The 109,412-nt window shown below is 45.1% G+C and overlaps 2 protein-coding genes and 1 pseudogene across 2 annotated transcripts; 2 read left to right on the top strand and 1 right to left on the bottom strand.

The window, feature by feature from the left end:
* Positions 1-14,846: 14,846 nt before the first annotated feature.
* Positions 14,847-16,109, bottom strand: LOC127190424 (alpha-1,3-mannosyl-glycoprotein 4-beta-N-acetylglucosaminyltransferase-like protein MGAT4E). The gene has a single exon (XM_051147434.1). The coding sequence runs from the start codon at positions 16,013-16,015 to the stop codon at positions 14,897-14,899; it is 1,119 nt and encodes a 372-aa protein (XP_051003391.1). The 5' UTR covers positions 16,016-16,109; the 3' UTR covers positions 14,847-14,896.
* A 6,503-nt stretch (positions 16,110-22,612) lies between these two features.
* Positions 22,613-23,043, top strand: LOC127190432 (40S ribosomal protein S23-like; annotated as a pseudogene).
* Positions 23,044-33,651: 10,608 nt separating this feature from the next.
* On the top strand, positions 33,652-99,422 carry Kdm5b (lysine demethylase 5B). Its single transcript, XM_051147447.1, has 27 exons — positions 33,652-33,936; positions 52,627-52,704; positions 54,155-54,277; positions 55,147-55,317; positions 61,597-61,731; positions 63,135-63,231; positions 64,561-64,670; positions 67,015-67,173; positions 68,639-68,758; positions 69,496-69,654; positions 70,884-71,065; positions 72,291-72,453; positions 74,105-74,224; positions 75,871-76,065; positions 78,825-79,006; positions 79,517-79,641; positions 81,801-81,951; positions 82,076-82,190; positions 83,354-83,709; positions 85,309-85,447; positions 87,456-87,635; positions 88,832-88,990; positions 91,705-92,190; positions 94,586-94,697; positions 96,692-96,846; positions 98,082-98,402; positions 98,937-99,422. The coding sequence occupies exons 1-27, from the start codon at positions 33,733-33,735 to the stop codon at positions 99,072-99,074; spliced, it is 4,635 nt and encodes a 1,544-aa protein (XP_051003404.1). The 5' UTR covers positions 33,652-33,732; the 3' UTR covers positions 99,075-99,422.
* The last annotated feature ends 9,990 nt before the right edge of the window (positions 99,423-109,412 follow it).

Here is a 109,412-nt window from a genome sequence, read left to right on the forward strand (position 1 = left end):
ATTACAGGCATGCACTGCCACACTCGGTGTACAGGTTTATTACACCTTTTTATTTGTCTGTTTAGTGTGTGTGTGTGAGTGTGTATGTGCGTGGGCATGCTCAAAATACAACATATATGTGGAGTTGTTTTCTCCTTCTACCACATGGGTTCTAGGGACTGAACTCTGTTCATTGGACCTGATGGCAGCAAATGCCCTTACCTGCTGAGGTGTCGCAGCAGCCCTGGAATTACGGGTTTCTGTCTCCATGCCATGTTTCCTTGTTCCTTCAAGGTGGGAATATGCCAGGTACCAAGTAAACTGTCCCTTTCCCCAGTTATGGGATTTTTGGTTTTGGTTTTTTGAGACAGTTTCTCACAGTGTAACCTTGGCTGGCCTTGAACTCATGCTGTAGACCAGGCTGGCCTTGGTCCACACCAGGTGGCTCTGCCTCCTAAGTGCCGGGATTAAAGGCTCGTGCCACCGATGCCCAGCCAGTTATGGGATCTTTGTGAGACACAAAGAACCAGCTACTCAGACTACTTCCTGCTTTTCAGGATGGCATCAAGTCCCAGTACCCCCTCCCCCACACCCCTCAACCCTCATACCCCCATGAGCTCTCCGAGGCACAGTAGGCAGTGCATGCTGAGCTCCACCACAGCCATCCCTGAGACCCAGGCCTGCCTTGACCTCATGTTTGACCTGATAGGCGCTAAGCATGCTTCTATGCACTAATCTGTAGGCAAGACATGGAAGAAAGAGGGGGGTCTCTGAGGCCAGAGAGAAGTTGGCTGTTCTGAAAAAGGATGGGTACAGTCCAGTTAGGTGTAGTGTACCACCTGGGGTCTCCCCGTTTTGTGCCACTAACTCCACTGGTCCCTCAAACCCTGCAGATACAGTCGGAGTCACAAGTGATGTGGGGTTTGGTCCAGCCAATGGATCTCGCCTGTATCCTCATATCCCCTTAGTCATCATCCTTAGTAAAGGGGTAGGCTGGCCTTGGCCACCAGGGACAAAGAATAGCAGTGGCCTACCTGGCTGTTAGACCATCCTGACAAGGATATTCAAGGATGGTTCAGCCCTGGAATGTCCTGCTTTACTTCAGGTAGGTCCTCACATACTCCCCGTTCCTAGTCTGCCCCCGAAAGGCTGAGTCTTCTACAGTTATCACGAACACTTCTTTATTTTTCAAAGATTAATTTATTTATTATGTATACAGTGTTCTGTACTGCATGGACACCTGCCCGCCAGAAGAGGGCACTGGATATCATCATAGATGGTTGTGAGCCACCATGTGGCTACTGGAATTGAACTCAGAACGTTTGGAAGAACCTCTGAGCCATCTCTCCAGCCCGATCACGAACACTGCTAAAGCTTCGTCTGTCCTTAGATTCTGGGACAGGATCTGCTCATTGTCAATGCAGGGAAGAAATCAAGCCTTGATTTTTAACCTAGCCGCCCTCCTCATGGCCAACAGAGGGCAGTAGAGGTTGAATTCACAGGCCACTGGTACTAGCCATCTTAAAATGCAAAAACTCCATCACAGTGCTTTATAGAGAGGCACAGAATCCAACAAGTAGAATTTTTCTTTTCTTTCTTCCTTTTTTTAAAATTAAAAAAAAAAATTTTTTTTTTTGAGACAGGGTTTCTCTTTGTAGCCTTGGCTGTCCTGGACTCGCTTTGTAAACCAGGCTGGCCTTGAACTCACAGACATCTGCTTGCCTCTGCCTCCTTTTCCCACTTTAAACAGTACCAGTCCCTACTGCTGTATCTTGTCTCCACAACTGTATCCACTCTTGGGCCTGTCTTTTTTTTTTTTTTTTTAACTTTTTTATTTGTTTATTTATGGTATATGAGTGCTTTTTCTGCAGAAGAGCGCATCAGATCAGACAGGCTTAGCTAATCTGAGCAAGAGCAGTCTCTGCAGGGGAGCAATCTTCAGGCCTTAAGCATCCATGGAGTAGAAAGCTATGGTGGGCAATGTCTGCACACACTGTCACCACTCATACATGGAGCCCAGGGAAGACTTGGACATTTCTCTCTGGGTCAGAGACTAGGGTCTTTTTTTCTTTTCTTTTTTTTCAAGATAGGTTTCTCTGTGTAGCCTTGACTGTCCTGTAGTCACTTTGTAGACCTGGCTGGCCTCGAACTCACAGTGATCCACCTGCCTCTGCCTCCCAAGTGCTGGGATTAAAGGCGTGCGCCACGAAGCCTGGCGAGACTAGGGTCCTTGACAGGGCCATATCCATGCCAACAATATACAGTCCCTCAGGACCTTACAGCACTGGGGCTTTCTACACTCCCCATGACCTTATAACCTCCTTATTTACATTTTTGGGCAAATGGGAATTGGCTTTTCTGCGGTAGGGTGTCATGTAGTCCAAGTTGGACTTGAATCTCTGTGCGGTGGAGGATGACTCTGACTTCTGATACTGCCTCTGGCTTCAGTCTGTTTCCTCACACTTTTAAATAAGCAGGAGGGGCTGGAGAAATGGCTCAGAGGTTAAGAGCAGTGTCTGCTCCTCCAGAGGTCCTGAGTTCAATTCCCAGCAACCACATGGTGGCTCACAGCCATCTATAATGAGATCTGATGCCCTCTTCTGGCCTGAAGGTGTACATGTAGACAGAGCACTCATATACATAAAATAAATAAATCTTTAAAAAAAATAAGCAGGAGCAAAGCTGGGTGTGTTGGCTCAGCGTCTTAATCCCAGCACTCAAGAGGCAGAGTAGGCGGATCTCTATGGATTCCAGGCCAGCCAGAGTTACACAGGGAGACCCTGTGTTGTGGTTAATTTAGAAGTATGGCCTAATAAGTACTTATTATTAGGCTATAATTAATATGGTGGTATTTTCTAACCCGCTTTTAATCAATAAAAACATAGACACCGAGCCTGGTGTGGTTTTGCATGCCTTTAATCCCAGCACTTGGGAGGCAGAGGTAGGCAGATCGATGTGATTTTGAGGCCAGCCTGGTCTACAAAGTGAGCCCAGGACAGTCAAGGTTACATAGAGAAACCCTGTCTCAAAAAACTAAAAACCAAAACCCACAGACACCTGTTATATTTTAAAATAGCCTGTGGCAGGGCAGATATTAATCTCCTAAATTACCTTCCATAGCTCCCTGCCAAAATCCCATGCTTCTAAATATTTTCTTTTCTTTTTTTCAGGTGTGGTAACCCACACCTTTTTTTTTTTTTTCTTTTTAAGATTTATTTATTATTTATACAGGCAGCATGATGCACGCCTTTAATCAGTAGAGGCAGACAGATCTCTGTGAGTTTGAGGCCAGCCTGGTCTACAAAGTGAGTCCAGGACAGGCAGAAACTGTCTCAAAAAACCAAACCAAACCCCCCAAACAAACAGAAAAGAAATGAGAAAACAGGGTTCCCAAAGCATGGAAACCTTTGAGAGCAGAGTAAGATGGGCTTTGTTGTTATTGTTTTGTTTTATTTTCAATGCTAGAATGTGTGAGTGACAGAGAGGTGGGGTGGGGTGAGGTCTGAGGACACCATGCAGGAGTCACTTCTTTCCACCATGTACAGTCCAAAGAGTCAACTCGGTTCATCGAGCTTGCCAGAAAGCCCCCTTGGACTGTGTGTGGCTGGTTTACTTATATGCCCCTGCATGGGCCCTGACACAGATGCCAGAGTGCTGAGTTATGGCCAGAGACAGATGGGGACCACTGACACCTGAGTGGTAATTAACATGGGTGGCACCTTGCTTCACAAGGACTCATTCTCATTGCGAAAGTGACAACATTTTGGGCTTTAGCCTCAGGCTGAGACATCTCTGGGCAAGTCCCTGGAGCACTCTCACACTCTCGCTGCCCTGATGTGGGAGCACCTACTGCTGTAGATGTGCAAGACTATCAGGGTGAGGGTCCCTTGAGTTAGGGAGCCAGCTGGAAGCCAGAGTTCCTTTCCCTCCTCACCCCCCTGGTCCTTGGTCGTAAAAAGACAGTGCTTTGTAGCAGCTGTGGGAAGAAACCGCTCCTGACATGGAATGGTTAGGACCCGAGAAAGTCTTTTTTTTTTTTTTTTTTTTAACATTTTGTTGTTGTTGTCTGTGAACTGGTACTTTGTCTGCATGTGTGTGTCTGTGTAAAGGTGTCAGATCATGGAGTTCCAGACAGTTGTGAGCTGCCGTGTGGGTGCTGGGATTTGAACCTGTGTCCTCTGGAAGAGCAGTCAGTGCTCTTAACCACTAAACCAGCTCTCTAGCCCTGGGAAAGTGTCTTAGTCAGGGTTTCTATTTGCTGTGAAGAGACACTCTGACCACTCTCTCTCTCTCTCTTTTTTTAAAAGATTTATTTATTTATTTATTTATTTATTATGTGTACAGCGCTCTACCTGCATGTACACCTGCAGGCCAGAAGAGGGTGTCAGATCACATTATAGAGGGTTGTGAGCCACCATGTGGTTGCTGAGAATTGAACTCAGGACCTCTGGAAGAGGAGTCAGTGCTCTCAACCTCTGAGCCACCTCTCCAGCCCCCATTGCAAGTCTTATTAAGGAAAACATTTAACTGGGGCTGGCTTGCAGTTTCAGAAGTTTAGTCCACTATCATCATGGTGGGAAGCATGGTGGCTAGCAGGCCGGCATGGTGCTGGAGGAGGAGCTGAGAATTCTACTAGCTGATCTGCAGACAACAGGAAAAGACTGAAACACTGGGCGTGGCTTGAGCATCATGAGACCTTAAAGCCCGCCTCCAGTGACCACTTCCACCAATAAGGTCTCACACACTTCAACAAGGCCACACCTCCTAATAGTGCCTCTCCCTTTGGGCCTGTGGCGGCCGTCTTCATTCAAACCATCGCAGCACGTGTAATGCCTTCTTTGCTTATAATTGAAAGAACTTGGGCTTGATCATCATTGGAACACCCCTGTCTGTTTCTGTGGAGTGTCCACAGACCCAAGTAGGAAAAACCTGAACAATAAGAATGTATGAGCAGCCGGGCGTGGTGGCGCACGCCTTTAATCCCAGCACTCGGGAGGCAGAGGCAGGCGGATCGCTGTGAGTTCAAAGCCAGCCTGGTCTACAAAGTGAGTCCAGGATGGCCAAGGCTACACAGAGAAACCCTGTCTCGAAAAACCAAAAAAAAAAAAAAAAAAAAAAAGAATGTATGAGTTGTAGCCGTCTCAGCCCAGTACCCAGTCCCTTGTTGCTGATCTGGACTCTGCATTGTCCTTATCAAGTCTGCGGTGCAGGCTCCCTGCCTGCCTCAGGCAAGCCCCTTAGAGGTGTGAGGCTGGCTCTTCTGGGAGTGGCTGCTTCCAGGTTGTCGGAAAAGCAGGGGGGCTCTTAAAGCATTTCCTGCAGTAGCAACTAAAGGAGGGGCAGGAAAAAAATTGGTCTGACCATCCTAGCCAGGAGTATCCCACGGGAGAATATCCCTCACTACCATACCTGTACCCTTTGGAGTGCACTTGCTAGCCCAAGCACAAGCCATGTCTACTTGCTTTGTTTTAGGCTCTGCAGAGGCACGAGAGCCGGCGTGGAGATCTATTTTGTTGGACGTCAGCCGCGTTGTTAGTAATTAAGAGTGCGATTCTCAGCCGGGCATGGTGGCGCACGCCTTTAATCCCAGCACTCAGGAGGCAGAGGCAGGCGGATCGCTATGAGTTCGAGGCCAGCCTGGTCTACAAAGTGAGTCCAGGATAGCCAAGGCTACACAGAGAAACCCTGTTTCGAAAAACCAAAAAAAAAAAAAAAAAAAAAAAAAGAGTGCGGATTCTAGCCGGGGCGTGGTGGCGCACGCCTTTAATTACAGCACTCGGGAGGCTGAGGCAGGCTGATAGCTGCGAGTTCGAGACCAGCCTGGTCTACAAAGCAAATCCAGGACAGCCAAGGCTACACAGAGAGACCCTGTTTTGAAAAACAAACAAACAAACAAACAAACTGCAGATTCTGAAGCCAGAATGCGTAAATTTGAATCCTTGCTTTGCCAGTCACACTTAAGTCTGTGTTCTTGGCTGTGCTGCTGGACCTCAGTTTCCTGCTCACTAAAATGAGATGAACAACAACACATACATATCTCGAGTGGTTCAGCCGTTATCAGCCGCTGTGCTTGTGACCCTCGACAAGGAGGAAAGGGACCTTTATTATGTATTTAAGCACTTGCTCTTCCATCACCACCCTCCATGTAATAATCCTCTGTTCCCATCCTATGAAATCACTTCTTTGTGCTTCTGCACGACTCTTCTTCCTTCTCCCAAATTACGCTCTTTTGAAAACACTCTTTCTTGATGCTTAATTATTCCAATTTTCCCCTAGCCAAGGCCTCTCACTACTTGTGTTTCTCCCGGTACCCCCCTGAGGTTTCAGTGTGCTGCAGGCCACACAGTCTGCTCTGTGCGCCCAAGCTCTGGCTGGACGCCCACCTACACAAAGCATAGCTCAGTACCCTCCGTCCCTCCCCTGCTCTCCCGGAGCCCCGGCTTCTCACCCCAGCATGAAGAGGCTTTTAGGTAGGCCAGAGGGGGCTATTCATTGTATACAGGCTCAACTTTGTCCCCGTTCCCAGGCGCCCAACCAGCAGTGAGACCCAAGCACTTCTCTGGGTGATGGGCAGACACTGGGCCCTGAGGGCCTGCAGAAGGAATCAAGCAGTCATTAGGAAGAAGGCCCAGGGGTCTAGCATTCATCTTTTTGCAATGTTATAAACTACCCTGGTCCGGGTGGTGGTGGCAAATGCCTTTAATCCCAGCACTCAGGAGACAGAAGTAGGCAGGTCTGTGAGTTCGAGGCCAGCCTGGTCTCCAGAACAAGTTCCAGAACTGTCAGAGCTACCCAAGGGAAACTGTCTCAAAGCAAAACAACATTCACAAATTTTCTCCACTCATGATTCTGCAAGTTGGGCAGGATGAAGTATGGAAGGAACTGGAAAGTAATTGAACCCAACACTTAATGGACAGTTTGGAGACAGGACCCCTGCAAATGCCATTGCACACCAGTGGTTGGGATCATGTCTAGGGTAGTTCAGATCATGATCCTGGGTGGCAGCCTTTAGAACAGACCAAAGGTTTGCTGCTTACAGGCTTAAAACACAGCATGTGAAATAAGTCAGAAACGTGAATACTGGATGTCACATACGTCGCAGTGTTGTGAGAAAGGTATGGTATAAACACCTTTGTCATGGGTATAGTCCCACCATTACAGGCTGGCATGGTGGGGAGCTACAATCAAGTAAGCCAGTCTCTCCCATAAAGCCTTTCCGTAGCTGCTGGCGCCCAGAAACACCAGAAACACGTCCTTGCTTTGAAGTGGGCACCAGGAAACAGTGGCGGCCCCTCTGCCGTACCTGCCCACGGAATCCCATGTCTCCTGGTTAGTGAGGCAACTGAGGCCAGAGTGCTGCCTAACCAGCCAGCCAGGAACAGGTGGCAGAGGGGACAGCACGTGGTGCTGCTGTCACCTTCCCGCCAGTGGCTTTGCTGACTTGGAGTCTCATTTGCTCATTTCCCTCCTCACTGACTTTATCTGTGAGCTAAAAGAGTTGCTGAGAGATGATACAGTTTTCCCCTCCCTTTCTTTAGTTTTCTTTTCTCTTTCTCTCTCTTTTTATAGCTTAGGTTGGCCTCAGGGTATCCTCTTAAGTGCTGAGATTGCAGGCACAGCTGTCTCAAGCCCTACACAGCAATAGACTTGTGGCCATCTTTGTGGACCATGCACACACAGTTGCCCATGAGTCAACAGGACAACAGGAGGTGAAGACTAGACACGGACAGAGAAGCCTAATCTCTAGGGAAGGCTGCCAAGAACTTGATGAAAGCTGCTTAGCTCTCTCCTCTTTCCAGGGTACAAAGGACAGAGTGACAGGATGAGATTTGATTGTCTCGAGCTTTAAAATTCCTGCTCCAGCCTAAAAAAACAAAACAAAACAAAACGAACAACAAAAACAACAAAACAAACAAACAAACAAACAAACAAAACCATGCTCCATAAGAACTCTGCAGAATGGCTGGAACGGCTTGTAGCCACAGACCACTAGCATGCCAGGTGCTGGGTGACGGGTGCCGGCTGCTGGGTGCCCTCAGCAAGCAGAAGAGAACATTGGATTTGGGTCCTCTGCAAGAGCAACAGGTCGTCTTAACTACTGTGCTGTTTCTCCAGCATGAAGCTGGACAGCTTTTAAGAACTACATGGTGTCCCCCAGCTTTACCCTGGAGCCACTGGGTATCGATGGCTGTCCTGGACTCACTTTGTAGACCAGGCTAGCTTCCAACTCACAGAGATCCACCTGCCTCAGCCTCCCCGAGTGCTGGGATTAAAGGCATATGCCACCACTTCCAGCTTTTTGTTTTGTTTTTTGAGACAGGGTTTCTCTATGTAGACCAGGATGGCCTAGAACTCAGAGATTTGCCTGCTCTGTTTCCCTGTGCTGGGATTAGAGACATGCACCACCACCACCTGGCTCCAAGTTTGTTTTTTTGTTTTGTTTTTGAGGCAGGGTTTCTCTGTGTAGCCCTGGCTGTCCTAGACTCACTTTGTAGACCAGGCTGGCCTCTATGCGCCTGCCTCTGCCTCCCAAGTGCTGGGATTAAAGGTGTATGCCACCATGCCTGGCCCTGTTTCTAACTCTTTATTTTTTTTTAAAAAAAGATATTATGTATACAGTGCTCTGCCTGCATGTACACCTGCATGTCAGAAGAGGGCATCAGATCACATTATAGATGGTTGTAAACCACCATGTGATTGCTGGAAATTGAACTCATGGCCTTTTGAAGAGCAGTCAGTGTTCTTAACCTCTGAGCCATCTCTCCAGCCCCCCTAACTCTTAAAAAAAAAATTAAAAAGTTCAGCCAAGCATGGTGGCACACACCTTTAATCCTAGCACTGGGGAAGCATAGGCAGATGGATCTGAGTTTAAGGCCAGCCTGGTCTACAAATAGAGTACAGGACAGCTAGGACTATACAGAGAAACCCTGTCTGGAAAAAACAAAAGTTCTATAACATCTTGAAGTTAGTGAACTTGAACTTGAACAGACTCAAATTCCTGCCACCTCTTTTGAATATACTGTAGTTGACTGCATCCTGCCCCCAACCCCATGTTGGAATTGAACCTAGGCTCTTGTGCATGCTGGGTAAGCATTCTGCCATGGAGGGAGATGCCCAGATCTCTATTTGCTTATTGTACCATCATCATTCCTGTGGATTTTGTGAGAGTTGCCAAGGAGGTAAGAGTCCTCCTTACGAGGGACTCTGTGCATCCCCGTCTGAGCCGCGGTCACGGAGGCAACCCTTCCCAGCTGCTGTCTGAACCTGGATCTAGATAAAACTTCAGCCTACTGAGGACCTGCCCTGCCTCTAACATGAAAGACACGAGAGAGCTAGAGTATGGCTGCTGAGCAGGAAGGAGGCTGGGGCTCTGCCGGGAGCCTGTCCAAGTCCGCACAGCTCTATAGTGGTGCGAGCACATCAAGGGCCTCGCCCACTCCGTGCCTCAATTATAAACCTCAAAGGTAAAATAAGGTAAACGGAGCTTGTTGCACTGAGCTGTGCAGAGCAAAGCCCTGGGGAGTGCTTAGCACAGCGTCTGACACAGATGGTGATTTGGGCACCTCACGAGGCCAACCATTTTGTGACGTGTCCCTGTGTTCTGATGCGGAAGCATGTCCGTGGTCCTATGGCTAAGAGAAGCTGGCATCCACAGTTTGCTGACTGGTGACTATTCAGTTCGCAGAACAGTCCACACCTGAAGGTGATGGGGGAAGTAGGCTAAGTTCCAGGGTCTCAAAGAGGGGTCTAGAGGGAAGATACAGGTGGTTAACATTAATCCTAAAGTGGAGAAGACCACTGATACAAATCTTCATGACCAAATTATTATTTTACTTTTTAGATCTTTTGAGGCAGGGTTTCTCTATGTACCAACCTTGGCAGTTCTAGACTTGCTTTGTAGATCAGGCTGGCCTTGAACTCACAGAGACCCACCTGGCTCTGCCTCCCTGGGTGCTGGGATTAAAGGCGTGGGCCACCATGCCTGGCTCATCATGACCAAATTAAAGCAAGCTTCTATTTGTGTACAAGGGTTGTCTTCCCTCTAAGGGGAGGCCAAGAAGTCGGCATTGGTTGTATTCAAGGCTTTTATAACTCAGGGGTAGGAGGTTTGCAAATGGGGGATTTGGCAAGCAAAATAGGTGGGGTTACCAGAGCCGAACATAAGCATAATAGGTTAACTTAGTCCGAATTGCCCCTGAAACAGACATGGTTGCAAGGTGGTCACAAGAAGATAGTCATAGGTGGTCATATAACCTTTTGAAACAAAGATGGGGTTTACAAGATGGTTATAAACAACTCTTTGAAACAAAGACACAGTTCCTATTCCTGAACAGGCAGTACAGAAGCCTTTGTGATTAAGGTACCAGTGGGACATAGTCCAACTCTTGAGAAATCAAGGGTTAATCATAAACAGGATTGAACCTAGTTTATCTTTTTGTTTTTGTTTTTGGGTTTTTTGAGACAGGGTTTCTCTGTGTAGCCTTGCCTCTCCTGGACGCCCCTTTGTAGACCAGGCTAGGGCCTCGAACTCACAGCGATCCGCTTGCGTCTGCCTCCTAAGTGCTGGGATTAAAGGCGTGCACCACCATGCCCCGCTTGACCTTTATTTGTATGTGTATTGGATGTTTTGCCTGCATGCATGTCTGTGCACCATGTATGTGCAAGGCCTGCAGAGGCCAAAAGAGAGAGTTGAATCCCCCGGAACTGAAGAAATAGATGGTTGTGAGCCACCATGTGCATGCCAGGAATCAAAGAAAGGTCCTCTGGAAGAGCAACCAGTGCTCTTAACTGCTGGCTGAGCCATCTTTCTAGCTCCCTGGAGAGCTTGGGTAATGAATGTCACGACCCCATGAGAAGCAGTTTTGCTTTTCGATTCTGAGCCTTCGCACATCAGTCACAGTTGATTGTCACAGCAACCCGATGGAGATGCCATCTCCCAAGCCAGACCCAGTGGTCTCCCACACTAGACCGAATCACCCCACCCTACCTTCTCCTACCAGCAGATGCCTATCTCCACCCACACAGATGGAAGGAAGGTGGTGTTGCTTGTGGGAAATCCAGGAAGTCTGGCTTCTCTGTCCTATCTCTTAGCCCTCTCGGTGACAATATTGCTTGCTTCTTGAATCTCAGGTTTCTTCAAGTAGCCCAACCAGAAGGGAGAGAAGCCTACTCTGAGGCCTTTTGGTTGGAGAAAGCCTGCCCCTCCCTTTTCACCTGGGGCAATGATAGAACCATCCCACATGCCTGGGCCTGTCTGAGAGTCCCTCTGCAAACCCAGTGAGCAGGGTATGTGGGGCAGCCAAAGGCGGGGTGTGCTCTGTGTGGGAACGAGAGCCTGCAGGAAGGAGGGGCGGTGCCTGATGAACACTAAAGGCTGAACTAGAAAGCTGATGCCCTCTGAGTGTCTACTGTCTGTCTGCCTGTCTTTTATTTTGTTTTGTTTGGATTTTCTTTGTTTGTTTTTAGAGACAGGGTTTCTCTGTGTAACCTTGACTGTCCTGGACTTGCTTTGTAGACCAGGCTGGATTTGAACTCACAGCAATCCGCCCACCACTGCCTCCCAAGTGCTGGGATTACAGGTGTGCGCCTCCGCGCCTGGCTTTTTCTTTTCAAGACACAATCTCTCTGTGTGTAGCCCTGGCTATCCTGGAACCCTGTCTGTAGACCAGGCTGGCCTCAAACTCTGCCTCCTGAATGTTGGGATTAAAGGCATGAGCCACCACCGCTGCTGAGGCTGTCTGTCTTTTGTGTAAGGATTCCTTTTCTCCACTGACAAGCTTGCCTGGTAGGCGGAACTCCTGTTTTACAGGTGGGAATACTGACTCAGGTCAAAGAACATCGCCAGCGAGATCTTCAGCTAGTGAGTAGGGCTGGAATTAAACCCAGCATATGGGGATGCTACAACTTTTATACTGTCCATTGAGCTGCAGTGGCCAGAGAGGAGTTGACCCATGCCCCATCAGCAACCATCGGTTTAGTAGTGTTGAGATCCCCTCCTTAGTTTACTCCGTAGAAATGCAGCAGTTTACATGTGTCCACACACACCGTTAAAAATAATTTTATTTAAAAAGTAAAATGTGAGCCAGGTAGTGGTGGCACACGCCTTTAATCCCAGCACTTGGGAGGCAGAGGCAGGTGGATCTCTGTGGGTTCTTGAGGCCTGTCTAGTCTGCAAAGTCAGTCCAGGACAGCTAGGGCTGTTACACAAAGACACCCTGTCATGAAAACCAAAAATAAGTAAATAAAATAAAATAGCTGGGTGGTGGTGGTGCATACCTTTAACCCCAGCACTCAGGAGGCAGAGGCAGGCAGATCGCTGTGAGTTCGAGACCAGCCTGGTCTACAAAGTCCAGGACAGCTAAGTTTACACAGAGAAACCATGTCTTGAAAGACCCAAAATAGCCAGGCGGTGGTGGCTCACACCTTTAATCCCAGCACTCGGGAGGCAGAGGCAGGTGGATCTCTGTGAGTTCGAGGCCAGCCTGGTCTACAAAGCGAATCTAGGACAGCCAAGGATACACAGAGAAACCTTGTCTCATATAAAAACAAACAAACAAAACAAAACAAAATAAAATAATGCTACCCTAAAGAGGGAGATGGGCATGCCTGCAGTCTCAACACTTGAGAGGCTGAAGCAGGAGGATTGCTTTAAATGGGAAGCTGCACTGGACTACACGATTCCAGCCCTGTGGCCTTGTCTGTACAAGAGGACAGGGCATGGTTACTGCTGGGTACAGTGGGATGTTCCTGGAGTCTCAGGTATGGTGCCCAGCAGCGGTGCAGATTTCTCTCAAGTCTCCAAGAGTCTTGGGCTCTCAAGGTCTCTCCAATTTCAGCTGGGCGTCTGGAGCCTGTCTCACTGCTGGCCGTGGCCTTTCTCAGCAGAAAGTAGCTATGAAACGTGAATGCCATTCCTCAAAAACGCAATTCCGAAAAATGTGAAGCCCCTGCTTCTGATAAAGACGCAGGCAGCACAAGGAGAAAGAAGTCAGCAAGGAGGATGAGAGTTGCTTAGGCTGACCTGGAGGGATCCCCAAAGCCATGATGCGGGGGTGGGGGGGGATGTGGGGACGGGACACTTGTACTTTCATTCTGTAGCCCCCCCCAAGCCCTACTTTTCAGATTGACCAGGGTCCCAAAGGATACCTGAACCCCTGCCCCTCCCCCCATATCAGCTGCATATCATCTCAGCCTAAGTGAGGAAAAGTTGGAGAGTGTCCCCTGAAGGGTATGTCTGAGGACCAGTTGGGTGATAGAGTCAGGATGTTTGGGTGTCTCTGGTTTGCTGGACTGAGAAGGTTAGTCACAGGGAGAGGTAGAGGGCTGGGCGTCACGGTCAGAGGAAGGCTAAGGCACTCCTGGGAGCTTCATGGCAAATGTGGTGAGTTTCTCCAAAGCTGTCTCCTTCAGCTGCAGGAGCCTCCTTGTGACCCTTCACCTTTCCTGGCCTCAAACAGGATCGAGGTCACACAATCCTGTTGCTAGTGACTTCCAGGTAACTTCTCTCGTATGTATGTACGTATGTATGTATGTATCTATATCTAGATATTTGTGACAATATATATAGCAGTGTTGATATGGTGGCACAGGTCTGTAATCTCAACACCCAGGAGGTAGAAAAGGAGGATGACAAGTTTGAAGCCTTCTGAGCTACATAGTGAGAGCTCATCTAAAACAAGAGAGAAGGCGCACGTCTTTAATCTCAGCCCTCGGGAGGCAGAAGCAGATAGGTTGCTATGAGTTCAAAGCCAGCCTGGTCTACAAATCGAGTCCAGGATATCGAAGGCTACACAGAGAGACCCTGTCTGAAAAAGAAGAAGAAGAAGAAGAAGAAGAAGAAGAAGAAGAAGAAGAAGAAGAAGAAGAAGAAGAAGAAGAAGAAGAAGAAAAAAAAAAGCAAGCAAGCCAGGCACAGTGGCACACACCTGTAATCCCAGCACTTGAGAGGCAGGGGCAGGCGGATCTCTGTGAGTTCAAGGACAGCCTGGTCTACAAAGCTAAGGCTACACAGAAAAAGAAAGGAAGGAAGGAAGAAAGATTAAGGAATCTCTTTCTTGATTTTTTTTTTTTTTTGAGGCAGCTTTTCTCTGTGTAGCCCTGGCTGTCCTGGACTCGAGTTGTAGAACTCACAGTGATCGTGCCTGTCTCTGCCTCCCGAGTGCTGGGATTAAAGGCGTGCCCCACCATGCCTGGCACTCACTGAACCATCTTGTGGGTTTTTTTTTTCCTTTTTTTTGGGGGGGGGTGTTTGTTTTTTTGTTTTTTTTAAAGATTTATTATGTATACAGTATTCTGCCTACACATGTGCCAGAAGAGGGCACCAGATCTCATTATAGATGGATATGAGCCATCATGTGGTTGCTGGGAATTGAACTTCGGGCCCCTGGAAGAACAGCCAGTGCTCTTAATCTTAACCTCTGAGTTCCATCTCTCCAGCCCCATCTTATAGTTTCTTAGGTCAGTCTTGAGGACTCCTCAGGGATTAGGAATGGCTCAGTAGCAGAGTGCTTGCTTAGCATGTCCAAAGCATTAGAACAAAGTTCGTCATGATTTCCACACTCACCCTCTTACTAAACTACTTCTCACTCCCACCCCTGTGAAGACGAAACACATACACACACCCCTTACTGGAGGAATCCAAGCATCCCAGCAATGTAAGGATTTTGAAAGGGGACCAAGGCCTTTCCCCAAATTTGTGGAAGCCACATTTGTCAGAGTCAAATAGCAATATCCTATTAGAGTGGCTTGTGTGGGTAGAAAAAGGGAAGACTGTTGCCTGATGTTTCGGTGGCATGGAAAAAAAAAATGGCAGTGCCTTCTTTTCCTGCCTCCTACCCCCTGGATGTCTCCAACGTCATTCATGTTGGCTAGAGTGAAATGGCATCAAGCTTTTAATTGTTCGTACCCTGATACACCATTACCTCTGGTCAGCTCTCTGTTGTTTCAGCATTTCCCCCCAGAGGTAAATATGTCTGACCATGAGACCCCTGGCCTGATTAGCATTCACTGCCAGCTTCACGCAGCTTACACCGTACCCAGTGCTATTCAGAACGATCTGGTCCAGCTGCCCTCGCATGAGATGGCCCAGCAGCGCAAAGCTGGTACAGTTTGGGGGCGTTCCTTCGGGATGGTAGCCTAGCTCTACCTGTCCTTTTTCTAGGATGTACTTTCCATCTATGAGGGAGCCTGTTCTTACTTGCACCCTGTTCAGGTTCGCTGGGTGGCTCAAGATCACTGTCAAATAGTTCCCCGTACTGACATTGGAGGTACAAAAGAATGATTCATCCAGTGTGTAGGCCTCTTGTGGGGAGTGAACCCCAGAGAACTTCATGTCCGTGAAAACCACTCCGGGGAGAGTATTGGGACCATGAGGACCTTTTCCCTGGCCAGCTGAAGTCTTGTTCTCAGAAGTGAAATGAGACAGCCTGTGGAAGAAGAGGAACGGTCTGCAGAGGACTGGGTCTTGCTGGGCCAGGAGGGTGCGGAAATGAAGGATCAGCCAGGGGAGAGGTCGTTCTTTGTGGAAGAAGAGGAGGAAACGGGCCAGGAGCGGAAGGTCCCTCCTGTGGAAAAGTTTGCCGAGGACGCCCATGTTAGAGAATTCCATGAGCACCCATGTGCTGGGCTTCCTGTTGGTCACCTTCGAGTGAATGTGGCTGACAAAATTGGGGGCACAAAAGACGTTGTCCTCTATCAGCAGGAAATAAGTGGAGAGCTTTGTGGCGAAGCTCATGAGGAAGGCGTGAGCCACGTTCTCCTTGGAGTACGTCTGCTGCTGAGAGGTCTCATTCTGGACCGCAGTCACAGGCGGGTAAACCTCAGATGGGGCATGGATCAGGAGCAATTGCCCTGTCAAGATCTGTGCCCCGTAGAGACTTGAAATGTCGAGAACAGTTTTCCTGAGCCAGGAGGGATCAGAATCTGCCAGGTGGATCAGCACTATTATTTGTTCCTGTTCAGCTGTGGAGGAGACCTGGTACAGAGAGGCCAGTGTATCCAAGAGGCCACCTTGACCCTGTCGGGACTCTGAGGTCATCCCCACTGTCAGCCATGCTAAGAAGAGGTAAAATAGGGACAATTGTCAATGTACGGTGGTGAGGAGACCGTTTAAGAAGATTAGAATCATAAAGCAAAACTACTTCTCACAGGGCTATGACATTACCCGAGTTCTTCAGGGGCCTGGAGAGATGGTTCAGCCAGCAGTTAAGTTAAGAGCATTGGTTGCAGGCCGGGCATGCTGGCGCACGCCTGCAATCTCAACACTTAGGAGGCTGAGGAAGAAGAACCGTTGCCAGTTTGGGGTCAGTTTAGACAACACAGTGAGTTCTAGGCCTATAAGGCCTACACTGAAAGACCTTGTCTTTGTTGTTGTTTGAGACAGGGCTTCTCTGCGTAGCCTTGGCTGTCCTGGACTCACTTTGTAAACCAGGCTGGCCTCGAACTCACAGCACCTGCCTCTGCCTCCTGAGTGCTGCCATGTGCCACCATGCCCAGCTTGTGGACATTTTCTTGTTTAATAACTGATGTGGGAGGGCTCAGCTTGCTGAGGGCAGTGCCACCCCTGGGCACACGGGTAAGCAGCACCCCTCCGTGGCTTCTGTGCCAGCTCTTGCCTCCAGCTTCCTTCAAGTTCCTGTCTCGACTCCCCTGAGTGACGGGCTGTCACCTGCAGGTATAAGCTGACATAACTCTTTCCTCACCAGGTTGCTCTGGTGCTAAGATGCATACTCGAGAAGAGCACCCAACCACACTGTTACATTTACCCAGCCCCGGAGCCCAGGAATTTCTCCCCAGTCCTCCCACTTCTGACTGTGGTATTGGCCAAGTCCTTTCATCCCTGAGTTTAGTCCTCAAACCCAGAAAACCAAAGGATTTGGGCTCTGTGCTCTAAGACCCTCCTGTCTCCAGTGTTCCTTAGTCCAGTGATTGCTCTTTCTTACAAAGACTGACTTTATTTTTCCCACCAGTGATTTAATATTTTTACTTTTTATATTTTGCTTAATCATTGAATTTCCCTAAGAATGCATGTAGACAACCTTAGCCACAGCTCTTCTTTTAAATATTTCAACTAATTTCTCTTGCCTCTTTTTTAAATTTTTCCCCCGAGACAGGGTTTCTCTGTGTAACAGCCCTGGCTGTCCTCGACTCCCTTTGTAGACCAGGCTGGCTTCAAACTCACAAGAGATCTGCCTGCCTCTGCCTTCAGAGTGCTGGGATTAAAGGCGTGCGCTCTCTTCCCTCTTATTTAAATGCTATAATGTTTCATAGTGGCCGGGCATGGTGGTACATACCTGCGATGCCAGCATCCAGGACACTGAGGCCAAAGAGCTCAAGTTCAAAGTTGGCTTGAGATACACCGTGAAGTAGAGGCTAGCCTAAGCTACATACCGAGACCCTATCCATTTGTCGAAACAAACAAGCAAACAAACAAAGGCTGATGGAGCTGGAGAGATGGCTCAGTAGTTAAGAAAGCTTGATGCTAGTGCAGAGGACGTGAGTTCAATTCATAAAGACAGCTTCTCACAATTGCCTGCGACTCCAGCTCCCAGGTATCCAAGCATAACCTATACCTATACCACACACACACACACACACACACACACACACACACACACACACACATATATATAGTATAGTATATACACATAAACAAACAGAATACTATGCCTGGGGCCACCCCTCTCCAAAAAAGACCACATGAGGGCTGGAAAGATGGCCCAGTGATTAAGAGTGCCTACTGCAGCTACAACCAGAGAGAAGCGACTGTTAGAACAGGCTCTCATGTAGCCCAGGCTGGCCCTCAGAAATCACTATATAAAGCTGCGCGTGGTGGTGCAAGCCTTTAATCCCAGGACTTGGGAGGCGGAGGCAGGCAGATCGCTGTGAATTTGAGGCCAGCCTGGTCTACAAAGCTAGTCCAGGATAGCCAAGGCTAACACAGAGAGACCTTGTCCTGGGGGAGGGGGAGGGGAAGAGTTCCTGCTGCTCTTATAGTCCAGTTCCACCGCCTACCTTGTAGGCTTGCAACTGCCTATAACTTCAGCTCCAGGGACTCTGATACCCTCTTCGAGCCTCTGTGGGCACTTGTACTCTTGCTCATATGCCCACAGACAGAGGCGCATGCATTCACTTAATTAGAATGAAAATAAAAAGCATGCTATGATGGTGCACGCCTTCAATCCCAGCACTCCAGAGGCAGAGCGCTCAGGATCTCTATGAGTTCAACCTTGTCTACCTAGTGAGACCCAGATTCAAAGTCGCCATACAAAAAGCCACGTGGTCATCCATTCCCCAACCACCCCCAGCACACAAACCAAAAGCCGCATAACCATCCATTCCTATGGCATAATCATAACTGCAAAGTGAAATGCTAAGTTACGCAAGGGAGTTCTGGTCTGTGTTTACTCAATGTGAGCATGTATAGGATTGCAGATGAGCATATATACAATGTAATGTTGGAAAAAGACTTTGAGACAAGGTTTCTCTTGTCCTGGCTGCCCTGGACTCCCTTTGTAGACCAGGCTGGTCTCTAGAACTCACAGAGATCTCTAGAACTCACAGAGATCTGCCTGCCTCTGCCTCCTCAAAAAAGTTTTATAGTATGTGATCGACATATTGTTTCTACCTATATTAAGTTCTTCAGGTTGTGTGTGTGTGTGCGTATGAGGATGTGTATGTCATATGTTTGTGGGGTGTGTGTGTGTGAGCGACAGAGAGAGAGACATGCTAGGAACTGAACTCAGGTCCTCTGGAGGAACAGCAAATGTTCCTAACCACTGAACTATCCCTTCATCCTGATTCCACCTATTTAAATCAACTACCTTTAAGTGTCCTTCCTTCCCCACACACCTGATTTGTCAATGTCCTGGGGCTGAGGAGGGAGTTGTCAGGCAGACTCAAGGGTTCCTAGACCCAGTTCTGCCTTCTTGCCTGCTGCTCTCTTCCTCCCTAGTCATCCTCCCTCATATGAGCCCCTTCTTCCTGTGCCACTCCACCCCTCCCTCTCCAGGGTACTCACTCTTTCTTCTCTGATGGATTTTTCCCAGATATATGGAGGAGATGGTCTGCCAATCTTCTAGTGATTTGGGGCTCTTCTTACTGCCACCATTGACCACCTGGATCATTGACAAAGAAAAAAAAAAATGCCTGGCCATGGTCCGAGAGATCCATGGTCTCTGACCCTGTTTGTTTTCTCCCTTTCCTTGAGAATCATGACAAATAAATGTAGCTAATTTATGGGCTAATGGGTGGACCCACACCACAGCTCCACCCAGAGGGAAAGGGTTAGAAGGAAAGTCCAGGTGCTTTGGGCAACCTGCCTGTCCTCAGTGTTCCCACCGTGCACTCCCAGTTTCCCAAAGTATAGTCACCACAGTTTTTACATCGTCAGTATCCTCAGGGACTCTCAGGGTGATGAAGAACCACAGGAAGATGAGAGCCACAGCGGTTTTGCAGCACCGCACGATGGAACACCGCATCATGTCCCGCACACTGGGATATGGTTCCTACAGCAGGAGGTCAATGTGTAGCAGGAAGAACACTCTCCTCCCTGCCCTGTCTTCTCCCATCCTCAGGTTATTGTTAACTTACATGAACATTCACTGATCTAGGAACCTGACAGAACACAGCCTTGTTCCCAACCTAGAGAAGGAAGGTCACCTGGCCTGGGATGATGTTTGCTGCCTCTCTTCATACACTTGTTTGGAGTTTCAACTCTCCCAACGTTTCCCCTGACCAGAATGATAAGGGCTAGCTGGGACAATATTAGCATGGCCAGTTTTTTAGCAGGAAACAAATGGGAATTGTACTGTATGCATTAAAAAAAAAAAAAAAACAACAAAAAACATAGCAGTCAAACTACTAGCCAGGTAGTGGTGGCACAGGCAGGCAGGTCTCTGAGTTCAAGGACAGCCATAGCTACACATAAAGACCTTGTGCTGAAAAAAAAAAAAAAAAAAAAAAAAAGCCAAGGGCTGGAGAGATGGCTCAGAGGTTATGAGAACTGATTGCTCTTCCAGAGGTCCTAAGTTCAATTCCCAGCAACCACATGGTGGCTCACAACTATTTATAACATGATCTAATGCCTTCTGTCATGCAGGCAGAGCACTGTATACATAATAAATAAATAAATCTTTAAAAAGAAAAAAAAAAGCCAAAAACCAAACAACAATCTTTAAAAAGTCAAATTATTAAAATAGCTGAAGTTGACAGGCATGGTGGCACATGCCTGAAATCTTATCACTTGGGAGGGGAAGGCAGGATGATCAAGAGTTCAATGTGTCCTTGGTTATGTAGTGAGTCTGAAGCCAGCCTAGGCTATAAGAGACCCTGTCTTTTTTTTTTTTTTTTTTTTTTTTTTTCGAGACAGGGTTTCTCTGTGTAGCCTTGGCTGTCCTGGACTTGCTTTGTAGACCAGGCTGGTCTCGAACTCACAGTGATCCGCCTGCCTCTGCCTCCCGAGTGCTGGGATTAAAGGCGTGCGCCACCACGCCCGGCGTAAGAGACCCTGTCTTAAAAACCAAAATAAGTAAATAGCTGAAATTGAAGTCAGGCCTATGTCAAATTGGTATGTTTCTTGCCTTTTAGGATCAAATATATTCTTTTCTGTTTGTTTTTCAAGACAGGGTTTCTCTGTGTAGGCCTGGATGTGCTAGAACTTGCTCTGTAGACTAGACTAGCTTTGAACTCAGAGATCTACCTGTCTCTGCCTCCTGAGAACTGGGATCAAAAGTGCGCGCGGCTGCCTGGCTCAAAGATACTTTTAATATATCCTTGTCTTTGCTTGTACTTGTAGGCCTCAATGAGAAAAGGATTCTGCTGCCTTAGAGTAAGCTAAGTGAGTGCTGGTTATTGGACCAGGCCAGCTCAGGCTCCAAAGTGCCTGCATCCAGCCCTATTCTTCAGTGTCTCTTTTGATTGCCTTAAACCATCAGAAGGGCTCTATATGCCTTGTCACTTGAGTTCAATTCTTGCCCTGCATATGCAGGACACAAAGACAGAAACTGTAGTCAGGTGATTTCTATGCTCCAGAGGCCACAGTGTTCTCCAATCTCCTTCACTCCTGGGGATGGCTCCCATTTTAGTGGAGTTTCCATTTTCATTTATTTATTTATTTTATTTCTTGAGACAGGATCTCTCATTATATAGCTCTGGCTGCCCTGAAACTCACTATGTAGACTAGGCTGGTCTTGAACTAACAACAATCTTTATCTTTTTCTTTTTCAAGACAAGGTTTCTCTGTAATAGCCCTGGCTGTCCTAGACTCACTTTGTAGACCAGACTGGCCTTGAACTCATGAAGATCTGTCTGCCTCTGCCTTTCCAGTGCTGGGATTAAAGGCGAGTGCCACCATTACCGGGCCATCTCAGTATTTTGATAGGCATTAGTGTGCATATCTCCCCTATTTTTTTGAAAATACTTATTAAAAAATACTTATTTAAAGTAAGATAAAACTTTTCTTATCTGTTTTCCTTAAATAAAGACTTTTTGTCACAAGGGTGGTTCACTTCTATGTAGGTAGGACCCAGACTTCTCTCAACCACAAACACTTCAACAAGTACCTTAATGAAAAGGCTATATAATCACAGTTAAAAGACCTCAGCACAATAGACTTAGCTCAGTGCCCTTCTGTCCTTCCTGTGACATTGTTAAGCAGCAAGGAATTCCATTCTTATGCAGTTGTCTCAGGTCAACAGTCTTCTGGAAAAGGCAGGACAGAATAAGAGGAACTGGAATGAGAGACAGTCACTTTAGGAGTCAGGGACAGTGGCCTGAGCACTGAGCTCAGCTCCCTCTGTGATGCTGCTATTATGTCCCAGCCCCCTACTCACAGCATCAGAGGGCCACACGCACAGGCCTTAATTGTGTTGAGTGTGTGCTTCATCACCCTCACTAGAAATGAGTATTTGACCTAAAGACCAAAGCAGCTGTTCTCTCTCTTTGAACAGAGGAAAGAGGTAGAGAACCACCACACCCCATCAGGTACCACTCCCCTACATCTCTGTCCACCTCCCTCCCTCCCGACCCTTTCACTGGCCTCCTACTCCCTCCCACCTTCTGAGTGTGTCACCCCTGACTTTATCCTTTCCCTTTGCATGATCTCTTCTCCCTCTCTCCTGGGCCTTCATCATCATGGCAAAGCAGGTCTGCTATCTTCCTGTGGAAGGAAAGTCAAAAAGGAAAATACCTCCCATGAGCTCATGTTTCAAGTTCTGTTCCACTTCTCTGAAATTCTACACCGCAGGTTCTTGACAGTGTGAGCTTTAGCCAACTTTGTATTCTTTCTCATCATGTCTGCAGTTTTGACTACACCTGGAGCTGCTTCCTCTCTGATACTGGGCTTCCCCGTTGACCATTCCTCAGCTTTCTCCCCTGGCTCATTCTTTTCCAAATACATCAATGCTCCTGGTCCTAAAGCTTTCTTATCTTCTTCCACATGCTCTCTGGCTAACCCCCGACCTCTGTGTGTGTGTGTGTGTGTGTGTGTGTGTGTGTGTGTGTGTGTGTGTGTGTGTGTGTTACACCTACACCCCCCGCCCCCAAGTAACCTACTTAAGTTCTTTGCTTCAGCAGTGCCTTGTGGGTCCTTCCTGCACGGCCTCTCTCTTTCTCTCAGGCCCGTGGTCCTGGCAAGATGGGCAAGTGTCGTGGTCTCCATACTGCCAGGAAGCTCTGCAGTCACTGAAGTGACCAGAAGTGGCATGATAAACAATACAAGAAAGCTCACTTGGGCACAGCCCTGAAGGCCAATCCTTTTGGAGGTGCCTCTCATCCCAAGGGAATTGTGCTGGAAAAAGTAGTGGTTGAAGCCAAGCAGCCAAACTCTGCTGTCCGGACGTGTGTGAGGTGCAGCTCATCATGAACGACAAGAAGATGACAGTGTTCATACCCAGTGATGGCTGCTTGAACTTCATTGAGGAAAATGATGGCGTTTTGGTTGCTGGATTTGGTCAAAGAGGTCATGCTGCAGGCGATATTCCTGGAGTCTGATTTAAGGTTGTTAAAGTAGCCAATGCGTCTCTTTTGGCCTTGTACAAAAGCAAGAAGGAAAGACCTAGATCATAAATTGTGACAATGCAAACACAGTAATAAACTTTCATATTCTGAAAAAAAAAAAAAAAAAAAAAAGTTCTTTGCTTCGATGAGTAAGAAGCATTTCAATACCGGGAACAAAAATACAAAATCGAATCTCTCTCCTACATCCTATCAGTTCCTCAAATCCCCTCCATCACTGTAAATAGCATCATCTCCTTTCACATAAATTACTCACAGGGGGTACAAGTCTTATCCTTGATACTTCTTTCTTCTCAGCAACTCCACATCCAATCTGCTCACTCTCTTTGTTGTTGTTTTGTTTTTGGTCTTTTTGTTTGTTTGGTTTTTGTTTGTTTGTTTGTTTTTTTTTTTTTTGAGACAGGGTTTCTCTGTGTAGACCTGGCTGTGTTGGAACTCACTCTATAGACCAGACTGACCCTGAACTCAGAGATTCTGCCTGCTTTTGCCTCCTGAGTGCTGGGATTAAAGGCAGGTGCCGCCACCACTGGGCTTTAGTCTTGTAACTATGTCCTCCAAATTTTACCTAGAATATGAACCCTGCTATGACTAATTGGTTCCAAATCTGTACCCTGTCCTGCAATGTACCCTCTACTCAGCAGGCAGAGACACCTTTTAAAATTACAAATCAAGCTGTGGTGGCACATGCCTTTAATCCCAGCCAAGAAAGGTGGATCTCTATGAATTTGAGGCCAGCCTTGTCTACAGAGAGAGTTCAAACTCTGTCTCGGAAAACAAAATACAAAAACAAAAACCAAAACCCCAAAAAACCCAAACAAACAAAAAAAGACCTTATCTCAAAACAGCGGGAGAGATGGCTCAGAGGTTAAGAGCAGTGACTGCTCTTCCTGAGGTCCTGAGTTCAATTCCCAGCAACCACATGGTGCTCACAACCATCTATAATATGATCTAATCTCCTCTTCTGGCATGCAGGTGTACATGCAAGGCAGAACACTGTATACATAAAAAAATAAAAACAAAACAAAGTACAACCCGGCGTGGCACTTGGGATTAAACTTGGGCCTCAAACTCACAGTGATCTACCTGCCTCTGCCTCCCAAGTGCTGGGATTAAAGGCATGTGCCACCAGGCCCAGCTGTTTGTTTTGTTTTTGTTTTTGTTTTTCTGAGACCAGTTTTCTCTGTGTCATCTTGGATCTCCTGGAACTCACTCTGTAAACCAGGCTGGCCTCTCATAGAGATTCACCTGCCTCTGCCTCCCAGGCTGGGATTAAAGGTGTGCACCATCATGCTCGGCAAACATGTTCTTTTAAAACACTCCTCTGTAGACTTAGCCCATAGCTGCTGCTTCCCTACCCCTGAACCCAAGGCAGTGTTCTCTCTGCTGCTCGGAGTCACTGCCCAATGAAGCCCAGTGCCACTCAGTGCCACCACTTCTGTCCTTCCCCTGCCTATTGGATGGTCTATTTTATTTTCCTAGCATTTGTTGCTACCATAAATGATCTTATTTGTTCTGTTTGCTGTCTGTCACTGCCCATTAGCCTAGAGTGATAAGCTCCAGAAAGGCAAAGTCTCTGCATGCACAGCATTTTGCAGAGACTTGTCTCAGAGAACCAGGCTTAACAAGTCTTTATTAGCTCATGGGTTATGGGAGAATCCTGACAGTGAGCAGTCATCTGTTTGTTCATCAAGAAGTGCCATGGTAGATGCTGAGGGAACAGCAGTGGCAGGAGCCAGAGGAGGGCTGTAGATATAGGACACATAAAACACACAGATTATGGAGCCAGGAGGTGGTGGTGCACGCCTTTAATCCCAGCACTTGGGAGGCAGAGGCAGGCATATCACTTTGTAGACCAGGCTGGCCTCGAACTCAGAGATCCACCTGCTTCTGCCTCCCTGAGTGCTGGGATTACAGGCATGAGCCACTGTGTTCTGGCTGGCTCAAAGGTTCTTTATGAATTTTTATTTATTCATTTATTTATTTGTGTGTGTGTGTATGTGTGTGTGTGTGTGTTTTCAAGACAGGGTTTCTCTTTTTAATAGCTCTGGCTGTCCTAAAACTTGCTCTATAGACCAGGCTGGCCTCAAACTTACAGAGATCCACCTGCCTCTGCCTTCTGAGCACTGGTTGAATATTTTTTTAAAAAGAATAGGAGAGCTCAAAAAATTTCAAGTTAGTTGGGCTAAATTTAATTTCAGGCAGAGGCAATGGCTCTCTGTGAGTTCAAGGCTAACTTTTTTACATTGTGAATTTGAGGCCATCCAGGGTTATATAGTAAGATTCTATATAAAAGGGGTGATCAAACAAAACATACAAACAAAAAACCAGTGTGGTGGCACACTCCTGTAATCCTAGCATTCGGGAGGTAGCAGGCAAGAGGACCAAGAAGTCAAGGTTACCCTTGACTACATAGTGAGTTCAAGGCCAGCCTAGGGTATGATGACAGCTTGTCTCAAAAACCCCAGACCTAACAAAAACTGGAAGAAAGTACATACAACTTGGCCTTATGTCTGGCACTTATTTTACATAAGGTGTTAAGAGATGGAAGACACCGGGCGGTGGTGGCACACACCTTTAATCCCAGCACTCAGGAGGCAGAGGCAGGTAGATCGCTGTGAGTTCGAGGCCAGCTTGGTCTACAAAGTGAGTCCAGGACAGCTAAGACTACACAGAGAGATCCTGTCTCGAAAAACCAAAAAAAAAAAAAAAAAAAAAAAAGAGAGAGAGAGAGAGATGGAACATAGCCAGGGGTTAGGGAAGGGGTCAGGTAGAGGGTGGCTCATATCTGTATTCCTGGCACTGGGGAGGCCAGCCTGTTCTACAGAGCAAGTTCCAGGACAGCGAAGAAACAATGTCTCAACAAAACAAAACAAAACAAACAAACAAAGCAAGGGGGGTGGTGGGGGAGTGGGAGGTGGGGGGAGGTGACACACGCATTTAATTCCAGCATTTGGGAGGCAGAGGCTGGTGGATCACTGTGAATTTGAGGCCAGCCTGGTCTACAAAACGAGTCCAGGACGGCCAAGGCTACAAAGTGAAAACCGTCTCAAAAAAAAAAAAAAAAAAACAAAAAAAAAACAGAACAGAACAAAACAAAACAACAAAAAACCAAAACCACCAAAACCAAAACATACAAAGAGATGGAACACAAAGTGGCCCCCAGGTTTGGTGGGCTGTGAACAGAGGAGGGAGGAGAGCGAGTAGAAGAATGCAGAGAAATGAATAATAAACAGCAAAATGGGAGCAGAAGAGCCAAGGTCTAAGTCCTGGTGTTCTATACCATGTAGACAGAGAGGAGACTTGGGGGAGGGAGGGGCAGTGTCTGAAATTAAAGATTAATCAGGCTTTTGAGGAAGACTTGCTATTGGTAATTCCTAAGGGCTCTCTAGAGGGAGAAAACCAGTAAGATATGTGGCTATGTACCCATATCATACACACGCAATTAAATCATATAACTATATCTATATATTGACAGAGAGAGACCAGTTTTAAAGAATTGGTTTAAACAGTACTCATTTATTGACAGTTCTGGAAGCTACATGCTAAGATCAGAGTGTTGGAAGGGCTTTCCCCCAAGGCCTCTCTCCTTGGCTTTGCTTGGAGGCCTAACAGCACCTTTACTCGCTCATCTCTCTGTACCTTTGTACATCTTTTTGAAATTTGCCAAAACTGTAGGGGGGAAAAAAGTCTTAGAGCGGTCTATTTTCTTTTTTTAAAGATTTATTTATTATGTATACAGTGCTCTGCTTGCATGTACTCCTGCAAGCCAGAAGAGGGCGCCATATCACATTACAGATGGTTATGAGCCACCATGTGGTTGCTGGGAATTGAACTCAGGACCTTTAGAAGGGCAGGCGGCGCTCTTAACCACTGAGCCATCTCTCCAGCCCGAGCAGTCTATTTTCAAACATAGTTCATTATGGGTTGCAAAAATCAACTTTAAACGGTTCAACCAGCAAGCCAGGAATCTGAGGCCAGCCCAGTCTACAGAGTGAGTTCAGGACAGCCATGGCTACACAGAGAACTCCTGTCCCTGGAAAAAACACAAACAAAAAGACTCAGCCAACATATTAGATGGATTACTATGTAAGGATATGATGTGAAACTTTTGTTACTCTGTCAACACAACCCGAGAGATGACTGTCATAGTTTGTGGACACCGCAGTCTAGAAGGAAGCTAGGGACACAGTCAGAAGGGGAAGACGCAGCTGGTCCCATGTCTAATAGACACTGTCGGCAGCCAGCCTGGTGTTTGGGGCAGATCAAAGGCAGATGTGGAGACGTCCACTCTCACCCTCACACAGCTGTTATTACCAGCGTGATCTTGGCCAATTACTCTGAGTCTCAGTCTCTCCATCTGAAACACGATGATAGCAAAACCACCTATTTCATAGGGGGATTGGTGTGTCCAGTAGTGGCCTAGTGGCCCTGACCTACATTAGGGCAATATTGCATCTTTCTCTCTCTCTCTCTCTCTTTTTTTTTTTTTTGGTTTTTCGAGACAGGGTCTGTGTAGCCTTGGCTGTTCTGGACTTGCTCTGTAGACCAGGCTGGCCTTGAACTCATAGCAATCCACCTGCCTCTGCCTCCTGAGTGCTGGGATTAAAGGCGTACGCCACCACATTTGGCTTTCTTTCTTTCTTTCTTTCTTTCTTTCTTTCTTTCTTTTTTTGAGATAGGGTTTCTCTGTGTAGCCTTGGCCATCCTGGACTCACTTTGTATACCAGGCTGGCCTCGAACTCACAGCGATCCACCTGCCTCTGCCTCCCAAGTGCTGGGATTAAAGGCGTGTGCCACCATGCCCGGCTCTTTCTTTCTTTCAATACATCAGTTGTTTATAAGCTGGGCATACAGTATGGTTTAGTTGGATGGGGGAATTTCAAACAGATATGGTAGATGTGTTTGTGCTCTGGAAAGTTCCAGCATGTTTCATCGGAGATACAGAGATTTTTGAAACATTTGAGCTATCTCAGGAACAGGACATGCTGAGAGAAGGCTCTCAGCGCAGAGACCTGAGTTAGGAGTGCTACTGGATAAACAGGGAATGACTTTCCTCTCTTCAGGAGCTCAAGACTGCGCCTTGGAGAAGAGTGGGGTTGGCACGCACCTGCAATCCCAGCACTCAAGGAGGCAGAAGCAGGTGGATGTCTGAGGCCAGCCTGGTCCACAGGGCAAGTCCAGAGCCCGGAGCATGAATGTAATCCCAGTACTCGGGAGGCAGAGGCAGGAGAACCATTGTGAGTTCGAGGCCAGCCTCGTCTACAAAGTGAGCCCAGGACAGCCAAGGCTACACAGAGAAACCTTGTCTCAAAAAACAAACAAACAAAAAACAAAAAAGAAATAAGAACGATGAAGAAAGAAGATGGAAGAAGAAGATTATTGCTCGTTTTGGCCAAGAACTGAGGGAGGTGAAGCGGGGCTGCTGTGAGTTAAGGGCAGTCCCGGTTACATTGTGAATCTGAGGCCGTGCTGAGCTGCACAGCAGGACCTTGTCTCAAAAGCAAAACATAGAAATATTAAATATTGTTCCTTGAGAGTCTCAGGCCTCCGAAGTCGCTTAACCGGAATGGGAAGGAAACGCCCTGAAGCCCAAGCCTTGGTGTGGGTTACTTCGCCCCTCCCAGCCCCTGTGGGTAGGGCCAGGGCCACCGTGGGAACATTCCACTTGATAGTGTCTGATCCACACAGGGGTCTAGTTCTTTGGGCCTCACACCCATGTACACCGAAGGTGTAAGTTTTCTGGCTTTCAGTTCAGCTGAGTCAGCAGAGATTCTAGGCGTGGTGAGGAGTGCTGGTCTGGGAAAGGACTTCCCTCCTCCCTTGCCCTCTCTCTGTCTGTCTGTCTGTCTGTCTGTCTGTCTGTCTGTCTGTGTCTCTCCCCCACCTCCCCTGTGTGTGTGTGTAGGGATGAGGAAGTGGTATTTAGTTAAAAGTTGCAAGACCAGACCAGCTTTCCAAGGACAGAGTCCATAATGAGGCCCTTTATCATGGTGTCAGCTGTAAGTGGGGACCGAGAGTACAGATATCCCACAGAGAAGGCCTTGCAGCTGAGGAGGAGGGCAGGGGATGGGGTGGATGCTTTTTATCTCACTGAGTTCACCCACTACCCGGGCTGTCTCAACACTCCTCCACCGAGTTATTGTGAGACTCCTTCCGGTGGACAAGAAGATCCTTCTCTGTGTCCAGGCCAAAGCTTCACCCTCAGACAATTGGAACCATAGAAACTCAAGGCCATCGCCCCTCCCTTTGAACAAATATTCGTGGTGCAGCTCCCACGTGCCTGGTACTGACTTTACTCCTTCCCTCTAGTGGCTTACCTAGCTAGGGGTGGGGCACGTGCCAAGGAGGTAGTACGAACTAAGGTGGGAAACTTGCGGGGCAATAAACCATCAATAAAGAGCAGCAACAAGACGTTGTGGAAAGACACTAAAGTAAGGCAAAGGGGACACCCCCATGGTTGCCCCAGGGGACACCAAATATTCCAGAGCACGAAAGGTGATCAGATGTTGTCACTTAACTGGAACTGAAATGGTGCATCGCGGATACTTGGGGAAAACAGGAGAAAACAGGAGAGGGGGGCCGGACAATACTGGTGGAGGGTGCACTTAAGTGAGGCCAGGGCGGAAGGGAGGTGCACGGACGACACCGGAGCCCCGTCGAGGCGGCAGCGGCGCCGAGGGGGTGGGGAGCGGAACCAACACGTGCGCTACGTGCTGCGCCGGCCACCGCCCCCTCCCGAGCAGCTGGGGAGCCAGGCCTGCCCCTCTCATCCGTGGCACAGACCCCGAACAAGAGGTGGGGGTTGGGGGCGACGGAGAGCGAGAGGAAAGTCCCTCTTTGCGTTTGGAACCCTAGTCTCCCCAGCACGGCGACCGGAAGAAGCAAGGCCAGCGCCTCTCGGACCAGCAGGCAGATTTAGGGCACAGGCTGCACTCTTGGGGTGCAGGCCGGGGGTGGGACTCCGCCTCCGGGGTGGGGGGTAGCTTGAGATCTGACCGCTGGAGTGATCCGGGTGAAGACATCGATCCCTAGAGATGTATCTAAAGGCTCTCCAGCACTCATGGGGTGGTTTGGGGGACGGAGTCCGGGGCGGAGGCGGAGTGTTGTCCTAGAGTAAGGAGGGGGGTTCCTGGAGACGTGGCACTTGGAGCGGGCTCGGTTCTACTCCGGCCGCCGGGGCTGCATCTCCCCGCTTTCCCCCGGGAACCTGGCGCCGTGGCTCCGCCCAGTACTTGCTCCTAGCCCACTGGAACCGGAGACCTAGCACCTTCAAGCCCGGGTTACACAGGTCCGGCCTCTGGGGCGTCCAGCCGGCCCTACACTAGACAATGCGGACCGGGCCCCGCCCCCGGAGGCTGATGCGGCTCGGGCCGCGGCCAATCATCGCCTGTGGCTAGGCTCTTTAAAAAAAGAAGAGCCGGCCGCGGTGTGGCTGTCAGCTGGAGATGGATCCCTCCGCCCATGTAAACACACATCATAAAGGGCAAGGGGAAACGTCTTCTGTGGGGCGGGGGAGCTGTTGCTTTAGTGGAGAGCCCTCTTGGGCCCTAGCTTGGCAACTGCTGCCTCCCTCATATCTTTGGGTCGGTGAGGAGCCAAACAAACAGCTGCTGCTTGATCTGAGAGCAGTGGTAGCTCATCATTTAGGGACCCTACTGGAAATAGAGGAAGCAGGACTAGTAGACCTTGAAAGTTAGGAGAGATACCTAGCCCGTAGATGACAACTGAGATTTTTCCTCAACTTGTATCATCCAGTTATATACCCACGATTCATGTGTACCTAGAAGTCTTAAAGTTATAACCTACTTGGTTTGTAGGATGCCAACGTCAAGGGTGAAAGCCCTGCGCTTTCCCAAGGCAGAGAACATGACAGGATATCAACTCCGGGAAGACCCTCAGACACACATGACTGTGTGCCACCCAATGCCAAGAGCAACAATAAAAGATTTCGCTTAGTCAACATGATGGGTCATCTGAAATCTCATCCTTTGAGAATGGGGTCAGACTGGGCTATGTTGAGAATTCCGGGTCAGCTTTGGTTACAAGTATACAATCCTGTCTGGATTTTCCCTCTTCTCAATATATGATCATGGAAAAAAAAAAATCAAGCTGGGTAATGTGACCTACGCCTTTAATCCTAGCCCCTCCGAGTTTGACGGCAGCCTGGTCTATGTGAGTGAGTTTCAGGCTAGTCTGTGAAACGACTCAAAACAAACACAAACCAAACCAACTCAAAACTCCAAATCCAATACCTTTTACCTAGGTCTCCCCCACGACCGTATAACCTGGTGTATCATTGTATCTTACCACGATTTTTTGAATAGATGGTTCCCTGCTTCTTTTGGTTCCATCTTATCTGCAGGTAGGAACACGAAAAGACTTATTTAGGCTCCAAAGCCCTGGGGAGCTAAGAAAAGGATGGCCTTTTGCAGGAATTGCTGAACGGTTCGGAGGCCAGGCACCTCTGGGAAGTTTATTAAACAATGAAGCTCCCCCCTTATTGAAAAATGTGTTTTGTACTTTAAAAAAATATTTATTGTATATGAGTACTTTATCTGCAGAAGAGGGCATCAGATCACATTATAGATGGTTTTGAGCCACCATGTGGTTGCTGGGACTTGAACTCAGGATCTCTGGAAGAACAGGCAGCGCTCTTAACCACTGAGCCATCTCTCCAGCCTGTGTTTTGTATTTTTTTATATTTTAAGAATATTTCAAAATTTGTGTGTGTGTGTGTGTGCGTGCATGTGTGGCCTGTAGAGGCCAGAAGAGGTCAGATGCCCTGAGGCTGGAGTGAAGAGGCAGTTGTGAGCCGATGGACACTGGATCTGGACACTCGATTATGTACTCTAAGGCGGAAGCAAAAAGGTCCTTATCGAGCTGAGCCATCTCTCCATGCGCCATGCTGTTTTTTGATGCAGGAACTCATCTTCTAGAGCTGGCTGGCCTGGAATGCTGTGTAGACCAGGCTGGCTTGAGCCTCCCAAGTGTTGGGATTAAAAGCCTGTGCCACCACACCTAGCTGCTTCCTTTTTTAAACTGAGGAAGCATAGTCTGTGTGTGATGGGATCCATCACCTAAGAGGTAAAGGCAGGAGGATCAGGAGATCAAAGCCATCTTTGGCTACACAGAGAGTTCCAGGCCAGCCTCGGCTAGGTGAGTCCTATTAAAAACTAAACCCCACGCTGGGCATGGTGGTGCACATCTTTAATCCTAGCACTTGGGAGCCAGAGGCAGGCAGATCTGAGTTTGAGGCCAGCCTGGTCTACAGAGGGAATTCCAGGATAGCCAGGACTACACAGAGAAATCTTGCCTTGAAAAACCACCACCACCACCACCACCATCACCAAAACCCTAAACCTTGAGGCTAAGAGGGCTCTCCTTCTTCCAGGCTACTCTGGAGGGCTCTGGACCCACTACAGAGACAGTAACAAACAGTCCTTCCACAAGATTTCGTTCATGACCTTCTTTTGACTTTTCCTGGGGTCTGTTCACCATCTTTGTATGTCCTAGTTAACTTTGCAGAACTTCCATTGCTTCCTTATATCTCCAGTTCTGATCTCTTTCTTTCAGAGCTGTACCTTAGAGCCTGTTGGGAATCTGCTGTGTGTACTACAGCCATCTCAACCTCAACCTGTTCAGGCGTGAACACATCTTCCCTCGAATGACTTGTGCATGGCATAATCTGGACATTTGTTCCAGCAATGTCAGTTCTTTACTATCTACCCAGGCAGGGTGCCAGGCCCTAAATAGGGTGTCCTATGACCTTCGTAGTCTTTTATTTCCTACAATTTCACCCTTCCTTTTTTTTTCCAAGACAGGGTTTCTCTGTGTAGCCTTGGCTGTCCTGGACTCATTTTGTTGACCAGGCTGGCCTCGAACTCACAGCGATCCACCTGCCTCTGTCTCCAGAGTGCGGGGACTAAAGGCGTGCGCCACCACACCTGGCTAGGCTCATCCTTTCTTTTCAATCAATAGCTGTTGACTTTATTTAGGCCGAGTCATTCCTTGACTGGATAATTTCAAAATCACTCAGGTCTAACCTTGTCATATATCTGTAGACTTCTGTGTCCATCCCTTCCAATAAATAGTCTGAACTACTGGATTTGGACAAACGCTTAAGCACCTCACAGATTAACAGTCCCGCAAAGCACTTGGATTTAGTACAGGATCTAGGATAAGCAAGGGCTCGACGTGTTATTACCATCCTCATTACTACTCCTTGCAACTGTCCTTGCTGTCTTGTGCTTGAGCTGTTTTCTCTACCGGGATAATCCTCCAATTCCAATACTGTGCCCCTCGGGTTTTACTATGTAAATCCTTCGTGGCAAAGTGTATGACGTGATTGAACGATCGAGTATAGATCTGTTCCCTCCACTAGACTGTTAACTTCTTGAGAGCAAGAATTCTGAAACTTCAGTGGTCAACGGAACCATTAATGATAAAATACCCTTCCCAGGCGGAAGGCCCCTGCCCCTCCCGCTTCGGGGGCGGGGCGAGACCTGGCTCGGGGTAGCAGTGGGGACTTTTTTCCTCGCCGTGGCGGCGGAGGCGCACGGCGTGGGGTAGCGGCAAGACGTCGTCGGAGGAAGGCTGAAAAAGCCCTAGGTGCTGCCGTTGCTAGTAGAAGTCGGACTTGTCGCCCGAGAACTGTCCCTGTGCACGGGTTTCGGACGGAGCGGAGCTCGCTGCCGCGGTTGCGGAGGCTGCCCTGTGCTCGCCCCTGCCCTCGTCGCGGTGATGGAGCCGGCCACCGCGCTGCTCCCAGGCCCGCGCCCGGCGCTGCCCCTCGGGAGCCCGGGCCCGCTGGGTGAGTTTCTGCCTCCCCCCGAGTGTCCGGTCTTCGAGCCCAGCTGGGAAGAGTTCGCGGACCCCTTCGCTTTCATCCACAAGATCCGGCCCATAGCCGAGCAGACTGGGATCTGTAAGGTGCGGCCGCCGCCGGTGAGTCAGCCAGCCAGCACCCCGGATCCTGCTCGCGGCTTTGGGGTGGGGGGCGGGGAGGGAGCGAGGACGCACGGCCCGGGAGGCCCGAGGCGCGGGGGCGGGGAGCGGTCGCCCCACGGGGCCCAGTCAAGTTTGGGGTTGCTGGGAGGGTGGGAGTTGGCGGGGAGCGCACGGAGGCGCGGGGGCTTGTCCCGGGTGGGATGCGGGCGGTGAGGACTGCGGGCTCTGGTAGGGCGGCCCGAGGGCCGACTCGGGGCGGCTCCGGGGGTTGGTGCGCTGCACGGCCCGGCAGCGGTGCGGCTGGAGTGGTGGCAGCCGCCGGGGTGGTCGCTGGGGAGTCCCCCGGAGCCCGGCTGAGGCGCGGGCGCGGAGGCAGGGCTCTGGGCCCGCACCGCTCGCTGGCTGGTCCTCGCCTCCTCCCCGGGGTGCGGGGGTGTGTGATGGGTGGGGGTGGGGGGACTTGCGAGTTGTCGTGTGAAGAGGAAAGTTTTCAATATGGCGGCGGGAGCCCCTGGTCCTTTGTGTGGTGGCGGCGTCGGCCCGGAGCTGCCCTCACCTGAGCGCCCCACCCTCCGGACCCGGGTCCCCTACCACCACCTGGTCCCTCGGCCTTCAGGAGTCCCGGGGCAGAACTGGGGCAGGGGGCGGCCAGCGCCACTGGGGGCGGGGAGGAGCCGCAGGGTCCGGCCTGGAGGGGCTGTGTGGCGGGGGACGCAGGGGTCGTGGGGCGCACTTTGGGGACTGTGGGGGGGGGGAGGACAGGCGGCGGGGACCCCTCGATGCTCGCCCGTCCTGACGGACGCGCCAGCACGCACTTCAGGCCGGACCCCTCTACTCCCGAGGGAGGCCTGGCTGGGGCTGAGGTGGAGAGGCCGTGCTTGTATAGGGGAGATGTCAGACGAGCTCTTGGAGATTTCATCCTAGTCCCTAACCCTCCCCTACTTGCCCCTGTGGGGTGGCTCTAGTGCCTCGAGCTTGGGGCGGGGGGACTGTGAGGGATGGGGTGTCCCTGAAGATAGCCCTAACGGCTGCAACGTCCGCGGAGAGCCCGGCCCACCCCTTCTCTGTCCTCCTCCTCCCCGCCCCCTCCCCCCGCAGCCGGAACTGGATGCGCTGCGACACCCCAGGTTTTTCGCCTACCTTTTGGGATGGCCTAAGTCTGAGTTGGCTTAAACGACCGTTGGACCGGCCGGGACGGTTGGAAAGGTTTAACTGCCTTGCCTACCGTTGAAGAATTTTCTGTCTTACCCCCAGCGTCCCACATAAGTGGAAGAAGACACCCCCCCCCCCTGCCCCTTAACCCCTTTCTCCCTTAAACTTGCTCTTTGTAATGGCATTTTGAGTTGCCGGATTGTGTATCAAGTTCTGTATCAGACAAGCTGTTTGAGATCCCTGAATAAATAAACCTTATCCTTCCTCCATCCCCCATACCCCCCTCCAAAAAAAAAAAAAAAAAAAAAAATTAAAACGCAGACACCATATTTTAGTTTCTCTTGGACAATTTTGAAAACAGAAATGGAAAGCTTAAGAAAATAACTGGCCTGGTCAGCTAGTAAGGGGGAACTGTTTGGAAATAGAGTCATTTCTCTAGGCGAAGTGGACAGAGTCGATTGTTGTAGCTTAAAGGAAGGTCCATTTCTGTTAGTGTAGGCCTGTAGAAGTTACACCCTTGTCTGATTAGATCTAAGGCTTTAATTTTGAAGAATAGATCATGAACGATTTAGCTTTATCTTAATGTATCAGGAAAGAGGAATACGAATATTGGATGTTTTGCATTAATGGGATTTTATTCAGAAATTAGGAAATTTGAATAAATTATTAGAAACCAAAATAGAAGAGGAGTTAGGTTCCTGTGCGTTGTCCTCCGTGTTGGCGTTGTGGCACCCTACAGCTGGGATAAGTCCTTTATCTTGCCTCTTTTGCCTTTTATAGAGCTATTTTCTTGGAAAAATAGTGTTGCTTTGGTTAGGTTTGGCTACCCATTTCCTCATCTGGGCTAGCAGATTAATGACAGTCTTTAGAATTTGTGTGTGTGTTTTGCTTTTTCCCACTCTGTCACACATGATGGCCACCATTTTGTACTGAGAATCCTATATAGTATAGCCCGAGAGGAAAGGGGTAAAGAGGAAGAAATAATGTACAAACACAACCAGTGCTGTTTTGGAGCCCTCCTTTGTGTGGGGGACTGGCTTCCTCCTTTGTCTAACAAACTCCTATGCCAGTGTGCCAGAGTTTGCTAGTGTTAGCTGTTGACATAACCACAGAAGAGAAAACCCAGAAGTTGTAGCTCTTGAATAGAGGGGTCCTGGAACAAAGGCTCCTTAAGAGACATAAACAGTCTTTGTTTAGGAAGTGTTTAGTGTTAGGAAAGCTGGGAACAAGCGATTTCATATAGTTCAAAGGTAGCAACAAAATAAACCCTTAAGAAATATGAAATGCTTACCGTGGTGCAGCATTTATAATGCCCGTGTCTGTAGAGCTCAGTTCATTGAGTTTTTGGACCTCTAGTGACTAAAATAAAGGGATTTGGAGAGTGTGGTGTACTTCTAGTAGGTAAGGGGAGAGTTATGAAAGCGTTTCTCTTTCCTTTTGTTCTTAGCTTTGTATCTTTGAGATAGCGTCGGTTTGTACCTGCTTTCTTAGTGAGGATCTTGAGCTGCTTGGCTTGTGAAAACTTAGGCTGTATCCATGATTTTGTATATGAGTGCATAGAAGTTCACAGAAATTTGTGAAACTATAGTAAGATAGTGGGATAAAAATGATGAGTCAAGGAAGTAATAAATCTTATTTCAAAGAAGTATAAGGGATAGCTAAGCTTATTTTCTGAGGTGAGACCTTTAAAGTCTAAAATTAATATTAGTTGTTTTTTATTTTCTTTAAAATGCAGGTATTTCCTTTTTGAGTATTTAGCTGTTCAAGTCCAAGTTATTTTCACTTTGTAATATTTGGAGATGAGTAATTTTAGGGGTATTAATATTAGTAAAAAAGTTGGCTGCTCAGTAAATATCTTTTGGAATCTCTCATTTGATAGAATACATTTGATAGCTTTATTAACTTTCTATCTAACATGGCTGCAGTTAGACAGAGTCCACAATTTTCTCCTTTGACAATGACCAAAAGTCAGATTTAAATCAAACCCCGGATGGCACAATAAAGGCTGTTTTAAACCTTATTTTTAACCTCCTTTGGTTGTTTGTTTGGATCCTTCGTCTATATTTTTATAGCCATTTAGTGTAAGGCTGTTATCATGCAGTAAACATCTTTGAGTGAACTTGTTAATTCCACTCTTGGTGAACAAGGAGGAGGAACTTAATGACAACAGAGCTTGTTAGGGGTGGGGGAGGGTCCCACAGTAGTAGCTTCGGCTGGCCTTGAACTCACAGAGATCTGCTGGGATTAAAGGTGTGCCACCACACCTGGCTCTTTTTCCACCCCCCAAGAGAGAGTTTCTGTGTGTAGCCTTGGCTGTCCTTGAACTCAACTCTGTAGACCAACTCACAGAGATCAGGGTGCTTCTGCCTTCCTAGTGTGTGTACCATCACTGCTCAGTTTTGTTTTGTTTTGTTTTTGGTTTTTGAGACAGGGTCTCTCTGTGTTAGCCTCGGCTGTCCTGGACTCGCTTTGTAGACCAGGCTGGCCTCGAGAACTCACAGCGATCTGCCACCAAGCCCAGCTCAGTTGTTTTTAAATGTTCGTATTTGCGTTTGCGCACATGTATGCATGATATAATACAGTGCAGGTGTGGGGATAAGAAGACAGTCTGTAGAAGTCTGGACTCGAACAATTTGGATTATGTGACTAAATTCATGAATATGCTTGCTTGTTTAAGGGCAGTAAAACTCAAAGGTGAGCCAGGTGTGGTGGCTCACGCCTTTAATCCCAACACTCTGGAGGCAGAGGCAGGTGCATCGCTGTGAGTTCGAGGCCAGCCTGATCTACAACATGAGTCTAGGACAGCCAAGGCTACACAGAGAAGCCCTGTCTTGAAAAACAAAAACAAAAAACCCAAAAACCTCAAAGGTGTTTAGAATACAGGAATAATAGGTATGCAGAAATTTGCCAAAACTCGAACTTTCCTTTAGAGGGTTTAACATTTTATTTTTATATATATATATAAATAAAATATGTGGGTATGTATATATATATTATATCCATATAGAATCTAAAAGCTGAATGGTTTATGTGCAATAATGGGATCATCTTATAGACTTGTCACTTTCTTTTCATTTTTGTTCAGATTTATTGTCACTTTGTGTTTTGTGTGCATGTGTGTCTGTGACTGTGGACATGCCATTTGTCCACAGAGGCCAGAAGAGGGCATTGGATCTCCCGGAACTGAAGTTAGGGTTGCAATCTGCTATCTAGATGTGGCAACCAAACTTCTGGGCCCTTTATAGGATCAGCAAGTGCCATTAGCTACCCAACCATCTTTATAGCCACCCATTGCTGAGTTAATCGGTCCACATGGGAATTTATAGAGAAAAATAAATTAGTGAGGGTTTAGTGTAGTGCCATACCTTTACTCTCTCAGCACTCTAGAGGCAAAGGCAGGCAGGAGGCAGAGACAGGCAGATCTCACACCAGCCTGATATATATAACAGTTCCAGACCTGCCAGGCCTACTTAGGAAGATCTTGCCTAAAAACAAAACAAAAACCTGGAGAGATGGCTCAGATTAAGTGCGCTTGTTCCTCTTCCTGATGACTCAGGTGAGTCCCAGCACCCACAAGGTGGCTCACAAGCAACCATAAGTAGTTCCACAGAGTCTGAGGCCACCTTCTGACCTCTGTAGATCTAGGCACGTGCATGGTGTTTATCTCTGCATGCAAACACCTAACACATGTAAAAGAAATCTTAAACATTTAAGGGATGAGCCGAGAACTATCCTCTGTGCAAACATGAGGACTGGAGTTCCTCTTCAAATACTACATAACAAATTGGGTATGGCCCCATGTTCCCTTGTAGTCCCAGCACTGAGCAGGGAAGGAGACAGGAGCATTCCTGGGCTTTCTCCAGCTTCCAGCCTAGTGCAGAAAGTATGCGTGCACATCAGGAATAGGGCCGAGTGATAGAGGACTGTACTTGATGCCCTCCTCTGGTCTTGACACACTCACAGAGGTACGTGCACTAGCACACACAGTTGCACATATGTCATCCACGCAGCACATTCACACACATGGACATGCATACTCTTCATACACAAAATTTAAAAATCATTTAAACTTTTCCTGAATTTAAGGACTACTGTTTTTTGTTTGTTTTTTTGGGTAAAGCCGTAACAACCAGGGCATAAATAAAAAAATAAGCTATTATTTGCTATTATTTGTGCCTGTGTTTGTGTGTGTTGGGTTGGGGAGTGAGCAAGTGCTCATGTGCTACTTACTGCACTGCTGTAGAGGTCAGAGAGCAACTTTCAGAAGTTGCTTTCTCATTCCATTTTGTTTTGGAGCCAGGTGCTGTTTCTGCCAGGTGTACTTCTGGCTAGCTAGCTAGAAATCTTCAGAGTGCTGTAAAGGGATTACAGATGCATGCCACATCTGTTTTGTTTTGTTTTGTTTTTTAAATAAGTGTCCCCGGGATCAACCTCAGGTTGTCAGGCTTGTGCAAGAAGTGTTTTCACTCACTGTGCCATCACACCATCCCCTAACTATAGGAAATAGTTCCTGCAGCTATTTTTATAGATAAAAGCAGAAAGAGCAGAAGTCCTTGAATGAGCATCAAACCAGTTGAACCAAACTCAGAGAACGTTTAGCTTTTGTCCTGTGCAAGTTATAGGTAACAATGGAGCAATTCAGGGTTAGCTTTCTAGTATTTAATGAGTGATGGTCACTCTGCCTAGTTAGTGTGGGGGTTAGAGTTCCTGGGTTTCAGCTGGTCAGGAGAGAATGAAGTACCTTTTGGAGAGTCTATGTGTTGGCTAGGTTGTTAGGTAACTTATCTGTGCAGGACTGCAGTTTAGCTTTCAGCATTGATGCTGCAATTTCTGTGAGAAAAATTGCTAGTTAGCATTTACCATGATATCAGTTTTCCTCCCTTGGTGCTGAGGATGGAAGGAAGCAAGGTCTTGTTCCTATCAGGCAAGTTCTCTAGCACTGAGTGTCCGCAGTCCTCGGGTCTTTGTTTCTGTTAATCAGACTAGCCTGGAACTCCCAGAGTAGCCCAGACTGCCCTTGAACTCAGTACTTACCATTCTACTGGGCAAACATTCCCTTTAATTGTAATTTTCTTTAATTTTCAAATTAGGCTGTATTCCAGGCATGATGATGCTAATCCCAGCACTTAAGGCTGAGGCAAGAGGATATGAATGGCTAAGGCCAGTTGCTAACCTCAAAAATCTGTTGATAAAAATTATCAAACTGAGGACCTGTGTGGTGTGTGTGTGTATGTGTGTATTCCTAAAAGTCAGTTTCTTAGCCAGGCGTGGTGGCACACACCTTTAATCCCAGCACTTGAGAGGCAGAGGCAGGATGATTGCTGTGGGTTCAAGGCCAGCCTGGTCTACAAAGCGAGCCCAGGACAGCCAAGATAACATAGAGAAACCCTGTCTCATAAAACAAAACCAAACAAACAACAACAAAAAGTCAGTTTCTTTATTATGTGAAAGAGAGAGACTATTTAAAAAGTTTTAAAAGGTGCATAAAGTTGTTTTTGTGCATGTCTGTATTCATATTCATAGGCACAAATGTGAGGGTGTGTGCATTTTAGAGCATATGCCTGAGGAGATCAGAGAATGACCTGGAATGTTGGTCCTTGCTTCTTGTTTGAGACAGTCTTTCCACTGTGCATGTGGGGCTCACTAGTCGCCACACTTGTGGGAATTCTGTCTCCGTGCCATCCTCCCATAGAAGCACTAGAGCTATGCATGCTGTGTCCGTGTGTTTGATTTTACATGGGTTCTGAGGATTTGAAATGAGATATTCATGTTTGTGCAGCAAGCACTTTTACCTACTGGTCTTCCCAGCCAGCCCTAGAATTTTTTAATCTGATTGCATCATGACCTTGCATAAAGTCTATTTACCCCAACGTGTATACCTTCTCATCCGGCTCTAAAGGGATCTGATGCTGACCTACAGCCACTGTCTAGATTAATGGATTGCAGGAGCTTAAATCTTAGTGTGGTTTTTCCCCCTTGCCCATTGCTAAGAAGAGTCTGGAAACAGATGTAGCAAGACAAAACTCAGAGCCAAAAACACACACCTCACTTTTCTGCATGAAGAGTTCGAATTTTTTGTTGTTGTTGTTTTGTTTTGTTTCTTGTTTTTGAGACAGGATTTCTCTGTGTAGCCCTAGCTGTCCTGGACTCCCTTTGTAGACTAGGTTGTCCTTGAACTCACAGATATCCACCTGCGCCTGCTGGAAATAAAGGCGTGTGCCACCATGCCCTGCTGAATTTCTTTCTTTCTTTTCTTTTCTTTATTTTTTTGTTTTTCCAGACAGGATTTCTCTGTGTAGCCTTGGCTGTTCTAGATTCACTTTGTAGACCAGGTTGGCCTCGAACTCACAGTGATCTGCTTCCCTGTGCCTCCTAAATGCTGGGATTAAAGGTATGTGCCACCATGCCCGGCTGAATTTCCTTTTTTCTTTTTTTAAATGAAAAATTTTTTCTTTGGTGTTTTTTTTTTTTTTTCAAGACAGGGTATGTGTAGCCTTGACTGTCCAGGACTTGCTTTGTAGACCAGGCTGGCCTCGAACTCACAGCAATTCGCCTGCCTCTGCCTCCCGAGTGCTGGGATTAAAGGCGTGCACCACTGCACCTGGCTCTAATGAGAGTTAGGAAAGGCAAAAGCCTAACCTCAAAACTAGAATAAGAACTTGTCGAGGTAATGCCAGCCTGAAATCCAGCATTAGTGTAGAGGCAGGTGGATCAATCAAAAGCCAGCCTGGGCTTCAAAATGAGTTATGGGTTAGTTTAGTTTTGGGAATAGAGTAAAGACCTCACAACCTCACCTCTAACCCCAAATCCTAGAATATACGTGGGTGTGATAGCTTATTCCCAGCATTCAGGAAGCAGAGACAGAACCATGAGTTCAGGGCCAGCCCAAGCTGTACAGTGAAATTTTGATTAAAAAACCCAAACTGGGCGTAGGCGATGGTGGTGCACGCCTTTAATCCTAGCCTTTAGGAGACTGAGGCAAGTGGATCTCTGAGTTTGAGGTCAGCCTGTTCTATATGGTGAGTTCCAGGACAGAGAAACCCTATCTTGGAAAAAAACAAACACCACCCCCACAACAAACAACAACAGCAAACAAACCCAAACTAGGGGGTGCTAGAGCATGGAAGGTTAACTGAAGGAGGATAGCCATGGGGAAAGTCATCATTCTAGGGGGCTGAGAGTTTTCAGTGATGTGTAAGATTTGGGGTCATCCACACTCCTGTAAGTAACCCTTCAGCCATTTTCCTGTACATCTAATAAACTCATTGAAAACCCACACAGAGAGTGTCAGGACTTGTGTAACCCAAGGTGACCATGAGCTCCTTACATCCCAGGTATGGGATTATAGCTATACATTATTATATTCTACTTTATTCATGGTTGTTTTTTTTTTTTTAATTTTTTAAAAAGAAGTTTTTATGCCTACAGTGCTCTGCCTGCACGTCAGAAGAGGGCACCAAATCTTTCTATAGATGGTTGTGAGCCACCATGTGGTTGCTGGGAATTGAATTTAGGACTCTGGAGGAACAGCCAGTGCTCTTAATCTCATTGTTTTCTATGTGTGGATGTTTTGCCTTTGCGCGCGCAGGTGTGTGTGTGGAGTGCCTGATGCCTGCAATGGTCAGAAGAGGGCGCTGGATCCCCTGGAACTAGAGTTAACAAATGATTGTGAGCTGCCACGTGGGCACTGGGAATTGAACTCTGCTCTTAACCGCTGAGCCCAGCTAACCTTGTTTTTATTTTTTAAAGATTTAAAGATTTATTTGTGTGTACATATTTTGGTCCCTGTGAATATATGTGCATATGTATGTGGGGTCCATGTACTTGTGCACCCGTAGAAGTCAGAAGAGGCGTGGTGGCGCACGCCTTTAATCCCAGCACTCAGGAGGCAGAGGCAGGCGGATCGCTGTGAGTTCGAGGCCAGCCTGGTCTACAAAGGGAGTCCAGGATGGCCAAGGCTACACAGAGAAACCCTGTCTCGAAAAACCAAAAAAAAAGCCGGGCGTGGTGGCGCACGCCTTTAATCCCAGCACTCGGGAGGCAGAGGCAGGCGGATCGCTGTGAGTTTGAGGCCAGCCTGGTCTACAAAGTGAGTCCAGGATGGCCAAGGCTACACAGAGAAACCCTGTCTCGAAAAAACCAAAAAAAAAAAAAAACAACCCTCAGAAGAGGGCATTAGATCCTTAGACCTTGGAATAACAGGTGTTTGCAAGACTGGGATCCAGATTCCAGTCCTCATAATTATGCAGCAAGTGCTTTTAGCTGCTGAGCCGTGTGCTCTGGCACTCTTGTATTTTTTATTTTATTTTTTGATTTTTCAAGACAGGGTTTCTCAGTCGGACATGGTGGCTGCAAGCCTTTAATCCCAGCACAAGGGAGGGGAGTGAGCAGAGGCAGGTGGATCGCTGAGTTCCAGGCCAGCCTGGTCTAGTCGAAGACAGCCAAGGCTACACAGTGACAAAAAGACAAAAAACAGCGTTTCTTTTGTAGTCTTGGCTGTCCTGGCCTCCCTCTGCAGACAAGGCTGGCCTCTAACTGATGGAGATCCACCTGCCTCTGCCTCCCAGGTGATGGGACTAAAGGCATGCGCCTCCTTGCTTTTTCTTGGACAGGGTTTTGGTGCTGGAGAGATGGTTCAGTGGTTAAGAAATTGTCTCCTCCAGAGGTCCTAAGTTCAATTCCCAGCAACCACATGGTGGCTTACAATGTAATGTGATCTGATGCCCTCTTCTGGCCTGCAGGTGCATATACAGATAGAGCATTCGTATATAATCTTTAAAAAAAAGACAGGGTTTCCCCATGTATCCCTACCTGTCCTGGAACTCCAACTCAGAGATCCTGCCTCTGGCTCCTGAGTGCTGGAATTAAAGGTGTGCATGACCATGTCCAGCTGGAGCTCTCTTTAAAAAGGTATATATATGTATTTGTATATGTATATATATACATATACATATAAATGAAATTAAAATTTGTTATTACATTAATTTTTGAGACAGGGTTTCTGTGTTACACAGAGCCCTGGGTGTCCTGGACTCACTCTGTAGACCAGGCTGGCTTTGAGCTCACAGAGATCCGACTACCTCTGTCTGCTAAGTGCTTGGATTAAAGGTATATGCCCCCACCCCCGGCTTTTATGTTTATTTTTTTTAGGTTTTTTTTTTTTTCAAGACAGGGTTTCTCTGTGTATCCTTGGCTGCCCTAAACTCACTTTGTAGACCAGGCTGGTGGCCTTGAACTCACAGCAATCTGCCTGCCTCTGCCTCTGCCTCCCGAGTGCTGGGATTAAAGGCCTGCGCCACCTCCCGGCATATGTTTATTTTTACATAACTAAAATTTTAATTATTTCATATGGATATATGAAATTAAAATAAAGCATATATATATGAAATTAAAATAAATCACATTTTCCTTCTCTTTCCTTCTTCCAACACCTTCACATACTCTCTCCTCAAATTCATGGCTTATTCTTTCTTTTATTAAAAAAAAATATTATTATTCGAGACAGGGTTTCTCTGTGTAGCCTTGAACTCACGGAGATCCACCTGCCTCAGCCTCACAAGTGCTGGGATTAAAGGCATGTGCCACTACCGTCTGGATGTAAAAATTATTTTAAAGGCTTATTTTTCCATTTTTATTTGCCTTGATATATTGCCTGCATGTATGTCTGTGTGAGGGTGCAAGATCCCCTGGAACTGGAGTTATACAGTTATGAGCTGCCATGTGGGTGCTGGGAATGAAACCTGGATTCTCTGTAGAACAACTAGTGCTCTTAGCCACTGAGCCATCTCTCCAGCCGCGCACGCGCGCGCGCGCGCACACACACTCCTACACACACACACACACACACACCTAAGTACATGAATAGAGCTTGTTCAGTCCATGTGTTACTTGTGTTCATAGGGTTATGATTTCAAGGCTGACTGCTTAGTGCTGGATAACTAGTAGGCACTTCCCTGTTCTCAACATTCCTTAGTTGTCTGTCGCTCTTTGTCTAGGGCTGAGGTCCCATGAGATTTTCTTTTTCCGCGTTAGCATGTCTACCGGTGTCATTCTTGTTTACTCAGCCATATTGATGAAATTTTCTGATGAATTTTTAATGGGTGTATATTCTCTGACATTTCTTTCTTTTTCCTTTTTTGTTTTTTTTTTAATTTTTGAATGAAAAATTGTTTATTTAAGTAATTTATTCAGTACATCTCAATTGTTATCCCCTCACTTGTATCTTTCCTGTTCCTCCCTCCCTCCTTCTTTCACCCTATTCTCCTCCCCTAGGTCTGTGACAGAAGGGGACCTCCTCCCCCACCATAGATATGGTCACAGCCTGTCAGGTCTCAGCCTGGTAGCTTTCTTACCCTTCCTCTAAGTGCCACCAGCCTCCCCACGAAGGAGAAGTGGTCCAATGGGGGCACCAGAGTTCATGTCAGAGTCAGTCCCCACTCTCCATGCGCCTGTGGAGAATATGCTGTCCAGCATGCATTGTCCTTGGTTGGTACAGTAGTTTGAACACACCCCTCCACCCATCCAGATCTGCCAGCCTTAATGGTCTTCTTGTAGGGTAGGTTTCTAGGACCCTCTGGATCCTTCTATTTCCCCATTCTCCCTTAGCTTTCTCTCCTGGAGTCCCAATAGGAAGTGCCAACATCTATCCTAATCTCCTGCTAAGTGAAGACTTTCAGAGGACGTCTCTGTTGGGCTAGTGTCCAATTATAAATGAGTGTATACCATGTGAGTCTTTCTGTTTCTGGGTTAATTCACTCAGGATGATCATTTCTAGTTCCATCCATTTGCCTGCAAATTTGTTTTTAATAGCTGAGTAGTGTTCCATAGTGTAAATGTACCACAGTTTGTTTATTTTCTTCAGCTGAGGGACATTTAGGTTGTTTCCAGATTCTGGCTATTATGAATAAGGCAGCTATGAACATGGTTGAGCATATGTCCTTGTTGTGTGCTGGAGCATCTTCTGGGTATATTCCAAGGAGTGGAATAGCTGGGTCTTGAGGAAGCCCTATTCCCGGTTTTCTGAGAAAGCACCAGATTGATTCCCAAAGTGGTTGTACAAGTTTGCACTCCCACCAGCAATGAAGGAGTGTTCCCCTTTCTCCATATCCTCGCCAGCATGTGGTCTCACTTGAATTTTTGATCTTAGCCATTCTGATGGGTGTAAGATGGAATCTCAGAGTCTTGATGTGCATTTCTCTGATGATTAAGGACGTTGAGCGGTTCTTTGAGTGTTTCTCAGCCATTTGATATTCCTGTGTTGAGAATTCTGTTTAGTTCTGAGCCCCATTTTTTTTCTTTACTTTTTTCTGTTTTTTTCCAAGACAGGGTTTCTCTGTGTAGCCCTGGCTGTCTGAGCCCCATTTCTTTTTTTTCTTTTTCTTTTTTTTTTTTTTTGAGACAGAGTCTCTCTTTGTTAGCCTTGGCTGTCCTGAATTCGCTTTGTAGACCGGGCTGGCCTCGAACCTACAGTGATCTGCCTGCCTCTACCTCTGCCTCCCGAGTGCTGGGATTAAAGGTGTGTGCCACCACACCCAGCCTGAGCCCCATTTCTTCATTGGGTTATTTGGTTTGGGGCTGTTTAATTTCTTGAGCTCTTTATGTATTTTGGATATTAGTCCTTGTCAGATGTAGGGTTGGTGAAGCTCTTTTCCCAGTCTGTAGGCTGTCATTTTTGTTCTGGTTTTGTTGTTGTGTTGTTTTTCTTCTTCTTTTCTCTCTCTCTCTCTCTCTCTCTCTCTCTCTCTGTTTTTTGAGACAGGGTTTCTTTGTGGAGTCTTGGCTGTCCTGGACTCACTTTGTAGACCAGGCTGGCCCGGAACTCCCAGTGATCCTCCTGCCTCTGCCTCCCCAAGTGCTGGGATTAAGGGTGTGGGCTAACCACGCCCACCTTGCCCCTCTGACTCTTAAGAGGTTTTCCACCTCCTCTTCCTATAGTTCTGGAACCTTTTGTGTACCTGTTGCACTGTGTCTGTATCAGCTGGGGCTGGACATCACACTTGTTCTCTTGTGTAGTTTTGTGTAATGGTCTTGTTGATGTTTCTTTGAGGAGTGAGACCTACAGTTATCTATGAACTTTTTTAAATGTCCTATGAGATGTCGACATATCCTATAGTCTGGAGTAGTGAAACACTGCTTTATTCTAATCTTGTAATGCCAGAGACAAAAAACCAAATCCCTGTTAAACCCTCATAATTACAAGGATCTTCAGGAAATATCCTTCTAATTTTCTGTATGGTTATACAGCTCATCACTTAGCGATATTTAAACCAGATGGCAGTTTCTTGCTTTGCCAGGCTACATTTGAAGGTAAAAGACAGCAAGCATAGGTAACCTTTTCTAGCATCTGTACTTTTTTTTTGTGAGGCAAGACATGAGAGTGGAGAATAAAAGAGGTGTGTATAGGATTTTTGAAGTATAGCCTCTACTTTGTAAAATTCAAAGTATTTAAGGTTTTCTCCCTCGTTGAGAGGCACTCATCCAATATTATGATACATTTTGGACAAATTGAGATTAGTCACCATATTTTCCAGTGGGAGGATAGATAGCTGCAGGGATTTGTGTAGAGATTGTGGGTTGGATTTTATTTTTTAATTGAGTTGTGTTTATCTGTATTACTACTTTTTCTTTCATTGTTAATCTTATGTCCCCTCCCATTTTCTGTTTGCAAAATGTCTTTGGCATAAATAATGGATAATTGTTCATCTTTTTTGTTTTCCTTTGCTTTTTTTAAAGGGATGTTTAGGATTTGCTTTTGTGTGTGTCTGTGTAGGACAGTTACTAGCCATCTAGTAAATGAAAACTTTTAAGAGAAAAATTAATTTAATAGAATAAGATTTTTATGGCTCTGGTGCCACTTTCATTATTAAATGTTATCCTGGAGTTGGACTATTTTCAGAGTTTTATTAACTTGCTTATATACAGAAAAATAACACTGACCCATCTTTTCATACCAAGGGCTGGCATGGGACTCTGGAGCTCTGCTTGCTGCCTCAGGAGTACTTCATGATATCCAGTGTTGTCATCATCTTAGTTTTTGACATGTATTTATTTTATGTATATGAGCACTTTATTTGCATGTACACCTGCAGGCCAGAAGAGGGCATCAAATCTCATTATAGATGGTTGTGAGCCACCATGTGGTTGCTGGAAATTGAACTCAGGACCTCTGGAAGATCAGACAGTGCTGTTAACCACTGAGCCATATCTCCAGCCCCTGTCTTCTTTTCTTATTTTATTTTATTTATTTATTTTGGTTTTTTTGAGACAGAGTTTCTTGGTATATCCTTGGCTGTCCCCGAGTCACTTTGTAGACCAGGTTGGCCTCGAACTTACAGTGATCTGCCTGCTGGGATTAAAGCTGTGCGCCATCACTGCCCGGTTTATTTTTTAAAAAACTAATTAACCGTTTTTTTTCCCCCCACACAAGGTTTCTCTGTTTAGCTCTGGCTGTCCTTGAACTTGCTCTGTAGACCAGCTGGCCTCAAACTGAGACCCAATTGCCTCTGCTGCCCCAGTGCTGGGATTAAAGGTGTGCGACACCATCTGGCAAGACTACTTTTTCTATAGCCTTGGCTGGCTTCTCATGTCTCACCATACCAAGCACTGGGAGTTACAGAATTATGCCCTGTGCACAGCTCTCTTACAGGTTTAATGAATGTAGCTTTGGCCTTCTGCTTACTGAAACATAATACAGGGGAAATCAGTAAAAATAGACGCTACATATACACAACACAAGAGCCTTGGCTGGCCTTGAACTGTAGCAGAGGAAACTGGGAAATTCTGATTCTCCTGCTGCTGGCATTAAAGGCTTGTGCCACCACACCAGGGCCTTGTATATTTCTCTTGTTTTCGTGGCAACTTAATGTTTTCCTTTTGATGTGCCATTTTAGAATTTAGAATTTATTTGAATCTGTGGACTCAGTAAGCATAAATTATGCATATGATTATGCATATGCATTACTGTCAATATTTTATATTTTGGTTTTTCGAGATAGGGTTTCTCTGTGTTAGCCTTGGCTGGCCTGAACTCGGGCTGTAGACCAGGCTGGTCTCAAACTCACTGAGGCCCACCTGCCTCTGCTTCCTGAGGGCTGGCATTAAAGGCATGCGCCACCACTCCCGGCTCTGATATGTTTTGGATTTAACTTTAACCATGATCAGTTAGTTCCTCCCTCCCTCCCTCCCTCTCTTCTCTCTTCTTCTTCCTTCCTATCTATATGAGTTTCCCCCTCCCACCACTAAACTGGGGTTGAACCTAGAAACTTGGGCATGCCAGGCAAGCGCTGTACTAAGGAGCTATACACCAAACCCTAGGTCCTTTCTGAAAGTCAATAGCTTTTGTAAAGTATGAGAGTGCAAAGCTCGCAACAAGCCTGTTTTGGCACGGGACATTAAGAAGCAGTGGGACCCACAGCATTAGTAGTTTAGGGGCTGGAGAAATGGCTTCTTGGTTAAGGCACTGACTGCTCTTCCAAAGGACCTGAATTCAATTCCCATCACCCACGTGGCAGCTGACAACTGTGTGTAACTCCAGTTCCAAGCAGTCCTACACTCACACCAATGCACATAAAATAAAGTTTTAAAAAAAGCAGTGTGATTTCTTTCCTATGACATCTTGTTCTGTATAATTTTAACATAATATTTTCACATATTGATCTAAGCAAACTTTAATCCATTTGGTGATTCTATGGAGTATTTTCTTTGTTTTTGATTTTCAGACAGGATCTTGCTATGTAGTTAAGGCTACATAGTAACTACATACGTAGTAGAAAGCTATTGTTACAGGCATGCTGGCATACCTGGCCGTAGAATACTTTGTGACAGGGTCTCATTGACCTTCTACTTAGCTGAAGATGACCTTGGACTTCTGATCTCTTTGTGCTTCCCAAGTACTGGGATCACAGGTGTGCTTGACCACGCCTCTCTTATTTGTGTGCACATGTACTGTGTGCTTGCTGTGGCAGGCTTGTCTGGGACGATATCTAGGAGCTGCCTGTCCCTGCCCCTCTTCACTGGTGTTACCAGCATGGATGGGTCACTGCCCAGCTTTTATGTGGGTTCTGGGGATCTGAGCTCAAGTCCTCACACTTTGTACAGTGAGGGGAACTACTGCTTAACTATCCAAGCCTGGTTTTTATGTCATTTTGGGAATTGAACCCAGGTGTGTGTCTCTCTCTCTCTCTCTCTCTCTCTCTCTCTCTCTCTCTCTCTCTCTCTCTCTCTCTCCATCTCTCTCCTCCCTCCTCTCTCTCTCTCTCTCTCTCTCTCTGTGTGTGTGTGTGTGTGTGTGTGTAAAACTGTGTAAATATATGTGTGATGGTTAGTTTTAATTGTCAGGCTGATCAAATCTGGAATCACCTGTGAGATAGGACTCTGGGCATGCCTGGGAGGTTATCTACATTAATCAATGTGGAAAGACCCATTTTAATTGTGGGCAGGACCATTCCCTGTGGAGACAGTGGACTGAGCAGTAGAGTGCATGCCTTGATTCAGTTCTCGCTGCTTGCTGACTGGATGTGGTGAGCAGCTGCTTCAAGCACCTGCTGCTTTTACTTCCCTGCAGTGGTGGACTATACTCAGGAACTGAGCGCTGGACTGAACCCTTTTCCCTAAAGGTGTGTGTTTGCGGGTGGGGACAGGGAGTGTCTTCTGCATGTGGAGACTTCTCAGAAAAGGGCTTTGATCTTCCAGGGGATTTACAGGTGCACAGCAACTCCCAGCTGATTGCGCTGGGACGCCATGCTTCACATGCTCCGAATGCCATGCCGGGCCATGCTTCACATGCTCCGAATGCCGGCCGGGGCCGTCTCTCCAGCCACTCTTAAGGTTTTAAAAAATTGCCTGCATATACTTTGTAGACCAGGCTGGCCTCGAACTCACAGCGATCCGCCTGCCTCTGCCTCCCAAGTGCTGGGATTAAAGGCGTGCGCCACCACACCCGGCTGGGAGACAGCAGTTTTTAATTTTATGTGCATTGGTGTTTTGCCTATATGTATGTCTGTGTGTGGGCATCAGATACCTTGGAACATGAGTTACAGACAGTTGTGAGCTGCCATGTGATTGCTGGGAGTTGAACCCAGGTCCTTTTGAAGAGCAGACAGTGCTCTTAATCATGAGCCATCTATTTTTCCAGTCCCCCAGGGCAATTTCCTACTCTGTAATTCCCTCATGATGGCAGTTAGACAGGAGAGTTCTCTAAAGACTAGGCATCTGGATGTGTAGACATTAAGAATAGCTTTAAAATTGTTTTAAGTGTCCATGCTGCTTCTGCTGAAGAATTGATCCTCCTAAAAACACTTTTCTTTTCTTATATATATATATGTAAGAATATCCCTGTAGCCCAGGGTTTGAACTTAGTACGTAGCCAAGGGTGACTTTGAACTTCTGATTCTCTTTTGCTCCCACCTTCTGAGAGCAGAGATTACATAGTGTGCTGCCACATCTGCTTCGTGGGGCACTAGGGATCAAACCCAGGGCTTCCAGTATGCTACCAGATGAGCTACATTCTTATTTTTAAATTTGTGTGTGTGCACATACACAGATGTATTTGTGTGTCATTGTACCCATGTGGGCAAGTGTGGAGGCTAGACATTAGCCCGAGATGTCTTCCTCCATCATTCTCCCATCCAAGTACGAGCCAGCCCGACCCTGCTTAGCTTCCAAGATCAGACAAGACTGAGTGGGTTCTGGGTGGTACGGCTGCAGTCCATCATTCTCTGTATTTGTTTAGAGTGGGTGTGGTTGCATGCAGGTCATGATTCCCATGTAGAAGTTTGTTCTCTCATTCCACTAGGTAGTATATAATGATCAGACTTAGATTTTCTGACTTGGTAGTAAGCACTTTGACCCACTGAGCCATCTTGCTAGTCCCTTTACCTTTCTTTGCCTCTGGGTTTGAGACAGTCTCTACTGTCTCTTACACTAGTTGTCCGTTAAGCTCCCCCCTTGTCTGCTCTCCCAGCTGTGGGTATATAGGTACATGCCTGTGTTTTTCTAGGGATTTGAGCTCAGTGCCTTAGGCCCACTGAGGCAACTCTCCAGCCCTCTCTACTCTTCCTCCTTTCTTGGAGATAGAATTTCACCATGGAACCCAGGTTGCAGGGAACTTGTGGCAGTCTTCCTGCCTCTCTGCCTACAGAATGCTGGATTACAGGCATAAGTCACACATCTGGCTTTTCTTTTTCCTTCAGTTTAAAAGACTAGATCAAATATGTAAAAATTCTATAGATAACTTGACATTATGCTGTATTATAGTGAGATAATTCAAAATCATTTTTACCTAAATCAGTGCCTTTTCAACCAGAGGCTGAGCTTAGGGCTAGATCAGGATAAAGAAGTGTGTGCCAAATGACCAGTATTTGGGGGAGGGAGTTTATTACATACTCCTAATTTTTTGTGGAAAACAGGTTGGAAAATTGCTTCACTTACATTTTGTTTGACTGGTAAGAAATAGTTTATAGAACCTTAATTTTAATTTTAAAATAATTTCAAGTGTTAAGTAATTAATTCTATCTAATAGCTTTTGCTTTCTCCTAGGATTGGCAGCCACCATTTGCCTGTGATGTTGATAAACTTCATTTCACCCCACGTATCCAGAGGCTAAATGAACTTGAGGTAATGTTCTGTCTGTCACTAATGTTACAGTCTTAGTGAAATAAAAACATGACCAATAATGGATAATTATGGCGCAAAAAGTTGGCAGACCACTGTAGCAAACTAATTATATTTACTTATTCATTTTTTTAACCTTTATTTTATGTGCATTGTTGTTTTGCCTGCATCTGTGTCTATGTGATAATGTCAGACCTTGGAGTTACAGACAGTTGTGAGCTGCCATGTCAGCGCTGGCATTTGAACTTCACTCCTCCGGAATACCAGGCAGTACCCTTATCTGCTGAGCCATCTCTCCAGCCCTGCAAACTATTATTATTTTTTTTTAAAGGTTTTTCCAGACAGGGTTTCTCTGTGTAGCCTTGGCTGTCCTAGACTCGCTTTATAAACCAGGCTGGCCTCGAACTCACAATGATCCGCCTGCCTCTGCCTCCCCTAATTTTATTTAAGATAGTGATTTTTGTCTTTTTTTTGCCTGCTAATTAATATATGTGAGTTATTGTTACCTTTAGATGATAATGACTGGAAATAATTTAGCTTTGCTTGTTTGTTTGTTTTCCAGACAGGGTTTCTCTGTATAGCCTTGACTGTCCTGGACTCCCTTTGTAGACCAAGTTGGCCTTGAACTCACAGTGATCCACCTGCCTTTGCCTCCCGAGTGTTGGAATTACAGGCATGTGCCACCATGCCAAGCCAAAAGAATTTACTTTTAAGAAGAATGCAGTAGGAAAAATTTTATCCCTAATTTTCTTATACGTCCAAAACTTAGATTTAATTTTAAGTATCAAAGTTTTATATTTATGTATTTGGATGTTTTGCCTGCATGTATGTTTATATACCACGTGCATGCCTGGTTGCCCTTGGAAGCCAGAAAATGGTGTCAGTTCCCCGGGGACTGGAGTTACAGATGGTATGAACAGCCAGTTCTCTTAACCCAGACTTGAGTTAGTAACAGTTTCCCAAAGACCAGTGTGGCACAATCACATTTAAAAAGCACATAAAGCTTTTTTTCTTGTTCTTTTGTTTTTATACTATAGAAAGTTTTTATTTATTCATTTGTTTGTTTTTTAAAGTAGATATTTATATATAGAGTGCTCTGCCTGCATGTACCCTTGTACAACAGAAGAGGGCACCAGATCTCATTATAGATGGTTGTGAGCCACCATGTGGTTGCTGGGAATTGAACTCAAGACCTCTGGAAGAGCAACCTGAGCTGTCTCTCCAGCCCTTAAATAGTCTCAAGAGTGAAAAGAGCACAAGGTAATAGGAGCTTCAGAACAAGGCAGTGCCAAGTGTACATGTGTGTCTGTATATGCCAGTGGTGCGAGCCAGTCGGACTGAAATGGTTCATGCTGTGTGATCAAGCTCAGCCTGCACAAAATAGTGAGACCCCTGTGCCACAGGGAAGAAACACAAATAGGTGAGGTTAAAATTGCATTTCTTTGACATCTAGGCCCAAACTCGTGTAAAATTGAATTTCCTGGACCAGATTGCAAAGTATTGGGAGCTACAAGGAAGTACCCTGAAGATTCCACATGTGGAGAGGAAGATCTTGGACTTGTTCCAGCTAAATAAGGTAAGCACAGTATGGGTGCAGCTACACATTTTTTTTTTTTAAAACAACCTTACAAAGAAGCTACTTCTTTGTAATAGGTAAAATGAGCCGGGTGTGGTTGCTCACGCCTTTAATCCCAGCACGCAGGAGGATCGCTGTGAGTTCGAGGCCAGCCTGGTCTACAAAGCAAGTCCAGGACAGCCAAGGCTACACAGAGAGACCCTGTCTTGAAAAACCAAAAAGAAAAAAAAGTAAAATGTTTTTGGTATTTTTTTTTTTTTTAAGTTAAGTGTATTAAGTATCAGAGCTTTATCTATCTGTCTAGTTGGTAAGCCTCATTTTATAGAAGATGTTTGTTACAATTTATCTTTCTTTTGAAATGTGTCAATACTGCAAAGGGTCCTTCCTTCCCATTTTAGTTTAGTTAAGGAGAACCTAGGTCTCAGGGAACCTGAAGAGACTGAAACTAAAACCGCTGAGCCGTAATTCAGGTCTGTGTTCCACTTCTTTCTACCAGACATGATGGCTTAATAATGTGTAGAGCCTTTTAAGGATAACAAGGCAGGACCAAGCATGAGGTGCTTTACTTTAGTAAAGATTTAATTGTTAATCTTTTCTTCTTCGGGGAACTGAATAGTATTTTGAGAGTGGTAAAGTGTTTGTGGACCACATTGTCAAAAGAGCTGCTTTAATTTTTTAGCATAAAATTAATCGCTGGTAGTTTTTTTTCCTTTGACCTAGGAAGTGAAAAACAAACAAAACCAAAACAGCAATAACAAAGCCTCTAGCTGGGAATTTTGTTCTTAGGATCTTCCTAGGTGTGAGGGAGTTAGAAGTAATTCTAATGTTTCTTCTTCTTCTTCTTTTTTTTTTTTCCTTTCCATTAACAGTTAGTTGCAGAAGAAGGAGGGTTTGCAGTTGTTTGCAAAGATAGAAAATGGACCAAAATTGCCACCAAGATGGGTTTTGCTCCTGGTAAAGCCGTGGGCTCACATATCAGGGGACATTATGAACGAATCCTCAACCCGTACAATTTATTTCTGTCTGGAGACAGTTTGAGGGTGAGTATTAGAGCTATCCTTGACCTGTTTTTATTTAACTGCTTATTTGTTGGTATATTGTCTTCAGGAGGAAGAGACAGTCTTAATCATATTTAGACAGCTTTTGGTTTTTCTTTTTTTCCTGAGATAGGGTTTCTCTGTGTAGCCCTGGCTGTCCTGGACTCACTATACAGACCAGGATGGCCTTGAGCTTACACCAATCCACCTGCCTCTGCTTCCCTTGTGCTGGGATTACAGGTGTGTACCCACCACAACCAGCTAGAAAACATTTTTATTTTTTTGTTTTTTTGTTTTTGATTTTTCGAGGCAGGGTTTCTCTGTGTAGACCAGGCTGGCCTCGAACTCATAGCAATCCGCCTGCTTCTGCCTCCCGAGTGCTAGGACTAAAGGCGTGCGCCACCACGCCCAGCTTAGAAAACATTTTTAAATAATTTCTTTTTGAGAAAAAAAAAATCTAGCACCTTGATTTTGGAGCAACTGTATTTGAAAGCTTTGTATTAGATGAATAAGATGATTATAAAGAAAATGTCTTTTTACTGCCAAATACAGCTAAAGGTCTGCGTTTGCTTCACTGTAGGAGTTGATTATTATTATGTACTTTTAAAAATTAGATACACTATTTAGAACATCCCTGCTTGTCACAGAAAAGTGTAACCTGTGAATTAAGTGGCCTAACATTTGCCTACTGAGATTTCCCAGGAGGTTGTCAGAATACTTAACAAAGGGGAGGAGAGCAGGGCATGGTGGTGCACGCCTGTAGTCCCAGCACTCGGGAGCCATAGGCAGGCGGAACTCTGTCAGTTTGAGGCCAGCCTGGTCTACAAAGCAAGTCCAGTAGAACCAAGGCTACACAGAGAAACTCTGTCTCTCAAAACAAAACAAAACAAAACCCAAAGATAAACAAATAAGTGGGAGGCAACTTAATCCTGCAAAGCACCCCCAGCAGTTCCTCTCTGTATGTCTCTTCAACTTCAGGCAAATGCTGTAACGCTGTCCCACATGTTTCAAGGCCCTGGTAAAAAGGCCTGTCTTAATCCATTAGCTGCTTTCGTACTATTCAGTAGAGCAATGACCTGTGACTTGAACTATTTTTGTACTGTGGAAAGGTTGATAACATAACTATCCTAATACTATAGACCAGTAAAGCGAATAATGCTAAGTCCGATATATTTTCATAGTATTTTTGTTTTCTTTATCCTTCTTGAGCTTATATTTTAGACTAAGAAGTGTCTGGTCCGATAAGCTGACACTTAGAAAGCTTTTTATTTATTTTCTGTATATTTGTATACTGTTGACCAAACTCTGAAGCTCTCCCCTAAGCTAGGTATCGCTACCACTGTTTGTATTACCCAGGGTGTGGCCCTGGCTGTCCTGTAATTTGTGGTTTAAGATAAGCAGGCCTTGAACACACAAGAGCTATGCCTCTCTGTCTCCTGTAGGTGTGTGCTACCACTCGTGGCTTTGTATTTTGTAACACACAACTTGCATACCCAATGATGAACTTGAACTTCTAGTCATCTTGCCTCCCCCTCCCAAGTGATGGGATCATAGTTGCATCTTCATGCTCAGTTTATACACTGCTGGAGATTCGACCCTGGTCTTTTGTTTATATGAGTCACACACTCTTACCAGTGGACCTACACCCCATTGTCTCCCCACTTTAAAAAAATGTATGATAAGCTGGGTGTGGTGGCACATGCCTGTAATCCCAGCACTTATGGAGGCAGAGGCAGAGGGATCTCTGAGTTCCGAGGCCAGCCAGTACTGTGCATAGAGAAATCTTGTCCTGGAAAACCAAAAAAAATTGCTAATGTTTAGTGAGTCGTGGATGATGTAATTCATTTTCTGACAGTGTTTTGCTGTATATGTTATTGCTGTTGCTACAGCAAAACACCTGACAAAAGTGACTTAGGTAAGTTTCAGTTTATGGTCGGTCCCTCAGGCGGGGACACATGGCCTTGGAAGCGTGAAGCAGCTGGTCAACACCGTCTGCAGTCAAGAAGCCAAGAGATAAATGCCGGGGCTTATCTTGCCTTCTCATTTTATGCACCCATGGGCTGCTGCCATCCACAGCTAGTGTGACTCTTCCCCTACAGAATTTCCAGACACGTGTCTCCTAGGTGATTCTAAGTCTTGTCCAGCTGACTGTATCAACCATCCCCGTGTGTGTGTGTGTGTGTGTGTGTGTGTGTGTGTGTGTGTGTGTGTGTGTATGTGGGCTGCCCTTGAACATGAGACTCTCCTGCCTCAGCCTCCCACGCATTAGACTTTGGCCTCTGTTTTATAGTTATACCTTATAAGCAGTAGTTACCCTGTATAGATTAACTTTTCCCTTTTTGAATTTATTCCATTTGGGAATGTTTTAGTGAGTAAGGGAAACAAAGATCTTAGCTAATTTGAGTTGCAGCCTTTTAGAAACTTGTTAGTTGCCTAGAGAGCCAGCTTAGTTAAAAACAAAACAAGAAAACAAACACTTGGCAGCTGCTGTTTGTAATCCTAGGACAGCAAAAGTTGAGGCAAGGGAATACTGAGTTCTTATAAAAAGCCTAGGTTGATGTGGTAAATATCTTGGTCAAGTAAACAAAGGGTAAAGGTTTCAAGATGCATTTCATAAACATGGCATTTATAACTCAGGTATCTGCTGAGACCTACTGTACATTAACATTCTAAGCATCGATACATTTTCAAGGTAGAAAGTTTTAAAAGGGGCCGAGGCTACTCAGTTGGTAGAGTGCCTGTCTGACATGTACACAGCCGTGGGTCAGTCTCTAGCACTGAATAAACTGGTCATGGTGTCAAGTTCCTGTAATACCAGCATTCAGAAGGCAGGGGCAGGAGGATCAGAAATTCAGGGTTATTGTTGGATTACATGGAGAGTTCAAGGCTTACCTAGGCTCCATGGACTATCATCTCCCCCCCCCTCCCACCCCCAAAAGTGAACAGTGCACTGGCATAATGAACACAGGCTCACTCTTGCATCACCATGTTGGCTGGCTACCCTGAAGGAGGATGGCTGTCTCTGTGGATGAGGTGATTGTCTACAGTGATACCAGCTACTTGTAAATCCTATATTTCAAGAAGAGGCTAATGTCCTTGTTAGTTATGAAACTAATGTGTTAGGCTTGTGTTACTGTTTGAAACAAAAGATAAAACTCTATATGTATTCTAAAAAGTTGCTAAACTTGCTTTTGCGTAGTGTGTCTAAAGTCTTTATAGAGTCGTGAATATGGAACCACCAAGACTAATGGGAAACCGAGACTAAATGTGAGATGGAATATGCGAATCAGGTCATTAATATCTGCCTAATCCCACATAATTTTAACCTTAAGTCACATAATTTTTGTTTCAGAAAGTTCATAGAGTATGTAAAGGTATGTATAAGTTGATTTTTGTTGTTGTTTTTAGAAGACAGGATCTCATGTATCCTAGGCTATCCGCTAACTAACAGTGTAGCCAAGGATGGCCTTGAACCTTCTGATCCTTCTGCCCCCAGGTACTGAGTACTAGGAATATAGGTGTGTGCCACCACATGTAGTCATGGTTGCTGCGGGTTTCCCAGGACCGCAGGCATGCTACGTGAGCACTCTGTCGCCTGGCTGCATCTTCAGCCCCACTTCCACTCCTGCCTTTAGAAAATTAATGTACAGAAGAGTTGATAGAGTCACACCCCTAGTTCACAGTACAGTTCATGCATCTCATGCCGAGTATAAATGATGGCGCACCCCAGAGGCTGGAGAGGTGGCTCAGTGGCTAGAGCACTTGCTGCTCCTGCAGGTGACCTTGGTTTGGATCCTAGCACCCACATGGCGGTTCACAGCCAACTGTAAGTCCAGTGTAAGTTTATCCAGTGCCTATTCTTACCTCCTCAGGCATTGGACATGTACACAGCATACATGCATACACACAGGCAAAATGCTCATGCAACACATGAAAAAAAACCTTTAAGCCGGGCGTGGTGGCACACGCCTTTAATCCCAGCACTCGAGAGGCAGAGGCAGGCAGATCGCTGTGAGTTGGAGGCCAGCCTGGTCTACAAAGTGAGTCCCGGACAGCCAAGGCTACACAGAGAAACCCTGTCTCAAAAACCAAAAAAACCCCAAAAAAAAACCAAAAAAAAAAAACAAAACCCAAACTTTTTTTTTTTGGTTTTTCGAGACAGGGTTTCTCTGTGTAGCCTTGGCTATCCTGGACTCACTTTGTAGACCAGGCTGGCCTCGAACTCACAGCGATCCGCCTGCCTCTGCCTCCTGAGTGCTGGGATTAAAGGCGTGCGCCACCACGCCCGGCTTAAAAACCCAAACTTTTAAAAATGTTTCTCAGGGTATTTGTTCTCAGGGTATTTGTTGTCCTCTTATGAAAAAGAAGTTCACGCTTGAGAAATTCATGTTAGCTTTAGTAATAGCAGTTTCTTGTGTTGTGTTTTGGCATTAAATATCATCTTCCTGTCAGCTTAGGATCAAACTGAAAAAAAAAAAAAAAAAGAATAATGAAATTTTTTGATCAGAACTGTATCGCTTTTCATGTCACTGTGACTGAATACCTAACAATAAGCAAAGTAAGTAAGTGAGGAAGGGCTTTCTTGGTCACGGTGCGTCATGTGGGGGAGGCGTGCGTGGCATAGTTGTGGCTATGTGGTGTGGAATAGTTGTGGCATAGGTTATAATGAGAAACCAGGCCTAGAGTTAATGGTTCTCCCCAGTGATGAGGCAGGCCCCAACTACTAAAGGCCATGCAACCTCCCAAAACAGTGCTGTCAGCGGCGACCAAGTATTACAAATACAGGAACCTATGGGGACATTTTTACATGAACCAATCTTTCTTTTTTGAAACAGAGCCTATGAAGGTTTGGCTGCCTTGGAACTCATTACATAGAGCTGGTTGGCCGATAGAGCTCCACTTCCCAGTTGCTGGGATTAAAGGTGTGCATCACACCATGCCCTTCAAGAACCAAATGATTTGGAGTGCCTCTTAATTTTTGTCTCTAAGACATTAGATTTTGCAGGGACATAATGAAATAAATGGAAATCCTAGAAGGAAAGAGTACTTTACAGTCAGATGACCTTTTTTTCTCAGCTCAGGATGATTTTGATTATAGCACTGTTTTCCATGTCAGATTCCATAGGATTATAACAATCTAAAAGAAATTATTGCATTCATGGGTAATTCATTTTGCTTTATGTGTAGGTTCTCACAACTCAAGCTCTTCTTGCCTAGGCTTCCTGAGTGCCGACATTATACCTGTGTATCCCGTGCCTCACCTGCTAAGGCTTTTTAAAGCCTGAGGAGAAGCTGGGCGGTGGTGGCGCACACCTTTAATCCCAGCACTCGGGAGGCAGAGGCAGGCGGATCACTGAGAGTTCGAGGCCAGCCTGGTCTACAATGTGAGTCCAGGATGGCCAAAGCTACACAGAGAAAAACAAACAAAAACCCAAAGAAACTGAGGAGATAAGCACTCGAATAAATGTAAAATAAAAATAATCTGTCAGTTTAGGACCAAACCAAACCAAAACAAAACAAAAAAAGTAAAAGGAAACTTGATGTTAAAAAAATTAAGCTTTAAAGAAATTAGAAATGTAAGTGTGTGGATCCCCTAGCTGGGCTGCCTTGTCTAACAACAGTGGGAAAAGATGTACTTACTCCTGCTGTGACTTGAGTTGCTAGGGTCGGTTGATAAAGGGACCTCCCTTTCTCTGTGAAGGATAAGGGGGGACAGAGGGGAAGAGGGCATGACGGCATGAGGGCAGGACTGGGAGTCGAGGATCAGGCTGTAAAGTCAGTAAATAAAAATTTTTTGAAAAGGAAAACGTTGGTTACAGTGAAGGTCCTGATGGGTATGGTACTTTAGTTCTGGAGACACGTGCAGGCACACACCCAGCCATCATACATTCCAGTAACAAGTGCATGATGCTGCACCAAAAAGTACATGGACAGCACGAATTATAGTCTATGGATTAATAAATTAAAATACAAAGGGCATTCTGTTGGGGGATTAGGAGGAGAAGGGAGGTCAGGGATAGGGCTGAGTATGGGTAATAAGGATGAATACAACTAAAAATCTTGAGTGAAATTCCCAAAGTATCAATAAATGTTTATTTTAAAAAATCATATCTTTAAATGTAATTAATTGAAATTTTATAGGAAAGACATAAACATGTATATGATTGCTATTTTTAGATTGGATTTTGTATTTCTTTAGATTTTTAAAAAGTAGATGTTTTGTTAACTATACAAATAATTATAAGAGAAAGGAAATTCATTGAAGGATTGTTTTCTTTTTAGTGTCTTCAGAAGCCTAACCTGACCTCAGATACAAAGGACAAGGAGTACAAACCCCATGATATTCCTCAGAGGCAGTCTGTGCCCCCCTCAGAGACCTGTCCTCCAGCTCGCCGGGCAAAGCGCATGAGAGCAGAGGTCAGTATTCCAAGGGATGCATTAGAATTTCTTGAGTTTAGCACTAATGGCTGTTTACCTCTTATAAAGTGCTTTTTTCGTAAGAAGTGCTATAGATGTGCCTTTTTTTTTTTTTTTTTTTTTTTTTTTTTTTTTTTTGGGTTTTTGAGACAAGGTTTCTCTGTGTAGCCTTGGCTGTCCTGGACTCACTTTGTAGACCAGGCTGGCCTCAAACTCACAGCAATCCACCTGCCTCTGCCTCCCAAGTGCTGGGATTAAAGGTGCATGCACCATACCCGGCTTGAGATTTTAAAGTTTTATTTTTATGTATTTTGTTTGAATGTATGCCTGTGTGCCATTTGAGTACAGTGGCCATGGAGGCCGGAAGAGCGTCAGGTCCCCTGGGACTGGAGTTAAAGATAGTTGGTAGCTGTCATGTGGGTGCTTGGGATTAAATCCAGGTCCTAATTTTTAATCCTAGTAATTAAAACAATAATGAAGCTAGAGAGGTGGCTCACTGGTTAAGTATGCATACGTTTCTGGCAGGGCACCTACATCAGGCAGCTCACAACCCTCCTATATCTCCAGCTCTAGGGAATCTGATGTGCTCTCCTGGTCTGTGACGTGACCTCCAGACATATGGCCATGCTTTATTTATACAGAAATAGAAATAAAAATAAAAACCTTTGTTTAAAAAAAAAAAACGAAACAAAACAAAAACAACAACAACAAGAAAAAAAAACAAGCAAAGCCGGTGTGGCAGTGCATGCCTCTAATCCCAGCACAGAGGCAGAGGCAGGTGGATCTCTGTGAATTGAGGCCAGTCTGTTCTACAAGGTGAATCCAGAAGAGCCGGTGACACTGTCATTTTTGTTGTTGTTTTTGGTTTTTTGAGACAGGATTTCTCTCTGTAGCCTTGGCTGACCTGAAACTCACTCTGTAGACCAGGCTGTCCTCAAAATCAGAGATCTGCCTGCCTCTGCCTCCTGAGTGCTGGGATTAAAGGTATGCACCACCACTCCTGGCTGACACCCTGTCTTTTAAAGAATCATTGAAGATTGGGGAGACTTAAGTTTCCACAGATGCTGGTAGACCTTTGAAGAGATTGGCAAAATTTTATAAGTTAATAAAATTGTGATATTTTTATAATTGTTTTGGGTTTAGTAATATTTAAAGCAAAGCTTCTAGAGGAGAGAAAGTAAGGCCTCGTATGTCCATTTTGGGTGGTAAAACAGCTCACAATTAGATCCCAGTTTTTCTGGTTCCTTTTTGTTTGTTTTTGTTTTCAAACAAGTTATTGGAGAGTACATCTTCTAATTTCTGTTTAAAATGATTTAAAAATGTGATCTAAGAGTAAAGTGTCTTCTGAATTACTAAGTAATAACAGACAGAAGAAAATATTCATATATATTACAATTTTTTAGGCTATGAATATTAAAATAGAACCAGAAGAAGCAGCAGAAGCCAGAACTCATAATCTGAGACGCCGAATGGGTTGTCCAACTCCAAAATATGAAAACGGTAAGAAAGTTTATCCATGAATGAGAGAAAAAAGTAATGGTGATAGCAACAATTATTTTTGGTCACTTGGCTGGGTTTGAGAAATAAAATCTTTATATTGTCTTTATTCTGGTAATTAATAGGCAGTAGGACAAAAATGGAAAAATATTCATATTTGGAATATAGGTGAATTTCTCAGTTGCATCTAGCTGTTGGTTTGACACTCAGTTCAGTAAATTCACTTAAAAATGGTTTGAAAAGTATGGGTTCCTTTTTATTTCGGACCAGATAGAGACATTGTCTAGTCTGAAATTGAGTTGATAATGCTTGTATGTGTTATTTTTCCTTCTTTTTCCTCCTCTTGCTCCCTCCCTCATTCTTTTAATTTTTCTTTGGGACACTGTTAAACTATGTAGTTCTGGCTAGCCTGGAACTCAGAGATTATTCTTCTCTGTCTCCTGAGTTTAGGATTAAAGGTGTGTGCTACCGCTCCCAACACATGACTTATTCTTTTTTTGTTTTTCAGACAGGGTCTCTGTGTAGTTTTGGCTGACCTGGACTCATTTTGTAGAGGAGGCTGGACTGGAACTCAGAGATATCCACCTGCCTCTGCCTCCTGAGTGCTGGGATTAAAAGTGTGTGCCATCACTGCCCTACTTGCTGTCATGTCTTCCTCTTCTTCTTCTTTTTCTTTAAAGATGTATTTACTTATATGAATGCCTGTCTGCATATGCACCTGAAAGTTAGTAGAGGGTATTAGACCTCATTACAGATGGCTGTCAGCCACCATGTGGTTGCTGGGAATTGAACTCAGGACTTCTGAAAGAGCAGCCAGTGCTCTTAACCACTGAGCATCTCTTCAGCTCCCCATATCATATTCTTTTTTTTTTTTTTTTTTAACGATTATTTGTTATGTATTCAGTGCTCTGCATGCATTAGGTCTGCAGGCCAGAATAGGGCGCCAGATCTCATTATAGATGGCTGTGAGGTTGCTGCGACTTGCATTCAGAACCTCTGTAAGAGCAGACAGTGTCCTTAACCACAGAGCCATCCTTCCAGCCCCCACCCATATTGTATTCTTAACTGAAGAACACTTTTGCTCCTATTTTGAAGACCTACACATGTAAACAGCATATTCATCATAGTTGCACATGCTAAAGTTTAATTGTATTTGATCAATCAGTACTGAGCTCTTGTGTGTAGTCGCACTAGGTGGTGTTAAATGAAAACACACATGGAACTGCATTTGTGTATAGTTTATGGTTGGAGAGGAGGAAGAGGAGGTAAGATCGGAAGCAGAGATAAGCATAGTACACACAGAAAGAACTAACTTTGGATTGCCTCCTTCAGAGAAAGAAATGAAAAGTAACATCAAGCAAGAACCCACCGACAAGAAAGACTGCGTGTTGGAGAGTGAGAAGGAAAAGCCCAAGAGCCGCTCTAAGAAAACCACCAATTCTGTGAGTTGACACTGCCCTTCCTCCTTTCCCCCATTTTTGTCTTTTTTTCTCTTTCAATTACTTACCCTTTTTTTTTTTTTCCCTTTTTGAAACACGATCTCACCATATTCAAGGTGGCTTTGGATTCATAATTGTGTCCCAGCCCCCCAAGTAGCTGGGGCTGTAGAAGCCCCCCCCCCCCCCACACACACTCTAGGCAAGAGCTACACCATGAGCTACATACCCAGGTCTGGGGAGTAAGCAGCATACTTGTTACGGGACTCAGGCCTTGTATACCAAACGAGTACTCGACCACTGAACTTCATCCCTAGCCTACTACCCCACCCCCTTTTTGAAAATGCCTCTACCTACAAGCTTATACTAGTATTGATTAACTTAGGATTAACAAAGGAAACATAGTTTAATGTTTGTTTAATCCACTTATAAGTAACGAAATAACCTGATTCTAGTAAGCATTGCCAGTGTTTTTTTTCTGAGTCATTTTCAGTTTGTACTGAATAGTAGTAACAAGGTGCATGCAACTTACTAGCCCCCTGCAGATGAGATGAAGGGTCGATCAAAAGTCAACCAGCAAGAAGGGTGGGGGGGACAAGAAAGAAAAGAGGAAGAGAAAGGAGTTGGATAATCAGGAGTGGGGCCTTGAGCGGTGACTGCTGAGGAATGGGATGCCTGTTGAAAGTTACGCTGTGCTGCATGTGTGCTCAAGCTGCAATCATGGTCCTCAGGAGTTACAGAGTGAGCCAAAAACAAACAAAAATTCTCTCGTAATATTAGAAAGTATCAGATTGACCTCCCCTGCTTTACTGTAAGATCCTGACAGAAGTGTCTTTTAAATTAGGAATCATTTCTCCCTGCTCCTTCCCACCATACAAAAAAGAAAATACATAAAATGTTCAGCGTCCATTATTTTTTCCTTTAATTATAAACAGTGAAACTTCCTGTTAGTTGACTTCTCAGCTTCCTGTTAGCAGGTTCATATACTGGATGGGGTCGGGGGTGGAGAGTGCCACCATTAAGATGGAACCACCAAATTCATAGTTATAATGGTGTTTTACAGTTCTCCAGGATATGAACTCAGGGTATGGGCAGGTTGGTTTCTCCTGAGGCCATTCCTTGTCCCTGCTGATTAGATGCCTGTGTGACAACTCAGCCCATATATGCCCCACCACCACCACCTTTGGGTGTATGGGGAGGAAACAGGCTCATGCAACTGACCTGGTCTTTGCACTGCCCCCCCCCCCCCCCTTCCAAATACTGGGATTACAGATTTGCACTACCACCAGCAGGGAGCACCCATCTCAAATCTAGAGTTGAACTCAAAGTAGTATCTCTGGCTGTCCTATCTTTCTCTGTGTCTGTTTGTCGGTCTCTCTTTCTAATTCAAGATACACCTGCCTCTGTTGCTTTATTTTTTTCACTTTTCATTGATCAGGTCTCTCTGGAACTGAGGCTAGCGTTGAAATCTTAGTCTTCCACAATAGCTTCCTACTGTCATGACCACAGGCGTCTGCACTATCCCTGCTCTAGAGTAGCTGCTTACTGTAGTTGTCTGGCTGAGAATTTATTACCTATGAGGATTATCTTAAACTTACTAAAATGACCATATGAGAACATTAAACATATACTTGGTAGAGCTTGGAGATCACAGTTCAGAATTGGGAGTGCATATGTTTATGAAATTCTCCTTATAGAGGCTGCAGAACTCTTTTTGGCTGTTTGCTTTTTAAAGTCAGTTTTCTGTATAGCTCCTGCTGTCCTGGAACTTGCTTTGTAAACCAGACTGCCCTTGAACTCAGAGCTCTGCCTGTCTCTGTCCCCTGAGCACTGGGATTAAAGGTCTGTGCCGCCACCACCACCACCACCACCACCACCACCTAGCTTAGAAGGTGCAGAGATGGATCATTAGGTAGTTCAGGCCGAACTTGATCAGACTTCAATCTCTAGAACTCATGTGGTAGAGAGACTTCTGACTTTTACATGCAGACAGACAGACAGACACACAAACACACACACACATCCACAAAATGTGTGAATTAAAACAAAATATGTGTGTGTGTGTTTCCTTTTTGTGAGTTGGCACATGACTGTTGTTAGAATACTTGCGTAGCTTGACCAGCCTTATGAAAACCAGGTATGGTACTGCATGCATGCTTGTTTTCCCAGCACTTAAAGATGGAGTCAGGATCAGAAATTCAAGGTCATCCTCAACTAAGCAATTAAGAGGCCACTTAAGTTATGTGGAGACCTTGTCAGAACAAGATTTAAAAAAGAAAAGAAAAGAAAAAAGTTCACAAGTCAAATAATAGCTTATGCTCATTTGTTTTATGTTTATTTTATTCTGTAGGTGGACCTGTATGTATGCCTCTTGTGTGGCAGCGGCAACGATGAGGACCGGCTGCTCCTGTGTGACGGCTGTGACGATAGTTACCACACTTTCTGCTTGATCCCCCCTCTCCATGATGTTCCCAAGGGAGACTGGAGGTGTCCAAAGTGTTTGGCTCAAGTGAGGATCAATGACTGGGAAAGAAAACTACTTTGGGACTGTAGTCTTCACCTCTGGGTTTTAGATTTCACAATAACAATAACGTCCAGGAACAAAGTGAGGCTGAGAAGCAAGTAGGAAAAAGGTCTTACAAAGCCTCACAGTGTATATGTGTTGTTCAGAGGCAGAAAACATTTTTAATAGGAAATTAAATTTTATTTATTCACCAACAAATTGATTGTAAAGCAGTGTGTGCTCTTTGTAGGAATGTATAAGCACTTAACAACTTAGACGGTGATTTCACAAGGCTACTAATCATTATTAATGTCTTAGTCTGTGTTCATCCAGACATTTTATTTTTCCGTGTGTGTGTGTGTGTGTGTGTGTGTGTGTGTGTGTGTGTGTGTGTGTGTGTGTGTGAGAGAGAGAGAGAGAGAGAGAGAGAGAGAGAGAGAGAGAGAGAGAGAGAGAGAGAGATGGGGTGAGGGATGTTTGTGCATTTGTGACAGGTCTCTGCTGGTTATAGGTGACTGACTTGCCAAGATGCTTCTGGTATCTGTCTCCATTACCCTCCTGGTAAAGGGACCTGGCTTTTAATTGAGGTGTTAGGATACAAACTCAGGTCTTCATGCCTGTGTGACATGTTCCTTATTGACTTACCTTCCTAGCTCCAGACATTTCTTCTGTTTTAAATGAATGGAATTATATTACTTTTACTAATTTACTTTTTAACCTAAATATTTTCAGTGTAGTATATGTAGGGCTGATATTTTAATAAAATGTAACAAAATTTGCTGACACCTATAAGGAAGCATTCGGTTATTGGAGTGTTACAGTTTGTGCTAGAATTAGGTTATAACACTAAGAGGATTTCTCAGTTTTATATATGGCCATAGTGTAACATGAGATGGCCTCACAAGGACATGAACTGAGAAAAGGTCCATAGTATTAGATAAATATTAGTATTTAAATGTTTAAGTATGCAATACCTCAATAGAGATGACATTGTAAGTAGGTCTCAATAGTCAAATCTATTTGACTCCATTATGTAGGGGAGTTCTTTAAGCCTCTGGAACCTCTTAGTGTTTTGTTTTTGGTTTTGATAACATTATTTAGTTATCATTAAGTATCTACACTTTGAGAGCTATTTTGCTTCCATCTAGTTATTAATTTCTATTTTGATATATTCTAAGTTGGTTTTATAGTTGAACATTATTCCTCTCATTTTTAGTACTGGAAACATTTGATCCTGAATGCAAATGAAAGTTAAATAATTAAAACGGTATTTTATTTGCTAAATACCAACTAAAAGTTATTTTATTTACTTATTGGGACAATCTCATTCTGGGAACATGCTGAGTTTTCTAATGTAGACCTAACAGAAAGAAAAAAATCCTAGAAAAATATCTTTGTGAGTATTGATTGGCTAGATACACTTGGCTTTTCAAATGTCACCTGGAACACAAATTTTCTTGTTCCCATGCAGGAATGTAGCAAGCCACAAGAAGCATTTGGCTTTGAACAAGCAGCAAGGGACTATACTCTACGTACGTTTGGGGAAATGGCAGATGCTTTCAAATCTGATTACTTCAACATGCCAGTCCATGTATGTAGATTTATACTAGTTTGATTTATAATTTAAAAAATTTTGTTACTAATTAATTACTTTGCTTATGTGTGTCTCAAGGGTGCTCAGGCAACACTGTATGTACATATGGAAATCAAAGACAACTTAACTACTGTGTTGGTTCTAGGGACTGAATCAAGTCCTCAGGCTTGGAAGTATGTGCCCCTAGCCGCTCTCTCCAGCTGTGGGTTAAGAATTATGTTACTTTTTTTTTTTTTTGAGAATGATCCTCAATTATGTAGCTTCTGTTAGTCAGTAATAACAGCCTACACCAATAAAGAAAACAGGACAGTTCTTGTAGTCCAACAGTTGCAACTTAAGGATCACAAAATTTATTGAAAGATTACTATGTACCAAGTAATGCACTGTTTGCAGTATTAAGAACACATTCATTAGCTTGGCGGTGGTAGCGCAGGCCTTTAATCCCAGCACTTGGGACACAGAGGCAGATGGATCATTGAGTTCGAGGCCAGCCTGGTTCACAAAGCAAGTCCAGGATAGTCAAAAACCAAAAAAAAAAAAAAAAAAAAAAGAGAGAGAGAGAGAGAGAAAAGAAAAGAGAAAGAAAGAAAACAGAATTATTGCCTGACTCAGAGCCACCCATGAGAAATTATGGATAGAAATTTTCTTTGAAGGTTAATCTGTAATTCCCATCTATTAACTAGTCAGTTTGTCAATGAGTGAAAAATAATTACTGAAGTTTTTTGTACTTCCAGATGGTTCCCACAGAGCTGGTGGAGAAGGAGTTTTGGCGGCTGGTAAGCACCATTGAAGAAGATGTCACAGTGGAGTACGGAGCCGATATTGCTTCAAAAGAATTTGGTAGTGGCTTTCCTGTTCGAGATGGGAAAATCAAGATTTCCCCTGAGGAAGAGGTTAGCTCCATCTGTAAGACTTGTAGCCTGAGACAGAGCTCTCTACCTAAAAGCATGGCCTTAGTCTAAAGGGCAGAGTCCTGGAGTAGTGGCATCCTCACTGTGACAAATAAAGGCCCTTTTAAGTGCTTTAGAAATTGTGTTACTAAAGTGCTGTTTTCATTAGCTTGAAATATTTACAGTTACTTTCAGCACAGTGTCGCATTCCCTCCACCATATATATGGTGTTCATTTTTCATTTTACATCCACGCAGAGAGGTATATACGTGTATATAGCTGACTAATCTCCACCAACTGAACACTTGAACTTATGGGCAACCAACAGTAAATAAGAAAATAGGATAGCCCAGCTGACGCTCCCTCCTTGCCTTTTTATTTTCATTACTTCTTTTCCAGTGTAGCCCCTGTTATCTTACACCATCACAGCTTCTTTTTGGGGGTGGGGTTCAAGACACGGCTTGCCTGTCTGGATTCACTTTGTAGACTAGGCTGGCCTTGAACTTACAGAGACTGCCTTTCTCTGCCCCGGAGTGCTGGGATTAAAGGTGTGCGCCACCACTGCCTGGCTCACTATCCCAGCTTCTAAAGATGTAGGTTTGTTTTCCTGGTTGTGAACTTCATGTTTATGTTTAGTTTATGTTCTGTGTCCTAAAACAAAACAGAAAGGGCAGCATGTGTATAGTTCAGGCCACTTAAAGTCTAAGCCAGATAGAACTAGAAAACGTCCTAGTGGCACCTCTATTTCAACCCCTAAGCCCTGTATTTTATTTGGAAGGATCTCTGTAGATAACCTGTAGCAGTAAAATTCTAGGGCCTGGACCAACAGTTGTAAGAGCACTTGCTCCCCTTTTAGAGGACTCGGATAAGGCTGCTCACAACTGCCTATGTCTCTCTTTTTTTCTGGTTTCTCAAGACAGGGTTTCTCTGTGTAGCCCTGGCTGTCCTGGACTCACTTTGTAGACCAGGCTGCCCTGGAACTCAGAGCGATCCACCTGTCTCTGCCTCCCGAGTGCTGGGATTAAAGAAGTGCGCCACCACGCCTGGCTCTGCCTTTGTCTCTTAGCTCCAAAACATTTGATGGCCTCTTCTATCTCCTTGAGTACCTGTATGCATGTACCAACCCACAAGTAAAAATGTAAATAAATATAACAAGAAAGGAACGAAGACACATTTTCAGAAGGGTTAGAATACAGCTAAAACTTTATCTGTTTTTTTCTGGCTCATTTTAGGAATATCTTGATAGTGGCTGGAATTTGAACAACATGCCTGTGATGGAGCAGTCTGTCCTTGCTCATATTACTGCTGACATATGTGGCATGAAACTGCCTTGGCTGTATGTGGGCATGTGCTTTTCTTCCTTCTGCTGGCATATTGAGGACCACTGGAGCTACTCCATCAACTACCTGCACTGGTGAGAACTGTGTGTGCAGCCTCTGAGCGAGCTGGGAAGGAACACTCCCCCTCTCAGATATATGCTGCCCCTGCCCAAAAGTACAGGTTCTTTGTTTTAGCTTCTGTTAGATTGCATTTCCTATCAGGTTAGGGTGCTTTACAAACTTGTACAAAATCCTCTGAAATCACACACTATTTTGCAAGTATAGCGTGTTTCTAGGAATAGTAGCTCCTAACATGGCAAAAGGCATTGTAGTTTCCACTCCTCCTGCTACAGGAAATCTCATTTGGTAGTCATGGTGACCCACATATCCCTTTGGGGAGGAGCTGGTACTTGGGATTATCAGTTTCCTTTGTTGTGCTGAATTCTGACATCACAACACTTAGTAGATCTCTCTAATCTATGCAGACATTTGAACTTTACTATCTAAACTTTTCACCCAAAGCCATTTTTTTTCTACATCTGTTCCCATACACACTCTCCTACTTAGAAGTGCAAAAAATATTTTAAAATCCATAACCCACCCGAACCCTACAGAGGAATTTGAGGATGTACCACAAGAAAGAGGTTGGCATGTGGATGTGCAGCATGGTTCTGCCTCCCCTAGCAGTAGCCTAGCCATAACAGGAAGATGATGCTTTTCATACCTCACAGGGATGGCACACGTTAACTGGTTAACAATTTAAAGTGCTTTTGAAGAATAAGGGCTCTTTCAAAATGCTAATTGCCTTATTAGTGTTTGAGTTAAACCTTTTCCACTAGAATGGGCAAGGTCCAAGAAAGGTAGAAGGTTGTCACTCCTTCTCAGTTGCTGAAGGGAGTTGCAGTTACTGTGTGTCCTGTAGCAGATGCGATTGTTTGTATTCGTATTCTTAGAAACTCTAGACGTCTGCACCTTGTAGAGTGGGATTGAGGACCTCAGATACAGAGTTTCATCTTTGTACTGCGAGGGAAAATGCACTCAGCATGTTCCACTCACTTGCTTATAGCTTAGTCTAAAAAACAAAGCCAAAGCCAGCAAGGTGAAGCACGCCTGTAATCCCAACCCTGAGGGAGGCAGAGGCTGGTGGATATTTGTGAGTTCCAGCCCAGCCTGGTCTACAGAGTGAGTCCAGGACAGCAAAGGCTACACAGAAAAACCCTGTCTTAGGGAAAAAAAGAGCCAAGTCAGAAAAGTATGAAGTGGTTAACATCATTTTGTGTTGTGTTACAAAATGGGTTGACTCTTATAATTTGTTTCTAGGGGTGAACCAAAAACCTGGTACGGAGTCCCAGGATATGCTGCTGAGCAGCTAGAAAATGTAATGAAGAAATTAGCTCCAGAGCTCTTTGTGTCCCAGCCAGATCTCCTCCACCAGCTTGTGACCATCATGAACCCCAACACTCTGATGACTCATGAAGTGCCTGTATGTTCTGAGTAATCCTCCTGCTACTCCCTTTACTCACTACTCTGTTACCTTTTTTTGTTTTCTTATTAAAATGATATTTGGTCTTATATTTTCATAATATGACTTGGTAACAGAAGCCGCTGTTTGGCACTAATCCAAGGGGCCAGGTACTTATACTACAGGACCCCACCTTACTGAGCAGACTTGCTTTGCAAACAGTGTGCAGTTCAACACAGTTGGAATTGTATAACTATTGCCCTTAATGATTTCTGTACTATAAATTGTTATAACTTTACTCAACAAAAATATAAAAAGTTGGGGCTGGAGAGATGGCTCAGAGGTTAAGAACACTGGTTGTTCTTTCAAAGGTCCTGAGTTCACAACCATCTATAATGGGATCTGGTGCCCTCTTCTTGCCTGCAGGTGTACATACAAGCAGAACACTGTACACATAATAAATAAATAAATAAGTAAATAAGTAAATAAATAAAGTTTGGGGTCGTGGTGGCGCACGCCTTTAATCCCAGCACTTGGGAGGCAGAGGCAGGTGGATCTCTGTGAATTCAAGGCCAGCTTGGTTTACAAAGCAACTCCAGGACAGCTAAGGCTACACAGAGAAATCCTGTCTCAAAAAACAAAACAAATAAATAAAAAATGAAAAGTTACTAGACAATACAAAAGAGTTTACTATGAAACTCCAGTTTTAGCATCCTTTAAAAAATATTTATAAATTTTGTTATAATTTTATTTATAAATACAAAAATATTTATGTTTATAAGGTGCTCTTTTGAGCCATTTCCAGCTGTTGGTGTCAGGATCTTTTATGCATTTTTCTTACAAGAAGAATTTGGGTTGGCATGTTGTTCAGTGGAGTGCCTTTCTAATACGAACAGATCCTGGGTTTAATCCCCAACACTTTGTAAAGAAGAAACAATGAGTTTTATGGAATCTCATGATCTTAGTTTTGAATGATTAACCAAAATAGCATGCTAAGTAGGACTGATTATTTTGATGGTGGTGCTGGGAATTGAACTCAGGGCCTTGGGAGTACTAGGCTTGTACTTCGTCTGATCCTGCTTCCCAGCCGGAACTGTGCGTTGTACTTTGCTTATCGCCCCACCCACCCTCACACTCCATAAACACCTGTAGGTATTGTATGTATACCTGCTTATTGTTCTTCAGGGATCCCGATTTTCAGACCCATTAAGTGTGTGTTCATGGAAATAACTTGAAAGTAATTACCGAAAACAGTGTCTTCATTGTTAATATTTCTCTTGTTGGATTTTTCCTGTTTGTCAAAATTGGAATAAAATATAGGCCCTATATTTAGGACCTAGGAAAATAAATGGAACATTCTTCCTTTCTGAACTAGAACTTGTTCAATCTGGCCTCACAGTTTCTGCTTCACTATCACGGAATTTAGGACATTCCTGATGGTGCCTGTCCTGCCTCTTAGAAGGGGCCTATCTTTGTGGTGTGAGCACTGTCTTCTGTTAGTCTGGTATACCACTCTATATAGTGGCAGAAATCAGCTGCGTCTATCACTGTAATTTTTTTCTCTTAATTGATAGAATCTGTATGTGTTTGGAGAATCATGTAATAGTTCTTACCCACACTGTCTTTGAGAATGCTGCTGGACAACCTTCACATCTCATTCTTGTTTCTGTAGGTTTATCGAACGAATCAGTGTGCTGGGGAGTTTGTGATCACGTTTCCAAGAGCCTACCACAGTGGTTTCAACCAAGGTTTTAATTTTGCCGAGGCTGTTAACTTCTGCACTGTTGATTGGGTATGTTTTGAGGTTTTTGTTTTGTTCTTGTTTTTCTTTCTTTCTTCTTTTTTTTTTTTTTTTTTTTTTTTTTTTTTTTTTTTTTGAGACAGGGTTTTTCTGTGTAGCCTTGGCCATCCTGGACTCACTTTGTAGACTAGGCTGGCCTCGAACTCACAGTGATCCGCCTGCCTCTGCCTCCTGAGTGCTGGGATTAAAGGCGTGCGCCACCACTCCCAGCTTGTTCTTGTTTTTCAAGACAGCGTCTCTCTGTGTAGCCTTGCCTGTCCTTGAACACCAAGATCTGCCTGCCTCTTCCTCCCAAGTGCTGGGATTAAAGATGGACACCACCACGCCCAGCCAATTGGGTATGGGTTGAGCTTTATCAAATCTACCATTTTCCTGTGCAAATAGCATATAATGCTTTTTAAAATGTTCATTTTGCTATTATAATACAAATTCTTTTCCAGTCTACAATGAGATAGAACACTTACAACACACGGCCTGACAACTCAGACATGAGCATACTGCCTAGTTTAGTTTACATTTCTTTCGTAGTGAGACCTCTCACTTTCTTTTTAGGATTTATTTATTTATTTATTGGTGTTTTGAGACAGGGTTTTTCTGTGTAGCTTTGGTTGTTCTGGACTCAATTTGTAGACCAGGCTGGCCTCTTGAACTCAAGAGATTCACCTGCCTCTGCCTCCTGAGTGCTGGATTAAAGGCATGCACCACTGCCCCAGGCAAGATTTATTATTTTTTAAGTGTGTGTGTGTCTGCACATACAACCAAACAGGCATGTGCTAGGAACAGTGGAGGCCAGAGAAGGCATGATTATGGGCAGTGCTGGGTCCTAGTATCTATACTCTGGCCTCTGTAAAAATCAGCACTTGCTCTTAACTGCTGAGCAACATGTCCAGCCCCAAGACACTTCTTTTCAGACTGTAGAACTTTTGTTCTTTTGTTTTAATTTGATGTGCATTGACACTTTTCTTGCATGTATATCTGCCTAAGTGTGTTAGATGCACTGGTGTTGGAGTTGTAGACGGTTGTGAACTGCCATGTGGGTGCTGGGAATAGCCGGTGCTCTTAACTGCTGAGACATCTCTCCAGGCCCAAATTGTATAAGTTTTAAATGAAGTTTCTGGATAGAGAATTGTTTTTATTTTTGTTTTTTTAGTGTTGCCGAGGCTAGACCTGAGCTCTTTGTTGCAAACCATCCTTCTGCCTCAGCAGGTTCTGGGGAACCTAACTTGTAGCAAGACTTCCTGAAGAACAGCATCAGTGACTTCAGATACGGCCGATGCTACTAAAGCTTACAGCCTAGTAACACGTACTGTAGTCTGACGCTGTGGGTAGGGCTCCAGGTCCCCACATTGTTTGAGGAAATGTACAAATATTTTCAGTTATACTCCATATTACTCACATTGTCAATACATTTTTTTCTCTAAACCAGTTTTCAACTAAGTTACTTAATGTGCCAGATCTTTAGTGCACAAAGATGAGTAGGCCCAGGGCTCTAGAATCTCTCAGTCTAGTTTAGGGTTGACAATTGATAGATGTTTTGACCTAGATTGCATTGTTTGGTAGTACCATATTGTAAGTCAGAATGTTTTGGAACTTCAAGAAAAGATGAATAAGCCATTCCTTTCTGCCTTGTGACACAGCTACCTTTGGGCCGCCAGTGCGTGGAGCACTATCGATTGCTGCACCGCTATTGTGTGTTTTCCCACGATGAGATGATATGTAAAATGGCTTCCAAGGCTGACGTGCTAGACGTTGTGGTGGCATCAACTGTTCAGAAGGACATGGCCATTATGATCGAGGATGAAAAAGCTTTAAGGGAAACCGTCCGTAAATTGGTAAGGTTTCTGGAAATCAAATTCCATGTCATTGACTATAATTTATTTGTGTGTGTTTGTTAGTGTGTGTGTGTGTGTGCGTGTGTGTGTGTGTGTGTGTGTGTATGTGTTTCTTTGCTTTTTGTTTTTTGAGACAGAGTATCTCTGTGTGTAGCCTTGTTGTCCTGGACTGGCTTTGAAGACCAGGCTGGCCCTGAACTCACAGAGACCTGCCTGCCTCTGCTTCCCGAGTGCTGGGATTAAAATAAGCCACCACGCCTGGCTTATTCTTGGGTGTTTTACTACCATTTTAGGAGGTCATTCCTTACTGTATTTCATTTCTACAAAAGCTGATTTAATTGATAGGTAGCTATACTTTTTTATTTGTATTGACTGTTTATCTTATGTATCACTATTTCTCTGAAATATCTCTTCTAAAGGTTTGTCTTTTTTAATTATAAAATTATAATATTGTAGTAATGCTGCTCCCTTTGTCCCTGCCCTTCCTCCCCAGTATGGCCTTGAATTCTGCTGATCTCTGCGTTCTACATGCTAGAGTACAAAGCTTGCCTCTTTTAGTCATTTTACTCTGTCTTAAGAGATCTGTGCATAATACAAAGAAGTTCTCCAGTAACTCCTACTTTTAAGTATTAATGTCTTCTGTAGCATTTTAAGTAAATTTTGTTTGTATAAAATAAAAGTCTAAAGCTAAAGGCGTGGTGGCCTTTAATCCCAGCACTTGGGAGGCAGAGGCAGGTGGATCTCTGTGAGTTCGAGGCCAGCCTGATCTACAAAGAAAGTTCAGGACAACCAGGGCTACACAGAGAAACCCTGTCTCGAAAAACAAACAAAACAACAACAACAACAAAATCTAAAGTGTTTGGGGCTTATTGTTTTTGTCCTTGTTTATTTTGCATATGAATGTCCAGTTCTCCCTTCACAGTTTCTTAAAATTCACCTTCTCTCTGAATTGCCTTGGTACCTTTGTTTAAAGCCTGTGCATCTAACTTATTGCTAATACTAAATGGTCTTTACCACTGCATTTTATTTTTAATTATCTGTGTGTGGGGGGGGATAGATTTTGTGCATGTAAGTTCAGTGCCCACACAGTTCAGAAGAGGATGTCAGATGTCTTGGAGCTGGTGTTACAGTCATAAGCACAGTAGTAACATGGATGCCAAGAACTGAGCTTGGGATCCTTGGCAAGATTCAAGTGCTTACCATTGAGCTATCTCTCCAGCTCTCTAATTTTCTAAACATCTTTGAAATAACAGTGTGAGTGTCCCAGTTTCTTTTAGAAAGCAGGCTTGCCTTGAGAGAATGACTTTGGACTTCTGATGCTCCTACCTCTACTTCCCCAGTCCTAGGATTATACATTTATGCTAGCACACACTCAGTTTTATTCAGTGCTGAAATGGAATTCAGGCCTTGCAGCAGATAAGGCAAGCCATCTACCCACTGAACTACAATCCTAACCTCTCGCTTTGTTATTTATTTTAAAATTATTATTTTTTAATCTTTTTTAGTTCATTTGCATTTTCCTATTAAGACTTTGATTTAGTAGATTTTAAAAATTGATTCTTCTGGGTCAGCTATATACAAAAATAATTTTTTATGATACTGTGTATAGAATACTGGGATGTTGTCTATTGGGAGCTCATTACAGGCCACCAACATCAAGTGTCCCCTGATATTTTATAGTTGGAGAAGCCATGCCTAGTGGATTTAAGTGACGTGCCAAGGTCTACATCAATAAAGTAGCTAGTGATGACCCGCAGAAGGCCTGCCTAGGACCAGGATTTCAGCCTGGTGTAGTAGACTCCACCTCCAGCTGAAGAGCTGTCAGCAGTTGATAGCTGCTGGAGGGGGCAGCATGATTTTTTTTCTTAGGGGTGTACCAGTGAGGGGGTGTCTATGCCCATTGGGTGCCCATACTCATGTGCATCTGGGACCCACTGGGTTACTAAAAACAAACAAAAGGACAACAACTGAGAAGGGGATGGTGGGAGGGCATTGTAGTGGAGTAGATGTAATTAAAATATACAGATAGAAAACTCTGAAACTAAAAGTGTTACATAACAAATAATAGTAGCTAGCTTTTGCAATATTTTCACTGCAAATTCAGAGTTGGTCTTTGGTCTTTGGTCTCCTTTTATTTATAGCCCAAGAAGTCCAGATCATAAATAAAATGAAAAATACGTTCATTAGCATTTTTTACTTTTGCTTGGCCTTGTTGACCTAACATGTAATTGTCAGAAATGGTTAAACTATTAAGGCAAAACACAGGAGTCTAATGATTTAAAATTGAGTTAATCAGAATTGATCTTCTTATGATTTATTTGGATGCAGATGAGAAAAGATGGTAGAGTTTGGTTTTAAGTGACAAAAGAAATCTCAGAAGGACCTTCTAGAGGTCAGATGGGATGAACTACAGTTGAAATGTTCACTTCGGAAATACTTTTTTGTTTTGTTTTTCCAGACAGGGTTTCTCTGTGTAGCCCTGGCTGTCCTGGACTCACTTTTTAGACCAGGCTGGCCTTAAACTCACAGCGCCCCACCTGCCTCTGCCTCCCGAGTGCTGGGATTTAAGGCATGTTGCCACTTTGCCCAGCTTTTTCTTGTTTTTTTTTTTTTTTTTTTTTTTTTTAAGCATTTTAAGATTTTACTTTTAAGGTGGGAGTGGTTTTTTGCTTGTTTGTTTTTAATTCAATGCGAACTTGCCTTTGAGTCCTTTATATTGTGTTATCCTTCCAAAGCCTCTAATACAGATTTCATTTTAGGGTGTAATTGACTCAGAAAGAATGGATTTTGAGCTGTTGCCAGATGATGAGCGGCAGTGTATAAAGTGCAAAACTACATGCTTCATGTCTGCCATCTCCTGCCCCTGCAAGCCTGGCCTGCTGGTCTGCTTACATCATGTAACCCAGTTGTGTTCTTGCAGCCCTCACAAGTATAACCTGCGGTAAGTAGGGAGGATGGCTTTTTCCCTTAGGGAAAGCATCAAACCACTTGTTTTTCTCTTTGTGCGTACTTGTGCGTACATGTATATTTATGTGTGTGTTCTTGCATTAGTGTTTGCGTGTGTTCACATTCATGTGTGAATGCCGTTCTGTATCCGAAAGCAGTAGGAAGAGAGACAGTGGGCCCCACCCCTAGTGACACACTTCCTCCAACAAAGGCCACACCTTCTAATCCCTGTCAAGTAGCAAGACTCCCTAGTGACCAAGCTTCAAATATACGAGCCTACGGTGGCCATGCCTACTCCGACCATACACATGGCTTTTAGGGATTAGAGCGTAGGTTCTTAGCTTTCAAGGAAAGTGCTTTGCCTGTTAATCATCTTCCCTAGCTGCACTGTGTCTTTACTAAAAAAGTCCAAGGACATCTCTATTATTGGTCTCAGAAATATTGACGATAAGACACTGCTTTTCTCCAGTTACCTGTCTCACTGTTGTTTGTGTTCTGTCTCCAGGTATAGATACACTCTGGATGACCTCTATCCCATGATGAATGCATTGAAGCTTCGAGCAGAATCTTACAATGAATGGGCCTTAAATGTGAATGAAGCTTTGGAAGCAAAGATCAATAAGAAGAAAAGTATGTAATACAGAAAGTGCGACTTGCTAGCCAGCAGAGGGTAGTTGGAGTTTTGTTGCAGCCAACTTTTAAGTTTTCATCAAAACAAATGAATGGAGCCGGGCCTGGTGGCGCACTCCTTTAATCTCAGCGCTTGGGAGGCAGAGGCAGACTGATCTCTGTGAGTTTGTGGCCAGGACAGCCAGGGCTACACAGAGAAACCCTGTCTCTGAAAAACAGATAACTAAAAAACAGCCTGGTTTTATTTTTAGCTCTTGTCTGAACAGGTTTCCACAGCCTTGACAGAGGTTTTAAGCCAAAGTGGATGGGGCAGATGGTCTCAGCATCTAAGTAAAGTCTGCCTGTATAGAATATGGAGGATGATTTGGGGACCAGAGAGATAGCTCAGTGGCTAAATGTACACTGGGCCACACAAGCCCAGTGAGCTTGAGTTTGATCCCTGGGACCCAGTAAAGATGGAAGGAGAGATTGTGTGTGTGTGTGTGTGTGTGTGTGTGTGTGTGTGTGTGTGTGTGTGTGTGTGTGTGTGTGTGTGTGTGTGTCCCTGTCCCCCATTAAAAAGAAAAAGAACAAAAATTATTTTATTAAAGAAAATAGACCTGGAGAGTTGGCTCAGAGGTTAAGAGCACTGGCAGCTCTTTCAGAGGACCTGGGTTCAATTCTGGACATTCACATAGCAGCTAACAACTGTCTGTAACTGTCCAGTCCCGGGGGGACACAGTGCCCCCTTCTGGCCTCAAGTCACTGCATACATGTGGTACATAAACTTACGTGCAGCCAAAATTGTCATGCATATAAAAATAATCAAGCCAGGTGTGTTGGCACACATCTTTAATCCCAGCACTCTGGAGGAAGAGGCCAGTCCAGACTTTTTTTGTTTTGTTTTTCGAGACAGGGTTTCTCTGTGTAGCCTTGGCCATCCTGGACTCACTTTGTAGACCAGGCTGGCCTCGAATTCACAGCGATCTGCCTGCCTCTGCCTTCCGAGTGCTGGGATTAAAGGCGTGCACCACCACGCCTGGCCGGTCCAGACTTTTCAATGTATTTTATTAAACGATGTTTTGAAACGCAGTATATTACTAATTAGATGTCTATTAAATGTTGGCATAATGTTTTCTAGTTCTAATCAAAGTTTAATGTCCTTGGCATTTATAGTTACCTTTTCTTTCTTTTAAAATGGAAGATTTTTATTTTATATGTGTGTTTTGCCTGCGTGTGTGCATGGGTCTGCATGCATGCTTCATATCTACTGAGGCCAGAAGAGGGCTGTGGATCGCATGGAGATGGAGTTAAGGATGGTTATAAGTTGTGTGGGTGCTCGTAACCACCTGGGTCCTCTTCAAGAACAAGTGCTCTTAGCTGCTGAGTCACCTCTACAGCCACTGTCTACCTTTTAAGATTATATTTTTTGTGTGTTTGTGTTGGTGCTTGCAGAGGCCAGAAGAAGGTGCCAGATCCCTCGGTCTAGAATTACCCGCTTATGAGCCACTATGTGTGTCCTGGGATCCAAACCTGGTCTTTGGGGAGAACAGCATGCTCTTGGCTGCTGAGCCTACCCTCTGTTCCCTTCAGTACTTCTGCTCTTGTGTAGATCAGCAAGTCACCTCCTTCTTTTCATGTAGTGGAAGGGAGCAATATGACCAGTTTCTTGTCAGTTATAAAGTGAAATAAAGGACTACAAAGAGGATTAAGCCACCATAAGATCTATTTTTTTCACAAATCAGCTGATAATTTCACTTAAAAAAAAAAAATCTTAAGGGGCTGGAGAGATGGCTCAGAAGTTAAGAGCACTGTCTGTTCTTCCTGAGGTCATGCGTTCAATCCCCAGCAACTACATGGTGCCTCACAACCATCTATAATGTGATGTGATACCCTCTTCTGGCATACAGGTGTACATGCAGGCAGAGGACTCATACATACATAAATAAATACATCTTTAATAAAACAAACAAAACTTAAATCCATTATTTCTTAACATTTCTATCTGAAGACCAACTCTAAGTACTTCTTGTTCAGCTTCTTCCCACCCCCACAACATCAGAAAAATATTGTCTAAACGTAACAGTTTTAATGTTACGCTTGTGTATAAGAATTGGCCAGATGTAGCAGTGATCATAACATGGAGGGTCACAGGAGTGATGATTTGTTCTTCATTTTAGGTCTTGCCAGCTTTAAAGCTTTAATTGAAGAATCAGAAATGAAGAAATTCCCAGACAATGATCTTTTGCGACACCTCCGATTAGTCACACAGGATGCAGAAAAGTGTGCTTCTGTTGCCCAGCAATTGCTTAATGGCAAAAGGCAGACAAGGTATGTCCTTCTGAGGATTTGAGACTGGAATCTGTGGCACTTGAACCTAGAAGCCTGTTACAGCTTATTTCTGGGATATTGGCACATGTGTCCTCATGGCTTCCTCGGGCCATTGTCTTTATAGGTATCGGTCTGGTGGAGGAAAGTCTCAGAATCAGCTGACAGTGAATGAACTCCGACAGTTTGTCACACAGTTGTACGCTCTTCCGTGTGTCCTTAGTCAGACACCATTGCTAAAGGTAACCATGTAAAGATATGCAGTGGACTTTGGGTAAATCCTATATTTTGTATACTCAGTTGACACTATTAAGTAATCCCCTTGTGTGGTTAATTTGTATATTGATTTGTGTGTCTGGGTAGAGCATCAGATACATTAGAATTGGAAATAGCAGTGGTTGTGAGCCACCTGACGTGGGTCTGGGAACTGCAACTCTGTTCCCCGTGAAGAATGGCAAGTTTTCTTAAGCTCTGACCCATCTTCTCTCCGGGCCAGTAATTTGCAGGTGTTTTAATGATGCATCAATCTTGTGGATATAGTGGGTGGGTATAAGGAGATTAAAATGGAGGGAAGATAAAGTTGGAGATTTTTACTATGAAAGTAACCACTGAGCTGGCATGGCGACCCACACTTGTAATCCCAACACTTAGAGCACAAGACAGGAGGACTGTCAGAAACACGATGCCAGCCTCGGCTTCATAGGGAGTCCCAAGAGCCAAAGAGATGCTTATTTGACCTTGTTCTATAACTATGCGGACCAGAGAGGCTGGATTTCCTGCACATGCCTGCCTCTAGCCTGAATTCCAAGGGGCCAGAACAGGATTATTGCTAAGACTTGTTGGCTTCCTAGCTGAGAAAAAGAAATGTGAGCGCCAGGTTCAGGGAGGGAGCCTACATTGGAGATACAAAGCATGCTTAATGCCCTTTTCTTGTCATCACAAGCAAGACTGCATCAACAGGTGCATATACCCCCTATATGCATATGCACACAAACTCACATAGATGTATATAATCTCTCTCACACACAAAAATTAAAAACAAAACTAAAGTAGGGAAGACTCACCACCAGCAAATACATAATGCCTCATTTATTCATATTACTGACACAATGTGGCTTGGTGAAGAGGGCTGCATCTCTTCAGATTTGTTTTGTCTATTCTTTTTTTATTTTGTTTTATTTTTCTGTGTTTCACTGTGTAGTCCTTGCTGTCCTGGAACTTGCTCTGTAGACCAGACTGGCCTTGAACTCAGAACTCTGCCTGGCTCCTGAGTGCTGGGATTAAAAGCGTCGGCTGTCATTGCCTAGATGAACCCCAGATTTTAAGTGGGAAAGAAGCCAAGTACTCAAGTGTTATTTATGGTGTGACTTCTATTGTTTGATTTTATTTGCTTGCTTGCTTTTAGGATCTCTTGAATCGAGTGGAAGATTTCCAACAGCAAAGCCAGAAACTACTATCTGAGGAAATGCCTAGTACTGCTGACCTACAGGCATTGCTGGATGTCAGCTTTGAATTTGATGTTGACCTTCCACAACTTGCTGAGATGCGTATTCGCTTAGAGCAGGCCCGCTGGCTAGAAGAGGTGCAACAGGCTTGCCTGGACTCCACTTCCCTTTCTTTGGATGATATGAGACGGCTCATAGACTTAGGAGTCGGGCTGGCTCCATACTCTGCAGTGGAGAAAGCCATGGCCCGCTTGCAAGAACTGCTTACAGTGTCTGAACATTGGGATGACAAAGCCAAGGGTCTTCTCAAAGCAAGGTAAAGCAGAACAAAACATAATCTCTCCCTGGGAAATTCGGAAACAGGTGGACTTGAAACTGTAGGGCACAGAGGCCAGTGTTCATATACTGTTGTATATGTGTGTATACATATGCATATTACATATGTCCTCACAGAACACTTGTGCAAAAAGCTGGTCTCTTTGGGCCTGCTTTGAAACAGTGGGTAAAGAAAATTATCCAGGGTTCATGATCCACACCTTTAATCCCAGCAGAGGCCTCTGGGAATTTGAGGCCAGCCTGGTCTACAGAGTGAGTTCCAGGACAGCCAGGGCTACTTAGGGAGACTCTGTTTCAAAAAAACAAAACAAAACAAAACAAAACAGACAACAATGACTGAAAGAAAATTAGTATTTTCTTATTTTGCTGTTTATGAAGTAAGTGATTTAGATTCAAATGATTATTTTGAAGATAAGGTTAAGTGAAGTTTCCTATATTCTCCAATGATACTACCTTTGTGAGAAGAAAAAATTTACAAAAACATTGAACTGTTCAAGTATACAGTTAATAACTAAAATCCAGAGTTGTGAAAGACAAGACAATGATGTATCCATTTTGGGCAGTGGCGATATTGCAGAGACAACTGTATCTTTGCTGTTGTTTGCTAAGACAGGATGTTAGCCATCTGAGCCAGAGGTGAGAATGAAGTTATTTCCTATTCTCCCCTTCCTGTGGCAGATCTTTATTGGTTCAGTAGACAACATGAGCATTAAAAGTCAATAGTTGTCATTGAGCAGAGAGGTTGTGAGGCTTTTCACCATTGTGCTTTGAGTGTGTTCATGTTTTAGAGAATTTAAGTTTTCTTAGTTTATCTGATTCTTAACATTTTATCCCGCTTAACGTTAGAAGTTTTACTAAACTGGTCGTGGTGGCACACGCCTTTAATCCCAGCACTCGGGAGGCAGAGGCAGGCGAATTGCTTGAGTTCGAAGCCAGCCTGGTCTACAAAGGGAGTCCAGGACAGCCAAGGCTACACAGAGAGACCCTGTCTCGAAAAACCAAACAAACAAAAACAATAGAAGTTACTTATTATGTATTTGCAAGGTACTTTATGCAGCAGAACTTTGTTATAGTGTAAAACCCGAATCACAACTAGAATGCCTTTTTAGAATTTGGGGATGGAGAGAGGGTCCCTGCAGGCACAGTTCAGTTTCCAGTACCAAGTTCACAACTACCTGAAACTCTGGCTCCAGGGTTTCGGGTGCCCTCTGCAGGCGCGCTCTCTCTCTCTCTCTCACACACACATACACACACACACACACTTTGGAAATGATTTTCCTAGTCTTTGTGTAACTATAAGATAAATGAGTTCCAGGCTGGAGAGATGTCTCAGTGGTGAGCAGCACTGGCTGCTCCTCTAGAGGACTCAGGTTCAGTTCCCAGCACCCATATCACAACTGCCTATAACTCACTTTAAAGGATCTATGGCATCAGGCATGCCTGTGGTGTGTACACACACACACACACACACACACACACACACACACACACACACACAGAGCCAAAATACCCATACATAAAATAAATCCTCAAAAAAAGAAAAACGCAGTTCTGATGTCTCTGGGTTTTGCTTTTGCAGACCACGGCATTCTTTGAGTAGCCTTGTTACGGCCGTAAAGGAGATGGAGGAGATCCCAGCCTATCTGCCCAATGGTGCAGTCCTGAAAGAATCTGTGCAGAGAGCCAGAGACTGGCTTCAAGATGTAGATGCACTACAGGTTGGTTAAAAAAGAAAAAAAAAATTCCTGAGTGTATAAGTGCACTTAGCTGTGCTTTTCTCTACCTGGACAGGCCATAAATGGGGAAGAAGCTTTTGCACTGCTGGTCCTCAGCAGCCTCGGTTGTCCTTCAGTGTTGGGCAGCAGTGGGCAGAGGTGGGAGCAGGAGCAGGTTTCAGTCCTCTCGTAATTGAGCTCTTAGCTCACATCAGCCTGGGGTCTGAAACCCTTGACCCACAGGGTGTGACAGCTCTCAGACATGTAGTGGCCATGGTTTCCAAGTTCTCTTCTTGGGCCTCTTAGAGCTCGTTGTCCTCAGCTTTCTGTTTCCTTTTGTTTTGAGGTGCGTGTGTGTGTGTGTATGTGTACACACATATACACACCAGAGGACAATCTTTTGTTTTTCGAGACAGGGTTTCTCTGTGTATCTCTGCCTGCCTCTGCCTCTCAAGTGCTGGGGTTAAAGGCATGCGCCACCACCGCCCAGCTTGAGGACAATCTTGATTGTTACTTCTCAACTGCTGTTCATTTATTTGTATTATTTTTCATAAATATCTTTTTTTTTTTTTAGATTTATTTATTTATTATGTATACAGTCTTCTGCCTGCATATACAACTGCACACCAGAAGAGGGCACCAGATCTCATTATAGATGGTTGTAAGCCACCATGTGGTTGCTCGGAATTGAACTCAGAACCTTTGGAAGAGCAGCCAGTGTTCTTACTCTCTGAGCCATCTCTCCAGCCCCTCATAAAATATCTTAAAACGTTTTTTTTAGATTTAGTTTTGATATGTTATGAGTGTTTTGCCTGTATGTGTCTGAGTACCTTCTGTGTACCTGGTTCCTAAAGAGGTCAGAAGAGAGTGTTGGATCCCCTGAAACTGGAATTACAGGTGGTTGTAAACTACCATATGAGTGGTAGGAATCAAACCTGGCTCCTCTGGCTTAAGAGCAAGCACTGCTTTTATAACCGCTGAGCCATCTTTTAAGCCGAGTCCTGTAAACTATCCTTCATTCTTTAAAATCTCCCCAACTTCCTTCTTCTACCACTTAGATAACTCTAGTGTGCCCCCTCTTCATGTTCCCTCTCTCTTTTTCTTTCTTCTTTTTTAAACATTTTCTTATTTGTTTTTAGTTCACTTATTTATTGTATGTGAGTATTTTATCTGCAGAAGAGGGCATCAGATCACATTATAGATGGTTGTGAACCACCGTGTGGTTGCTGGGAATTGAACTCAGAACCTCTGTAAGGTTAGGCGGCGCTCCCCTAACCACTGAGCTATTTCTCCAGCCCCTCCCTCTCTTTCTAACCCATGGACTTATCCTTGATCTACTGAGTCAGAATGTCTGAGATAGAAGGGAACCAGAAAACTGTGTAAATAAATGGGCTTTCCACATGACCCTTATGTGCTAAAATTATAAGAAACATCAGACTTTCTAACTCATTTTAATTTCCTGAATAATCTAATACTGGTTTATTTTAGTAAGTCATCACTAGCAAGTGAATTGGAATAAAATCTTTTCTAAAGTGCACATCAAAGTCTTGAATTAGTGCAAACTTAGTTTTGATACTGTTTATAGAGACCAATGTGAATTTGTCTTTGGGAATAAGTATAAATTTATAGGTGGGAATAAGTAACAAAATAAGAGATAAAATTATGTATGTCCCCCCCCCCCCTTTTTTTTTTTTAAATCCTTTGGAACCTAGCATTGTTTTTGGTTTCTTTTGGTTTTTCAAGACAGGGTTTCTCTGTGTAGCCTTGGCTGTCCTGGACTCACTTTGTAGACCAGGCTGACCTCAAACACACAGCAATCTGCCTGCCTCTGCCTCCCAAGTGCTGGGATTAAAGATGTGCATGGAACCTAGCATTGTTAAATGAAAAGCAGTTGTTGCTTTCTGCCCCCTCCCCCCACCCTTGGCGAGGTTAGCACGTTGGAGTCTTTGATGATGATCTTGACTGAATTATGCTTTACCTATTTTACATAGAAGTATTCTTAATTTCTTAGGCAGGAGGACGTGTGCCAGTATTAGAAGCACTCATCGAACTTGTCGCAAGAGGCCGATCTATCCCTGTACACCTGAACCCTTTACCAAGATTGGAAATGCTGGTAGCTGAGGTTCAGGCTTGGAAAGAATGTGCTTCTAAAACATTCTTGACTGAGAATTCACCATATTCTCTGTTAGAGGTGAGTCTGCACACAGCCTGTGTGCAGGAACTTTGATCTGTAGTTTGAATACAGTCCATAGCGTGCGAAAGTGACCTCACTGGTGGATCCATCTCCTGTGAGTTGTTTTCAGCAATCTTTAAAGCTTTTCTGGCGTCCTTTAGGACATGGTCACTAGTTAGAGAAGGATAGTTTTCCATTAGGTATTGTTAGTGTGAGGTAGTCTCACTGTGTTGCCAGGTGCACTTGGCATTGTGGCTTACAGGTGTGTGAACCACACCTGCTGGGAAAGGTAGACTCTAAACCCAGCTATGCCTCACTACTTTTGTTTTATATTTTTATTTTATGTGCATGGATGGTTTGCTTGTATGTATATTGTGCACCTTTGTGTGCAGTGCCTATGGAAGTCAGAGGAGGAAGAGGAAGTCCAATACTCTGGAATTGGAGTTAGACGGCTTTGAACCATGTGGGTGCTGGGAATTGGACCCCAGTCCTATGGAAGAGCAGCCAGCGCTCTTAAGCCCTGAGCCGTCTCTCCAGCCCCGCTTCCTGCATTTTTAGTAAAACTGATGAAGGATCTCACCAACTTTTCATAAGAAGTGCTTAAGATGTGGCTTTTTGTTTGTTTGTTTTGTTTTTTGAGACATGGTTTCTCTGTGTCGCCTTGGCTGTCCTAGACTCCCTTTGTAGACCAGGCTGTCCTCGAACTCACAGTGATCTGCCTGCTTCTGCCTCCCAAGTGCTGGGATTAAAGGTATCCACCACCATACCCGCCTAAGCTGTGGCTTTTATATTTTCTCTATTCTGTTGCTTATGTATTATCATTGAAATCAGTTGGCATATGTCATATTTTCACTTATTTAATTAAATCTGGAATAAACGTCTGTTGTTTAGTTTTTTGAGATAGGGTCTCTCTATGTTAGCCTTGGCTGTCCTGGACTCGCTTTGTAGACCAGGCTGGCCTTGAACTCACAGTCATCCACCTGCCTCTGCCTCTGCCTCTGCCTCCCGAGTGCTGGGATTAAAGGTTTGTGCTGCCACACCTGGCTAAATGTCTGTTTTTGAGCCTGCTTTTTTCCCTCCTATCCTTTCCCCCACTTTTTATATCATTTATGTGTGTGTGTGAATAGAGTTTTCAGCCTTAGGGGCAGCATGTTTCAAAGAAAAGGTAGGCCTTACCCAAGCTAATCTGAAGGTTATGTTTTCTCTCACACTAGGTTCTTTGTCCTCGGTGTGATATTGGCCTTCTGGGATTGAAAAGAAAACAGAGGAAGTTGAAGGAGCCCTTGCCAAGTGGGAAGAAGAAAAGCACCAAGTTGGAGAGTCTGAGCGACCTGGAGAGGGCCCTGACTGAGAGCAAGGAGGCCGCGTCTGCTGTGCGTAGTGGGGTTTGCTCTGCTGCTTTGTTTGGGGAGGGTAGTTTCTTCCCCTTTGAGGGTCTGGTAGGCATATCGGCATGGGTAAAAGAAGAACTTGAAAAGTGCTCAAGTTTGCCAAAAGAACTTTTGAAAATTGTCGAGTTTAAAGATAGTTGTTAGGGTTGTCGTTAATGAATTCCTGGAGTCTGTAAAATAATAGACAAAACATCTACAAAAAGTAGGCCACACAGTGTGAGTCAGTCAGTCTCTCTCTCTCTCTCTCTCTCTCTCTCTCTCTCTCTCTCTCTCTCTCTCTCTCTCTCTCTCTCTCTCATATATTTTGTTTGAGACAGGTTCACTACGTAGCCCTTGTCGTCTTGGAACTCAGTAGCTGGCCTGGAACTGAAAGATCTTCTTGCTTCTGCCTCTTAAATGTTGGGGTTAAAGGTGTGCGTCACCACACCTAGCTAAGTCTGAGTCTTGGATATTGAGAATGTTTATGGATTTATGTAGAAATACTAGGAGATCACAGCTGGAAGAAAGGTGAAACTACCATAGTAAACACTTAAAAAGTATACTGGAGACTGATGGTGGTGGTAGTGCTGGTGCACATATTTAATCCCAGCACTTGGGAGGCAGAGGCAGGTAGATCGCTGTGAGTTTGAGGTCAGCCTGGTCTACAAAGTGAGTCCAGGACAGTCAAAGCTACACACAGAAAAAAAGTAAACTGGAGCTGGGTTAGGTGGCCCTGGGGAGGCAGAGGCAGGTGCATGTGAGTTCCAGGGCAGTTAGTGAGCAGCTATATAGTGAGACCCTATCTCAAAAGCATTAAAACCAAATTATACTGAATATTTGAGTTTGACCTACATTTTGTAATCATTGTTTGTTCAAGATAGCACCAAAAAGGTGAGAGCATGTCTAGGTGGAGCTTAATGAGCATAGTGCTGCGATGGGAAGGAGTACAGCTGTGTGGTTCAGAGGTTTTAATGGCACAGAGCATTGCTGTGTTCTGGTGATGAGGTTAATCTGTGGGTGAAGGTCCTTGCCATAATTTGGAGCATTGCCTCTTTTATTAAGACTATAGACATAGGCTGGGCGTGGTGTTTCACTCGTTAATCCTATCACTCAGGAGGTAGAAGCAGGTAGATTTTTGTAAGTTCAGAGCTAACCTGGTCTACAAAAGTCCAGGGTAGCCAAGACTACACAGAGAAACCCTGTCTTGAAAAAACAGACATCAACAAAAAGAATATAGTCATTTGTCACTTAATAATGGGATATATTTTGGAAAATGTATTGTTGTTGAGTTTAGACTTTATGTCAAACCAATTGATACAAACTAATAAATCTACAATGGCAGTAGACAATACAGTCTTTTTTTTGTGTGTTTGTTTTTTGTTTTTTGAGACAGGGGCTCTCTGTGTAGTTAGTCCTTTGCCTCCATTGCTGAGCTGTAGGAGGAGAACTTGTTATCATAACATATACATGCATATATGAACATTACATGCAACAAAAAAAGATCTTTTTGTTGTTGTTGTTGTTGTTTTTTCAAGACAGCCTTTCTCTGTGTATCTCTGGTTGTCCTGGACTCTCTTTGTAGACCAGGCTGACCTGGAACTCAGAGAGATCTGCCTCCCAAGTGCTGGGATTACAAGCGTGTGCCACCATGCCCGGCTCTAGCTTGGTTCTTGAAAAATTGTGTTTTTTTTGTGTGTCTGTTCTCTCCTTGTCCTTTTTTTTGAGACAGTTGGCCAGTCAGTCTGGACAGATCCCTACTATCTAGTAAGTGCGTAGTCTGACCGTATAAACGTTCACTTATGGACAGCTTGTGAGTGGTGTTTAGAGAAAATATGTTCAACATATCATCCAGTCTTACGACTGTCAAACTGATCCTGCTTACATATTTTCAAGCCCCTTCATAAGGTCAAGAGGTGTGTGCCACCATGTCCAACTTAGGGAGTGCTGGGGTGGATGGCAGTGCTTCATGCACGCTAGCTAAGAAACCTTAACCACAGCCCCAGCCCCAGATGCTTTTCTTTTTAAGGTTTTTGTCAGAGACTTACTTTATAGCTTATTAATTATTACTGTGTTCATCACATATTGATGGCAGCAGCGAGCAACAGTGAGCTATACAGTAGCCGCTGTGTAGTGACTGCTCGAGCACCCCAGCCCACTGTAGCTCCCGCTGGGTGGAAGCTCTTGACTGGGCTCAGCCTTCATGTCTTAGCCTCCGAAGTCCCATGCTTTCAGTCTTGAACTACCACACCTGGCCCAAGAGACTTTCTATCTCCTGTACCTTTATGGAAGACTATAGAGTTTTAGGGACCGAATACTAGGTGAGAAGGTCAGAAATATGCATATATAAAGTGCCAGTGCCAGTCTTTTCAGAGAAGTAAATATTATAGACCATGAATCTGCAATTTGAGCTTTTAAGAAGTGGTATAGGTTAAGTAATTGCTCACAGGTATTTACTTTGTGCAAAGCAAAGAATGTTCTGTCCCGTATCTCATGTGATTTTCATCATAGACCTTGTTCAGTAACATATTGTTGTCCTGTGCATTTTGTGCATGCAGAATTTAGCCCTGGTGACGTGTGGCTTAGCTTGAGGCAGAGCTTGCTGTGGATTTAAAATCAGATAATCTGCTCTGGAGCCCATCTAATTAAGCTTTAGCACTGGGAGTTGAGCAGGAGGGTCGTTCTCTGTGACATGCCCTTGATGGCTAACTCCTTTTCAGATGGCAACTCTTGGGGAAGCTCGCCTAAGGGAGATGGAAGCTTTGCAGTCTCTCAGGTTTGCCAATGAAGAGAAATTGCTGTCACCTGTCCAAGATGTGGAGATGAAAGTCTGCCTATGTCAGAAGACTCCAGCCACTCCCATGATCCAGTGTGAACTCTGCAGGGATGCCTTCCATACTAGTTGTGTGGCGGTAACCAGTATTTCACAGAGCTCCCGAATCTGGCTTTGTCCACATTGTCGGAGGTCTGAGAAGCCTCCATTAGAGAAAATATTGCCTCTGCTGGCCTCCCTCCAGCGTATACGAGTTCGTCTTCCTGAAGGAGATGCACTTCGCTATATGATTGAAAGAACCGTGAACTGGCAGCATAGAGCCCAGCAACTGCTTTCTTCAGGGAATCTAAAATTTGTGCAAGACCAAGAGGGCTCCGGACTGTTGTTTAGCAGATGGCAAGCCTCAGCAGGACAGGCATCGGCGACAAACAAGGTGAGCCTGCCTCGTGTGGGGTATTGACGGTGTGCATAGCTCTGCGGCTCTGTCTGGTGCTGCTGGTCCTGAGGCCACCCCTCTCCCGTCACTAGCACCCGTGGCACACTTCATTATCACTTCCCTCGTTAGGGACCAGTCACCTCTGCTTTGCCGGTTACTTTTCTCTGTTCCTAATTGTCAGGAGTTTTCATTGGTTGCCTTTAAAATTATTACTATCTATTACTATTATGTGTGCACACAGGATTCGTGGGTGCCAAAGGCCTTTTGTGGAACCAGTTCTCTCCTTTTACCTTTCTGTGGTTTCTGAGAACTCTGGTCGTGAGGCCTGCGCAGCCATCTTGCTTCCCTGCCTTTTGTGTTGGGTAAGGTCTCAGCTAGCTCAGAGTGGTTTTGAACCTGTTGTCTGTGAGGATAATCATGAGCTGCTTCTGCCTCTGTCTCCTGAGTGCTGGGGCTGTGGGCGTGTGGGACTGTGCTTCTGGGAACTGAAACTAGAGCTTCATGCTACTGGTCGCACAAACTCACCCCCGCTGTGAGGAGGCTTCCTTAGACACCCTGTTTCTTTTGTGCATGTGTGTCCCTTTTGTATATACAAATCACTGTTCTACTTCAGTATCTGTTAACCTGTGTACGTGTACTTTTATTTTAAAATTTTGCTTGGTTCATTTTTTTCCTTTTGTATAAGTCACTATGTAGACAGGGGAACCACTGTTTGCTTGTCTTTTTAGCCTCTAAGGAAAAATGCTTGAAGGGTTCACATGCATTTGCACATTTTTGTGTGTGTTGTGTATGTAGGCCTTTGGCCAGGTCCCTTAGCTGTCCACCTTATTTTTGAGACAGGGTTTCTCACTAGAACCCAGGATCTGCTGGTCCCTGCTCTCTGGCGCTGGGGTGGATTACTAGCATATGCTGTCATGCTCGCTGTTTCGTCTGTTTCCGTTAGTGTGGGTGCTGGAAGTCAGACTCAGCTTGATGCTTTTGCATCTTAGTATCAGAAGGTAGATGCTTCTGTCATCGTTAGCACGGGTGGTCAGCTTCTGGGCGACAGGAGAAGAATGTGAAGCTAAAGGAAAGTACAGTTAGAATGGCTGTAGTCAGTCTTTGCATTTGACCACCCCCCTTCTGATGTGTTATTTATGTGTATGAGTGCTTTACCTGCATATATGCCTGTGTGTACTACATGTGTGTATGGTGCCACCAAAGAGGTCAGAAAAGGGCACTGGATCTCCTGGAATTATGTGGGTGCTGGGAATGGAACCCAGGTCCTTTGAAAAACCAAGTGCTCTTAACTGCTGAGCTAACTCTACAGCCCCTTTAGTGTGTATGTGTGTGTGTTTTAACAATTACATGTATGTGTGCGCATGCAGGAATCTGTTCTATCCTGTGAGTCTGCTCATTATTGAACGTGGGTCCTGAGGCTTAGGTGGCAGGCCCCTTGACCTGCTGAGCTCCACCACAATGTATTTCTGTAATGGAGATAGTCACAAACTGGGCACAATGGTACTCACCTGTGTCCTTAGCTGTTCTGAGCTCGGAGACAGGTAGGATCACTTGAGGACAGGAGTTTCAGACTAGGCTAAGCTAGAAAAACCCCATCTCTAAACAACTTGAGGGTGGGTATGGCCGATTGTGTTTGCCTGGAGTGTGACCTCCAGGACCACAGAGGAGAGGGGAGGAGGAGAGACTCATAGGAGTTAGTTGCTCAGCAGAGCACAGGAAAGGACTGGAAAGTGGCCTGTTTTACTTCATTGGTTTGTTCTTCTTTGGGCTTCTGAAATAGCAAGAGATTAAATATTCGCTGCTGTTTGGGCAGCCAACAGCAGAGTCACTAGAGTCCTTTACCAACAGCAGAGTCACTAGAGTCCTTTACCAAGGGTGTGCTAAGAGTTGTTGTTTCCTAACTCCTGACCTTCCTGCTGTTCTTCTCAAGCCCCAGGGTTACAGGTGTGGGCCGCCATGCCTGGCTCACAACTGTCACATGCCCCTAGAGTAATTTACCTTCAGTAAAAAAAGAGCTGGGCATGGTGGCGCATGCCTTTGATCCCAGCACTCAGGAGGCAGAGGCGGGTGGATTGCTTTGAGTTCCAGGCCAGCCTGGTCTACGAAGTGAGTTCAGGACAGCCAGGGTGACAGAGAAACTGTCTTGAAAAAAAAAAAAACCACCACCAACAACAAAAGAAACATTGAATGGAGGTGTGTCCTGTTGGCTGACAGAGAAAGGGTTAATCCTCGGTTCTTCAGCTCTGTGAGGTCAGTCTGAGTAAAGTTGTGTGGCTTGTCTTTAGAAGTTGTGTGGGAAAAATTGAAGTCTTATTCTAGAAGCTACTTTGATTGAACTAGTAGTATTTTCAACCTGTAAACACCTTGTAAAATGGGGTTTCTCTTCCATTAGGCGTCTCAAGCTCCTGGCACAACACCCTTTTCATTGCCAGATGACTGGGACAACAGAACCTCGTATTTACATTCTCCCTTCTCTACTGGACAGAGTTGTATCCCCCTTCAAGGTTTGTATTTTCTGTACACTATTCCTACATAGTAACCGGCCGTCTTGTCTAGGTTTTGGCGTAGATGATCTGGCGTCCTAAAGAGCTCCTTGCAGGCATTGTGTTACCTGCCTATAACACCAGCATCAAAGACAACAAACCCAAGCCGGGAAGACCTTCATTACTATGCATTGTCTAATAGTGAAATGATGGGTCATATTTGAAGATTGATTAATGCAAATGATACAGAAATGCATTGGATATTACATTTAGGGATAAGGGTTAATCCTATACCAGCTAGCACCATGTATTTAGGGCAGATGCTAAATCATATACTACCTTGTTGTTTTAGATTTCAGGGGGGTATTAAAAGTAACTCATAATTGAAGCTGGGCGTGGTGGCGCACGCCTTTAATCCCAGCACTCGGGGGCAGAGGCAAGCGAATCGCTGTGAGTTTGAGGCCAGCCTGGTCTACAAAGTGAGTCCAGGACAGCCAGGGCTACACAGAGAGACAAAAACAAAAACAAACCCCCTCCTCCTCTTCAGATAAAATCTCATTAAGCTCAGGATGGCCTCAATTTCAATGTTTAGTTGAAAATGATCTCATTAAAAACAAAACAAAACATTTGTTTACTTATTTTTATTTTGTGTATGGGTGTTTTGTCTGACTGTGTGTCTGTGCCATGTGTATGTAGTGCCTACAGAGGCCATCAGATCCCTGGGACTGGAATTTTAGACAGTTGTGAGCCACCATGTGAGTGCTAGGAGTTGATCCCAAGTCTTCTGGAAGAGTAGCCAGTGTTCTTAACTTCTGAGCCAATTCCCCAGCCCCAGAAAATGATCTTGAACTCCTGCACCAGGGTCCACTTACAGGCCTGTGCTATCACACATGTTTCCCCTTTTCTTCTTGTGCCTGTGTGTGCACGAGTGCGTGCTGGAGATGGAGGTTTCATTAGCCTATGTTGACCACAAACTCTGTATGCAGCTGAGGATGAACTTGAACTCCTGACCCTCCTATTTTCAATTCTGAAGTGCTGGGATTATAAGTGTGTATCACCATTCATAGCCCTCTTAGTTCTGCCTAGAGTTCCAACTGGATTCTTGATCCTTAGGCATCCTTATGAGGGTGCTTAGTCACATGGTTTGAGCTCCTTGCTCCGCTCTAATTGTTTATGCTCTACACCAACAGTGTCTTCTGTGGCAGTGAAACCTGTCAAGGTATTAACAATAGGTAAAGAATGAATTCTTTTGTTTTGTTTTGTTTTTCGAGACAGGGTTTCTCTGTGTATCCTTGACTGTTCTGGACTCACTTTGTAGACCAGGCTGGCCTCGAACTCACAGCGATCCACCTGCCTCTGCCTCCCAAGTGCTGGGATTAAAGGCGTGTGCCACCACAAAGAATGAAATCTTTTTAAAAAATATATTTTATTAATTTATTCATATTACATCTCAATTGTTATCCCATCCCTTGTATCCTCCCATTCCTCCCTCCCTCCCATTTTCCCTTTACTCCCCTCCCCTATGACTGACTGTGACTGAGGGGGACTTCCTCCCCCTGTATATGCCCATAGGGTATCAAGTCTCTTCTTGGTAGCCTGCTATCCTTCCTTTGTGTGCCACCAGGTCTCCCCATCCAGGGGACATGGTCAAATATGGGGCATCAGAGTTCGTGTGAAAGTAACACCCCACTCTCCACTCACCTGTGGAGAATGTCCTGTCCATTGGCTAGATCTGGGTAGGGGTTCGAAGTTTACTGCACGTGTTGTCCTTGGCTGGCGCCATAGTTTGAGCAGGGAAGAATGAATTCTTATGGAGTAGTGTTTCCCTTGTAACCGGAAGTCTTAGGGAAGCTACATTAGCCTCTCTGTTATGTTGTGGTTTAGGCACACAAAGTAAACCTACCAAACTGCAATTAAAGGAGGAAAGGTGGGGACAGTCTTCTGCCCAGGCAGGCTTACATGTACATGTACTAAATGTCTCTGTCCCCTTTCTGACTGGGTGTGCTCTTTAACAGGTATGAGTCCAGAAGTGAATGAATTGCTGATGGAAGCCCAGTTGCTCCAGGTGTCCCTTCCTGAAATTCAGGAGCTTTATCAGACTTTACTTACGAAGCCAACCTCTGCTCAGCAAGCTGACCAAGGCTCACCAGTTAGATCGAGTAGTGAAAAGGTGAGTGAGAGCTTTCTGGAAAGCAGATCTGCAGTGGCGTTGCACTTTTTAATGTCGCCTTGCTTAATGATTTGGTGAAAAAGATGTCTGTCTTTGAGCCACAGGAGCATGCAAACTGTCGACCTCACAACTGCATTCTGCAGGACACTGAGCACCATCTGTAGCAGTTGGGTGTCACAGCTTAGATTTGTGATAATAGTGAGAAGTAAGATTATTTTGCTCTATGGAAGCAATGCTATAAAGATGAGAATATAATTGTGGCTGAAAGGGCCCTTTGTTAGTAAAGATGCTTTTCAGAATTCCTCCAAACCAGGAGGCTAAAACTGCAGATGTAGAGGCTGAGGGTACTTATCCTAGATCCTGAAAGATACTCTGTAATGTCTTGTGTCCTGTCTTCTGTGCCCTTTCATGTGTATTTTTGTGTGGTGCATGTTTATGTGTACATGCCTTCACACCTGTGTGTACAGGTGCATGCATGCGTGCCTGGGATGTGGCTCATGAAGCTGATTGGTCTCCACCTGGTTCACTGAGATTGCATCTCTGAGTTGCACTCAGAGCTCGCAGATAAGCTATTCTTGCTAGCCGGCTTGTTCAGGGATCATCCCGTCTCTGACTTGCTGAAACCACAGACAAGCCACCACAGCCACTGAGTACTGACGTGGATTTGGGGTCCTCTTGCTTTCATGGCAGGCACATTAACTGCTGAGCCATCTCACAGTTGCTGTAAATTCTTGTGTCTCAGCACAGTCAAGAAGCCCTGAGAATATAATTATGATTAAAAAGAAGAGGAAAGAAAAACAAACCTACTAGGAAGTCTGGAAGCCATATGGAAAAAGATCCTTAAGAAAGGTGCAATGAAGTCTGATCACAGACTTGGAATAAATCTCTTTCTCAAATACTTAGAATAGCCAGTTGCTTGCTTACTTAGGGATTTGGTGAAGAAAAGGGTCTGTCTATGTCTTTCTCTCCCAGTTCTTGCCGCCCACCACCTTTAAGGCCAGTCGTGTCGCTAACACCCTTCCCAGTGCATCGCCCTGCTCATGACAGTGGGGAGGGTAGGAAGTTAAGCTGGTGGTTTTGGAGGACTGGGGGTGCAGAGATAGTAGTGCTACTGGTCAGTATGTAGTGTATCCTGAGAGATCATTTGGTTTCTCATTTCTGTGTTTTCTTTAGTTGTGTCAGTTTTTGTAATGGGCAAACTGAAGGCTAAAATTGAATTTGCATCTCTCACCCAGAGTGATTGTCCTCGAGGGAAACGAGATGGAATTAACAATCTTGAGAGAAAACTGAAGAGACGTCCAGAAAGAGAAGGCCTTCCCAGTGAACGGTGGGATCGAGTTAAAAAAATGCGGACCCCTCAAAAGAAGAAAATGAAACTGAGTCACCCCAAGGACATGAACAATTTCAAATTAGAAAGAGAGCGTAGCTATGACTTAGTCCGAAATGCTGAAACTCATTCCCTGCCCTCAGACACATCCTACTCCGAACAGGAGGACTCTGAGGATGAAGACGCCATCTGCCCAGCTGTGAGCTGCCTGCAGCCAGAAGGAGATGAGGTCAGTGAGGTTTGGGCCATAGAGGACGTGATTTCCCTTAACTCAGAAACCCTGTAAGCTAGACCTCATCTCCTTGGGTCTGTCTCTTCTGCTTGTCTGCTTTGAGCTGATCTGAATGGATTGCTCAGTTCTCCCCTACTGAAATCTCTGCTTTTAACCACCGGTCCTGGGGCTCCTTCCTTTTCTTGAAGAAACTCTGGTTCTTCCCTTTTTCCTTCTCTCGCTCCTCCAGCTTTCACCGTCCTGGCGCTCAGAAGGTGGGAGGGAGGCTGATGGAGCGCCCTTTTGCTTACAGTCACAGGGCAGCACTGCCTCCCCAGAGCAGGCACAACTTGAAGAGTGACTCGGCCTCGGCTGCTTTGGCTTTGGCAGTGGGACAGCCACGGTCCCGTGCTTAGCTGTTGTGCCAGAGGCCCCAGTGCTGGGACAGTGGCCGTTAGTGGCAAACGGCCTGAATATCTTGAGGCTGGCCTGCCCAATTTTGAATGGCATTTTTTCCTCTGAACACCCCATCTCCCTGCTCTTTGTAACCAGGTGGACTGGGTCCAGTGTGATGGCAGCTGCAATCAGTGGTTTCACCAGGTCTGTGTTGGTGTCTCTCCAGAGATGGCAGAGAAAGAAGACTACATCTGTGTGCGCTGTACTGGAAAGGACGCACCAAGCCGAAAGTAGAAACAAAACACACACCCACTTCATGTAATTCAGGACTCCAGCAAAGAAGATTTCCTCAATCTCAGCAAAGCTACAGGACTGGAATCAAGCCAGCCTGTACTCGGTGCTATTTCTATTCCTTACGGGATCATTTTTCCAGAACTCTTTGAAAAAAAGAAAAAAAAAAAAAACAACTAAAAAATTTTTGACACTTTTTGTATTTTTTTCCTTGAGCTGTTTGTGGTTGTTGAAGTTTAAAATGCTGACTGTTTTTTGCAGGGGTCTCTAGCGATTTCGAAGGCATTGGGGTTTGCACCTTTTGTGTACAGCATTAGCATTGCACTTCTGCCTGGGATAGGCTGGCTTAGGGGCTCCAGACCACATCCCAGTGGCCCGCACTGAGCAGCCGCTCTCCTTTACTCTGCTACCACATTGGGATTTTATGTTTTTTCACTTTGGGGTTTTTGTTCCTTTCTTTCTCTACTTTTCCTTTCTGGTAGACTAGGTTTATTTATCTGAGCAATAACTTCTATGTTGGTTTCAGTGGCTGGAATTAAACAAAACAAACTTCTAAACAGTGTGTTGGTGCTTTAGCATTTGGTTTATGTACAGAAAGCAAATGTCTAGTTTCTAGTGTCACTGAACTAGTGATGTAGAAAGAGACTGCTCTGTAAGTAATCGACACGGCTGTATTTTGGCTTTCTCCCTGCCACCCCCCGGCCGCCTCCCTTTTTTTTTTTTTTTTTGGTAGATTGTATCAAATGTTGCCGTTTATATTGTGGAATAATAAATCCTTGGTCCTATTATAACACTAGACTACAGCTTCTTGTGCCCTCCCCCCTGTGGGCCTGCAGGACCAGCGGGGCTGCTGCTTGCTTTTGCTTCTTCCCAGGCTGTAGCAGAAGTGTGTTTGCCTGCGAGGCTGAGGAGATCCTTGCAGCCTGGTTCTTTAGGTGGGCTGTGCCTTTATGCCCCACTAATAAAGAACCTCTGTCCACAAAGATCAGAGCCAGTCCTTCGAGTCATGCACTTTTAAAAGAAGCTCTCAGAATGCTGGAGTGCCCCTGAGCCACTCCCGACTTCAGTCAGTTCTCCTGCGGAATGCTTCTACCGTATTTGCATTACCAGGGAAGTTTGGTTGAGAGTTAAGTTGCTGGGACTCATCAACTTACAGGGTTGGTTCTGTTGTATCAGTTGAAGGGAATTTGGGACTACCACCCCTGACTGCCTGGGATTCCTTTTCCAACTCTGTAACTCCACCCACCTTTACTGGCTGTGGACAGCCCTTAGCTGTTCCCCTCTGTCCCGCAGAGGGGAAGGCTTTCTGGTGAGCAAAACAATAGGCTCCTGCTTATTTTTCTTAAATTGTTGCAAACTCTTGTTTTTCTCACTGTCTATAGCCATAAGCCTGATGGTGGGTAGAACTAGTAGACCTTTAATAAAACATCAAAAAGCAGTTTGTGACGTAGCAGAGATGTAAATGTACTGTCCCTTTTATGCAATCCAGATAATTAAATCTGTGTGAGAATAACTCCTAGTGGTCTGCAGTGGTCTGCAGTTGCTGTGATGTCTCTTCTTGTCTGGGATGAAAGTAAGCTTTGAAGGGTGTTACTGAGGCCAGGGGTGCAGCTTAGTGATAGAGCGCTTGCCTGCATAAGCGAGGCCCTGGACCCTATACCCTGTACCACCCAAACCAAAACAGGTTCAAAGAAAAAAGGCTTGCTGCTAAAACCAAATCTGACTTTTTTGTTTTGTTTGTTTGTTTTATGAGACACTGTTCTGGAACTCTGTAGACCAGATCTGTAAAAAGATCCACCTACCTCTGCCTCCTGAGTGCTGGGATTCAAGGTGTGCACTAGCACTGTCTGCCTGGCTCTCTCTTAATAGTTGTTTTATTTGTTCATTTGAGTTTCATGGGGTCCAGGCTAGTTCTGTAACCAAGAGCTACCTTGAACTTCTGACTGTCCTGCCTCTATCCTTCTAAGTTCTGGGGCTAAAATGTATGCCCCACCACGCCCAATTTATGTGGTGCTGGGAATCAAACTGAGGGCCTTGTGCACGCCAAGTAAGCTCTTTATCAAGTGAGCCGTGTGCGCGCCCCTCAGCGGCTTTTCTTCTTAGGCATGTTGTGCACAATCTCTGGTATTAGCAGTCTTGTAGGGCTAGCCGCTTCACTCAGAGACATGGACCGTCTTCTTCCTGAGTGGGAATCGGGTGTTTGTTTGTTTTTAATGTGTGTTGAGACCAAAGCTGGTGTCAGCTGCACAAAATCATTATGAGTCAAAACCAAATGACACCTAGGATGTCTTCAGTTGTCCAAGTGTTCTCATCCATCCTACCTGGTGCAATATCAAACACTGCAGATGCTAGAGACACTCAGCTTCCAACTTAATCTACCTGTATGCCTGACTACAAACTAGGTTTTGTCAGAAATACACTTTCTTATGTGTTAGTGCTGACACTTGGTGATAGTGGTTCTCGACCTGTTGGTTGCGACCCCTTTGGCAAACCTCTGTCTCCAAAAAATATTTACATTTCAATTCATAACAGTAGCAAAATTATAGTTATGAAGTAGCAATGAAAAAATTTTATGGTTGGAGGTCACCACAACATGAGGAACTGCATTAAAGGGTTGCAGCATTAGGAAGGTTGAGAACCACTGCCTTAGAGGAATGTTGGATATATGGAGAGAGGAGATAAAATGGCCACTGACATGAGGTTTCATCTTAGTGGACCTGCAGTCCTGGGTTTGGAGGAGAGAAGGCTGGAGCTAGAGCCTGAGTCAGGAGGAGGATGGGCAGGGGGCCAAACAGCAAAGGCTGGGACAGAATGCGCTCTCTCTCTCTCCCTTTCCCTCTCCCCAGTGACTGTTACTGGGAAGTTTATTATGCAGGATAAAGGGCTGTTTTCTATAAAAGGCAGTCGCTGGAGAGAGTATAAGTTGGCCTAGCTGTCAAAGGCTCACCTGGGTCGGGGAGAGTGAAGTGCCACTTTCAGTGGTGGGCAAAAATACAAAAATTCTGTCACTGTGGCTGAAGAAAATGAGATGGGCTGGGAATGTGGTTTGTTGGAGTACTTGCCTATCATCTGTGACACTGTGGTCTTGATAATATATCATGTGCACGCATGCGCGCGCACACACACACACACACACACACACACACACACACACACACACACACACACACACACACACACACACACACACCACAACAGAAAACAAGTGTGGTGCTATGTATGGAATCCCAAAGAGGGTTCAAGGCCAACTGTGTTAGTAAAAAGACCCTGTCTGAAAACAAAAACAAAAGAGAGATTGATACCTTCTGGTTTGGTAGACATGGCTAAAACGCACCTAGCTTGCCCACCACTGAAGCAGTGTTAAAAGCTGCTTGGGGCTGCTGTCCTGGGTTTCTCAGTAAGACTACCTCCAAGTGAAAAGTAAAATGTGGCTTTTGGGTATTAGTGAGTGGCTAGCTGGAGAGAGCAGATGTTTCCTTGGCAGTGGTTGGAACTGGGCTTCTCTCCACAGGCCTATGCTCTGAAGGTCTTGTGGGGTCACTCCTCCCATTACCTGGGTTCCAGGCCTCGGATGAGATTGCCAGGCTTCTGCTACGAGCACCTTTCCCCATGAGCCACCTCTAGCCCTGGGGCGTCTGTAGTGGATCCCCACATTTCTCTCTCCCCACTGTATTAGGATGGATATTTGGCAGTTCTCTAAGACCTGCTTATGTCTTGGAATGGGCATGGAGAGGTGTTGGGTACTCGTGGGTATTTTCCTGGGCCCAGCTCTGCCCTGACTGGAATAGAGTCCTCTATACTTGTAACAGGAGGCGAAGTAGACAGCATGTGTTTCAAATGATCACCAAGCATTCAGCCGGAGCTGGTCATTCAGTAACAACTGAGACAGGCTAGTCTGTGCTACGCATCAGCCTATGTTAAAATGTTACGCTTAGCTGGAGCAGTGAGGCCCTGAGTTTGGCTTCCAGAAACGTCAGAAGAAAAGGTTTTTTCCTGCCACAATGCTGCAGACATATTGAATCTGGAATATTATTGCCTGTTGAACTGTGGAAGAGAGCAGTGAAGACCCCATCATTGGCCTATTGTGAGCTGCATGTGGAGGTGTCCTCCAACAGTGACTGAAACAGCAGAGTGATGGCTTCTCCCCTGGTGGCCTTCTGTCCTCAGTCCTTTGCATGTGGCTCAAGTTCTTCAACTTTGTCTGAGAGGCTTCATGTGTGACTTGTAAAGAAAATGCTTAAAAAGGTTTAAACAAAAATGGTATAAAGCAATACTGTTGTAAATTTGTTTTTAAGACATAATCAATTTGTAATGTATATTCAACTCTTTGTAGACTTACGTAAACAAAGTTTCATGTTTAAATACTACGTAAGAATGTTCCTGTACATTTTCATCAGCATAAATGAGACATCTCAAGCCAGCCAGTAGCAGAAGTGGTAGCCCTACTTCTGGTTTGAGTTCTAAGATAAAGGGTGGAGGGCTGTTATCTGGTGAGGCCAGGTTTTGAATTTTCAGGATAACCTGCCTTGAATTATATGCCTTGCAATAGAGGGATTGAATAGTGAAATTGCTTGGTCTGTTTCAGGTGAGTAGAGAGCACAGGGCTGTTCTTCCAATTTTGCAGAGATGCAGAAATGTAAGTTACTTAAAAAATTGCTTCCAATTTAAGGTTGCCTGTCAATTCGTTAGTTCCTGGCAAGCTTCATGCTAGGAGAGGTAGAGCAGTGCTGAGCTGCCTCTGCCACCTGCCCCTGTCAGTGCCTTCCCTCGGTCTCAGCTCTGATGTCAGCGTGCACAAAAGAAAGTCTTTGTACATATGATCTGGGCTGCTGGTCTAACAGTGAAAGATAAAAGGAGAAATGTGCGTCTAATTTTAACTCAAAACCATGTATATTCATTATACTTTGAAGTTGATATGAGGTGAGGGCCTATGCAGGCTGTAAGTGCTGTCTAGGCAAAGACCCATGACCATAGTCTTTCGGGAGAATGCAGAGGTGGCATCACAGGGAGTCCAGTTGGCTAAGAGTTGTCTGGTGGTTCTAAGCCAGCCAAACCTTGCAAGGTATCCGAAGCTCTGAGGAGACATGCTGGTCAAGACAAGGTCATCTGAAGCTCTCCTGATTAAACTAACACACAAGCTGGTGTTAACTTAGCACTACTCTCAAAACTAGTGTAAGGAAAAATGTTTCAAATTGTGGAAACCAAAGAGATTAACATAGTCCTAGCAGAGGTGAACTTTGGGAATGGGATTTATTCTAAGAACATTTTGCTTTCTCCCACTACTTCCTTACCCAGGACTTCTTGCAGGTTCCAGAGAAACTAAGAACATTGTCCGTGAGGTTTGGTGAGCCTGCTTCATCTCTGAATATGGTGGGTGTATGCCCCTGGGGTTCAGCCTACAGTCAAGTTTGTGTGTGGCCTTGGTGTGAGGTCCCTTTTAGAGAAATAGTTTTATTAGTTTTTGAGACAGAGTTTCTGTGTAGTATCCCTGGCTGGCCTGGACTTGATCTATGGACCAGGCTGGCCTCAAACTCAAAAAGACCCGCCTGCCTCTGCCTCCCGAGTGCTGCCACCATACCTGGTTTAGAGAAATCAAGTGGAGTAGTGTTAAGTACTACTCTGAAGTAAAAGTGTGATGGGTGGGCTTGGAGAAGGAATGGGCCGGTGAGTTGTATAAGCCCTGTGCTCAACTGCTTTTTCCAGATTGACCCAGCCTGTTCTCTAACTGCTACTCCATCCTTGGCCACCAGATAGCGCTGTTTTGTCTCCTTGTGCTATGGACCTTTCTGTATTTAGGTTCATCCTATTTAGTGGTCTAAAGGAGGGAAACAAATTTAGGCAACCTTCAATAAGATTATCAGCAGTTTTGAAGGCTCCACGTCTTTCTTTTTTTGTTTTGTCTTGGTTTTTAAAGACAGTTTCTCTGTGGAGCCTTGACTATCCTGGACTCGCTTTGTAGACCAGGCTAGCCTCGAACTCATAGCAATCCTCCTGCCTCTGCCTCCCAAGTGCTGGGATTAAAGGCATGCGCCACCAACACCCGGACGTCCAGTTCTTTCTAGGGGAGAAAATACTGTGCACTGATTAGCTCCTTGCCCTGTTGCAACTAAATACCTGATGTGAGCGAATGAAGGTTCATAGTACAGCTCACCATGACAGGGAAGCCATGGCGGCAGCAGCCCTGAGGCAGCTGGCACTGCGTCTGCAGCCAGGCAGCAGGGAGAGGAGTGCCAATGCCTCCCTTGTGTTTGGTTTACAGACATGCCTAAAGCTTTGTTTCCAAGTGGCCCTACCTCCTGTCAAATTAATACCTAAGCCATCATATCTCCAAATCCGCTCTTTGAGTAGGTCATGTACTGACCCCAGGAAGGACAAAGGTGAGAGAGGCCCTCCTGTTGAGAGCACTACCTTGTAGGCGGTTGGCTTTGGTCAGGCTGAGGCATGCACATAGGAAACCTCATTGTCGCCCCCCCCCCCCAACCATCTTTGCTGGAGAAGGATGGAGGGCAGTGGATAGTTACTGAGGGTCCAGAATTACTGGATCTTAAGGATGCAGACAGGAGGTGAGCACTTCTTTGCTGGCCAGCTTGTAGTGACTGTTGAGGAAGCCATTATGAAGGTGTGTGACATGAACTGGGACAGAGAACCTGTGTGCAGCGGGAAGCCAACTCCCAGGCTGTGCTTTTACTTGACTTTTCCATTGTGTCATGACCAATGACCAATTTTTTTTTTTTTATTGTATTTGTGTGTGAGTGCATGAGTGAGGGGTCACAGGAGTCAGGACAACTTGGGGAGGTGTTTCTACCATGTAGGCCCAGGGATCTAACTGGTTGTCAGCAGACACAGCAAATTCCTTAACCACTGAGCCATCTCATTGGCTCTTGTTGAGTTTAGAAAAATACTACTGTAGGATTGCCTACCAAGCACGAGCCACATGGTGGCTCCCAAGCATCTGTAATGAGATCTGGTGCCCTCTTCTGGTGGACAGGTACACATGCAGGCTGTATACCTAAATAAATAAATCTTTATTTTTTTTAAAGGTTTATTTCATTATTATTATGTATACAGTGCTCTGCCTGCATGCACACCTACAGGAGAGGTCACCAGATCTCATTATAGATGGTTGTGAGCCACCATGTGGGTGCTGGGAATTGAACTCAGGACCCCTGGAAGAGCAGTCAGTGCTCTTAACCTCTGAGCCATCTCTCCAGCCCAATAAAATCTTTAAAAAACAAACAAACAAGCAAAAAAAAAAAAAAAAAAAAACCGTCTCTAAGGATGTGGGTGGCGCCTTCCGGAGCTAGAAAGGGGAGTAGACCCTGCTGCGGCTGGAGCGCTGATGCTGGGTCCTCAGAGAGCACAATGGGATTTTGGTGGCAAAGTGAGGCCCCTAATCAGGAGCTTCGTTGAGTCTGAAGTGAGCACATCTGTGTTCTGTGTCTGTCAGATACTTGGACAGCTCTCCAGGGCTCCAAAGGGGCAGGCCAGCTCCATCTCCAAAGAACTGGCTTTCCCCCCCCCCCCCCTTGCTCAGCAATATATTGGCTCCTTACCTAGTCTGAATTAGCAGCAGCCACTGTTACTTTTCCTCGTTTCTAATTGTAATGGAGTGAAACCATTGGGCAGGATGGGAGACTGGAGAAGAGTGGGGCTTTTTCCAGCCGTTGAAGAAGTCACAGGAAACTTTTAGCACACAACAGAAGAGAGCGGCAGAGGAAAGGGACTGGGTTACTTTCCTTGTTCCCAGGGCAGGTGCTGGGCCCACTGGAGGGAAGGCAGCACGGACTTAGCTACCTAAGGCCACTCTGCAGTCCTCTGCTCTCAGCTGGACATCAGGGTCTGCCTCCCACAGTGCTGACCTCTCGGGGTTCTTAAGTTCATCCAACCTGCTGGTTGGGAGGAGATTGCATTGTAGAACTAAGACTAAAGGTCAAGGTTTGGATTTGGTAGAAATGAGTTGATAAGCTAATGGTGACACCTGTTATGTCCCCAGCATGTTAGGCATCTCATATTCTCAGGGCTGCACACCTACATAGATTCGTGGACTCTACAGAACATGGAGCTCAAGGTTTAGCACGGGAGGGACTGTGCAAATAGATTTTAGACATTTGCGGTTTTTGTTTTGTTTTTGAAACTGGTGTTCTCCGTGTATGTAGTCCTGGATATTCTGGAACACGCCCATGTAGACCCAGCTGGCCTTGAGTTGAGGCAGATCTGCTTGCCTCTGCCTCCAGAGTGGTGGGCCACCACGCCTGGCTCTTGCTGCTTTTTTCTTGTACTGGACATAATGGAGCTTAGAAGAACAAGGCTTTGAAAAGGCAAATGATTGAACTGACATGAACTGTGTCACTGCTGAGCTGGCTGTGTGGCCTTGCTGAGGATGGGAGCCTGCCACACTAGTGAGACTGATGCACAGGACCCTCAGGGAGAGGCCATAGGTGGTGCATATGCCTGTAATCCAGGCACGTTAGAGTCTGAGGCAGGGAGACCGCAGCTCTGATCTTGCATCCGTCTACATATAGAAAGCGGCCTGGACTGTGTCAAAAACAAAAACCTTCGCAAGGACACTGTCTTCATCTGCTTGTCCTCCAAAGTCAGCTTCTTGTGGCTCCTTTAAGCACCATTTTAGATCAGAAGTATTGACAACAAATCGTTTCCGTACAGGTGTTTTCTGTGTGGGGACTGGCCTTGCTTGGCTCAGTAGGATTCTTTGATGTTGAGCCTGGGTACCAACCCTCCAGATAACAGGAGTGGAGAACACGGAGGTGGTCTCATGAGCCTGCTCAGTACTCATAAGGGAATGCCAGGAACATGGTACATATTTGGGGAAAGCTGAGGAAGAAGCATTTGAAATGGCATGTGTGGAGTTGGTGAGAGATACATGGAGCACAACAGGCAGTGTGTGGCAGGCAGTGTGGTGATGACTCTCTCTGCCTGTATTAACCCAATCATGGAGACTGGGCATCAAATGTTAAGGCTAAAAATAAATAAATAAACAAACAAATATGTTAGGGCTAAAGGCCAATGCTGAGGAGGCCAATACAAGGGGATCATGAGTGCTAGGTCAACCTGGGATACACTGTGAGATCACCCCTAAACACAAACAGCCAGAAGCTGAGGAAAGGCCACCCAGCAGGTACACAGAGGAGCAAGAGACTCCAGGCCCAGATTTTGAGTCTTTGCAGAAGATGGCCACTGAGTCCTCTTGAGGCTAGCCTCTGAGAAACATGGCTCCAAGGCAATAAGCCCTGGTGCTCTCCTGGGCAGTGGTTTCCCCACCCCTTGATGGGTAAGGCTTATAAAAGCTTTGCTCTGAGGGAGTATTCCTTTTTCTTAAATTCTTATTTATTTATTATGTATACAGTACTCTGCTTGCATGACAGAAGAGGGCATTAGATCACATTATAGATGGTTGTGAGCCACCATGTGGTTGCTGGGAATTGAACTCAGGTCCTTTGGAAGTCAGTGCTCTTAACCTCTGAGCCATCTCTCCAGCCTGTATTCTTTTTTCTTAAACCGGATGAGCTATTTCAGCCAAGCTGGAAATGTACTTCAAAATCAGAGCTGTAAGGCTTGGGTGTCTTGCTTCAGAGGGTGGGTCGCATGCTGCCCTTGGGGCTACTGGCAGATGGCTGGCAGCCCTTCCCTGGCCTTCAGCTCCCAGACACCCACACCACTGTAAGCACAGTCCCCTCAGCTGTGGTTTAGCCAGGCACATTGAGTTTTTGGCAAAAAGACAAATCAATGTAAGTAAGAAGCCCTTTAAGTGAAGGATCTGCCCAAGTAGAAGTGGAAAATCTCAAGGTGACAAGGCTGCCTGGGCAAAGGGGACGGGGTTCCAATAGGCTGCTCTTGTGGCAGAATCTTCCTGGGGCACAAGCACCTTGTCAATGCTCCAGATCCAGGTAGGAGACCTTGTAGGCTGCAGTGCTGCTGGGTCTGAGCTGCACACACAGCCATATAAATATGGTGTTCTGTTGAGGGGAGGAGCTGGGAGCCAGGTCAAGGCATTCCTATCCTTAGTCTTCCCCTAGCCAGCAGCTAGACTCAGTGGCGTTCCTTAGAAAAGACGGTCAAATTCTCTGAGGCAAATTATGTGGAGAGTTGTATGACATGGTGTCTCGCCCTTCCCATTCCCCCCCTACCAGGGTGTCTCTGTAGCCCGGGCCAACTTAGAACTCACTCTGTAGACTACATTGGCTTCAAACTCAGATATCTGCCTGCCTCTGCCTCCTACTGGGATTAAAGATGTGCACTCAATTCTAAAAGAACTGGTTTACTCAAGGACTCACAGATTGAGAGGTGAGCTGAGATTCAAACTCAGGCAGACAGGCTCCAGAA

The sequence above is a fragment of the Acomys russatus genome, chromosome 6 (genome assembly GCF_903995435.1).
Source record: "Acomys russatus chromosome 6, mAcoRus1.1, whole genome shotgun sequence".
NCBI lineage: Eukaryota > Metazoa > Chordata > Mammalia > Rodentia > Muridae > Acomys > Acomys russatus.

What these genes read in the sequence shown, in the direction of transcription:
- Kdm5b (XM_051147447.1), top strand. Translation starts at nt 33,733, where the DNA reads ATGGAGCCGGCCACCGCGCTGCTCCCAGGCCCGCGCCCGGCGCTGCCC. An exon ending in CAAAGCGCATGAGAGCAGAG is followed by an intron (nt 61,732 to 63,134) that starts GTCAGTATTCCA and finishes ACAATTTTTTAG; the next exon opens with GCTATGAATATTAAAATAGA. An exon ending in TGCAGCCAGAAGGAGATGAG is followed by an intron (nt 98,403 to 98,936) that starts GTCAGTGAGGTT and finishes CTTTGTAACCAG; the next exon opens with GTGGACTGGGTCCAGTGTGA.
- LOC127190424 (XM_051147434.1), bottom strand. Translation starts at nt 16,015, where the DNA reads ATGACCTCAGAGTCCCGACAGGGTCAAGGTGGCCTCTTGGATACACTG.